Below are 141,425 nucleotides of genomic sequence, written 5' to 3'. Positions count from 1 at the left end.
CCCTGGCCCACTCCCCATGGCTATGGCTCCAAATAGCAGTCACTCCTCCCCAGTCCATCCCCCTTCACACTCAACTGACACTTTGACCTCTTCTTTATAAAGAAACTCCATTCATTCAGTCAACGGATACTAACTAGAGGTCTACAGTGTGCTAGAGCCATGGGGATGAATCAGGCCTGGTTCCTGCCCTCCTGCAGTACAGAGGAGCCAGAGAAATACAGATGGGCCAGATACAAGTGAAGGTGCTAAGCCAGCTTCCCAAGCCTTGATCCCACACCCCACCCTCCAGGACTCACCCAGCCCAAAACATGTGTCCATCAGCGCCACCTGGACCATCTTCTGGGATCCAACAAAGTAGGGCCCTGACCCTTCCCCGGGCATTCCCTTTTATAGTGTCAATTATTCCCTCCTTTTCCCACATCTTAAATCTCTCCCTCCCTCCTCCCTTCTCCTACCCTCTTACCTAGCCAACACCCACAAGTCTGCTCATCCTCCGGTCTTAACCACCTGCCCCCTTGTGTCCCCTGCTTATCTCTCTCCTTCCCTTTCCTTGAAGGAACAATCTACTTGTCAACTCACTCAGGCATCGCATATTTCCTGTCAGTCTGTCTTTTTTCTCCATATCTCCCAGGAAACTGTGCTTGCTGAGGCTATTACTGATTTCTTAGTGTCCAAACCCAGCGGCTTCTTTTCAATTCTGATCTTACTCCTCCCACACTGTACTGAGCTCCTGTTACTTTCTCTATGATACCGTATATGTGTGCATGTGCTCTGATTCTTTAAGGCCCCATGGACTGTAGCCCGCCAGGCTCCTCTGTCCATGGAATTTTCCAGGCAAGAATAGTGTAATGGGCTGACATTTCCTATTCCAGGGGAATCTTCCGGACCCAGGGATCAAACCTGCATCTCTTGTATCTCCTGAACTGGCAGGCAGATTCTTTATTACTAAGCTACCTGGGAGAGAAACAATACCGTATATACTCATGGTGAAAAAGAGCCAAATATATCAGAAGTACATAAAAAGGCAAGAGTGGGAGGCCCCTGTCCCAGCCTCCCACTCCACTCCCTGGGTTGATGCATGGCTTTCCAAATATTTGTCCAGGTATAAACAAAAGTAGAATTCATGCACAGTTAGAGTTTTGATTTTTCAGAAAAACAAACATAAGAAACTATATGCCTCATTCTACAAGCTCCATCCCAGCACTGACTTCCCACCGTGGGCCAGGCTCTAACCCCCCAGACTTGTGAGGAGTGTTCTTCCCCTTGGCACTTCACAAAAGCCAAGCTCCTGGGTATCTCCACTGCATCTGGACTTTGAAGCCATCAGGTCTGTGACTTGAGGCTATGGGTTTGTGTTCTGTTTCTGGCCCATGGAAATGTTTATCTTGTTTCGGCGCCAACTTCTGAATTTTCTCCTCCCATACTCTATCTATCACTACGTTGGGCTTCAAAGCACCAACTCTCAATACCGGTTCTCTTGCTTAATGGGTGATCAAGTTAGATCCTATCCCTGCCATTCTCAAACCTGCAGTGGCTCCCACCTCCCTCAGAGTAAAAGCCTAAGTTCTTATCATGGCCTGCAAGGTGAGGACGTAAGCTCCTCATTACTTCTCTGACTTCTACTCTTGCTGTCTGTGTGCAAGTCACACTAGACCCCTTGCCATCTTGAGCACTCTTTCCCCATTCCTTTCCTCCTTTAGCCATCTGCCTATGTTCTAATTTTTGGAAACACTTTCTTCCCTTGGATTTCCTGCCTCTCTATGCATTCTCTTCTCTTCTCCTCCATGGACTGCTCTTTGCCTGCCCCTTCAGGACTGAGGTTCCCCAGGGCCCCACCCACTCCTTTCTGCTCTTCCACACCTTCTTCCTAGCAGGGCTCTCCCACAGTCTCATATCCTCCATCATCTAGAAGCTCATGGCTCACTCCCGTGTCTCCAGCCCAGACATCTCTCTTGAGCTCTAGATCCTCATTCGCAGCTACCTTCCAGGTGATACACAAACACCTCCTAACTTGAAACCTCAGCTTGTCCAAACTCAACTTGAACCTTCCCCTTCTTTAATCTTCCTATCTCAGCAAACAGCAACACCGCTTTCCTCTTCTGACAAGACTTAAACTGTGGAAATTATCTTTGAATGCGCATATTCCCTCACCTCTGTTTGGAGGGTCACCAAATCCCGATTGCACCCTCAGAAGCGTCTCCTCAACCAGGCTCTCTTCTCCACCCTTGTGTCACTGCCCCAGTCCAGAGCTTTTCATCTCCTGTGGGCTCCAGCAGTAGCTTCCTCTTTGGTCTCCCCAACCCGGCTCTCTCCAGCTCCTCACCCATGTTGCCATCAGACAGCTTGCTAGGAGCCACACTGGCCACACATTGACTTCTTGTTGCCCACACATCACTTCTCTGAAGCAGGATTGCAACCCTGAACAAGGCAGATGAGACTTCAAGGGACTCAGAGTCTGAAGACAGGCACTGAACAAGCAATGACTGTAGACGGAGCCACGTGGTGATGGGGGAAGTACAGACTGTGAGGGGAACATGTAAGAGGGCACCCAATCTAGCGAAGGATCAGAGGAGACCACGCCGAGGCCCGGGCCGAGATGGAAGACGAGCAGGAGTTAACCAGACACAAAGTCCATGTGGGCTGTGAGGTGACGAGAATATCCTAATATAAAAGAGCATTTAGAGAAAGAGAGGCCCGTGCCAGGAACTGAGAGGAGCTGGAGGTCAGGGGAAGCGCTAAGACACCACGTCAAGCCTTCCAGTCCATGCTTACCATCTCTTTCCAATTTGCAATAACTGTAAGGACATTTTTATGTATATTTCTTTCTGCTACAGTACACAAAAGAAGAGGAGGAGATATTTGCAAAGAAAGAATTTCTCTTTGAGGAGGAGGAGGGGAAGGAGGAGGAATAGGAGGCCACACACAAGAAAAATGTCAGAATGGTATTAGACTTCTCATTAGCAGCACTGGTTTCTTAGAAGAAAATGGAACAATGCCTTCAAAGTTCTCAGTGAAAATTATTTTCAACCCAGAATCCTATGCCAAGTGAAGCCGTCAGTTAAATGTAAAGGAGAATAAAGAAATGTTTAGACGTTTTAAAAAGTACAATGCTTACCTTCTGTAGAGTGTGGGAGAAAGGAAATAAAAGATCCTTGAAGTTAAATAAAATTCCTCAGTCTTCAACTTGATTTACAAGTTTTAGTATTTTGGTATTATGATGTATTTTTTCTCTTTAAAAATTATATTTCCAGTTCTGTCTACTGAAAAGGACTAGGAAAATGACTGATCTAGTAACGGTGAGAAATGATGTATTCCAGATCTAGGAGCGTATATACATAAGATGGAAATGAAACATCTTATTCAGATATCAAGGAAGAATTAAGTCAAGAGGGTCAGGAGCCAACTGAACAAAGTTTCCACTGACAAATAAGATACAATGTGAGCATCACTGATAATAACTGTAACAAATTGAAGCTCATCAAATATGTTTAAATTCATGAGTAAAACTTTCAAAACTCACAAGTTGCCTTTGGAAGATGCTGCTGCTGCTGCTGCTAAGTTGCTTCAGTTGTGTCTGACTCTGTGTGACCCCATAGACCGCAGACCCCCAGGCTCCGCCATCCCTGGGATTCTCCAGGCCAAGAGTACTGGAGTGGGTTGCCATTTCCTTCTCCCATGCATGGAACTGAAAAGTGAAAGTGAAGTCGCTCAGTCGTGTCTGACTCTTCGAGACCCCACAGACTGCAGCCTACCAGGCTCCTCTGTCCATGAGATTTTCCAGGCAAGAGTATTGGAGTGGGGTGCCATTGCCTTCTCCATTGGAAGATGCTAGGGACCCATTATTTCAAAAAATGATAAAGGGAATTTAATTTATTGATCGCCAACAAGGTCCTATAGCACAGGGAATTCTGGTCTACATTATGTGGCAGTCTGGATGGGAGGAGTTTGGGGGAGAAGTAATACATGTATATGGATACACGTATGGCTGATTCCCTTTGCTGTCCACCTGGAACTATCGCAACTCTGTTAATCGGCTATACTTCAATAAAAAATAAAATTTAAAAAAACGCAACACACTAGGAATTGAAGGAATCCAGGAGTCATAAATGAAAAATCCACAGCTTACATCTTACATACACTTCTTGCGGTTTATGAAAAAAAAGAAAGAAAGGGAATTTATTAAACTTTTCCCATAGAAACCTCAGAGTAACTAAATAGTAAATGAGGGGAAATTTCTCCCTAATACAGACATCTTCCAGCTAGTACATGAAGGAGTGACAAAATATCCCCATGCTGTAATCCCCGATAAAATAATGGACCTAGGCAAGGATCATCAGCAACTGTTCGCATTATAAAAGAGAGAAAAGTAGACGTGATGTGCCTCCTTTTGGAAGTACAAGATACCCCCTATGAAACTACATCCACAATAACCAAACTTGAATCTGCTCAAGACTCTGTTTTTAATTACTAACCCATAGAAAGTACAGGAGATAAAGGACTATGTCAAATGTCACAACAGGAATGCAAGGAGCAAAGTCCAGGTTGTGGGAAATTTTATAAGGAAAACAAACAAAAAATTCTTTTTCAACAAATAAATTGTAAGGAAGAAAGAGTCGGGGGAACCATAGATTCAAAGACTCAGGAGGTGTATCAAACAGCTGTAATTGGATTCAGTTCAAACCAGCAAACATTTAGGTACATCAAAATTTGAACACTGACTGATTTTTGATGATGTTAAGAAATTATAGCTAACTTTTAGATGTGTTAATGGTATGGTAATTATGTTTTTTTAAAAGAATCCTTACTTTTTGAGATATATACATAAATATTTACTAGTAATAGGATATCTGGAATTTGCTTCAAAATAATCTGGGAGTGTAGCAAATTGACTGAGGTTTCCCTTGTGGCTCAGCTGGTTAAGAATCCACCTGCAATTCGGGAGACCTGGATTCTATCCCTGGGTTGGGAAGACCCCCTGGAGAAGGACATGGCAATCCACTCCAGTATTCTGGCCTGGAGAATTCCATGGACTGTATAGTCCATGGAGCTGAAAAGAGTCGAATATGACTGAGCGACTTTCACTTTTCACTTTGTAGGAAGTGATTAGGAATATAGGTGAAATAAGATTGACCATGAGTTGACAATTTTTGGAGCTGGTTGTTGGGTCATGTACCCATCGTTATGGGCTCATTTTGTTATTTTCTACCCTTTTATACATGTTTGAAGTTTTCCATAACAAGAAGATTAAAAAAAAAAATTACCGCCTAAGCATCTTCTGTTAGGAAGTTACTTGATAGCATGCTTCAGCAGGTTCCGAGAAAGAGAGAAAGGTATGGCGCTAAGAAACAGTGTGTGCAAGCCAGGAGAGCAGTCCAGGGGAGTCCCAGGATGAGAGCTGAGAGATGTGCAGCAAGTCTGGAGCCACCAGGCAGACTGACCAAGGGGCTCTTGGAAAGGGGTTGTGGGGAGGGATCCCATAGGATGGAGAGTATGACTGAAGCCCTGGAAACCCACAGAAGGCAAAAAAAAAAGGCAATTATACTCCCAGGAAAACAAACAAAAAATAGATAAGAAGGCAGGACTCAAATATAAAGCAAAATGAAACACAGCACAGAAGTGAGCTGCAGTGAATGGGTTTCCATGGTTATTACAAAATTTTTTTTAATTGTTTTACCTTTTAGACTCAACTTAAAAAGAACTCATGGGGCTGGGGGGCTTCCTTGGTGGCTCAGTGGTAAAGAATCCACCTGCCAATGCAGGAGACACTGGTTCGATCCCTGGGCTGGGAAGATCCCACATGCTGCAGAGCGACTAAGCCCGTGTGCCACAACTACTGAGCCTGTGCTCTAGAGCCCAGGGGCCGCAACTACTGGGCCCATGTGCCCTACAGCCCATGATCCACAAGAGAAGCCACCGCAGTGAGAAGCCCGCACATCACGACTGGAGGGCAGCCCCTGCTCCATGCAACTGGAGAAAAGCCCACACAGCAGTGAAGACCCAGCACAGCCAAGATCAATGAATTAATTAATTATTTTAAAAAAGAACTTGTGGACGATTTCACTACAGTTAAGTGGAATATAGATGTCATCAAATGACAAATGTATAAGTCAAGGTGTAGGCAAGACATGGGGCTTGGAAGGCAGAGGGTAGGGTGGGAGCTCTAATGTTCCTATCTTCAGTTCAGTTTAGTTCAGTTGCTCAGTCATGTCTGACTCTTTGCGACCCTATGAATCCCAGCATGCCAGGCCTCCCTGTCCATCACCAACTCCCGGAGTCCACTCAAACTCACATCCATTGGGTCGGTGATGCCATCCAGCCATCTCATCCTCTGTCGTCCCCTTCTCCTGCCCTCAATCCCTCCCAGCATCAGAGTCTTTTCCAATGAGTCAACTCTTCGCATGAGGTGGCCAAAGTAACCGAAGTTTCAGCTTTAGCATCATTCCTTCCAAAGAACACCCAGGACTGATCTCCTTTAGGATGGACTGGTTGGATCTCTTTGCAGTCCAAAGGACTCTCAAGAGTCTTCTCCAACACCACAGTTCAAAAGCATCAATTCTTCGGTGCTCAGCTTTCTTCACAGTCCAACTCTCACATCCATACATGACAAATTAGAGGTAAATCTGTCCTAGATTGATAAAGAAAGAAATTAAGGCTTAAGTATATTTTTTGAGGTTTCAGAACAGATCTGAGAAGGAACCAGGAATAATCTGGGGATGGAGAAAGGAGACAAAAGGTAATAGAAGTCAATTAAACCCTGGTATTTATTATACCAGGACATTCATGATTGATAAACCTGGAGACTTCAGCACAAGCATAAAACTTGGGATGTAGATGTAATCACCAGAAGTACAAAATCTAGAACTAGTCAAATGAGTTTCTGCAGGGAGAAAGCCCGGGGATAGAGAATGTCACGTCAGGGCACCGGTGCTTCCCATTATATGCTCCTTTGGGCATGTGTTGCTTTGGTTAGAAGGTGTATCACAGAGGGCTTTGTGAGCCATTTAAAATAGTTTTGAGTTTTACAAAGACAATCGAGTGATGTGATCAGGTCAGTGTTCTAAATGGATTGCTCTGGCTGCTAAGAGAGATGGACTGGAGAGCAGGGCAGACTGGGAGCGAGGACATTGAGGGCAAGGGAGCGAGAGGGCCATTACAGGTGTCCAGGCTGGAGATGATGGCGGCCTGGCATAGGAATGGAGAGAGCTGGATGGGCTCAAGAAGTAATAAACAGGGTGAGGAAGAATCACAACCAATGCCTGGCTGATCGTCATTTCTGTGTTTCTGCACTCACTCACCTCCAATCTCACCCTACTCTCTTGCTATCCTGAGTTTCCTGCTATTCCACAAATTGACTATACGTCTTTGTCTATGCTGATGCCTCTTTTGAGAATGCTTTCCTCTCCCTTCTCAGCTTGCAGAGTTCCAGGTCATTAGCACAAATCTTTTGTCTTCTCATAAATCTTCTCCCAAGGAGAAGTGCTCCCACCCTTGGGTGCCCCAGGAGGCCAGTAGATCTCTGTTTGGCCCTAAGCACAGTCTCCTATAGATCTCCATTTATGTGTCTGTCTTCTCCCCAGGCTATGGTTTATAGTACAGAGGAACTGTCACTTATTATCCTTTATATTTTTACCCCTTAAACTAGAAGTATGAAGATATTTCATCTTGTTTGCCAACACTCTTAGCTTGGTGATGACCAAACGGAATGCCACATTGCAGATGACTCCGAAGGGGTGCAGGCACTGAAAGGCGGTGGTGGGTTCTGGGAAAGAGAAAGTCTGTCGGCGGAGAGAAGACAGAGCCAGGAGTTCAGCGAATGAACCCACAAGAAACACCCCTCTCCAACAGAGTGAAAATACCATGCGGGTCTACCATTCTATCACATAAAATACCTCGCAGAATGAGGAGTGTTCCTCCAGGTCTGGATACCTTTATACCGTCAAGGAATTTCTGCTCCCCAAATTTGATGTATATATTAGGACTTGGCAACTACAGCCATGGGTTTTAGTTGAGACATGCCTGGGCCAGATCATGTCACAGCATTGGGTTATCTGAGTCCTAGAGACTTGAGGAATGCTACTTTGGGATGAAATCTTCCATTCCAACAATGTTTGGATAAATCCACTGGGTCCTCCTAACCTTCTAGATTAGTTTTCTGGAGCCGCCATAACAAATTACCACGAACTGGGTGGGTTAAAACTGCAGAAGTGTGTTCTCTCATAATTCTGGAGACCAGAAGTCTAAAATCAAGGTGTCGGGAACCCCCTGATGGTCCAGTGTTTAGGACTCCAGGGCCCAAGGCCCAGGGTCCCATCCCTGGTCAGGGAACTAAGATTCTGCTAGCCATGTGATCTGGCAAAAAAAAAAAAAAAAAAAATTAAAAGCATAAAATAAACAAATAAAATCAAGGTGTCATCAGGCTGTAGTCCCCCGAAAGCTGTAGGGGAGAATCTTTCCTTAATTCTCCCAGCTTCTGGGGGCTCAGGCATGCCTTGGCTTCCTTGACTGCATCCCTTCAATCTCTGCGTCAGTCTTCACATAGCCTTCTCCTCTTCTGCGACTTCTGCCTCTTATAACGACACTTTTCATTGGATTTGACACCCAACTGGATAATCCAGGATGTTCTCATCCTGGGATCCTTAATTACATTCACAAAGATGCTTTTTTCCAAATATGGTCATATTCACAAGCTCTGGGATGCAGGTATGTCCTTGGGGGTGGGGGTGGGGGTCCACTATTCCACCTACTACATCTTCTGAACAGAATATAACAAAGAGGATATAGAACGTGCTAGCTCTGAGATGTAAACAATTTGTCTTAATGCAGACATACACAATGTCCTTTAAAAACTTAGACTGAATAGTGAAACACTCACAAAGAAGCCGCAGCAAACAAGCCCAATCCTAAACAGCAACATTAACATGATTGTTTTTGTCTTCGCGGCCACAGCCGCACAGAAGGCTCTATGCAGACTGTGGTCTTATTGTCTCTCCCCTGGAAACTTTCTAAGGCCCAGTATGTTGAGCTCTGGGGACATTAGAACACTGTGACATTATGCCAGATTTTTCCAGTTAAAAAAGAAAGGATTATTTTTGCCCAGGAAATTCTATCATCATTGCCAAAGAAGAGAAGATGGAGGAGAAAGAAGAGAGGAAGCAACCCAGCACACGCATGAAGAGCCCAGCTGCAGACTCCAGCCTTTCCCACTGAGACAGATCCTCGGTAGTCTGTGCTTCAGAGCCTGGGTGGGAAAGCAGAACCTCTCCTCTAGAAGAGCACCCCAAATTCCTCTGCGTTTCTGTTCCTTGCTCTCGCTCCAGCCATTCTCATCTGAAATTGAAGTTTCGCAAGGCCAGCATAGATGTTTGTGTTGTTTACTAGGCTGTGCTCACCTCCATTTGATCAACAGCTGGGAAGGTAACCAGAAGTTTACATTTCCAGAAGTCCAGGAAGGCAGCCCTCTCCATGGTCTCACGCCTAGCTTCTGAAATCATGTGGCTAGTGAGCCATGATAACCTGCTGTAACGTATTCAAGTTGTTTCCTGAGAGTCAGGGATGTAGATGGTCACCTCTGACTCCACTTTTGAAAAGAAACAGCCAAAGGGATGAGAGTGAATACCATACGAAAAGAAAGGGCCAAAGGGATGAGAGTTATTACCACATGACAAAGTGTTACTGTCTTGTCATTATCAATAGTTATGGGACATATTGAATAACTACTGAATAACTGCTGTGGACAGCGCCCTCTAGCTCCACTCTGATGAAGAAAAATCAAAGCAACGAAAGTCACTCTTGTGTGACGAATTGTTGCCATTTTATCACTATCAATATTAATTGAATATAGAGCTACATCCCAACTGATAAGGACACAACATCTTCCTCCCGGGAGCCTGAGCCATTGCGGGCATAAGTTGATGAAGAGAGACATATCTCGTCCTCGTTTTCAGTCAATGCTTGCTGGCATCTTATTAATGCTTAGATAAGAAAAACCAGCATTGTTCATGACCTCTTCCCCGACCACACAGCCTCAGAAGTACAGTTCATCTTCCTGCTTCTTGTTTGTTGTTTAGGGTCACCAATTATTACTCTGTTAATAAAGTTGTCCAATATTTTCTTAGCGGATGGTCTCAAAGTGGCAAACACGCAATTCTCCTGAGGACTGGGAACTAGCCCTCTGGCTGCCTGCCCACCACCCCGCCCCCCTTGCTGCTCCCTCTGTTACACAGACCCCAGCTAGACCCCAACACATTCCCTCTGGAAGGGAGGGTCTCGGGCAACATATAACTTTCAGTCTTTTCTTATAATTTACTTCAAATTATTGTATTTTCAGCTCTCTGTGCATGGGCTCTAAGAAACAGTGACTGGGAAGCTAGATAAGTTGATCTCTAAGGATTCTTTCTACCTTCACCCATGCTGTCACATGGAAGGCAAGAAAAACATGGTGTGCTTGTCCAATAAAAGTTCAGGGAAGGACTGAGCTAGTTCTGTCCGTCTCTAAGGCCAGATGCTATGGGTAGATTTCACAGTTCCAAACATGCGGTGCTGTCATCTGCAAGCCCTTCTGAATGGGTAACCATAATGGAATGCAAGGCTGGCCTCTGGGTTGCTGATCTGTCCACCCTGACCTAAGCAGGGACTCTAATTTACAATTAAGAAAATGGTTAAAACAGCATTTTGCAGACTTCTCAAACTAAGTCCTCCTAAAGTAGACACTGACCCAGGTGAAAGCCCCTAAAAGTCTCTCCGGGGGCTTAAGAAAAGCTTGCCTATGAGAATAAAATAGCCCATGAAGGGATGACCAAAGGCAGCAAAAGGCATCCTCTCATGCTACGCTTGGCCAGGACACAGCTTTCTAGCTCTCCCAGCCAAGTCTCCTGTTTCCTACTGAGCAACCAGGTAACAGTCTGAGGAGTTAGAACAGCAGCCTGAAAAATGAATTCCAGATATGAAAACTCAGAGGTGAAGGATCTGACACTTGTCACTAAGATTTAGATATAAAGTTCATTTGAACCTCAGAGAGGACGGCCTTAACAAGTCATAGGCATGAGAAAAAAGAGGCCCCTCTTGCTTCCTCTGGGCTGGTAAGCAAGAACAGAAGATGATTTGTTCCTGGAGTCAGGACTACAGAAGCCTGATCTCTGGACAAAGTCCCTTTACAGCCATTCTGGGTGGCCCATCCCCCTCATGTCCCTGGGGCTCCTGCCTACTGGGGCCCCAGACACTCCTCTTCCTAAAAAATAAAAAGGCACTGGTGAGACCGCAGTGGGCAGAGGAAACAGGCTGTGGTGGACTAAGCCTGATGGAAGGGGCCTACTGATGCCAAGACAAGACAGTTGCAAACATAAAGCCTATGCTACAGCTCTCTATGGGGCTCAGAGCACAGGTGGGTTGGAATAGGCAATGTAATACAACAACGCAGCATCAGTTCACTTCAATCGCTCAGTCGTGTCCAACTCTTTGCGACCCCATGGATGGCAGCATGCCAGGCTTCCCTGTCCATCACCAAATCTCTGAGCTTGCTCAGACTCATGTCCATTGGGTCGGTGATGCCATCCAACCATCTCATCCTCTGTCATCCCCTTCTCCTCCTGCCCTCAATCTTTCCCATCATCAGGGTCTTTTCCAGTGAGTCAGTTCTTCACATCAGGTGGCCAAAGTATTGGAGCTTCAGCTTCAGCATCAGTCCTTCCAATGAATATTCAGGACTGATCTCCTTTAGGATGGACTGGTTGGATATCCTTGCAGTCCAAGGGACTCTCAAGAGTCTTCTCCAACAGCACAATTCAAAAGCATCAATTCTTCGGCGCTCAGTTTTCTTTATGGTCTTACATAATATAATAGTTATGAAAAATATATAGTTATGGAGGATTTTAATTTTATATTGATTTAATAATGTGACTTTAAAAATGCAAAGAGCTGTCTGCCCTGACCTCCTCCAAATTTAAGATACTGAGATAGGAACCAAATGTCCCTCTTACTGCTTTCTCTCATGATCAAAACACTATAGAATTTTATCCTTGCTGTAAGTATACATTACGTATTTGATTTTCCTGGGAAATGTTTACTGGGAAACTGCTGGGTCACTAGAAGAAATGATTGAATAGCCTCATTGGCAGCAGGGCACCAAAATTTAAAAGCAGACTGGGGACCTGGATGTCATTGGCATTCTCATCCTAATGTGTCCTCAAACTGTAAACCAATCACTTAATATATCAAAGCAGAGTATTTTCAGATGTACAGCTATAAATTATATAAGCTAGATTTTTATTTGATGACTTCTTCCCCAGTTTATTTATTAAACATACAGAACATCAATTTCAAGCACGGGTGATCCAATTTTGCATGGTAAACGAGCATGAGCTTTGGAATCAGACAGCCTGGGGTATGAGTTTGGGCTCAGCGAATTATTAACTGTGACCTTGGGCACATTTCTTTGTATAGCTCAGAGCCTGAAGCCTGCTAAGCACTGTCAATAAATTTTGCTTGTACCAGCAATTCAGTACAAGCAAAGTATTTCATTCCTGTCTATTCTTACAGATCATAGAATGAATTCAAACCACATAAATCAATAACGATCTTTAACAGGGGAAGCTTCTCCCTCCTCCCCTTGCAGAGAAGGGGCAGTAACAAAATTCCAAGTTGATTGAGGCTCCACTACCTATGAGATCATGGAAATGATTTTTTCAAGGGACCCAGCATTTGTTCTGCAAAAGCTAAGATAATAAAATATAAAAAGTAGATATTGAAATGAAAACTGCAACAAAGGAAATGTGGCTTTAAAAATGAAACCCAGCAATATAATGCAAGTTCTCCTCCTGAAACATCTTTGTCGTCCATCCTTGTCTTTCTGCCCTAGCCGGATGACTCTCACCATCTCTCACAAAGACCCTATCATAGCCTCTCCAGGGCCGCCTCCTCCACCCATTCACCACATCAGCACTGGTTACAACAGGCAGTAAGGGAGAATCGGTTATGGGACAGTTAGTGGTCTAATTCTATCTGAGTAGAATGGTATATATGGCTATATATATGGTATATTTGTATCTATGGATGTAAAAAGAAAACCTCACAAAATAAACGAAAAATATTAGGAGTGGTTCTTTAACATGTGTTCTGTTCTTTACATATTTGGGAAACTACTGAGAATTAGGAAAACATCACTATTAATTTCATAATCATGAAATAATTTCAGCTACTTTTTAAAAAGAAGAAAGTTTTTAATGGCATCCTACCGCAGAGGATAAAGTCCAAACTGCATATAAAGACTTCCATCCATGACCCCAGATTACTTTTTGAATATTATCTTCTTCTGTGTCTCTGACACATATCCTAAATAGAAAACACACTAAGCATTCTTTACCCCAAATTCCATCTTCACAGTCCAACTTCCAAGCCCTTTCCTACCCTGTTCTCACAGCCTGCCTGCGAAGATTTTCCCAGGTGCCTCTCCCAGAATCCACCTGTTAGAAATCACATAGAGCATCCATTTCATTTGGACGTGTAACAAACTTGTGTTTTCTCGCCACTAAGCAGTAAGCTCTTCAAAGGCAGGTTGTGTCTTCTTCCCAGAAGATCTGGCTCACCGCCTTGCACTCAAACATAGCCAACAGATGTTCACTGAAATAAATTAAAGAAGAGTGATGAGGATGATACAGCCGGGGCAGCTGCAAGAGGCTTGAAAGGGTAGGACTTGATCCGGGCTTAAAGAAGGGGCAACACTTAGAACTGATAGCAGATTACGGTTATAATTTCTGGGTTAAAAACACAAGGGCTTTTCCCAAGGGCATTGTTGTCATTCTGTTGTAGACTGCTTGTTGCTATAGAGTAAATTGATGCTAAAAGTTTTCCTTTACTAGGGAGATGTACCTTCTTATTTTTCACTTATATTCTTGAGTTAAAAGGATACAATATTTGCAATTAAAGATTAGTTGTCTAAAAGTGAAAGCGCCATCAGAAAACAAAATTAAAGGACAAATGACAAAGTAGGAAAATATTTACAATGTATATAATAAAGGGTCAGTAACTACATATCAGAGAGAAAATGTGGGTAAATGGGAAAAAAAAAAGCAACCAAATCACAAAAGAACAAATCAAAGACAATACAAGGGGAAAAATTTAACTTCATTAGTAAGAAATGGAAATTAGAATGAGATGCAATTTTTTTTTTTTTTTTTTGCCTTTCAAAATGACATACTAAAAGATACTACTCAACATCAGCAAGGGAGAGACAAGGGAATTTCCTGGTGTAACTTTTCTGGAAAACAAGTTAGGAAGAAGTCTCCAAGGGACTTCCCTGGTAGTCCAGTGGTTAAGAATCTGCCTGCCAAGCAGGGGACATGGGTTCGATCCCTGGTGTGGGGAGATCCCACATGCCGTGGAGCAGCTAAGCCCGCGCACCACAGCTACTGAGCCTGGGCTCTAGAGCCTGGGAGCTGCAGCTCCTGAGCCCACTCGCCACGACTACTGAGTGGGCTTGCTCTAGAGCCTTTGCTCTGCAACAAGAGCAGATACTGCAATGAGAAGCCCTCGCATCACAACTAGAGAAAGCCTTCACAGCAACAAAGACCCAGCACAGCCAAAAATTTAATAATTAAAGAATGATTTTCCAGTAGTCACGTATGGATGTGAGAGTTGGACCATAAAGAAGGCTGAGCGCCAAAGAACTGATGCTTTCAAACTGTAGTGTTGGAAAAGACTCTTGAGAGTCCCTTGGACCGCAAGATCAAACCTGTCAAGCCTAAAGGAAATCAGCCCTGACTATTCATTGGAAGGACTGATGCTGAAGCTGAAGCTCCAATACTTGGGCCACCTGATGTGAAGAACTGACTCTTTGGAAAAGACCCTGATGCTGGGAAAGACTGAAGGCAGGAGGTGAAGGAGACGACCAAGAAAATAAAGGCTGACAGAGTTTCCACTGTTTTCCCATCTATTTGCCATGCAGTGATGGGACCAGATGCTATGATCTTAGTTTTTTGAATGATAAGTTGTAAGTCAGCTTTTTCACTCTCTTTCACTTTCATTAAGAGGCTCTTTAGTCCCTCTTCAATTTCTGCCACAGCTTTCCCTAAAGTCACTCAGTCGTGTCCAACTCTTTGCAACCCCATGGACTATACAGTTCATGGAATTCCCTAGGCCAGAATACTGGAGTGGGTAGCCTTTCCCTTTTCCAGGGGATCGTCCCAACCCAGGGATGGAACCCAGGTCTCCCACATTGCAAGCAGATTCTTTATCAGCTGAGCCACAAGGGAGGCTCTCATGGCCCCAACCATAACCGAAATGGGGCACTCCCAGCCCTAGGAAGTAAGTGGGATGAGAAGGTACCCAACCTTACTTATGACTGAGGTGTCCTAACCCAGAATTGCAGTTCTCTTTTTTCTGCATCAAAAATATGATGTGAATGGTATAAATATATATACATTCACAGTGTATAAAGCAAGATCTTCCCAGATGTATCCTCCGTCAGTTGGGCATATGTTGAAGGCTCTGCTTGTCCCAGGAACTAAAGGTAGGACTTAACACTGCTGCCACCTTGTGGACACTATCTGTAACTAAAACTTTATCTTTGGTGTTCACGGGCACCTCAATTCACAAGGGCTGGGATTCTGTTAATGACAGATGCCCTGGGGTGTGTACTGGAGAAATAAATTCCAAACACACCTGACTTTCAGGAACCCAACTGTCAAAGTTAAAGTGTCCTGACACCCTTAGGAAAAAAAAAAAAGACAAAATAAACCTCCACAACAGGACAAGATGCTAAGGATCCCGAATTCCTGCCAGAACCCCAATCAAAATGACAACAGGAAATAAATCCTACCAGTCACAACCACCATCACCACAAATCTACAGACAATAAAGGCAGGCGGGAGCCTGGAGGAAAAAGAATGCCCCTAAACTGTCTCTGGGAATATACACTGGCAATAGTCAGCATAATGGACAGTCTCTGAAGACCTGGAAAAAACCTCTCAGAGGGATCAAAACTAGATCTGACGGCCTCACACCATGGCCTATATCCCGAGAAAACCGTCGATCAAAAGGCGCACGCACCCAACGAATGCCGCAGCACTGCTTCTGTTTCGGAGTCCTGGCTCGCTCCGCTCACAGCAAGACAGGCCGATGGGGTTGTGGCAAGGAAGAGACTTCAATAGAGGAGCCAGCTGAGCAAGAAGATGGCAGGCTAGCACCTTGATAACCATCTTGTCAGGGCTTGGTTGCCAGGTTCTTTTATGGATCAGAGATGAGGGGGAAGGTGAGGAAAAAAAAAAGACTATTCAATCCTTGCAAATATCCCCTAGAATGGCGAGCCTCAGGCAGGGGAACGTGTTAGTTTCACTTCCTTAGAGTCTTTCACAGGTGGGCAGCTTGGGTTATTTCCCTGAAGAAAGCCTTTATGTATATTTATAATAACAAAAAAGGATTAACGTCACAGAAGCAGATCCAGTGTAAATTTAAAATTAACCCTTCCTGGTAACAAATCCCCCGTCTCAGTGTCCATCCCACCATTTTGTGGGAGAAGGGGGGCCGTTTTGCTTGTCAGATGGGTCTTCCTGGAGTGCCTGCCGTTGGTGCCGGTGTCTTGAAATGTTAAGACTTGTCTTCCTTTGTTCCTCTTGGAAAAGTGCCTACTTTACATCTGTAGACTTAGAAATATTTAACTTTAAACATAAGAGGCAGCATCTCAAGTTAAGAAATTTATCACTTTTCTATGCATGGGAAGACGCAAGAGTCAGGGCTGGTTAAATCTATTTAATATATCTTAGCTAACTGGGGCCTGTCATCCTGCTTGCAGAGTCTCCTCAAGGTTCCTCCACTCCACAGTGGGTGGAGTGGCTGCAGTCTAAGGACTGCCAGGGGGATGGCATTCCCCTTTCTCAGGGCACACTGGCTCCACTGAAGGGCTGCAATTGCTGATTCCGGTTCTCAGGCCTTCCCCTCTAGCTCATGAATGACCATTACTGGGAAACATTTCATGATCAAAGTTTGTCCCAAGGCACTGGGAGCTTCATTCCAGTTCAGTCAAAAAGTTCTTGATTTTTTCACTCCAGGTGTTAAGTTTTGGACCAGCTTCCACCAATAATTAAAATTCTCTGTATTCTGTCTAATTATAATCCAGGAGACATTTTCCCTCATTGCTTCTTCCCATACCAAGAACCACACTATTACAATTATTTCTTCTAAAATGTTTAGTCATAGAAGTTTTGTTGGAGGCCTGATTTACACACTGGTTACTGTAAGAGACAACAATCTTACAAATTAGAGAGGATGTAAGTAATGCAGACAAGGACATAGAGCAGCATAGACACGAAGCATGATTTGAAAACAAAGAGCAAATTTAACTAATGATTAGTATAACTAGCTATAATCCATTTATAATAATAGAGTGGCCAAAGGAGCTATAATTGACTTAATGAGGTATCTGCAATTTCATTGTACTGAAATTGCCACACACTCTTAACTCACAGCTTAATCTTTGAAACAAGCATATGTTACTGGCAGGATCAACCAAGTAGAGAGAAAAAGATAAGTGTTCCAAAAGACATAATCTACCAAACTATTTATTGCAAGTCATAATGAATTGAAGAAGTTTTTCTTACATCTGGGAAACACAGATTTAAACCAATAATTCTTTCAGATAGAAACCATAATATTACAACCATGCTTACCAGTTTACTCAGTTCTATGTAACTAATCCTTTTTGTTAACAGCTTCATGAAGTCCTCAGATTTCTCAATATAATGCTTCAATTCTTTTTTTACTCAGCTCAGTATTATGTGCTGAAAGTTAGAAACTTTAAGTCCTTTTCATAAATCTTGAAGAGGAAACATTTTGCAAAGGCATTAGACTGAAACCATCACCAAGTACGGTGACACAGATGGTCACCATACATTACCAGATGGTCAACACTGAAATCAGACTGATTATATTCTTTGCAGCCAAAGATGGAGAAGCTCTATAAAGTCAGCAAAAACAAGATGGGGAGTTGACTGTGGCTCAGATCATGAACTTCTTATTGCAAAATTCAGACTTAAATTGAAGAAAGTAGGGAAAACCACTAGACCATTCAGATATGACCTAAATCAAATCCCTTATGATTATACAGTGGATGTGAAAAATAGATTAAAGGAATTAGATTGAATAAGACAGAGTCCCTGTAACTATAGATGGAGGTTCGTGACACTGTACAGGAAGCAGTGATCAAGATCATCCCCAAGAAAAAGAAATGCAAAAAGGCAAAATGGTTGTCTGAGGAGGCCTTACAAATAGCTGAGAAAAGAAGAGAAGCTAAAGGCAAAGGAGAAAAGGAAAGATTCAAATGCATCCCATTTAAATGCAGAGTTCCAAATAGCACAGCAAGATAAGAAAGCCTTCCTCAGTGATCAATGCAAAGAAATAGAGGAAAACAATAGAATGGGAAAGACTAGGAATCTCTTCAAGAAAATCAGAGATAGGAAGGGAACATTTCATGCATAGATGGGCACAATAAAGGACAGAAATGGTATGGGCCTAACAGAAGCAGACGATATTAAAAGAGGTGGCAAGAATACACAGAAGAAGTATACAAAAAAGATCTTCATGACCCAGATAACCACAATGGTGTGATCACCTATCTAGAGCCAGACATCCTGGAATGAGAAGTCAAGTGGGCCTTAGGAAACATCATTACCAACAAAGCTAGTGGAGGTGATGGAATTCCAGTTGAGTTATTTCAGATCCTAAAAGATGATGCTGTGAAGTGCTGCATTCAATATGCCAGCAAATTTGAAAAACTCAGCAATGGCTACAGGACTGGAAAAGGTCAGTTTTCACTCCAAACCCAAAGAAAGGCAATGCCAAAGAATGTTCAACTAACGCACAATTGTACTTATCTCACACGCTAGCAAAGTAATGCTCAAAATTCTCTGAGCCAGGCTTCAATAGTATATGAACTGTGAACTTCCAGATGTTCAAGCTGGATTTAGAAAAGGCAGAGGAACCAGAGATCAAATGGCCAACATCCGCTGAATCATCAAAAAAACAAGAGAGTTCCAGAAAAATATCTTCTTCTGCTTTATCAACTACACAAAAGGCTTTGACTGTGTGGATCACAACAAACTGGAAAATTCTTCAAGAGATGTGAATACCAGGGCAGCAGCAGCGGTAGCGGCAGGACCGCCGTGGCGCCGGGAGCAGCGACTCGGAGGGAGCATGAGGCGACGCTGGCTGCGGGCACCCGGTGACAGCGCGAGAGGTACTAGCTTTTACAAGTTTGCACCATGCGTGAGTATAAGCTAGTCGTTCTTGGCTCGGGAGGCGTTGGAAAATCTGCTCTGACTGTACAGTTTGTTCAAGGAATTTTTGTTGAAAAATATGATCCTACGATAGAAGATTCTTATAGAAAGCAAGTTGAAGTAGATGCACAGCAGTGTATGCTTGAAATCTTGGATACTGCAGGAACGGAACAATTCACAGCAATGAGGGATTTGTACATGAAAAATGGACAAGGCTTTGCGTTAGTTTATTCCATCACAGCACAGTCCACATTTAATGATTTACAAGATCTGAGAGAACAGATTCTTCGAGTTAAAGACACAGATGATGTTCCAATGATTCTGGTTGGTAGTAAGTGTGACTTGGAAGATGAAAGAGTTGTAGGAAAGGAACAAGGTCAAAATCTAGCAAGACAGTGGAACAACTGTGCATTCTTAGAATCCTCTGCAAAATCAAAAATAAATGTTAATGAGATCTTTTATGACCTAGCGCGACAAATTAACAGAAAAACTCCAGTGCCTGGGAAGGCCCGCAAAAAGTCGTCATGTCAGCTGCTTTAATATATTAATGCATTGTAGCTCTGAGCCAGGTCTGAAGAACTGTTGCCCAATTCAACAGTGCCAGCATTCCAACTTTGTTAAACCTACCAACATCTTAAATGGACTTTCTGTGGTGGTACCCTTTAAGAGGCGGATGAAAACTACTACATCAGTTTGCACATTCTAATCACTTTCCAGTATCACAGAGAGATTTTTACTTATATAATAGTCCTAGAGTATGCAGCTGGTAAAACCAGAGGCTACAATCCAATATTACTGCTAAGAGACATTTTTCATCCACCAATGTATGAAAATGGTGTACTGTATACTTTAACACACCCCATACTTTGTATTGGAGAGTACAATAATGTAAATCCTAAAAGCACCACTATTTTAGCATAATAAAAGAAAGTCCAAAGAGCTCCTATATAGACTACTCCAGATAACTTTGCTTCTTTGATACTTGTAGCTTATTGTAATTTTTTTTAAGAAATTCAAGGTCATTATCATTGTCTTGTACAAATAAGTGCTTTGATTAACACAGCTATATAGTTTTTTTAATTTTTAAAAAACCTGTGGAGACAGTGATCTTGTCTTTAAAATATGATAGTCCTTTCAGTATAATGTCTTAGATTAAAGACGTTGCCTTTAATATCTGTTGGGAAGGAAATGTCCAGACTTTTCAAATCTTTTATTATATGCTTCCTTTTTTGTTTACATAGGGAACAATGTTTATAGTTGTGTGTACAGTGGGGGTCTACAACAAGAAGTGTATATTTTCAAACACTTTTTTAATGATTTAACAATTTTTGTAAATCATTTTCAGGCTTCTGCAGCTGTAGATTCTCACTGTGAATCCCCTGCTTGCTCATGCATAAATGTATTTGCAATACCAAATACACAGGTTTAGTCTTTTTGCCTGTTAGTGATTGTTTCCCATGTGTAACGTTTTGGTTGAGATGTTAAATGGTGGAAAAGTACTGTGGATGTGAATGTGGGGAGTAATTTTAATCATGTGTAATTGGTCACAAGGCCTAAGTTGCGGTAACTATTGCTGTTTTATTTAACAATGCCTTGTTGCTTTGTCCAACAGGGAGCCACAGTATTTAAACTGACCAACCTAATGTTACAACTACTTTTGAGGTGGCCAAATGTAAACTAAAAGCCTTAATTAAAGTGGTGCAATTTTGTATAACTTAGCATCAGTAGTTCAATAAATTTGGATTGCCATGCAAGGGCTTGCGTTATAATTACTTGCCACTTGAATGTGTTTTGTGTAATGTTTAACAGTGCTAGTTAAATAAATATGGGTTTAACTTCTTTTTAAATGTGGAAAAAAAAAAAAAAGAGAGAGATGTGAATACCAGACCACCTGACCTGCCTCCTGAGAAATCTCTATGCAGGTTAGGAAGCAACATTGGGAAAGGAGTATGTCAAGGCTGTATAATATCACCCTGCTTATTTAACTTCTATGCAGAGTATATCACACGAAATGCCAGACTGGACGAAGCACAGAGTGTCTCATTCCTAATTTCCGCCCTGAACTCCTTTCCGGGGTGTTGAAGGCCAGCAGCTTCAGTCACCATGATTTAATCTTTGTACAAGTAGATGGCAGAGCCCCTTCAGGTCATAAATCTGACTACAGATGGTGGCATTACATAACCGTTTTGTCACATACTTGGTGATGTAAGGGACAAAACTTTTTTTTTAATTTTTAAAAATTTATTTTAATTGGAGTATAATTACTTTACAATATTGTGGTGGTTTTTACCATACATCAACATGAATCAGCCGTGGGTGTACATGTGTTCCCCCATCCTGAACCCCCACCCCACCTCCCCTTCCCCCATTCCTCTGGGTTGTCCCAGAGCACCGGCCTTGAGTGCCCTGCTTCATGCATTGAACTTGCACTGGTCATCTGTTTTACCTATGGTAATATACATGTTTTAATGCTATTTTCTCAAATCATCCCACCATCGCCTTCTCCCATGGCGTCCAAAAGTCTTTTTACATCTGTGTCTCTTTTGCTGCTTGCATATAGGGTCATCGTTACCATCTTTCTAAATTCCATATATATGCATTAATATACTGTATTGGTGTTTCTCTTTCTGACTTACTTCACTCTGTATAATAGGCTTGGGACAACACTTTTGAAACAGGCAATATAGGTAGCAATAAGGTCATCAGTAAGAGCTTAAGTCAAGAACTTCCCTTATGTGTAGCCCAGTATATACCTAAGTCATCTGCCTTAGCTTGTTCCACACCAAACCTTATTTTTTAGGGAAACCATATACTGGAGTTGTCCATAAGGCACCCAGCCTAGCTTTCTAGTGTTATTAGACTGATTATCCTTTGTATGATTTAATTGCTCCCAGTATGGAGGAGACTTTAAATAGGTGCAAAGTTTAGCTCCTGCAGAGTTAGGGGGCAGGAAAGCAAACTTAATTATAGATATGCAGAATTAGGAGTGGCTAAAGTAAAAAGAAAAAAGCCAACTAGGAATGTTCAGGGCTGCTCACTGTTCCCTTTATCTTCTTTGCTCTCAGGAAGCAGAAAGAGAAAAACTCATTTTTTTTTTTTTACTGCAACAAATTCCTCTTTTTCCCCTTTTCACTGCAACACAAGTACCTTAGGACCCAGCAGTCCCACACATGGGCATAAACCCAGAGAAAATAAAAAATTTAAAAGACATGGGAACCCCTGCAATCTCAGCCCAACAAGGTACAATAGTCAAGTCTGTGAAGCAAGCTAAATGTAGAAATTACATATGAATGGAAACAGGAGATGGGGCATATGTACACAACGTAATATTTCTCAACAATAAGAAAGTAGGAAATAATGCTAAGTCCAGCCACAGGAAATAAAGTAGCGGTGATCATTCCAAGTGAAGTAAGGGAGACAGGGAGAGACAAGTATCATATGATATCACCTCTAGGTATAATCTAAAAATGGATACAAATTAAGTTCTTTCCCAAAGAAATACAGCCTAATGGATTTAGAAAAGAAACTTCTGGTCACCAAGAAAATCAAGCTGCATTAGATTGAAAAGGAAAAAAAAAACCCACAAGATTGTAATTCACCTATATACTCCAGTTCAAATCATAGGGTAAAAACAGAAAAATATGGAAGAGAAATGCTGATTCTATTCCCCTGAGGCCATAAGTGACCTGGGCTGGTGTCACATCCCTGGAGCCTGATTGGCTTGGGTACCAAGGCCGGAGTGTCCTGGGGCTGAGGGAATTGGGAGCATGTGCAGGGAGTGTTCCTCCACAATGGACCTGGAGTGTCTCTTGCCCTCTGCAGAGACCCCAAGCTTCAGAAACAAGTGGGAGAAATTAAGAGTTTGGAGTTAATAATAGTCACAGTAATATACATCAAATACATGATTAAAAAGTAACTACTGAATAGCATAAGACAGTTGATGAACACATCGTAATCACCCATACGGGAAAGTAAACACAAAGAAAATAAATGAATGCCTACCCATAACTGAATCGTGTATCTGTACAACTGAAACAAACACACCAGAAATCAACAATATTCCAACATAAAATAACAAGGAAATTACTGGGGAAAAAAAGAAGAGTGGGACATGAAGAAGTGCTGCTCCCTTGTGGCCTTTTAATTTAACAACACCATGAAAAGCAGAGCTGCTAGGCATTTAATATGCACAAACATCAGGGGGCTCTAAGTAAAAAATACCTGCCTTCAAGAATAGCCTAGGTGTCACTGAAAAAATTTCAAAACAGGGCAGATGTTCAAGTGGCCAATTTCAAGAGGTAAGTTTAACTCACACCCTTTAAAAGAACCACATGAAAAGATGTCAACATCACTAAATATTAGACATGCAAATTAAAACTACAATGAGGTATTTCCTCACATGGTTCACAGTGACTCTTGTCCAAAAGTTGACAAACAATACGTGCTGGAGAAAGTGTGAAGAAAAGGGAACCCTCCCACACTGTTAGTGAAAAGGTGAAAATCACTACGGATGCTGACTGCAGCCATGAAATTAAAAGACGCTTACTCCTTGGAAGGAAAGCTATGACCAACCTAGACAGCATATTGAAAAGCATATCAAAAGCACATTACTTTGCCAACAAAGGTCCATCTAGTCAAGGCTATGGTTTTTTCAGTGGTCATGTATGGATGTGAGATTTGGCTGTGAAGAAAGCTGAGCGCCGAAGAATTGATGCTTTTGAACTGTGGTGTTGGAGAAGACTCTTAGCCCCTTGGACTGCAAGGAGATCCAGCCAGTCCATTCTAAAGGAGATCAGTCATGAGTGTTCATTGGAAGGACTGATATTGAAGCTGAAACTCCAGTACTTTGGCCACTAAGGACCCTGAAGCTGGGAAAGATTAAAGACAGGAGAAAAAGGAGATGACAGAGGATGAGATGGTTGGATGGCATCACCGACTCAATGGACATGAGTTTGGGTAAACTTCAGGAGTTGGTGATGGACAGGGAGGCCTGGCGTGCTGCAGTCCATGGGGTCGCAAAGAGTCGGACACGACTGAGCGACTGAACTGAACTGTGAAGAACAGTGTGCAGGGTTTTTAAGAAATTATCATGAGAATGAAATTAGAATAGTGCCTAACAGCATGCACAAAAGTAAACTCCAATTAGATTCAAGACCTAAATAAAAGCACAGATAATGGGAAACTCTTAAGGGAAAAAGCAGAACACACTTTGACATAAAATGCAGCAAGTTTTTCTTTGACCCATCTCTTAGAATCATGAAAAATAAAACAAAAATAAATAAATCAGACCTAACTCCCCTTAAAAGCGCTGGCACATCAGAGGAAACCATAAACACAATGAAAAGACAAACCTCACAATGGAACTAATATGTGCAAACAAAGACACACACGAGGAACTTCTCTCCAAAACATACAAACCGCTTATTCACCTCAATATCAAAGAAACAACCCAGCCAACCAGGGGCACAAGATTTAAATGGACCTTTCTCCAAAGAAGACATAGAGATAACCAAGAAGCACGTGAAAAGATACTCAGCATCTGTAAATATTAGAGAACTGTGAATCAGAAGTGGCATCACCTCACACACGTCAGAATGGTCAGCATAGAAAATCTACAATAAATGCTGGAGAGGTAATAGAGGAGAAGAACCCTCCTCCCTGTTGGTGGGAATGAAAGTCAGTAAATCCACAAAGGAGAACAGGACAAAGGGTCATGAAAACCTAAACAGAGAACTACCATCAGTTAAGTTCAGTCGCTCAGTCGTGTCCGACTCTCTGTGACCCCATGAATTGCAGCACGCCAGGCCTCCCTGTCCATCACCAACTCCCGGAGTTCACTCAGACTCACGTCCATTGAGTCAGTGATGCCATCCAGCCATCTCATCCTCTGTCGTCCCCTCCTCCTCCTGCCCCCAATCCCTCCCGGCATCAGAGTCTTTTCCAATGAGTCAACTCTTCGCATGAGGTGGCCAAAGTATTGGAGTTTCAGCTTCAGCATCATTCCCTCCAAAGAAATTCAATATCACAGTAATCTAAGTCTATGCCCCAACCAGTAACACTGAAGAAGCTGAAGTTGAACAGTTTTATGAAGACCTACAAGACCTTTTAGAACTAACACCCAAAAAAGATGTCCTTTTCATTATAGGGCTCTGGAAGGCAAAAGTAGGAAGTCAAGAAACACCTGGAGTAACAGGCAAATTTGACCTTGGAATACAGAATGAAGCAGGGCAAAGACTAATAGAGTTTTGCCAAGAAAATGCACTGGTCATAGCAAACACCCTCTTCCAACAACACAAGAGAAGACTCTACACATGGACATCACCATATGGTCAACACTGAAATCAGATTGAGAAGTACCATAGGACCCAGCAGTCCCATTCCTGGGTACAGATCCACAGAAAACCAAAATTTTAAAAGACAGGTACACCGCAATGCTCATGGCAGCACTATGCACAAGAGGCAAGACACAGATGAAGCCTAAGTGAGTAAGGACAGATGAATGGGTAAGCGAGGTGGGGTACACACACACAGAGCAATGTCACTCAGCCGTAAGGAGGGTGACATCACGCCATGCCCAGCAACAAGGAAGGAAGTAGAGATGATCATACTAAGTGATGTAAGGAAGACAAAGGAAGACAAGTATCATATGATACCTCTTGAAGGTGGATTCTAAAAATGGATACAAATTAACTTTTCTACCAAACAGAAACAGCCTCAGGACATAGCAAACTGCCTTATGGTTACCAAAAGGGAAAGGCGGTGGGCAAAGGAAAGGAGAAGTTGGAGATGAACATATACACATGATTCTTTGTAAAATAATCAACAAGAACCCACAGTAGGACAAGGACCCCTACTCAACACTGCATAATAAACTATATGGGAAGAGAACCCAAAAAAGAACATGTACACGTATACACAATGGAATATTACTCAGTTATTTTAAAAAAAAACGTATTTGAATCCGTTCTAATGAGCCTATTATACAGAGTGAAGCAAGTCAGAAAGAAAAACACAAATACAGTATGTTAATGCATATATATGGAATTTAGAAAGATGGTAATGATGACCCTAAATGAAGACAGCAAAAGAGACACAGAGGTAAAGAACAGACTTTTGGACTCTGTGGGAGAAGGCAAGGGTGGGATGATTTGAAACATGTATATTACCATATGTGAAATAGATCACCAGTCCAAGTTCAATGCATGAAACAGGGCGCTCAAAGCCAGTGCACTGGGATGACCCTGAGGGATGGGATGGGGAGGGAGGGGCGTTCAGGATGCGGGACATGTGTACACCCATGGCTGATTCATGTCAATGTATGGCAAAAACCACTACAATATTATAAAGTAATTAGCCTCCAATTAAAATAAAGAAATAAAAAATAAAAGAACATGTACACGGCTATGCGTGAGTGGATCATGTTGCTGTACACCTGAAACAAAAAGCAAACACTCTCTACAACATTGTAAGTCACATCTACACCAGTACAAAATACAAATTACAAAGAGAGAATGCTGACGCTATTCCCTTCAGGCTTAGTGACCTGGGCTGCTGCCACATCCCTGAAGCTTAGGCAGGCTGAGTGTCTTGGGTGAACGGTCTTGGGGCTGAGGGAGGCTGGGAGGATGTGCCAGTCAATGAACCCTGTCCCATGGACTGGTGCGTCTTCCCCTCCGCACCGGCCCACAGCCTCCAGATCCTGGCAGTTTCGCTGCAGTAGGCACAGTGAAACTATACCTACTGCACCCAAAGGACGTGGAGCTTCTGGGCTGGAAGAGCTGTGAAAAGCCCCCTGGGCTGCGTGTCTCCAGGTGATGGGGTTCCCACCTTCAGCTTCCTTCCTTAGGGTCACCCCACCTATGGTGAAAGCCCCTCCACAGAGTGGTGCTGCAGGAGCTGGGATGTGTCCAGGGCAGAGGGGGAAGGAAGGAAGAAGGAGTGGGACGCAAGCCTGGGGTGTTTCTTCTAGCACATTCCACTCTAATTGACAATCCAGGAACAGGACTTTCCCTAAGGCTCTGGTTCCCCCAGTAACCAGGGAGGGGCATAAAGACATGTCGCCGCCTTGTGGCCACTTCCCACAACAACAACTTTGAAACCTTTGCTCACAGGTACTTAATATTCACTAGACTTGAGGGCTGTAAGTGAAAAACACCTGCCTTCAAGAAATGTCCTAGGGGCGGACAACAGAAAAATATTAAAAACAGAGCAGGTGTTCAAGAAGCTGATTTTAATAAGTAAGTTTAACTCACACTGTTTTAAAAAATCACATGTAATGATGTCAACATCGCTAAATATGAGAGAAATGCAAATCAAAATTCAAGGAGATATCACCTCACACCAGTCAGAATGGCCATAGATGGAAATTCTACAAACAATAATTGCTGGAGAGGGTGTACAGCAAAGGGAACCCTCCTATACAGATGCTGGGAATGGAAATTGGGAGCAGCCACTGGAGGGCACCGGGCAGGTTCCTTAGCCTCTCAGGAAAATGAGAATGAAATCAGAATGCTCCCTAACACCATACACAAAAATAAATTCCAAATAGATTAAAGATCTAAATAAAAGGACAGATACTATGAAACTCTTAAGGAAAAGAGCACACGCCTTGGCATAAAATGCAAGTTCTTTTTTGATCCACCTCATAGAATCATGAAAATAAAACAAAAATAAACAAATGGGACATAATAAACATTAAAAGCATCTACACAGCAAAGGAAACCATCAGTGAAAGAAAAACACAACCCTCGGAATGGAAAAAAAATTCTTGCAAAGATACCTATAGGGAATTTCTCTTCAACACACACAAACCACTGCTGCCTGCTAAGTCACTTCAGTCGTGTCCAACTCTGTGCGACTCCATGGACGGCAGCCCACCAGGCTCCCCCGTCCCTGGGATTCTCCAGGCATGAACACTGGAGTGGGTTGCCATTTCCTTCTCCAGTGCATGAAAGTGAAAAGTGAAAGGGAGGTCGCTCAGTCATGTCTGACTCTTAGCGACCCCATGGACTGCAGCCTACCAGGCTCCTCCATCCATGGGATTTTCCAGGTAAGAGTAATGGAGTGGGGTGGCATTGCCCTCTCCATACAAACCACTAGTACAGCTCAATATCAAAAAAAAAAAAAAAAAAAGCAAACAACCCAATAAAAAATTGGCCAAAGAATAAATGCACATTTCTCCAAAGAAGTCATCAAGATGGCCATAAGGCACATGAAATGAGGCTCAGCATTACTAGTTCTTAGAGAAAGGCAAATCAAATGTACAATGGGGTACCACCTCACATTGATCTGAATGGCCACATCGAAAACCCTACAACAATAAAGTCTGCAGAGGGTGTGGGGAAAAGGGAACCCTCCTACACTGTTGGGGGGAATGTAAGTCAGTACACCGACTAGGGACAACATTATGGAGGTTCTTAAAAAACTAAACATAGATGTACCCAATGACCCAGCACCCCATACCTAGGCACAGATCCAGAGGAAGCCAAAATTTAAAAAGACACCTGTACCCAACAATCATGGCAGCGCTAGGTACAATAACCAAGACACGGTAGCAACTTAAATGTACAAGGACAGATGAATGAAGACAGAAAATGAGGTACATGTACACAATGCAATATTATTCAGACATAAAGAAGCATGAAATAATCCCATTTCCAGTTACCAGGAAGAAACTAGAGATAATCATGCTAAGTGTAGTGCATGAGATAGAGAAAGACAAGTATAAGATATTACTTCCTGTGGAATCTAAACAAATAAACTCCTTTACAAAAATGAAACAGTCTCATAGACTTAGAATAGAAACTCACGGTTACCAAAAAAAGAAAGGCGGAGGGACAGGGAGTAATTAGCTGGTTCAGATAACCTTAAAACAGATGCTAAAGGGCTCATAATAGTCACAAGTCCAAGAGGGCTGTAAATGACACCTGCCCTCAAGAAATGTCCTGGGAAAAAATTCCAAACAGGGTCAACTTTCAAGAAGCCAGACTGAAGAGGTAAACTGTTCTCACAAGATGTAAAAATCATAATAAAAGCACATGGAAAGATAGTCCGCATCAGTAATTATTAAGTCAATACCAAACAAAACTATGAGGTACCATCTCACTGGCTCCAGCGGTCATCATCGAAAAGATCTACAAAGAATAATTACTGCTGAGAATGTACAGAGAATAAAATTCTCCCACAGTCTTGGTGGGAATGTAAATGGTGAAGCCATGATGGGAAACAGCACAGAGGTTCCTTGAAACACTAAACACAGAGGTATCGTACGATCCTGCAATCCCATTCCTTGGCTTAGGTCCAGAGAAAATCACTTTCAAAATGACACATGCGCCTGGATTTTCAGGGCAGCACTATTACAATAGCCAAGACACAGAATCCACCAAAATGTCCACTGACAGAGAAATGAAGACTCTGCGGTACAGCTACACACTGGGATGCTGCTCAGCCCTAACACAGAACAAAATAACAATACTGGCAGCAGCTTTGATATATCAAGAAATTATCATTTGACAAATACTTTTCAGAGAGAAAAGGACAAATATCCTAAGATTTCATGTTCAGGTGGAATCTATAAGTTCACACCAATGAACTAATTTACAAAATAGAAAAAGACGCACAGACTGAGAAAATCAAATTATGATTATCAAAAGAAGATTAGAAGGGACAGATAAATTAAAAGCTTGGGATGAAAATATATACACTAATATATATGAAGTTGATAATGAAAAAGGACCTACTGAATAGAACTGGAGACTCTACTGAACAAAGAATAAATATATATCTGTGTATAATTGAATCAAGTTCATGTGCACCTAAAGCGAACAAAACATTGGAAGTCAACTCTACCCCAATATAAAATAACAATAACTTACAAATTAAATGCCACGAGCTCAGTCTAGAGGAGGCCAGACAGTGGTGGCCCTATGAGTTAGATACGTGACATGCTACGATATCAATATGACGCCACTGAAGGTTCTCTTTCACTCAGCAGAACACAGAGCAGCAACTCACTCAAAGGTGCCTGACCTCATGTGAATGCAGCTGTATGAAGAGAGGAAAAAGGACCACAGGCTAATCAGGGCAACACCCTTAATTCAGATGTTGGAAACCTCAGAGCGGACAAGACACACTGAGGTAGAGCACATATGAGGCCTCCAGGTACAGGATCCAGACCCATGTGGATGGGATGAGACCCACACAGTCCCCAGACCCTGCACCTCGGTCACACATCCAGTCTCCAGGGTGACCCCGCCAGACCCTGCTCCTGGGCTCACACATCCACAGTCTCCAGGGTGATACCTCAGACCCTGAACCCTGCACCTGAGGTCATATGTCCAGTCTCCAGGGTGATCCCCCAGACCCCACACCTGAGGTCACGTGTCCACAGTCTCCAGGGTGACCCCCCCAGACCCCAAACCTGAGGTCACGTGTCCACAGTCTCCAGGGTGACCCCCCCAGACCCCACACCTGAGGTCACGTGTCCACAGTCTCCAGGGTGACCCCGCCAGACCCTGCACCTGAGGTCATATGTCCACAGTCTCCAGGGTGACCCCGCCAGACCCTGCACCTGAGGTCATATGTCCACAGTCTCCAGGGTGACCCCCCAGACCCTGCACCTGGGGTCAAGTGTCCACAGTCTCTAGGGTGACCCCCCCAGACCCCACACCTGAGGTCATATGTCCACAGTCTCTGGGGTGATCCCATCTCCCAGACTTGTACCTGGGGTCACAAGCCCACAGTCTCCAGGGTGACCCCACCTCCCCAGACCCTGCACCTAGGGTCACACATCCACAGTCTCTAGGGTGACGCCCCCTCCCAGACCCTGCATCTGGGGTGGCAAGACCCTTGGTTAGGACACCAGGTGTCTGCTGGTTGGGCCCCTATGGCAGAAACGAGTGAGTTCCTGTAACCTCCTGGTTTGGTAGATAGAAGACTTGGTCAGTCTCCTCCCCCGACACTTGTCCCAAAGAAGTCCTCCTCTTTTCCCTTCAGTTCTATGTAACAGTAATTGTTTTTACAGCTGTCGTGATAATGTTGAACACACTACCTTGGTGCTGGCAGTCTTGGTCTTTTGTTGTCCCACTGAGGTGCTGCGAAAACACCACAGACGCTGGGCTGGAAGGCGAGGGGCAGGTCTGGTCTCTGCTGAGTATGGACAGTCTACTGCAAGGAGAGCACAGCAGCAACCTCACCTGCTGCCCATTAGTTTTTTGCCTGATCCATGTGCCCTGCAATCAATTGCCCAGGTAAACCTGCTCTCTTGTTGTCATGCTCGTGCTGGTGAATTGGAATAATTACCAGGTAGCCCACCTGAGGAGTCTCCAGGAGCCCCAGGGATGGGGAACCTCACGGGAGTACAGAGGGACTAGGTACAGGCCTGTATAAAATGATACTGAAAAGCATTAATTCCTAAATGCAAGTGAAGCTCACACGTATCCTTCCCTTTTTCTTAGTTTTGTGTATATGGTCTCCCTCTGCACATGATTTTGACCCACCCAGATACCCCTCCTAACCTGGGGTCACATGTTCCCTTGGTCAGGACACCATGGCTGTGGTCGGCGGCAGGCCCCCAATATGTAAACAAGCCAGGTCCATATTGTAAGCTATGGTTTTTCCAATAGTCCTGTATGGATGTGAGAGTTGGACCATAAGGAAGGCTAAGCACCAAAGAACTGATGCTTTCCAGTGGTGCTGGAGAAGACTTTTGAGAGACTTTGGACAGCAAGGAGATCAAACAAGTCAATCCTAAAGGAAATCAACTGTGAATATTCATTGGAAGGACTGATCCTGAAGCTGAAGCTCCAATACTTTGGCCACCTGATGGGAAAAGCTGACTCATTAGAAAAGACCCTGATGCTGGGAAACATTGAAGGCAGGGGAGAAGGGGATGACAGAGAATGAGATGGCTGGATGGCATCACCAAAGCAACAGCCATGAGTTTGAGCAAACACCAGGAGATAGTGGAGACCAGGGAAGCCTGGTGTGCTGCAGTCCATGGAATCACAAAGAGTCAGACATGACTCAGAGACTGAACAACAACCAGGTAGCCTGCCTGAGGTGTCTCGATGAGCCCCAGGGAAGGTGAACTTGTCAGAGGGAAAGACTAAGAGCCCTACCTCCACACTGACCCCTGGGAGGGCCATGGAACCCCACTCAGAGAACAGCACAATTACCCAGAGAAATCCACCTCAACTCCAGACCCCAGACATCTGAGCACTGACATTCAGACACAGGCATGGAGTTTTCCAGGACAGAGGCCAGGCTGGGTCTCTGCCCACGTCTCCATGTCCTACTGCACAGAAAACCCGGTCAGGTGTAAATGTTCTCATTGTAGAAGCACACAGTCTCATCTAAACTTAATCAGTGTAGACAGGACTTAGAGAGGTCTGAATCTACCATGTAGATTCAAAGTAGCTTAGGGCTGCGCTCCAGGAGGCACAGGTCACACACCTGGGGTGTCTCATCTTTGGACAGGGGGCTCATCCACGTGTACCTTTCTTGAAGAAGAAATCATCACTGGGCTCCACACTTCACCCACATCAGCAAACGGAATAAAAGCTGTGTCACTAAACATTTCAATGGGTAAAACAAAACCGTGACCAGGTTCTACGGCCATATGGTGGTCAGGGCCCAGGGGAGAGCCAGGAACCTCTTGGAGCGCAGCGCAGTGTTCAAGGACAGACGGGAAGTGGCCCGGCTGCAGTGTCCCAGGCTTCCAGCAGGAGGTGCTGCCCCAGACGCCCAGTGAAAGGTTGTTGTTGAATCACACGAATACACTGGGATTCTTGGCCCCCGGAGGAGAAGAATTCAATCCGGGGCCAGAGACAAGGCTTGATCGCTCGGAGCTTTTGTGTAATAAAGTTTTACTAAAGTATAAAGGAGATAGAGAAAGCTTCTGACATAGGCATCAGAAGGGGGTAGAAAGAGTACCCGCTTGCTAGTGTTAATAATGAGGTTATATAATCCAAAGAATGTCTGGAGGTTGTAAAGACCTCCTCCGACCTACTCCCATAATTTACATTTTAAGATAACACTGTCCTCAGGCAAGATACATCCTTGTAAAGACCAGGTATACTCCCATAATTAACATTTTAAAATAACAGAAGGTTGAATCCAAAGACTGTCCTTAGGCAGGATACATTATTGGTATATAATCCTAAGGAATGTGGAGAAAGAAAAAAGTTTGTCCTTTCTTCCTCCTTGAGAATTTCAGACCCCTGTCTCCTTGGGGACCCCTGGACTCCCTATCAACCTGTCTAGGAACTGACTCTATCACCAGGAAGAACAGTCCTTTAGGGTCAGGCGGGGAGAGCGGGTCCGTCCATCCTGATGGTTAGTTATGGGTGGAGCGTGCTCAGGTCCTGCTTCCTCGCAGGGTAGAGGGAAGGGTGGGCTGGCACCTAGGCTCCCAGTCTGGGCACCGTGCTGCATCCAAGCAGAAATGTGGGCAGAGGTGGGGCATAGATGCCATCAGAGCAGAGGACCCACAGGGAGCTCCCACCTGCGCCTGCCTGCCCACCTCTGGCCCCAAGCCCCCAGCCCATGACCCACTACCAGCCCTCCCCCCCACTCCCCGTACACATATGCACTGCACACCTACACACACTGTGCATACGAATAGCACATGTCCGCAAACAGGTGCACGCACACACATTGCACACACATGGAATAAAATGAATACTCTAAAGTGTTCGTTCCTAAACACAGGTGAAGCTCACACGCCGGGAGCCAGCACGGGAGTTCCCACCCTTGACAAGGTCATGCGGGAGAGCCCTGATGGGCAAGGCGAGTCAGGGCTCAAGGACCCCCCTGGATCTGCCTGAGCGTCTACCCCAAAACCAGAATCTGCCTGTTTTACTATTTTATGACTTTTACCAACTCCTCTGACATTAAGGGGGGCTATCCCCGACTACCTTTTCTTTGAAGGAAATCAACTTAGAGCTCTAGTTAATTAGCCTCCTGGGCATAATAGGAGTATTTCAATCCAAACCCCTCAGATGGCTCTCTAACTTGCCTGAAAGGTTTATCCGGACTCCTACAGCTACACATACGATTGTTTACAGCCTCCCAACCACGAGAGGCACGGGAAGCTTAAGATATTCAAATAGTATAGAGCCTCTTGGGGAGTTAGAAATTGTTAGAGTAGAACTAGTAGAAGATTTCATTGTTGAGCCAATGCTTGCTGCCAAGTTTCCACATCCCCTGTATTGTATCCTTGGAAGTATATTAATTAATATAGTTGGTACATAGAAAAAAATAAGTAGTGGCCTTGGTGCTAACAATTTTAGACCCTTAAGGTAATAAATTATTTCCTTGTTGTAAACCTACTGCACCTCTGCCCTATAGGAATGCAACTTTATCTAACACCTTCGGAGGATGGCGCCAAACTTTAAAATAATTACTCTTAGAGAAAATAAGTCTTATGGTTGACAAACCTTTACCAGAGTCATAAAATGTTAACAGACCTTCTGGCCAGAAGATGATGTAAATCACCTAAAGCATTTGTATACGATAAGTTTGCAGAAAAGAAAGCCTGGTCTCGATAGGGATCAAAGACTGCTGACTTTGCATGATTTTACACCCCCTATTATCCTCTATGCACAACTTAAGGTATATAAGCTCCCTTTGAAAATAAAGCTATGGGCCTTGCCCAAAGCTTGGTCTTCCCGTGTCGTTCTTTCTTGCTTCCTTTTCTCTCCTTTTCTTCTCTGTTCTTCCTTCAGGACAAATAATTGGAGCGCGGGGGCTCTCTGAGACCACTTATTTGCCTGGGCTTCTAAGACCCACTCGAGAAGGTGCCTAAGGTGGGGCACCTTCTGCTATTCGGAGAGGGCACCTGCAGCCTCTGTGGTCAGTGCAAACCTGGTGTCACAGGTTTTATTGGCTTTCCGCGTAAACCAGTTATATTGAGCCTCTGATCTCTGCTGTGCTATCCTTTTAATCGCCAACGCCATCCTCCCTAGGGAATCCCTGGACCCAGCCAGGGCTGGACCCCAGCACTCACATACCATTCTTCCCTTATTCTGAGCTTTGATGGATTTCAAAACATAAACATTTATAAAGTTAATGGTGAGTGACGTTTGGATCATGGGACTTTCTGAAGTTATTCCACAAATATTATAAGACGAGAGATGAATGTAGATAGTTCATATGTCCCTCAACAGAAGAAAGGACAAGAAGACCGTGGTCCATCCACACTATGAATGTTGTCCAGTCTGAAAGGAGGGCAGTTCTGACACAGGCTACAGGTGGATGAAGCCTGAGGGCATTATGCTCAGTGACATTAGCCAGACACGGAATCCAGTTTCCCTGATTTAAATTTGTAGAGCCCTGCTTCTACAAGATTACATTTCCTGGATTTTGCATTTGTTTCCAACACCTCCACCACCTCTTGCTGCATTTTTATTCTCTTCTCTGATTCTTGCTTCTCAGTACTTTTTAGGATCTTCTGTATATAGGAAGAACTTGAAAAAGAATAGATGTGCATTTAGGCATGACTGAATTAAGTCCCTGTATGCCTTATACAAACACAACATTGGAAATCAACTCTATTCCAATATAAGATCAAAATGAAATTGCACAGAAAAACAAAAAGGTGGCATGAAAAAATGCTGCCGCCTTGTGGCCATTTATCGTAACAACAAGATCAAAAGCTGCGCTGATGGACGCATAACATTCTAAGACTCCTGAGGTTGCAAGTAAACAACACCTGCCTTCAAGGAATGTTCTAGGAGTGTTCATTAAAGCACAGGGCAAACGTTCAAGAGTCAATTGCAAGATGTTTCATTCATACCCTTTAAAAAAATTACAGGAAATGATGTCAACATTGCTATTAGAGAAATCCAAATCAAAACTACAATGAGGTATCACCTCACACCAGAATAGCCATTGTCAAATACTCTACAAAGAACCAAAACTGGAGAGGGTATGGAGAAATGAGAAGCGTCCTTCATCGATGCTGGAATGTCAGTTGGGAACAGCCACTATGGAGACAGTGTGTATGTATGCTAAGTCGCTTCAGTCGTGTCTGACTCTTTATGACCCCATGGACTGTAACCTGCCAGACTCCTCTATCCATGGGATTCTCCAGTCAAGAATACTGGAGTGAATTCCCATGCCCTCCTCCAGGGGAGCTTCCCCACTCGGGGATCGAACCCGCATCTCTTACGTTTCCTGCCTTGGAAGGCAGGTTCTTTACCACTAGCACCCCCTGGGAAGCCCCCTGAGACAGTGTGGAGGTCCTTTAAACAATGAAAATTGGGGAAAAGCTGCAATATTCCTGTGGGCTTAAAAAATATTCACAACCTAAAAGTTGATAATTATGTTGTATTTGGTGGGAATTTTTAGGACTTCAAGCCCAGGAGACACCATCTCAAGTAACCCTGAGAGCACTGCTCCAAGGAGGTGAGGGGAAGAGCCAGGTTATACAGAACTTTGTAACAAAGGGCAGGTAGTCCAAATGTCAAAAGATTATTGTTAAAAAAAACCAGATATCCTAAGTCAAGGAATTTAGCACTTTTCTATATATGGGAAGATGCAAGAGTCGGACTCACTGAAATCATTCCTTTCATATGCACCTCACCTATCTGGGGCCAGCATCCTGAGCTTCCTTTCCTCAGGGCTCACCTTAGGGAGTGGCTGCAGCCTTATGGCTGCTAGAGAGCAGATATTCTCCTTTCTGAGTTCCCTGAGGGCTCACTGGCTCACACTGGAGGGCTGCAATTGCTGAAGACTATGACAACAGTGTCAGACTTTATTTTTTGGGCTCCAAAATCACTGCAGATGGTGACTGCAGCCATGAAATTAAAAGATGCTTACTCCTTGGAAGGAAAGTTATGACCAACCTAGATGGCATATTCAAAAGCAGAGACATTACTTTGCTAACAAAGGTCCGTCTAGTTAAGGCTATGGTTTTTCCAGTGGTCATGTATGGATGTGAGAGTTGGACTGTGAAGAAAGCTGAGCACCGAAGAATTGATGCTTTTGAACTGTGGTGTTGGAGAAGACTCTTGAGAGTCCCTTGGACTGCAAGGAGATCCAACCAGTCCATTCTAAAGGAGATCAGCCCTGGGATTTCTTTGGAAGGAATGATGCTAAAGCTGAAACTCCAGTACTTTGGCCACCTCATGTGAAGAGTTGACTCATTGGAAAAGACTCTGATGCTGGGAGGGATTGGGGGCAGGAGAAGAAGGGGATGACAGAGGATGAGATGGCTGGATGGCATCACCGACCCAATGGATGTGAGTTTGAGTGGACTCCGGGAGTTGGTGATGGACAGGGAGGCCTGGCGTGCTGCGATTCATGGGGTCGCAAAGAGTTGGACACGAATGAGCGACTGAACTGAACTGAACTGAACTGACAACATCCTTTGGCATTACCTAAACGATGATGCTATGAAAGTGCTGCACTCAACATGCCAGCAAATTTGGAAAACTCAGCAGTGGCCACAGGACTTGAAAAGGTCAGTTTTTATTCCAATCCCAAAGAAAGGCAATGCCAAAGAATGTTCAAACTACCACACAATTATACTCATCTCACACACTAGCAAAGTAGTGCTCAAAATACTCCAAGCGAGGCTTCAACAGTACATGAACTAAGAACTTCCAGATGTTCAAGCTGGATTTAGAAAAGGTAGAGGAACCAGAGATCAAATTGCCAACATCTGCTGGATCATAGAAAAAGCTAGAGAGTTCCAGAAAAACATCTACTTCTGCTTTATTGACTACACCAAAGCCTTTGATTGTGTGGATCACAACAAACTGTGGAAAATTCTTCAAGAGATGGGAATACCAGACCACTGCCTCCTGAGAAATCTCTATGCAGGTCAAGAAGCAACAGTTAGAACTGGACACGGAACAACAGACTGGTTCCAAATTGGGAAAGGATTATGTCAAGTCTGTATATTGTCCCCTGCTTATTTAACTTATATGCAGAGTACATCATGAGAAACGCTGGGCTGGATGAAGCACAAGCGGGAACCAAGATTGCTGGGAAAAGTATCAATAACCTCAGATATGCAGATGACACCACCCTTATGGCAGAAAATGAAGAAGAACTGAAGAGCCTCTTGATAAAAGTGAAAGAGGAGAGTGAAAAAGCTGGCTTAAAACTCAACATTTAAAAAACTAAGATCATGACATCCAGTCCCGTCACTATATGTCAAATAGATGGGGCAACAATGGAAACAGTGACAGACTTTATTTTCTTGGGCTCAAAAATCACTGCAGATGGTGACTGCAGCCTTGAAATTAAAAGACGTTTGCTCCTTGGAAGAAAAGTTATGACCAACCTAGACAGCATATTAAAAAGCAGAGACATTACTTTGCCAACAAAGGTCCATCTAGTCAAAGCTGTGGTTTTTCTAGTATGTATGGATGTAAGAGTTGGACTATAAAGAAAGTTGAGCACTGAAGAACTGATGCTTTTGAACTGTGGTGTTGGAGAACACTCTTGAGAGTCCCTTGGACTGCAAGGAGATCAAACCAGTCCATCCTAAAGGAAATCAGTCCTGAATATTCATTGGAAGGACTGATGCTGAAGTTGAAGCTCCAATACTTTGGCCACCTGATCCACTGACTAACTAGAAAAGACCCTGATGCTAGGCAAGATTGAAGGCAGGAAGAGAAGGGAACAACAGAGGATGAGATGGCTGGATGGCATCACCAACTCGATGGATATGAGTCTGAGCAGGCTCCAGAAGTTGGTGATGGACAGGGAAGTCTGGTGTGCTGTAGTCCATGGTGTCTCAAAGATTCAGACAGGACTGAGTGACTGAACAGAAGTTCCCTGGTGGCTCAGGTGGTAAAGAATCTGCTTGCAATGCAGGAGACCTAGGTTAGATCCCTGGATCGGGAAGATCCCCTGCACAAGGGAATAGCAACCCACTCCAGGGTTCTCTCCTGGAAAATCCCATGGACAGAGGAGCCTGGTAGGCTACAGTTACTGGGTCGCACAGAGTTGGACACGACTGAACCATCAACATACCTTCATGTCTAGAGTCTTTTCAAAGGCAGAGAGATTAGCTGTGAAGGCAGAAAGTTCAGCCCACTGGGACGCGGGAGTGACAAGGGAAGGTCAACAACCTTTTTGCCTCACCTCCTTGACATGTTTCCTTTTTGTTCATCCAGGGACCCTCAGTCATTCCTGGAGGGTGTTTGAGTTATACACTTAGGGTCACTGAACCACCCCCAGCCCTGTCTAAGCTGGTGGTGGCCTTTAGAGGGCGCTGTTTACATAGCCAATCCCAGGAGTTTTCATTCATTCTGGGGGTTCAGAAATTTTTAGGAAACCATCATAGGCAAGAAAGGTGAGAGGTCATTTCCTATCCCGCCTGGCCAACTCTAGGACACTGGGGCTGTCCACCGGGATATCACTCACACCAAAAATGCCTGATATTGAAGAAAAATTTGGAGAGGCAGTGAAAAAACTTGGAAGGAGACAACTGGAGCCATGACAAACCTAGACAGAGTATTAAAAAGCAGACATCCCTTTGCCGACAAAAGTCCACATAGTCAAAGCTGTGGTTTTTCCAGTAGTTATGTAGGGATGTGAGAGTTGGCCCATAAAGAAGGCTAAGCACAGAAGAACTGGTGCTTTCAAACTGTGGTGCTTGAGTAGACTCTTGAGAGTCCCTTGGACAGCAAGGAGATCAAACCAGTCAACCCTAAAGGGAATCAACCCTGAATACTCATTGGAAGGACTGATGCTGAAGCTCCAATACTTTGGTCACCTGATGTGAAGAGCCAATGCATTGAAAAAGACCCTGATGCTGGCAAAAATTGAAAACAAAAGAAGAGGGTAGCAGAGGATGAGATGTTTGGATAGCATCACTGACTCAATGGACGTGAGTTTGAGCAAACTCCGAGAGATAGTGAAGGACAGAGGAGCCTGGTGTGCTGCAATCCACGGGGTGGCAAAAAGTCAGACACAACTTAGTGTCTGAACAACAACAATAACAACTGGAGATCAGGCTTTGCCATCCAAAAATATGCCACTCTGGCATAAGAATGACTCTGAGCTGAAAACCTCTGAGTTTCTGAAATTTCTTCTCTGCCTAAACACAGAGCTTTGCATTGTCATATATCTTTGCCTAGAGTCAACTCTAATTTTCTCTTCTGGGAGGAGACAAGTGGGCTCCCAGACAGAGTGTCATAAAGTGTCATGTCTCTCAACTATTCTCCAAAGGCCCATTTATCTTCCCTAAAGTTCGTCTGTTCTCCCATCAGTGGCCTCTCTCCCCCACCTCTCCTCTAATATGATGGTCTGAAAGTGAAAGTGTTAGTCATTCAGTTGTGTCCAAACTGTTAGTCGCTCAGTTGCGTCTAACTCTGTGACCCCATGGACTGTAGTCTGCCAAGCTCCTCTGTCCATGGACTTCTCCAGGCAAGAATACCAGGAGTTGGTTGCCATTCCCTTCTGCAGGGCATCTTCCCAATCTCGGAATCAAACCCAGGTCTCTTGCATTGCAGGCAGATTCTTTACCATCTGAGCCATCAGGGAAGCACATATGACAGTCTATGAGCTCTCAAATCTCACTGTTCCTTTGGGGATCCACCTCTTTGATGCCCCAAGCATGTAAAATTAAAAATCAATACAGTTATACACTCTGTCTACTGTTAAAAAATATTCTTTGTCAGGTTAATCTGCAGGTCCCCACTTATACATGTAAGAGGGTAGAGGAGGGACTTCTCTGGTGGGCTGGATAAGAATGTGCCTGCCAATGGAGGGGACTTGGGTTCTGTGGTGGCAGTTCAAACATGGGTTGGAAAAATATTTCCAGACACAAGGCATTTCAGAAAGAAGTGAGTTTATTAAGAACAAACAGCAGAGATGATGAGGGCTCTATAAGAGCAGTGGGTAAACTTCATGACAGATCAGGGAGAGTCAATGCTTTTCATGGGTTAGTAGCCAATGTTTATAGCCTTAAGACAAAGAAAATTCCTGCTGGAAGATTGCCGTTAGGTGATTGGTTAGGGTGCTACAGAATGAGCACTGGAGTGGGCATCTTTGCCTCATCTGTGGTCAGGAAGTCTGCTGGCAATGATCGGGGTCGGGGTCGGGGGGCTTTCAGTTCAGTTGCTCAGTCATGTCCGATTCTTTGCGACTCCATGGACTGCAGCACGCCAGACTTCCCTGTCCATCACCAACTGCCGGAGCCTGCTCAAACTCATGTCCATCGAGTCGGTGATGCCATCCAACTATCTCATCCTCTGTTGTCTACTTCTCCTCCTGCTTTCAATCTTTCTCAGCATCAGGGTCTTTTTTAATGAGTCGGTTCTTTGCATTAGGTGGCCAAAGTATTGGAGCTTCAACTTCAGCATCAGTCCTTCCAGTGAATATTCAGGACTGATTTCCTTTAGGATGGACTGGTTGGATCTCCTAGCAGTCCAAGGAACTCTCAAGAGTGTTCTCCAACACCACAGTTCAAAAGCATCAAGTCTTTGGTGCTCAGCTTTCTTTATAGTCCAACTCTCACATCCATACATGACTATTGGAAAAACCATTGCTTTGACTAGATGGACCTTTGTCAACCAAGTAATGTCTCTGCTTTTTAATATGCTATCTAGGTTAGTCATAGCTTTTCTTCCAAGGAGCAAGTGTCTAATTTCAAGGCTGCAGTCACCATCTGCAGTGATTTTGGAGCCCCCCAAAATGAAGTCACTCACTGTTTCCAGGGGATGACAGAAGATGAGATGGTTGGATGGCATCACTGACTCAATGGACATGAGCTTGAGTAAACTCCAGGAGTTGGTGATGGACAGGAAAGCCTGGCATGCTGCAGTCCTTGGGGTCACAAAGCATCAGACACGACTGAGCGACTGAACTGAACTGAACTGTTTCCATTGTTTCCCCATCTATTTGCCATGAAGTGATGGGACTGGATGTCATGATCTTAGTTTTCTGAATGTTGAGTTTTAAGCCAATTTTTTCACTCTCCTCTTTCACTTTCATCAAGAGGCTCTTCAGTTCTTCTTTGCTTTCTGCCATAAAGGTTGTGTCATCTGCATATCTTGGGTTGATTTCTCTCCAGGCAATCTTGATTTCAGCTTGTGCTTCATCCAGCACAGCATTTTGCATGATGTACTCTGCATAGAAGTTAAATAAGCAGGGGGACAATATACAGCCTTGAAGTACTCCTTCCCCAATTTGGAACCAGTCTGTTGTTCTGTGTCTGGTTCTAACTGTTGCTTCTTGACCTGCATAGAGATTTCTCAGGAGGCATGTCAGGTGGTCTGGTATTCCCATCTCGAAGAATTTTCCACAGTTTGTTGTGATCCACACAGTCAAAGGCTTTGGTGTAGTCAATAAAGCAGAAGTAGATGTTTTTCTGTAACTCTCTTGCTTTTTCAATGACCAACGGATATTAGCAATTTGATCTCTGGGCAACAATCAAATTGGGGTGAGGGGGTGGGGGGGCTTTGGGCAATGGATATAAAAGGGACTCAGTCAGCTTTGGAGGTGACCTTGGCTCTGGGCCCCACTTCTGTAGCCTTGGTGCAAGCCTTGCACCTGTGGCCTTGGGGCGGGACTCCCCTGCTTCACTCCCTGGTCTGGGAGGATCCCACATGCCAAGGAGCAACTAAGCCCACATGCCACAACTACCAACCCTGTGCTCTAAAGCCCGGGAACCACAGCTCCCGAAGCCCGCACACCCTAGAGCCCATGTTCCGCAAGAGAGGCCCACACACCACAACAAAGAGTAGCCCCGCTCACCTCAACTAGAGGAAAGCCCACGTGCAGCAACAAAGACCCAGCACAGCCTAAAATTAATAAAACATTTTTAAACATCACAAAGGAAAAATAAAAATGAATACATCGGTACATTTTGTCTCCTGTTAAAATATCTTTTGTCAGTTTAATTCTCAGGCTGCCCCTCATAAATACAAGAGTGTAGAGGAGGGACTTCCCTGGTGGTCCAGTGGCTAAGACTCCACACTCCCAGTGCAAAGGGCCAGGTCCAATCCCTGGTCAGGGAACTAGATCCCACATGCCACAACGAAGACGTGGCCAGGCAAATAAAGAAATAATTCTTTTAAAAGTCTTTATTTAAAAAAAAAAGGTAGAGGAAAACATTTTCCTTGCCCATACCACGAGGTCAGCTGTTAGCTGATGCTTCTTGCTTCTACTTGGCCTAAATCAGCCAGCGTCCAAGGTGGAAACACTTCTGAGAAGCTAGCTCTCAGCCTCTCCTTGAAATCCTAAGGGGACCACTTATGAAGGAGGACAGTGACCCCAAACAGGTGGGACCCAGCCCAGGCCAGTTGCTCTGTCTGGATTTAGTTTTGGGGGCCATTTAAGTTCTCACACTCTATCAGACTACAGTTTGCTAGACCACAGAGTAGAAGATTCACCCAAGAGACAGCACAACCCTCATTAGGTCATAAACTGAGGATGTGACTGGATTTGGGGAAAGGAAGAAGACAGCTTCAACTGAGTCCAGCCAGTTGTTTGAAGCTCTTCATGAAATTCTTGGTCACAGCAGTGATGATCGGTGGTGTTGAGATAACCAGGTGAGTCAAGAAAGCGAAAAATCAAGCTACTCTACATGCTGGAAGCTCATCTCAGGAGTTTGGGGAATGGAAAACTAAAGCTAGAGTTACCATATGATCCAGCAATCCCACTTCTTGGCATATACCCAGGTAAAACTATAATTTGAAAAGATACACGCACCCCTATGTTCATGGCAGCACCATCGACAATAACCAAGACCTGGAAGCAACCTAAATTCCACTGAGAGATGAATGGATAAATAAGCAGTGGTACATATACACAGTGTATATGTATACACAGACATACTCAGTCATTAAAAAAAAATGAAGAAATGCCATTTGCAGCAACATGGATGCAACTATAAATGACCATACTAAGCGGTCATCAGAAAAAGACAAATACCCTATGATATCACTTACATGCGGAATCTAAAATATGGCACAGGGCTTCCCTAGAGGCTCAGTGGTAAAGAATCCACCTGTCAATGCAGGAGACATGGGTTCACTCCCTGGTCTAGGAGGATCCCACGTGCCACAGAGCAACTGAGCCGTGTGCCATAAGTACTAAGCCTGAGCTCTGGAGCCTGGGGACCATGACTACTGAGTTCATGTGCCGCAACTACTGAAGCCCTCATACCCTAGAGCCGGTGCTCTGCAACAAGAGAGGCCACCACGATGAGCAGCCTGCATACTGCAATGAAGAACAGCTCCCCCTTGCCACAGCCAGAGAAAAGCCCATGCCGCAAGGAAGACACGGCACAACCAAAACTAAAAAATAAATACAGCACAATGAAGCTATCTGTGAAACAGAAGCAGACTCCCAGACATAGAGAACAGACTGATGGTTGCCAAGGGGGAAGAGCGTAGGAGGGGGAAGGATTGGGAGTCTGAGGTCAGCAGATGCAAACTATTACAATAGGATGGATAAACAAGGTCCTGCTGCATAGCACAGGAACCTCTATTTAATATCCTGTGATAAACCACAATGGAAAAGAATACCAAAAAATAAAAGAATGTGGGCATTTTCCTGGTGATCCAATGGTTAAGAATCCACCTTCCAATTCAGGGGACGCAGGTTCCATCCCTGGTCAGGGAACTAAGATCCCACATGACTAAGAGCAACTAGCCCTACATGTCGAAACTGAAGACCCAAGGCAGCCAAATTAATTAATTAAAAGTGGTGACTTAAAAAAAAAAAAAAACACTGCATATATGTGTATAACTGAATTACTTTGCTGGACAGCAGAAATTAACACCATATTGTAAATCAACTTATAATTCAATAACAAACATTTTTTAATTCAATAAATAAATAAATGGAAGGGAATGAACATGACAAGCAACCAAGACTGGCAGTTCCACCCGAATGGCCCTCAGTGCAGGGTTTTAAGATAAATCTTCTACCTCCTGGGGCTTCCCTAGTGGTCCAGTGGTTAGGACTCCATGCTTCCAGTGCAGGGGGCCCAGGTTTGATCTCTGGTCAGGAAATTAAGATCCCACGTGCCTCAAGGTGCAACCAAAAATAAAAGAAAGAAGAATGGGCAAGGGAGCAAATGAGCGACTGAGAGAGCTCTCACACCTCTGGAGCGGTAGGAGGTCTGGGGCTCAGTCACCTGAGCTCCCTCAACCTCTGCTGCTTCCTTGCCTCCAAGTCCTCATCTCCTGGAAGGTTCTGGGCACCTAAATTCTTCACAAGGTGAAGCTCCCCCTCCCTGGCTCCTCCCCAAGCCAGGGGAGGCCCCTGATACTAAACATGCCCAGCCAAGGAGGCAAAACAAACAAGACCAGACAAGCACTCCAAAGGGGTAGGTCTGCAGGTGACGTGACCTGACACGCCGGGCGTGGGATCCCCCAGGTCCCATGGCAGTGGGAGGACGGTTACTCTGTGGGCAGGACCCACCCCCCACCCCTGGCTATCAGGAAAACCATGGACATTACAAATTAAAACACTTATTCCCTTGGGATTTCTTTTTAGCCCACAGTGCAAATATATCTTATAAATGTTTATTCTGGGATGTAAAGTGGTTCTGATGTGGAGCCGACAAATACGTAACTTCCTTTATGACAGGAAGACAGGCAGAGAGGAGAGTGCGAGGGAGGCCGCGCTCCAACTAAGGACACATCAGCTCCATGTCTGCGGGTGGGTGACTCCCATGGCTGCACCTCCTCCATGTCCCCACCTGAGACACCTCCTCCCTGCTGGGATACCCAGAGCGCCCCCAGCCTCAAATGCAGGGCATAGGGTGCTCCCACTCCCACTGGGTCCCTGTGCCCTGCTTCCATCTCTTGCTCTGTGGTGTGCATCCCGGGTGTGTGTGTGTGTGTGTGTTAGTCACTCGGTTGTGTCCGACTGTTTGCAACCCATGAACTGTAGCCCACCAGGCTCCTCTGCCCATGGGATTCTCCAGGCAAGGATACTGGAGTGGGTTGCATTCCCTTGTCCGGAGGATCTTCCTGACCCAAGGGTCGAACCTGGGTTTTCTGCATTGCAGGCAGATTCTTTACCATCTGAGCCACCAGTGGCACGCCTCTGCAGATGGGGTGTATTCCCTTATGTGGCCATCAGGGGGCATGAGGCCCAAGGATCTGCACCAGCAAGGGGTAAAGGTGTGAAGGATGGGGGACCCCACTCTCCTGGTACTCCAGTGCCCTGACCCATTTTCCAGATGGGCATATTGAGCACAAACTCAGTCTCACATGCCGGGGCCAGAACCATATGGAGAATGATTAGAAGGCCAGGAGAGACCACCCATCCAGAGCCCTCACTCACTCAGCCTGTCCCACCACATTTATTGAGCACCAACTATATGGCCGGGGCTCAGGACAAACAGTCTGAGGATCAACCAAGGACTGGGGGTGAAACACAGATATCAGGCCTTGTGACCTGCATTCTCCAAAGGGGTAGGGAGGACAGCAGCCCCCCTAGACCAAAGAAATGTATTAATAAACAAATGAAAGGGAACTCACCTGCACTGGTCACGTTGCACCCGCTCAGTAGCCACGTGTGGCTGGTAGCTGCAAAGACGGAGAACAGGCTCATTGCTCCAGGAGGTCCTACCGGAAGGCACCTGCTTCCACGGTCCCACCTGATACCTTCTCCTGGGTTGGCCCAAAAGTCTGTTCAGGTTTTTCCAGGACATCTTAGAGAACAACCCTAACAAACTTTTTGGGCAACCCAATATTTTCAAGTGAGCACAGGAAATAAGTGGAGTTTTGTTTTGAGACCAAAGGGAGGAGGAACTGCAAACAAGCAAGTGAATAAGAGAGAAAGTGATTACTTGCTAGTTAGATTGTAGCATGTCAGGATCCTGCTTGTGACATTGTAATAGACTTTTGCAAAATGTTACCACTAGGGGAAATGTTAGTTCTTACAACTGCTGGTAATTCACTGGTGTTCCAGCAAACATTCTCAGCACAAACATTACCCCCAGGACCAAATTTGTGTGTGTGCCTGCTCAGTTGCTCAATTGTGTCCAACTTTTTTTGGAACCCCATGGACTGTAGCCTGCCGGGCTCCTCTGTCCACGTGATTTCCCAGGCAAGAATACTGGTTTGGGTAGCCATTTCCCACCCCAGGGGATCTTTCTGACCCAAGGGTCAAACCCAAGTTTCCTGCATTGCAGGCAGTTGATGCCCCCTTAAATTTTAGGCCCAGGTGAGGCACCTGGACCAGGTTTGGAGAGGTGATGAGCAGCTTTCTCACCATGGTGCGCTTGGCATCAGTTCCCTAGTGAAGCGAGAAGCGGTCCAGGAAGTAAGGACCATGAAGGGACCAGAGACTGGACAAGGGTGACCCACTGGGCTGATAACCTCTGCTAGGGAGGCACCAGGGCTCCAACCCACAACCTTCATGTGGTTCTTATACCTGTGGAATGGATGCCCCTTTGGACACAGGGCTTCCCTTGTGGCCCAGTGGTTAAGGCTCTGTGCTCCCACTGTGAGAGCACAGGTTTGATCCCTGATTGGGGAATTAAAGTCCCACATGCTATGTGGTGTAGCCAAAACAAAACAAAAATGCTGGCAACAGGATCACGTCCCTGTTTGTCCCCCAGTCTGTGCTGGGGACGTGCCGCCAGATGCTGTCCCCAAGGGCCTTCCACATCACCATCCCAGGGCCCAGATCCTGGAGGCCTCCTTGGTGCCACGGATGCAGCACTGGGCAGACCCCCTCTGGTTGGCATCCTCTCAAGAGGTCATCAGAGGGAAACCAAGGCAGGGGAGAGATGGAACTGGTAGATGTCATGGAAACCCCACAGCATCTTCCCAAAGTCGCCCACAAACCCCAAACCCTGTGTGAAGGGGAGCACAAATCCCAGCAGATAGAAGAGACGAACATAGCCCAGTGTTAGGACCAGAGAGGGTTCACGGCACATGATGAACCCAGAGCCACTGGGCTCCAGACACTTGTCCAAATCCAGAGGTGAGTGAGTCGGGCTGGGAGTGCCCGGCTCATTCATGGGCCCTGCCCCAAGAACCCAGCCCTCCTTTCCTCCTTCCTTTGCCAGCTCACCCCATCCAGGCTTCGACCAACGAGGTGAGTCCTTCCTCCGACTGAATTTCATCACACTTCACTTTAAACCAGTTTGTCTTCTTTCTGGGTGAGTCAAAGACCAGGACAGGCTGCAGTTTCCTGGGACGGGATGATGAAAGAAGCTGTGAGGATGAACCACCAGGAGGGCCTGGTGTGCGGACTAGTGACAGCATTGGGAACAAACCCTGCAACAAATCCCTAAACTCTAGGGTGGAGACGCCTGTGCTGGTGATAAATCACTTTTCCATACACTGAGTGAGCACTTACTGTGTCCCAGATTCAGTACAGACTTGGTCCCGTCATCTTTTTCATTCTTATTGCAGGGAAATTCACAGAATATGAAATCACCCATTTAAAATGAACACTTCAGGGAATTCCCTGATGGTCCAGTGGTTAAGACTCCAGGCTTCCACTGCAAGGGGCACAGGTTCAAACCCTGGTGGGGAAGCCAATATCCCACCTACTCCATGGTACAACCAAATAAAATAAAATGAAGACTTTAGTGGCATTTAGCATATTCACAGGGCTGTGTAACCATCACTTGTAGTTCCAGAACATTCCATCACCCCAAAAGAAACCCAGTGCCACCGGCCGTCATCCTCAGCCCCTGACAACCAGGAACTCACTCTCTGTCTTCATGGATTTGCTTCTTGTGGACGTTTCACAGAAGTGGGATCACACATTATGTGATCTTTTGTATCTGGCTTATTTCATGTTATTCTTTTTTAAATAAAATTTCTTTTTTAAAAAACAGTTTTGAGGGACTTCCCTGGTGACCCAGTGGCTAAGACTCCATGCTCCCCTTGCAGGAGGCCTGGGTTCAATCCCTGGTCAGGGAATTAGATCCTGCAAACTGCAACTAAAGATCCTGCTACAACTAAGTCAGCAAGAACAAGAGCGGGAGCTGACCGTGGCTCAGATCATGAACTCCTTATTGCAAAATTCAGGCTTAAGTTGAAGAAAGTAGGGGAAACCACTAGACCATTCAGGTATGACCTAAATCAAATTCCTTACGAATATACAGTGGAGGTGACAAATAGATTCAAGGGATTAGATCTGGTAGACAGTGCCTAAAGCACTATGGGTGGAGGTTTGTAACACTGTACAGGAGGCAGTGACCAAACCTATCCCAGAGAGAAAGAAATTCAAGAAGGCTAAGTGGTTGTCTGAGGAGCCTTTACAAATAATGGAGGAAAGAATAAAAGTGAAGGGCAAGGGAGAAAGGGAAAGACATACCCAACTGAATGCACAGTTCCAGAGAACAGCAAGGAGAGATAAGAAGGTCTTCTTAAATGAATAGTGCAAAGAAATAGAAAAAAAACAATAGAAGAGGAAAGACTAGAAATCTGTCCAAGAAAATCTGTCTAAGAGATACCAAGGGAGCATTTCATACAAGGGTGGGCATGATAATGGACAGAAATGGTAAGGACCTAACACAAGCAGAAGAGATTAAGAAGAAGTGGCAAGAATACACAGAACTATACAGGACCTGCTGCTGCTGCTAAGTTGCTTCAGTCGTGTCTGACTCTGTGCGACCCCACAGAAGGCAGCCCACGAGGCTCCCCCGTCCCTGGGATTCTCCAGGCAAGAACACTGGAGTGGGTTGCCATTTCCTTCTCCAGTGCATGAAAGTGAAAAGTGAAAGTGAAGTTGCTCAGTCGTGTCCGACTCTTCGTGATCCCATGGACTGCAGCCCACCAGGCCCTCCGTCCATGGGATTTTCCAGGCAAGAGTACTGGAGTGGGTTGCCATTGCCTTCTCCGTTACAGGACCTAGTGCAGCCTAAAAAATAAATCAGTTCAGTTCAGTTCAGTTGTTCAGTCGAATCCAACTCTTTGCGACCCCATGAACCGCAGCTCGCCAGGCCGCCCTGTCCATCACCAACTCCCAGAGTTTACCCAAACTCATGTCCATTGAGTCGTGATGCCATCTAACCATCTCATCCTTTGTTGTCCCCTTCTCCTCCTGCCTTCAGTCTTTCCCAACATCAGGGTCTTTTCAAATAAATAAATAAATCTTTTTTTAAAAGTTTTAAGGGACTTCCCTGGCAGTCTAGCAGCTAAGACTCCAGGCTTCCAATGCAGGCAGGCGTGTGTACTTTACAGGCTGGGACGATAATACAAAGTGTCCGGACGTATACTCGTCCTGTTTACCCTATCCTAAGCACTGTACATCAGTGTGTGTGGCTGTCTGGAGGCTGGGGGAGGGAAGCTCCAGAATCACCCGTGATTCCTCGTAATCTCCGGGTGACAGATCCAGTTTGCAGACGCCCTGGACCAGCTGCCTGCCCTGTGCCCCGTTTCCCGCGGCGCAGACAGGAGGCCCCAAGGCCAGCCCGGAAAAGCCTTCAGCTCCTCTGTCTCCAGGATTTTCCTGCCACTCCTACAGGAGACGTGGAAGGGCCGGGCCCGCCGTGAAAGGGGCGGGGTCGGGCTGGGAGGGGTGGGGCCGGCCGAGAGGAAACCACAAACATCAAGCTTAGGGCTGTAGCTCAGGGAACAAGCTGTGCCTGGTGGCCAGGTCTTGGCAGGCGGCAGGGGGCAGGCAGAGGTCAGTGGCGCGGCCTGGCAGGGCTGGACAGGGCCCCATGCCACCTGGGAGGGTGGTGGTTTAGCATGTGGCACCCACCCCATTTCCCCCACATATGCCAGGCCAGGCAAGGGACAGCATTGAGTTCGGGCTTTGGGGGAACTAGGCAGGGGGCCGTGGTCCTGGCTGGGGCAGGGTAGCTGTGGGGCTTGAGAAGAGGGTTCCACAGGGCGGCTGAGCAAATGCAGGAGCGGGGCCAGGCTCCAAGGTATCCCTGAAGATTCCTCAGGTAGGGCCAAGTCAGGGAGGAGGTGCCACTTGCCAAGCCTGGGGTCCTAGGCAAGGGAGGGAGAGCCCCCTTTGAGCCCCACTTCACAACATCCAGGCTGTCCCTAGGAACTGCTAGATACCACTCCCTGCAAAGCATCCATCTGCTCTCTGGGCTCCACCCTTGTAGGCCTATCAGCCCTCACTGGGCTGGCTGCAAGGGAGACAGTGGTGCCCCACGGGGTCCTTTGGCCCCTAGCCCACACTCCACATGGCGACAACATCAGTCCTTCTGAAATGACATCCATTGGATGTGCCCTGCTCGCATTCCTTCTATGGGTGTCCACCCAGGGGCAATGAAACAACATCCAGACAAACGTATGCTGTGTTCACAGCAGCACAACTCGCTACTCCAGAAAGCAGGACACCTCAATGTCCATCGGTGGGCAGCAGATAAACACAGTGTGGTCCAGACAATGGGGCTATGACTCAGGTGTGAAGAGGAGTGAGGCACCAACACACGCTGCAACACATGTGAATCTTGAGGACGTGATGTTTGGAGACAGAAGCCAGACACAGAAGGCTCCAGGGGCTGATCCTAGACTGGCCCATTCCAGGCCCTGCAGAGGATTTCCCCGCTCCACCCCTTTGGTGGCACCACATGGTATGATGTTAGTTCCCCAACCAGGGATGAAACCCATGTCCCCTGCACTGGCAGCACGTTGTCGTAACCGCTGGACCTCTGGGAAGTCCCTCATCTGCTTTCTTCTTGCCTTCTTGCTGTGCTACCTGCTGGCTTCACCTGGCTTTTTCTCAGGACCCCTGCTGTCAGATGAGGGAACTGATAAGCACAGCAGTCTGAAAGGGCCTGGGGTTCCAGCCTGTCTGCTGTCCTTAACCACTGGACTTCACAGCCCCCTACCCTTTGGCTTCTGCCTCCAGGAAGCCCTCCCTGACACACTGCTTCCCCCCTGAAGGATCTGAAGTCAGCCCTGGGCTGTCCAGCAAAGACCTGCAGATGGCAAGAATATAATCAGGGTTGAGAGGAGTCTAGAGAGGGAGGAGGGCCAGCCATGAGGGGGAGGTCTGAATTACTGGGTTTTGCTGAATTAGGTTGCATTGTCCAGAGGTGCCCCGCCCCGACTCAAAGCTGTTTTCCTCCCTCCCTTTGGACCTGGGACAGCTGCTTGCTGAACTCCACCTGACCTTGGACTTGGGGAGGCCATGCAACATGCCTTCTGAAGCCAGGCTGCTCAGATCCTCCAGCCACATGAGGAAGCCCAAGTCGCACAGGAGACCCCCTGTGGGCACCTGGCCCAGGTTCCAGCCTCAGCATGAGCCCAGCCCACACCTGTGGGTGATGAACCTTCCCAGTGGAGGACCCAGGTGTCCTGGCGCAAGGACTAACAGAGCCTTTCAAGCCCCGTCTGCATCCCTGACTCATAGCACCGTCAGGAATAACAATACGGCTTTGGGACACTAGGTTTGGGGCAGTTTGTTTCAGGACTACGGAAAGCCACGATGTGAGCACCCAAACGGGTTTTTATAACTTTTATTAAATCCTTACAAAACAGAATACAAAATTCCGGCATTGACAGTTGGTGTAAAGGAAAACTTCTGAGCTGTATCAGCTCACCTGGTAGAGTGGAGTTAAAGTGCTTGGATGTTTTTCCCCCACTTTAAAAAAAATCTTTTTTTTTTTTTTTACCCATCTTAACATTGAAACACTGCTGTGCCCCCTTCCCCTAGCGCCGGAGCAGCCTGAGAGCCAGGCTCATTCACAGTAACGGTTCTGACCAGTCCTCCGGGCCGCACTGTTCGAGACAGCGGGGAGGAAGTGGATGTCCCACCTTTGGATTTAAAAAAAAAAAAAGCGGCTCACAGCTCAGCTTTCCCGAGTAAAATGGCCATGGCGCCTCGCAGCGGGCGAGAGTCCGTTTGTTTGTTTTTTTTTTTTTTTTTTACAAAAAGGCAGAATTCTCGGCTGCAAAACGTGGAATCACAAATGGGAGAGAAATGATGGTGGGGGGGTGGCCTCCCCACCCCCGGAGTCTTTGGAAAGGCCAGTCCACAGATCCGGCGGGCGGGGAGGGGCGGCGGCCCCCACCAGCCACCTAGGACTGTGACAACATCCAGACGTGGGGGGACCGCAGAGACGGCGCCCGAGCTCCCCACGCCTCGAACCCCTCCCCCCACATTCAAGTATTCTTCAAGAACAGGGAAGGGAAGTCAACTTTTGTTTTAGAAAACTAACGAAACAGAACGAACGACTACAAGCCGGATCGGGGTGCCCGCAGAAGCCGGCCGGGACCCTGGGGACTCCCTGCCCGCGCCCTCCACCACACACACCGCCCCACCACCCCCCCGCCCCGCCCCGCCCCGGCAGAAGCCCGTGTGCACGTAGAAAAGGAAGCCTGTGTATTGCATAGTGTCTCCCACCCGAGGGCCCAGGCGTCAGATCGGGGAGGGCCCAGACTCCCCAGACCGGCGGGTCACGCGACAACGTCTGACTCGGGCGCGGGCGGACGGGGCAGCAGCTGCGGCCTTTTCCTGAAGGTGGGCGGGGCAGAGACGCCGCCCGGGGCGGGGGAGAGGGGCTGACGGAGCATCCACGCCGGACCCGAGGGGCGGCCGGGCAGGACGTGGCCGTGGTCAGACTGAGCCCTGAGAAGGGGCACTCGGGTGCCCGGGTCTGGGGTCCGCGGGACCCCCACGTCGGCTGACGGGCGCCTGTCCAGCCCCTCCCGCTTGCCCTGGCGCCCTCCTCCCGGGTGGGCAGTCCCCAGTGGAGGGGCCAGAGGAGGGCCCATCAGCTGCAGCTTAAGGTCAAGGTTCGAGGGAGCCCCGATTGTCAGTCGGCGGGAGGGGGTGGGGTGTCCAGTGGGCGTCACTCCGCCCTCCCCGCCCCAGACTCCGCTCCCGCGACCGCGGAGACCTGAGAAACCCCCGGCCCCGCCGCCCACCAGGGTGTCTATGGGGAGGGAAGGAGCTACCGTCTCATCCAGGGGAGGTGGGGGTGGACCGGTCCCTGAAAACACCGCGAGGGCCAGAGAGGGCGGCGGGGCCCCGCCCGGCCCAGGAGACGCCAAGCCCTCCTCTCCTGAGTCCCGCGGGCGGAGGGAGGGGCCTTCACAGTGGCCGAGGCGTTCCGGGCGGGGCGGCATGAGGGCCCACCCGGCCGCGCGCCCTCCGCTCTCCTCCCCCCGGAGCCTGCTTTGCTTTTAACACCATTGGAAGGTGGGGGTTGGGGAGAGAAAAAAAAAAAAAAACCCAGCAAAAACCTTATATAAAAAGACCCCCGAGCTGAGCAGAGCGCCTCGGAATCCAGCCGGGAGGGGGAAGGAGGGAAGGAGGGGAGGGGGGGAGGGGAGCCCGCTGGTCACGGCGGGCGGGCAATAGCTTAAAAAATCTTTTTAGATCTGACGGGTGGGGAAGGCCTATGTACAGAGGGAAGGAAGGCGTCACGCGTGGTCTCCCACCAGGACCACGGGGGCCGCGGACAGGCTGGCACGCTGCCGCCGCTGGGCCAGCTTGGACTGGGAGGGCGGGGACAGCTGCAAACAGCGTGAGGTAGCTCGGATGACCACGGGCTGGCCCTGCTCCGCCTCCTCCTCCGCGGCGTCTTCCTCGCGCTGAGCCAGCTGCCGGTTCATGGCAATGGCCTCAGCCGCGAACGAAGTGAGGTCTTTGGCACAGCTGTTCCTGGGGACCGGGCGGGGTTGGGGGTCACCAAGGAGGGAGAAGTAGCCTCGCCTCCCCGCCCTCCCCGCCCCGCCCGGGGCCAGTGCAGTACTCCAGAGGAGGGGCCGCAGGCCCTAAGAGGTCCCAGTCTCGGATGGGTGGGTGTGGGGCTGGGGCGGCAGTAGGTTGGAGCCCCCTGGAGTCACAAACTCTGCACCTGATATAAGGACACCCAAGCGCTTGGACAGCTTCCCTGCTCCAGGACTGAAAGGGTTTTTTTCATCTTAACATTTAGCGCCCCTCCTGGACTTAGGGCTCCCCACTTGGGGCCTCACCTCTGCAGGACCATGGGCGTGGGCAGGGTGTTCTCCGGGGCGCACTGCAAGGAGACAGGAGAGGCGAGGTTGGAGAGGAGAGCCCGCCCGCCCGCGTGCCGCCCGGCTGACTCCGAGAACACCAGAGCACAGGGGTGGTGAACGTAGCGCACCTGCAGGTGACCCGCCAAGTTGGGGGCGGGGCCTGCCTCTCAGCACAGCTGCCCCTTCCAGGTGGTTCCCAGCTCCTGGAAGAGGGTGGAAAGCCCCCTCCACCTTGAGTCTTTGCTCCCCACGGTGCCGACCTTTGGCCTAAGCACCTACCCCTGGGACGACCACTGGGCAGAAGATAGACACATCGCACTTTTCCCAGACTGGTGGGTAGAGAGCCTGGAACTGCCGTTGGCAGGCCATGAGTCTACCTTGGCCTGCTGCCCGAGTGCCACCTGGCTGACCTCAGCTTGACGCTGTTCGAGAAAAGAGGAGGCCCCAGCACCTCCTGGACACAGAGCTTGGCAACGAGGAGTGCCTGCAGTGCAGATTGAACTTGGCCAGCAGGCAGTGGGGGTTTCCCTACTGCGCCCTAGCTCACTCTGGGGCTCTTCGACCCTTGCTCTGAATAACCCAGGCCCATCGGCAGAGGCTTGATGGAGGTCTGAGGAATCCCACGCTTCCTGGGGCTCCCACTCACCCCCTGCACCCAAGGGTGCTGCAGGACTTGGGCAGCGCTCAGCCTCTGCTTGGCATCGCGGACGAGGAGCTTGGAGATGAGGTCTTTGGCAGCAAAGGAGATGTGGGCCCAGTCCTTCTCTGGAAACTCGTACTTGCCCTCCTGGATGCTCTCAAACAGCATGTTCTGGAGAGGACACAGGGAGAGGGGTCAGCTGCAGCTAGCAAGGGCTGAGGCCATGTCCCCAACGCCTGGATGGGCAAGCCGGGACCTGGAGGAGCACCCTCCTCCACCACATCCGTGTGACCTGGGCCTGGGCTTAGGGTTAGGGAAAGTGTTCTGAGCTCAGCTAGCAAAGCTGGGGTACTGGGAGGCTGGGCCAGAGAGTGGCTTCCAGGAGGCACTTGGGCTCTGCTGGAGTGAGCTGAATCAAGGGGAAATCAGGCCATGACACCTGAGCCTCAGGTGGTCTGTAGAAGGCTAGAACCTGACCACCCCAAATCATAGGCCTTGCTTTACCTCAGCTTCCTACCCTCAGGCTCCCAAAGAGCCTCTGGAAATGCAGAGGCAGTGGCCTGCTAATGTGGCCAGCGGTTGGAGGCCAAACCCTAAGGGGTGCTCAGAGGTACACGAGACAGGACCTGCGGTTGGATGTGGGTTTGTGTACACACAGGGCAGCACGAGCCGGTCCCTAGGGTGGGGGTTAAGTGTGTACATAGACCAGGCCTTGGGGTGCACCAGGCAGGCCGCGGTGAAGGTGCGCAGCCAGTGTGTGGCAGCCTGTGTGTGAGTGTGTGCGCGCAGGCCGAGGCAGGCCTGGCGGAGTGCTGGGGGAGGGGTGCACAGCAGGCCGCCACTCGCACCTGGCAGGCGGGGCAGGCCTCCCCGCGGTCCCAGCCGCAGTCGCTGCCGCAGTGGCCCACGAAGGGCGGATAGCCGCTGAGTAGGATGTAGAGGATGACGCCCAGGCTCCAGAGGTCGCAGCGCTTGTCGTAGATACTGGCCTCCTCGCTGAAGGCCTCCACTACCTCCGGGGCCATGTACTCCGCGGAGCCACACTGCAGGTGGGGGCAGGGCGTTATGGCCCGCGGAGGCGGGAGGGGGCTCACCGACCTGGACTTCCTGAAGCCCGTGCCCGACCAATCAGAGGCTACTAAAGAAAACAGCCCCGCCTTCGCCCTGCCGACCAATCAGAAGCCATCGAGGGAGCCGGCCCCACCCCTAACCCTCACCCCCACCCAATCAACAGGTGCCTGGAGCACGCCCAGGCCCATGGAGCCCGCGGCTGCGGCCCTGCCCAGCCAATCAGCGGCTGTTGCTAAGCGGAAGCTCAAACTTTGAGGCCGCAGCAGTCAAGCAGGATCCGCACCTTGAGGTTATGCAACTGCGGTCTGGGACCGGATTCGGGACCATTCCCGCCCCCTCCGCCCCTGCCAGCACTGCCCCTCCTCGCAGGCCCTCACCGGGGTGAGCAGCTCTGGGGTGGAGATGGGGGAGCAGTCCCCGTTGAGTTTGATGCCACTGCCCAGGTCAAAGTCGCAGATCTTCACGGGGGACACCTGGGCGGGGTTGGAACGGGCTGTGAGGGCTGGGTCCTGGGGGCCTGGTCCGAAAGGAAGGCCGCCCCCTTCTGTGCCCCTCACCTGGTTGGGGTGCTCACAGAGGATGTTTTCCGGCTTTAGGTCCCTGTGGGCGATGCCTGCCGAGAGAACCAAGAACCACCAGCGCTGGTCAAGGGAGGGTGGGCACGTTTTTCAGGAGTCCTGGGCAGGTGGACTGGGTGCATGGGTGGACCCCTGGGGCAGGCGGCCCGGCCACCCACCTTTGTTGTGCAGGAAGTCCAGGGCACTGGCTACGTCCTGCACCACCACGCTGGCCTCCAGCTCATTAAAGTGCCGCCGCTTGTGTATGTGGCTGAGAATGGAGCCTGGGCCAGAATACACAGGTGTCACCTCCACTGCCCAACGCCCAGCACCCACCCCACCCTGGCAGGGGCCACCACCCTGGACCCCTAAGGTCCCTCTGATGGGCAGGCCCCCTGGAAGTTTCTCCCTGGTGGCCCTGAGCCCCCAGGCCCATCGGGATCCAGACAGAGATTGCGCCAGGCCGCACGTACCACCCCGCATCTTCTCAAACACCAGGTAGAAACGATCCTCCTCCTCGAAGAACTCAATCAGCTCGAGGACATTCCTGGGGTGCAGGGCAGAGGAGCAGGGGAAGGATTGAGGCTTCCTCAGGCCCACATGCAGCCGCAGCCACAGCCCTGCCCAGGAGGGGTGTGCCTCCTCCACCTCCACCTGCCAGCAGGAGGCATGGGCCTAGGGCCACAGGCCTGCTTCCACCTTGCCCACCTCAGACTGTCTGGCTTGCCCACCACTGGGCCCACCCACGACACAGGGCCTGGCACACAGTGGGTGCTCACTAAGTGGCCACTGTGGGTGATGAGGAGGCTCTCGGGCCCATTCATCCACTGAAAGGTGGCTAGGAGCCCCGTGCTGTGACGAGGCTAGGTCACGTTACCTGTGTCCCTGGCACTGATACAGCATCTCCACTTCCCTGAAAACCCTGCTCCGAATGTGGCCCGGCTGCTTCTCAATGATCTGAAACGGCCGGGGGTGGGGGGTATAGGGGTGGTGAGGACAAACACACATACAGAAACACAACTGGGCCAGCCAGGTCTTCCACAGCCCACCAGAAACTTCCCCTGGGTCACGCCTGAAACTCATCAGAGCTTAGACTTTTAAGCTCTGGAAAGCAGAGCTCTCCTATGGGGGCCCAGAATTTACCGGAAGTCAAACTGTGGTGTCAGCACAAATGGGGTAGCATGTCCCCAGAGGCCTCCCAGGAGGGGTAACATGGCAGGAGAGGCAGAGAGGAGCTGGAGCTCTCCTACTGGAGCAGGCCGATTTGGACCTGGGGCCCCTGCAACTTACCCCTTCAGGGCAGCAGGTTCTTTAGACGAGGTGCCCCCCACCCACTGCCCGGAGCACTGGGGGCCACTGTGGTGACTCATACCCAACCCAGGGGAGTAGAGGTACCTGGGGCACCTAGCTCCCACCAAGCTCTCCTCCTTGCCCAGGCACCATATCACCACATCTTGTCTCCCAGTCCTACGCTAATCTGGGGGGACACCCCCAGCACCTGCTGGGACCCTCTTCCTAGGCTGGACCTTGGGCTCCCTCTCACTGGGTGGGTGGGCAGACTTGGTCACCAGCATGCTCGGGGCTCTGTCCCACCAGCAGCCTAGGGGAATGCCTATGGTATGTTCTGCTGGCCAGGCTCCAGCAATAAGCTGGCACCATGTCCACTGGCCACTGGGCCTGGGCCACCACCCGAAGTGCTATCCCACCTGTCGAGTGACAGATACACCTGCCCCACAGATTCCAGGGGCTCCTTGACACAGTGCCACCAGTCGTGCCCTTCTAGAGTTAACTGAACCTCATCCCATCTCCTGTGAACGTGGCTAGGGCCCCCACTCCATGAAGGAGACAGCAGTCCCTCTCAGGAGGGATGTGGCCTTCTGGGGTTCCCACCCAGACATCTAGCCTAACCACTCCCCGCCTTGGTCTCCCTGTCCGTCAGAGTGACAGGAGCCAGCCTGCCCAGCAAGGCCCATAGAAAGGAGGGTTCAGGAGCCCTCCAACTATGCAGAGAGTGCTTGATGCTAGGTGTCCAGTCCTGTGACACCATCATCCACCCGACTCAGGCACTCCCAAGGGGCGGGGACCACAGCCACCCAGGTCACCAGGCTTCCACCAAGGCCTGAGGTTTCTAGCCAGTTCCGCTTGCCTTGGAGTACCTGGCCCTCCTTCCTGGGCAACCAGCCTCCCATGACCTCACCCAGCCCAGATGCAGAGGTCACGAGGGAAGCCTGGAAGGCTTCTCAGAAGGTGGGTCTGATGCCTGGCCAGGCACACAGGCTTCGTGGCCACACCCTGGGTCAGGGCAGCACAGGGCAGGCAGGAGGCTCTCACAGGCCTGCCCTGGTCTTCCCAGGTGCCCAGCTCCCCAGACTCAGAGTATAGGGTTTCGATCTCTGTATCAATGCCCAGAAGCATTCCTTAGCCCTGGAATAGGAACCTAGCCTGAATGACCCAGCAGGTGAGCACTGGCTCTGACTGAACCCCCAGCTCTCGCGACCCCTCTGGCAGCAGATCCTTGGCCACCTGTGCCGGCATGCCACCCCTGGTCACTTCTCACCTGGACTTGGGGGCTCAGCCTGGGCTGACCTAGATTCCCAGGGGTGGCCTGAGTCACCAGCCTTGGGGCCATTTTTAGACACTGGTTTTCCCCGGCTGTCAGTCCGGCAGCTCAGATGCCAGCTCCCTTCCTTCTGCCACCTCTGGTGGTGCCAGACCCCGGCGCTGCTGGGGAGAGGCAAGGGGCGCGCTCCGGTGCTGTGGGCTGGCTCACCTTGACAGCATACTCCTGGTTGGTGATGAGGTTGATGCAGGTCTGCACACGGGCATGGGCACCCTCCCCAAGCACGTCCTCCTGCAGCTGGTAGACATCTGTGAACCCGGCGGTGGGGGTGAGAGCCTCCCTGGGCCAGCCCATCTTCCCAAAGCCCCCACCCCAGCCTGCTCCACTCACCTTCAAACTTGCCCGAAAAGCTGTCGGTGGCCCGGCATCTCTTCTTCTTTTTGCCTCTCTTCTTGGCATCAGGGATGTCGATGGGCTGGCTTGTGGGCATATCTGTGCCAGGAGGGCCAGAGGTGAGGCCCACCCAGCTCAGGAGGCGGCCCAGCCCCCCCCGCTCCACCACCAGAGACGTGCCCTCCCCTCAGCCCCTCACCAGGGCGGGTTGGGCACTCTGGGCTGAAGTCAGGTTCCCCGTGGCGGGCCTGGTCTAGGGTGAAGGCCAGCTCGAAAGGATTCTGCCCCTGCAGGAGAGGAAAGGACAGAGCTCAGGCCTTCTCCCTGTCCACACACTGAAGGGCACAAAGCCTGGCTTTGCCGGGCCACCAGAAAATTGAGCCTTCACCCCCCACCTGCAGCCGTCAGGGCCTATGCTGAGGGGATGTGGTACAGGAAGAGGCCAGTTGCAGGTAGGGAGGGAGTGTCGCTTCCCAGGCCAGGCCTGAGTTACCATGGGGCGCAGGCTGTGTCATGAGCCTTGGTCTGTTCACCTGCAGGATGGGGCCAGCACCACTACCTGGCACAGGGATCAAAGGCGTGGGGCAGCCACTGGGAGGGACTGCATCACTGGCTTCCCTGGGTGGGGCTCCCAGCCAGGTGGCCTTGCCTGCTTTCCCATGGCCTCCTGGCCTCAGTTTTCCCCTCTGTGAAATGGGGCAGCAAGGTCCCCTTTGCCTCACCTGTCCTCTCGTCCCCACTGCACCTTCTTGCCACCACACTGCCTGTGATGTACCCCCATCCCCCAGCTCTGAGCCTCCTCTCCTGCTCTGACCCCACTCCTCGTCTGCTTTCAGATCCTCACCACCATGACCCATGCAGGGGCACAAGGGAGAGGTGCCTATGGTCTCCCACATGAGCACTGGCTGCTCCCTGCCCAGCCCTGCCCTGGCCACAGCCCACAGGAGGGAACCCCTCACAGGCCCTGGTGTCCAGCTAAGGAAACAACACGTGTAGCAAGCAGGGGCCAGCTCAAGGTCACCCCCGACGGCCTCCAGGTCCTCTGCAAGGGACCCTAACCCAGTAACAAAGGCGGCTGGGGTTCCTCCCAACAAAAGACAACTGGGATAAATATGTTCCTGTAGAGCAGGTTGAGCATGACGACTGGCAGCCATGGCAAGGCATGAGGGTTGGGATGCTGAGGCCCACCAGGTCCTCTAGGAGCTTGTTCTCCTGAGCTCCACAATTCAGGGAGCATCAGGTGGCCAGGGCTTCAGGTGGGTGTGGGGGGCCTGCACACACAGCCGTGGTGCCAGCCCTGACGCTGGATGACTTGGGTCAAGTTGCTGCTCCTCTCTGGGCCTTGGAACAACTGGACCCAGGGCTTTGGCAGGAGGGCCATCTGACAGAGAAGAAATGCCAGGAGACCCTCCAGGAACACCCAGGGGTCCACCGGCAGAAGAGGCCAGGCCAGATTCCTTCAGACAGGAGGCCCGGAAGCCAGTCCGGCAGCAGAGGGGCAGGCAGAGGTCAGAGGGAGCGGCTGAAAAACAGGCGTGGGCCCGCCTGGACTCCCCACCCGCCTGCAGATAGTTGCTAGGAGGCCCAGCGGGCGGGGGCGAGGGAGGGAGGCAGCACAGCAGCCAGTGTGCGCGGGCTCAGCCACCAGCCCCTGCCCTGCCCGCCCAGGGCTCTGGCACCCATGGGGTCAGGGACACAGCTGCACCAGTGCTGGCAATCAGTGTTCTGATAAGTTGGCGCTGGGTGACCACCTCCACCGGGGAGGAGAGGAGGGGTGGCACCGTGGGGGTGATCAGGAGTGGACGTGAGGCTCGGGGCCAGTGGCTCCTCACCAGCTACCTGACCCCAGACTACTGATCTGAGCATCTGAGGGGAATCGTAGGACCACAGAAAGGTGCAAGGACCTGAGAGAGCCTCTGGGTTCTGACCAACCCCCTGCCCCATCCTAGCCTCCAGTGCAAAGAGCTGGACCCTGGAGAGAAGAGATGGCCAAGCCACCAAGATTAAGGGACAGCAGGTCTGCTCCTGTGTCCTTGTCACCATGTGCAGAGGGCCTGCGGGGTGGGGTGGGGGGAAGGCCCACACCTTCCAAGCCTCTACTTTCCCATCTTAAAAGGGGGAAAACACATCAAAGACATCTGGCAGACCAGGGGAGCAGCTGGGTGCAGCTGGAGGAGACGCTGAGAGTGGCCAGCCCTGGCCACTAAGAGGGCCACCTCAGAGCCAGGACTCCCTGCCCAGGGTCCCTCCAACTCCTTCAGGGCTCCCACAGTCCCACCTCGGTGTAGGGCTGTCTTGTGGCCTCCAGAGGCCAGTCCGTGCTACCAGGCAGTGTAGCCAGACCAGGCCCAGGGCTGGCTGCAGGCCTCCAGTCAGCAGGCCTTGGCAGGAGGTGGGTGGAACCATCCAGAAAGTTCAAGTGTGTTTTGGCCACCATGCTGGCCCCACACGCTGACCCCATCTTGGCTCCCGCCCAGCCCCCAGAAGGGACAGACCACTACCAGGGACGTCTCTCATCCACCCTGCTCCCGCCCAGCCCCAAACACTTGGACGTGCCAAGGCTGGAGCTGCCCTGGGAGGCAGGGGGAAGCCAGGATGACAGGCATGTGGGCAGGGGTGGGGCGCTGGCCTGGGACACTGCCTGGATGGGCTGGGAATTTTAACCTAGTCTCAGCTTGCTCCTCCTACCCTGGTTGCAGTTCACCTGTAGGCACTGGAGCTCAAGCATGCACATACACAGACACACACACAGACACACACACACACCCAGGTCCTGCCTTCTCTACAGGGCAACAGGTCCTTGCCCAAGAAGGCCCAGGGAAGCCATTACATAACCCGGCCAGCGGGGTGGGGTGGCCATTGACATCACTGTCTCCCCAGGGCCAGGCTCTGTGGGGCCCCTGCCTAACACCTGCCCGCCCCCCCAAGACTCGCTCATCTGAGACCAGAACTCGGCTGCCACGGCCATGGGGCCGCCACAGAAACTTCCTGCTCTGACAGGAAATAGCACTTGGGCCTGGGGTGTCCGGGAGGTGCAGAGCTGGGAAGGTATTCAATCCACTGCCCCATTCTGTAGACCACCCAGAAGGGTGTCCCAGGGACTGCAGCCCAGTCTGGGGCTCCTGGAGGAAGAACCCAACAGACCCTCCCAAACCCTCCCATGATGCTGGGGACAGGACTGTGGCTGCTGACTGCCCCAGCAGTGCACAATCAGTTGGGGTCTGCAGGGGACACACAGCCAGGGGCCCTCATGGGCAGGGGCCCCCAGTTCTGCCTGGGGTTCTTGGAGTAAAGACTCCAGAAGCCCCAGGGCACTAGAAACTGACTGTGGCATACTGAATCCCTCCCCATACCAGCACATGCCTGGCTGGGGTCTTCAGGGGTACACATGGGTAGGGGCCCCACAGACTGGGGAGCTCCTGGAATAAAGACCCCACAGGTCCCAGGGTGCTTGAGACAGGACTGTGGCCCAAGATCACCTCCCCCACAATGCATACCAGGCTTGGGGCAGTCCCAGGCAAAGGGTGAGGTTGGCATGAGCCGTGGGACCAGGGGGCGGGCTCCAAGTCCCACCACCGGCCTTTCCAGTGGTCCAGCCCTGGGCGCCCCCAAACCGACCTGACCCTCACCTTGAAGGAACGGTGGAAGCCCTGAAGTTCGGCTGTTTTCTTCTGCACCATCTTCTGTCCGGGCCCCGCCAGCGGGGGAGGGGACGCGGGGCCCGGGGGGGCGGCCCGTGGGAGAGGGGCGGCAGGGGAGGGGACCCTGAAGGCGGGAGCAGACAAAGGAGGGCGTTGAGTGGCCGCGGCCGGCTGCGCCGGGAGCCCGGGCCAGGGCGGCGAGACTCCGTGGGGCCCGATCCCCGCGCCCGGGCCGAAGCCGGGCCGGGCCGGAGTCGCAGGGCCACACTCACCGGGGTCGGGCGCGGGCCGGGGCCGCAGTGCCGCCGCCCGAGACGCGCAGCCCGGACCCCGCTGCGCGGACCGCGCGGGGAACAGCGCCGCCACCGCCGCTGCCACCACCGCGGACTCCTCGGCCTGGGCCGCCACCGCCGAGAGGAGCCGGGCGCGTCGCGTCGCCTCCGCCTTTATAGGCCAGGCTCGGCCCCGCCCCGACGCAGACCCCACCCCTCTGGGCTCCGCCCATGCGCACACGGCAGGGGCGGGGCTGGAAGGCCCCTCCGGCCACGGGGAGTGTCGGCGCGCCTGCGCCGTGCGTGGCGCGGGGCTCCGGGCGCGGGACCCGGGAAGGATCTTGGCTTGCTTGGACAGGTCTGCTGGAGGCTCGGGGAGACCCGCGGGACCCTGATTCTGAGCTGGAGCCCAGCCCTGCCCTCTGGCAACAGCCCTAGTCTACCGGTCAGGGCCTAGGATGCACTGACTTCTATGGGCAATACGCCTGCTCTAGAACCTGCTATAGCTCCCACTTGGATATCTCGGCTCTAGGATCTGCCGTGGCTCTCTTTTTCAGCTCCCGGATCCTGGCCCCAGCTGTCGTGCAAACGCACCAGCTGTCGTGCAGGTGCACCGCAATAGGCTCATAGGCCCAGCTGCTTCCCCAGGGTGCTCCCCAAGAGTTCATCCAATTGTTGACTGGGAAAGGGGACGCAGTAGCGGTTGGCGACAGATCTGTGAAGAACCGTCCCTCAGTCCTGCAGAAAGGAACGTTTCCCTTGACTGATGGAGAAAAAGCCCAAGGGGTAGCGGTGACCAGGACAGGAGGCAAAACACAGCCCCATTTTGGCTGGAGCCCTTGACCCAGGCTCTGAGAGAATGAGCCAGCTCTCCATCCCCGCAGCCCTGCCGCGGATGATCCTCAGAGCCCGTATCTGGACACTTAGTGTCTCACGTCTGCAAAGTAGACTGTCTTCCCTCTCCTCCAGGCCTCAGCCTGTCCACTGAAGCATACGTGCATGTCTATGTGCACACATAGAGGGGCTGGGTAAGATGCGAGCTTCCAGAGGCTGCTTCTGGAGCCCAGAAGTCTGAAATCCAGGTGTGATCATCAAGGTCATACCCTCTCCTACTTCTTCCACCTTCTGGTAGTTGTTGGCAATCCCCAGTACTCCTTGGCTGGTAGCCACATCACCCAATCTCCGCCTGTCTTCATGTGACCATCTTTTCTGTCTCCCTGTGTTTCCTCTCTCTGCTAAGGACACCAGTCATTGCATTAAGGCCACCCTAATCTAGTACCCTAATTCTCCAAGCCAGGCTTCAGTGATACGTGAACTGTGAACTTCCTGATGTTCAAGCTGGTTTTAGAAAAGGCAGAGGAACCAGAGATCAAATTGCCAACATCCGCTGGATAATGGAAAAAGCAAGAGAGTTCCAGAAAAACATCTATTTCTGTTTTATTGACTATGCCAAAGCCTTTGACTGTGTGGATCACAATAAACTGTGGAAAATTCTGCAAGAGATGGGAATACCAGACCACCTGACCTGCCTCTTGAGAAACCTATATGCAGGTCAGGAAGCAACAGTTAGAACAGGACATGGAACAACAGACTGGTTCCAAATAGGAAAAGGAGTACGTCAAGGCTGTATATTGTCACCCTGCTTATTTAACTTATATGCAGAGTACATCATGAGAAACGCTGGACTGGAAGAAACACAAGCTGGAGTCAAGATTGCTGGGAGAAATATCAACAACCTCAGATATGCAGATGACACCACCCTTATGGCAGAAACTGAAAAGCCTCTTGATGAAAGTGAAAGTGGAGAGTGAAAAAGTTGGCTTAAAGCTCAACATTCAGAAAACAAACATCATGGCATCTGGTCCCATCACATCATGGGAAATAGATGGGGAAACAGTGGAAACTGTCAGACTTTATTTTTTTGGGCTCCAAAATCACTGCAGATGGTGACTGCAGCCATGAAATTAAAAGATGCTTCCTCCTTGGAAGGAAAGTGATGACCAACCTAGATAGCATATTCAAAAGCAGAGACATTACTTTGCCAACAAAGGTTCGTCTAGTCAAGGCTATGGTTTTTCCTGTGGTCATGTATGGATGTGAGAGTTGGACTGTGAAGAAGGCTGAGCGCCGAAGAATTGATGCTTTTGAACTGTGGTGTTGGAGAAGACTCTTGAGAGTCCCTTGGACTGCAAGGAGATCCAACCAGTCCATTCTGAAGGAGATCAGCCCTGAGATTTCTTTGGAGGGAATGATGCTAAAGCTGAAACTCCAGTACTTTGGCTACCTCATGAGAAGAGTTGACTCATTGGAAAAGACTCTGATGCTGGGAGGGATAGGGGACAGGAGAAGAAGGGGACAACAGAGGATGAGATGGCTGGATGGCATCACTGACTTGATGGACGTGAGTCTGAGTGAACTCCGGGAGTTGGTGATAGACAGGGAGGCCTGGCATGCTGCGATTCATGGGGTCACAAAGAGTCGGACACGACTGAGCAACTGAACTGAACTGAACTGAATCTAGTACAACCTCATTTTCATTTGATCACACCTGGAGAATTCCCTGCAGGTCTGGTAGCTAAGACTGTGCTCCCAATGCAGGGGACCTGGGTTTGATCCCTGTCAGGGAACAAGATTCCACGTGATGCAACAAAGAACATGCATGCCTCTGACCTCAGGGAATAGAAATGAACTGAGGCATTGCCTCAGGGCTATCTTCCTAGGTCCAGTGGAGCTCCAGTCCTGTGCAGCTTGATTTGGGAGTCTGGCTGGTGGGGGCATAATTTTTTCCCTAAACTGGAAGCCAGGTCCAGCACTGGACACTGCTCAGAGGAGCTCTCATACTCTCACAGTCTGGACAGGTGGTCCCTTGGTGAGCCCAGTACTGCAGGTGGGGAAACAGGAAACAGAGATGGGAAGATAGCCCCCACCTTTAAGGTCCTTCCACCCAGGTCTCCTCTCCTTAACCCAGCTGAACAGCCTCCCTGGCTCCTACCCATTCAATGCCAGGAGCCTCAGCCCCTACCAGTCGTGACAACCAGACACCTCCCAGCATCTCCTGGAGAGCAGGATCACCCCCCCACACACACACACACACACACTGCTTATGCCCTCTGGGTGCCCTGAATCCTGCAGACCCCATCCTGTGCTTGAGGAGGGAGCACTTCGTTGGGTGCTGGGAGGGGTCCTGGTGCACACATGGGCTCTTCAACAAGGGTAGGAGCCATGCATGTGTGTGCTGGAAACATGAGTTCTTGCATGTGTGTGTGTCCATGGGTAAATACAGGTACATGCAAACAACCACTGCAGGTCCCCTGGAATGGGACACTTGAGTCCCCAGGACTGAGCAGAATTGGACTGGGTGCTGGCCGTTGTGGGGGCCTGGGTTGTGCTGGCCAGGGCGGGACAGCCAGCCCCAGCTCAGTCTGCACTGGGGGGCAGGTGCTGGCAATGGGAATGGGGAGGGGGAGGGACCTTTGAGCCTGAGCTCCTGGCACAGAGGCCTCAGTCCTGTCCTGTCACAGACTCACGGCCAGCTACAGACAACCTATTGCTGCCATCTTCCTTGAGGACAGCCCTTGTTTACAGGCCAAGCTCCCAGAGGTGCTGGGTGCTCAGGGGCTGGGAGGTACCTGGGGAGCTGGCCACCCTGGCCGCCTCACCCTGGAACCCAAGGAGTCTTGCCTGCCTCTAGGAGACCCCACCTGCCAAGGAGGTGAGGCAGAAAGCCTGGGCCCTGGCCCCCTCCCCGCTTTGGGGCACTCTCGGGGTTGGGGCAGTGAGGCTTAGTCAGGGGCCGGTCCAGCAGGGGGAAGGATGACACAGAGCTGTGGGCAGGATGGGCAGACTCTGGAACAAGGATACTCCCCCACCCAAAGGATGGCAGGGAGGCAGACAGCTGGGGAAGGGGTCTCAGGATTGCCCTCAAGGAGCAGGAGTCGGGAGGCACTGGCCTGATCAAGGAGAACAAGTTTCCTGCATCAGTTGAAGCAATTCCGGGGCTACACAGCTTTTCCCTCCCCTCCCCAACTGCAGATCCATTCCAGCTTCCTTTGTGGCATCCTAGGTGGCCAAGAGGAGAGGGGTCTGGCCTCCATCTTCCACCTCAGTCATGTATGAGGCTTGGCAGGACTCAGAGCCAAAGGTGCAGGGAACCAGCTCTCTGAGAAGCAGATTCTACAAGGTGACTCTGTCCCTGTTGTATGTGGGCATCTCCCCCAAAGCCTAGAGGAGACAACAGGCAGGTCCTGAACCCCCGGGCCTCTGCTCCCCCTGCCCTCTGTGAGCCTGAGGAGGCATGCTGGTTGGCTGGTGGGATTCACTCTGACCACCTCCTCCCAGGCCTGGCAGGGTAGCTGAGCCCTGGGATCCTGGGGCCTCAGTCGTGCAGAGATCACCTCCCAGAGCAGCAGCCAGGGGACCCAAGGACAGCTCAGGACCTCCAGACCCAGCAGGGAGAGCCCCCAGATTTAGCAAATAAAAATACAGGATGCCACTTTAAACTTGAATTTCATATAACGAATAACCTTTCAGTATCATTCTCATGTATATCCCATGCATTAGTATATCCAAAATAATTATTCGTTGTTTGTCTGAAATTCAAATTTAAATGTGTATTCTCTATTTTATCTGGCAATCCTACCAAGGGGTAATAGTAAAGACTTTTGTCTTCCAGTGCTAAAAAGAAGTACCCGGACTTCCCTGGTGGTCCAGTGGTTAGGACTCTGAGCTTCCAGTGCCTCACTGTGTGGGGCACCGGTTTGATCCCTGGTCAGGAAACTAAGATCCCACATGCCACTCGTAGTGAGGCCAAAAAATAAAAGCAGAACTTGTTGGGTGTGAGTGTGTGCGAGTGTGACCAGACTAGTGTGTGCATGTGTGTACACGTTTAGAGAGGCACTAAGCCTGCGTCCGTGTGGGGCAGACTATGCGCAGGTGGAAGTGGATGGAGAGGGTGCATACACACAAGAGAGCAGTAGGTGTCGGTGCTTGGTGGGGGACGGGGGTACTGGGACCACTGCAGTACCCTCATAAGCCCCTGCCTTTGTGTGGAGCGCTGGGTCCCTCCCTCCTCAGCTCAGGCGCTTGAGGCTTGGAGGGGGCACAGGGCTGGCAGGAGAAACCTGCTCCAGACATAGCTTCCAAGCCAGAATCAGGGTGTCGGAATCAGTTGGATCAGTACTCGGGGCTGGGGTGGCTGTGGTTCTAAGGAGCAGGTAGAGTTGGCATCACGGGCTGGCACTCAGTCTGGCCTGTACCTTCTCTGCATGTTCTCACCTGTCTGGACCTCCAGGGACAGGAACCACCAGTCCCCGGTCTTATCAGATCCCCAGGTAAGTGAGGGTCATGGTTAGGGTCATCACTGGGCCTTCACTGGGCTGGGGCCTCTGGACATGAGGCTCGGTGGCAGGAACATCTGATGCAAGTGGCTGTAAGTGTCCCTTCCTTCTGGCTGACTCACAGCCCGCTCCATTCCAGTGGCTCAGCAGTCCTGGGGAGGGAGCCAGGCCCTCTGTCCTCAGTGGGGGTGGGGAGAGGGCAGGGAAAAGGGAAAGCAGGGGCGGGTGTGGCCAGGAGTCACAAGCTGGCTTGCCAGCCTGGCTGTGGGTGTCTCTGCAGCTGTGGAGCCTGCTCTGCTGTGGCAGTTGTGTGGCCTCTCAGGGGTCAGGCATTGAAAGTTCCCAAGGGGGTGCGGGGGTGGGGTTGGGGCTGAGCAGTGCTGCCCTAACAGATGGCCAAAGGCTATACTTTCCACTGATATGGGTCGTTTGGCTTGTCGTCCCGCTTTCTCTCTGGGTCTCAGGCAGTGGTCACCCTGGTGGCTCTCAGGGAAGTCAGGTCTCCCACTCCCGGCTCCCCTGCCCCCCAGTAGTGATCTGGGCATCACCTACAGGAGCCCTTGGTTTTAAGGAGGGTGAGGGGCTTTCCCAGGAACCTGTGGATATGAAACCTTATGAGGCAGAAGGGACTTTACAAATGAGATCAAGGGCCAAAAGATGGGAATGATCCTGGATTAGGGGGTCAGGCAGTGTCATCACAGGGTCCTTATAAGAAGGAAGGAGAGGGTCAGAGGCAGAGAGAGACGAAGATGTTGTGCTGCTGGCTGTGAGGATGGAGGGAGGGGCCGCGATCCAGGGAGGCGGCACCTCCAGAACATGGGAAAGGCAGGAGCCGGTGCTCCCCTGGAGTCTCTGGAGGGACCGGCCCTGCCCATGCCTGGATTTAGCCCCATGAGACCAGAAGACCCCTGACCTTCAGAACTGTCAGAAAATAAATTTGTCAGTTTTGAGCCCCTAAATCTGTGGTATTTTATTACAGCAGCCCTTGGAGACTCATACAGGCACTAACCCCGGCAGCATCCCAGAGTCCCCATTTAGCAGATGAGCAAAATGAGGCAAGTCCAGCCAGGCCTGGAGAAGGCCAACCGATCTGGCTTCCTGGCCAGGAACAGGGACTGGGGACAGGGGCAATGTCTTCAGTGGCCCTTGTAACCTGGACACCTGGGCCCAGTGTCTGCTGACCTGCCAAGGGCCCCAGAAGCCTCTACGGCCGGAGGTGGGGGTTCTGCATGACCCTGGGGCTGGCGCAGGGACCAGGTTCCAGGAATGTCCTCCCCCGGTGTTGGATTTGCTTGTACTGCTAAATGCTCCGGCCGATCTGCTGCCTGGCGTGTGACCCGGCCCCTTTGAACCCTCCCCGCAATCTGCAGCAGGACGCCAGCACCGCCCAGCCGGTTCCCACGCCGTGACCACCGCCAGGCGTGCCCTTCCCGGACGCCTCCTCATTCTCGTAGCGGGGCCTCCCGGGGCGCCCTTCGCTAGCTGCCCTGAAGTGGCGGTCGGCCTGGGGCGATGGCGGGAGATGGGGCGCCGTGAACTGTAGGACTAGGTGCCCCGGGGGCCTGGAAGGCCGCGCCTGCGCGTTGGCTCTGGCGCGGGTCCCTAGGCCCCGCAGCGGGACCGGTTGCCGGGGCAACGCGTTTGCGTCATCGAACCTGGCTCAGAGCTGGAGCTCCCTCCGTGTGGGAGGCGGGGCCCTGGCGTTAGGCCAATAGAATTCCAGAGGTTGCACTCAAGGGGCGTGGCCGTGGCCTGCTCTCGGGCCAATGGGATTGCTGTTGTCTAGGTTGTGCTAGGAGGGCCACGCCCCTTTAAAGAGAACGCGTGAACCTCACTGCGTCGGGTTTGCCTCGGAGTTCAGGGAGAACGACATGGTTTGGGGTTAGGGGTCTGCTCCCCAGGTGAGCATAGCAAGAGCGCGGGGGGCAGTGCATCCGGAGCCCGCAGCTCCCCAGAAGGCGCCCCCTGCTCAGCATGCTGCGCTCCTCCTCCAACCCCCCCACCCGGAGGATCAGTTACGCCCCAGGGGTTTAGGGCGAATCCCTCGCACCCCTGCCCTCGCCAAGACGCTGCTGCAGCTGGGGAACCAGATTTGTCCCCAGCCCTGGGTCCCTGCACCCATCCCTATTCCTCGAGGGCCAGGAAACATCGCTCACAAGGACCCCGTCTCCACCTGTAGGTCCGGGAGGTTGGCCCCCTTGTGCCCAGGTCTCATGCCCCCGCACTATCCCCCCCCAACCCCCTTCTCAGTTCTTGCAGAGGAAAGCAAAGGGGGTCGGTGGTGTGGGTCTGTTTCCTGTGGACTCTGGGGGCAATGTCCCCTCACTCTGGACAGGCCCTCCTGTCTGCTGTCTGGTGGTCCGTGTCAATGAAGGATAAATCAGGAGTAAGAAGTGACATTGGCAGATCCTGGGTGCAGAGAGCAGCCAGAAATGACCCCCCCCCAAAACAAAAACAAAAACATTCACTTGCACCCTCTGTGTCCCACACCTGGAGCGCCCTCAGGGGTGGCCTGTGGGGCCTAGAGATGCCCAAGGCCCGGGCCTCTGCCATGACCGGTCCCAAAGAATAGAGAGGGGTGGCTGCGCCCAGAGATCTGGGGAGGAGATTGACAAAGAGCTGGTTAGGGTCCCTGGTCCATGTCAGACTTTGAGATGTGGACCCAGCTTACTCCTGGTGGTCCTCTTTCCTGTCCCTCAATCACCCCTCACCCCAGCACCTGGAAAACCACTAACCTGAGGTGTCCTGCTTTGGTCTTTGTCCTCTGGCCTTGTGAGATGTTAGTTTTAGTGGGAACTGGGTGGAGGGCATCTGGGATCTCGTGGTACCATTTCGGCAACTTTTCTGTGAATCTGAAACTAGTTCAACATGAAGCAAAAATGATAAAGCACACCACTAGTGTTAAGTAATCTCTAAACACTTTGTTGCTGCCTGCCCCCCGCCACTAACCCATAACAGATGACCTGCAGGTGCAGCACTGCCCTCCAAGACTTGCGGCCGGACATGTTCCAGAAGAGCCACGGCCTCCAGCTGTTCTGGAAGGACCTTTGCTGCTTCCAAGCAGGCTCTGTCTTGGAGGGATGGCTTTGGTCTGTGGAGCTGGGAGGGCCATTGGCACCTAGCCCCCTGAGACCCTTCTGGTGGACTGTCTACAATGTCCATACTCTCCAGGGATGCCCCAGCCAGCAGGAAGCCCATCACGTGTTCAGGATTCTTTGAGGTTTACGAAGGTACCACTGGGGTGGGCTGTCTGTTTCCAGGGGGCCAGCATGCTGTGCTGCTGGCTGTGAGGATGGAGGGAGGGGCCATAAGCCAGGGAAGTGGTGCCTCTAGAAGCTGGAAAAGGCAGGACCCAGTGGTCCCCAGAGCCTCCAGAGAGACTAGCCCTACCCATTCCTGTATTTTAGCCCAGTGTAACCCATGTGGGACTCCTGACCTCCAGAACTGTGAGATGACAAATGTGTGTGGGTTTTTTTGGCTGTATCTTGCATCTTTCGGAAGGTCTTAGTTCCTTGACCAGGAATCAAACCCATGCCCCCTGCAGTGGAAGCACTGATTCCTAATCACTGGACCACCGGGGAAGTCCCAAACGTGTGGTTTTAAACCTCCAAGTTTTGGTGATTCATCACAGCAGTCACGAGAAACCAACAACCTCGGCCTAAGGGTTGAGTATGCAGGGCTGACTGGCTGTTGCTGCTGTAACAAACTGAAGCCGCTCCTGTACTGGTGTTGGGGGCCTGGACTGAAGGAAGAGCACATTCACTTGACAGAGTCCCTGCAAGAACTTGCGGGGGCCCCGGAGCAGAGTCAGAGGAACAAGCAGGGAGACAGGCTCCCACAAAGTGAGGAAACAGGCCAGATGGTGGTGGAAGGGTGGTGGGGCCAGCACATGCCAGGCGTCTTGAGGCCGCCTCCCTGACTCATGGCCAACCAGGTGCCTTGCTCACTGAGGTCAGGACTAGGGCCCAGTACTTGGCCAGAGGGAGAAGTTTCCAGTCACTTGGGCTGGGGGGCCTGGGCTGGGAGGCTTGGCGGGGACCACCTGACTCCAGCTCTACTTTCCAGCAAAATGCTGAAAGGGTCAAGTGTCCCCCTGGGCCATCATGGGCTAGGTGCTCAGACAGACCCCTGGGAGGTGGGCAGTGGGGGGACCCTGAAAGCCTGGCAGGTGTAGGGAGTGGCCTCCCCCACTCATCTGTTTCCCAGGTGGCCTTCCTGGAGCAGGGGGGATTCAAGGCCCTCAGTGGCGGGGGAGCCTGGAGCAGAGTCACTGGTATTTGAAACGTCCAGAACAAGCAAAGCCACAGAGAAAATGGGGAATGGAGAGGGGCGGTGATTGCTAGTGGACATGGGACTTCTTTTACAGGGGTGAGAATGTTTTGGCACTGGAAAAAGGTGACAGCTGGATGACCTGTGAGTGGACTGAAAGCCCAGAACTGTCCACTGTAAACGGACGGACTGCAGAGTGTGTTGGCGATGGCTCACCGAGATGCTTGTCAACAAGAGACGTTGCATGGCCCAGTGGCGGCTGGCTACTGTGTGGTGACAGTGCCAGGTGCGCATGGAGAGAGCTCTGCTGTCCTCTTAACTGAGGCTGGACGTGAAGTAAACATCCACACAGTTCATGTTTCCTGGCTCTGACGGGGTGTGGAAGGAAAGGGTCTGGGTGGACAAAGAGGAGGAAACCAGTGAGCATCCGCTGCAGATCAGGAGCTGTGTGCTGAAGACTGCGCTTTCCAAAAACATGCATGGTGGAGAACAGCCACTGAGACAACACCTGCTCTCTCTCGCAAGAAAGTTCAGTGTACGTGAGAGAGGACATGGCTCAGAGGTGGTGCTGGTGGGGTTGTGAGGTTGGCAGCATCCCCGGATGCTACGACCGGGTCAACTTCCTGTGCCAGGAGTGTACCCTGGAGCCTTCACACACATGAGGGTCCTGCCCCCAGGAGACACTGGGATGACGGTGGGGGGCTTCTGGCATCGAGGGGGTGACACCAGGGAGGCAGCTCCACACCCCACAGCACCCAGGATGCCCCCCACAGAGGATGATCAGCCCCAGTGCCAGCAGCACTAAGGGGGACAACCTGGTCCAGAGAGCCTTCTCAGGAGGGAGCAGGAGCAAGCATCAGCAATGTCTCTGTAGGGAAAGTGTTAATTGTTCAGCTGTGTCTGACTCTTTTCAACCCTGTGGACTATAGCCCATCATGCTCCTCTGTCCATGGAATTCTCCAGGCAAGAATACCATTTGGGTGTCCGTTCCCCTCTCCAGAGGATCTTCCCAACCCAGGGATTGAACCCAGGTCTCCTGCACTGCAGGTGAATTCTTTACCATCTGGGCCACCCAGAAAGATCCATCTGGGAAGACCTCTCTAGAGATGAATAACTGATTGCTTTCATGTCCTCAAATAGCCACCATCTGTGTTCCTGTCATGTGATGGAGTGACCCAGTATTTCAATGGTGGGATTCATGTCCACTTAATGAAAAAAAGCTGGATGGCTCTCAGGTGGCCACTGCGTTCCCACTTCCCGGTGGTCACGCCCTGGTGCCATTCCCTCCCAAGTGTGAGCCACACCAATGAGTGGGACAATAGTTATGTTGGGTTGTAATGCCCGGCTGGGTCACTGTCTCTCTTGTTGGCTCTGATGAAGCACGTGGCCATCCTGGGGTGGCCCATGTGGCAGGGGCCTGAGGGTGGCCTCTGGTTGACGGCCAGTGAGAAACTGAGGCCCTCAGTATTGCAACTGTAGGGAGCTAAACTCTGCCAACAACCACGAGAGCTTCAAATAGAGTAGGATCCCTCCGTAGCTGGGCTTCCAGGTGAGACCTGCCCCCTCCAAACCCAGTCTCACTGCCACCTTAACTGCAGCCCAGGCAGGGGAATGCAGCTGGCCAGGACCTGGACTCCTGCCCCACGGGAACTGTGAGATTGCAAATGTGCACTGTCTCAAGTTGTTCTGTGTGTGGTGTTTTGTTATATAGCACTAGCTGACTAATACAGTGATTCCATTATTAATAACTTGGACTTCCCTGGTGGCTCAGATGGTAAAGCGTCTGCCTGCAATACGGGAGACCCAGGTTCAATCCCTGGGTTGGGAAGATCTCCTGGAGAAGGAAATGGCAACCCACTCCAGTATTCCTGCTTGGAGAATCCCAGGGACGGAGGAGCCTGGTAGGCTACAGTCCATGGGGTCGCAAAGAGTTGCAAGAGACACAACTGAGAGACCACTTCTTCAACGGCTTCTCTTTGGAGAAGGCAATGGCACCCCATTCCAGTACTCTTGCCTGGAAAATCCCATGGATGGAGGAGCCTGGTAGGCTGCAGTCCATGGGGTCGCTAAGAGTCAGACACGACTGAGAGACTTCACTTTCACTTTTCACTTTCATGCATTGGAGAAGGAAATGGCAACCCACTCCAGTGTTCTTGCCTGGAGAGTCCCAGGGATGGGGGAGCCTGGTGGGCTGCCGTCTATGGGGTCGCACAGAGTCCGACACAACTAAAGTGACTTAGCAGCAGCAGCAACAGTCAGGACACTTCCCTTAAAATCTGGGCTCTTAAATAAACCCATGCAGCTATGGGTACCTTATTTTTGACACAGGAGGTAAGAATATACAATGGGGCAAAGACAGCCTCTTCAATAAATGGTTCTGGGAAAACTGGACAGCTACATGTTAAAGAATGAAGTTAGAACATTTCCTAACACCATACACAAAGATAAACTCAAAATGGATTAAAGATCTAAATGTAAGACCAGAAACTATAAAACTCTTAGAGGAAAACATAGGCAGAACACTCGATGACATAAATCAAAGCAAGATCCTCTGTGACCCACCTCCTAGAGTAATGGAAATAAAAACAAAAGTAAACAAGTGGGACCTGATTGAACTTAAAAGTTTTTGTACAGCAAAGGAAACTATAAGTAAGGTGAAAAGACAACCTTCAGAATAAGAGAAAATAATAGCAAATGAAACAACTGACAAAGGATTAATTTCCAAAATATACAAGCAGCTCAAAAAACTCAGTACCAGAAAAACAAACAGCCCAATCAAAAAGTGGGAAAACGACCTAAACAGACATTTCTCCAAAGAAGACATACAGATGGCTAACAAACATATGAAAAGATGCTCAACATAGCTCATTATTAGAGAAATGCAAATCAAAACTACAAAGAGATATCACCTCACACCAGTCAAAATGGCCATCATTAAAAAGTCTACAAACAATCAATGCTGGAGACGGTGTGGAGAAAAGGGGACACTCTACACTATTGGTGGGAATGTAAATTGATACAGCCACTATGGAAGATGGTATGGAGAGTCCTTAAAAAACTAGGAATAAAACCATCATATGACCCAGAAATCCCACTCCTAGGCATATACCCTGAGGAAACCAAAATTGAAAGAGACACATGTATCCCAATGTTCACTGCAGCATTATTTACAATAGCTAGAACATGGAAGCAACCTAGATGTCCATCAACAGATGAATGGATAAAGAAGTTGTGGTACCTATCCACAATGGAATATTACTCAGCCATAAAAAGGAATGCCTTTGAGTCAGTTCTAATGAGGTGGATGAACCTAGAACCTATTATACAGAGTGAAATGAATCAGACAGAGAAAGATAAATACTGTATTCTAACACATATATACAGAATCTAGAAAAACGGTACCAAAGGATTTATTTATAGGTCAACAATGGAGAAATAGACATAGAGAATAGACTTAAGGATATGGGGAGAAGGGAGGAGAGGGTGAGATGTATGAAAGAGTAACATGGAAACTTACATTACCATATGTAAAATAGATAGCCAACGAGAATTTTCTGTATGTCTCAAGAAACTCAAATAGGGGCTCTGTATCAACCTAGAGGGGTGGGATGGGGAGGGAGATGGGAGGAGTTTCAAAAACGAGGGGATATATGTATACCTATGGCTGTTTCATGTTGAGGTTTGATAGAAAACATAAAATTCTGTAAAGCAATTAACCTTCAATAAAAAATAAATTAATTAAAAAAAAATCTGGGCTCTTGGGCTTTCCCGGTGGTCCAGTGGTTAAGACTCCGAGCTTCTACTGCAGAGGGGTGGATTTGATTCCTGATTGGGGAAGTAAGATTCTGCATCCTGCACAATATGGCCAAAATTTTTTTTAATAAAAAAATATCTGGGCCCTTCCCCCTCATGCAGAGGTATCCATTCTGGATAAAGTTTAGTATATTTCTATTGGCTGAGAGTTACTTAACCTTGGGCTATTAATTTCTAGTTTCACTGCTGTCCTGTAAGCCCTGACAGTTCATTTTTTGTTTTCTTTTTCTCGTGACACAAGTGCCTGACTTACACACTTTGATTGCCAAGGTACCCACTTCAAAGATGGCATCTGGAATGAACACCTTGCAGCCAACAAGGTGTCTTGTTAAAAACCGGGTGACCTCCCCCACTGAGTTAGAAGTTAAACCTCGGTTGGTTTGCATAACTGACCATTTGGACTGCTTGCTTTTCCTCTTCTCACACTTTAAACTCCTGCTCGTATGTTTTGAATTCACCAATAAAGAGTGAGCCCTTGGAACCTAGGCCCCCACCCTCAACCCCAATAAAACCAGAACCAGACAGCTCTCTCTCTACCCGAGACCTCGCTGTGTGGGCCCAGGTCCTGTAAGTAATAAACTTTTTTTTTTTTTCCTAAAAGTTTCCTGATAGTTATTGCAGGTTGTCCTGCAATTGTAGTAAGACCCACAGGGGCTGGTCCAGCCACAACACTGGTTATCAAGAAGCTGAAACCCACACACAACCATCACCTTCTGATTAGAGGTGACAGCCTGTACAGTTTGGGGTATTGTCTCATGTATTTTTGGAATTTGACATTTTTCCTATTGTCGAAGAGATCATCAATTAAAAAAGAAAATCAGTTTTTACAAATGCTTTGACGATAGTCTGGCAAAAAGAGAGGCTCTCCAGTTTAAATTTAAAACACTGATAGCAAATAAACTTTAATAAATGACCTATGTATAAAACATCTTTTATTTAATAATATTTAATAATTTGTAAATGAATTATAGGACACAAAGTAATATGTTAAGAAATAAATATATCATTTTATAATTAATCTATCCATAAATTTATATATTGATATGTTGTTGTTTAGTTGCTAAACTGTGTCTGGCTCTTTTTCGACCCCCTGGACTGCAGCCTGCCAGGCTCCTCTGTCCATTGGATTTCCCAGTCAAGAATACGGGAGTGATATATTGACATATCACTAAATTAATACATTTTCTTAGCTGGCAGGAGAAGTGACTGTAAATGTTTAATAAGTCATTCTGCCATGTTTTCCTTGAATTTCTTTTTTTTTATTGAACTATAGTTGACTTACAAAGTTGCGTTCATTTCAGGTGTACAGCAAATTGATTCAGTTATGTGTGTGTGTATGTGTTTTCTGATTCTTTTTCCTTAAAGCTTATGACAAAATGTAGAGTATAGTTCCCTTTTTTTTCCTTTCCTGGCCATGCTGTGTGTCTTGCAGGATCTTAATTCTCTGACCAAAGATTGAACCTGAGCCCTTGGCAGTGAAAATGCACAGCCCTAACCACTGGGCCACCGGGGAACTCCCAAGTATAGTTCCCTTTGCTATACAGTAAGTTCTTGTCATTAATTAAAAAAAATTTTTTTTACTTATTTGGCTGCACCGAGTCTTAGTTGCAGCATACGGATCTTTAGTTATGGCACTGAGGATCTTTAGTTGTGGACTCTTAATTTCGGCATGTGGGATCTCGTTCCCTGACCAGGGATGAAACCCAGGCCCCTGCATTAAGATTACTGAGTCTTAGCCAGTGGACCACCAGGGAAGTCCCTGATTATCTATTTTATATATAGTAGTGTGTACCTGTTAACCCCATACTCCTAATTTATCCCTCTTCCCATTTCCCCTTTGGCAACCATAACTTCGTTTTCTATGTTTGTGGGTCTATTGTTGTTTTGTAAATAAGTTCACTTGTATCATTTTCTAAGTCTTCCTTGAATTTCTATTTCATTCAACGTATTTCAATACATAAAGTTTTCTAATATATTTTCCCTATAGCAATATTTATCAGGAAACTTGGTCAAAATAAGTATACTGTTTCTTGTATGCATTAATATTGCAATCACTGGTTTTTCGTGGTTGGCTTTGCTTAGATATAACTTGGGCTTACCTACTCTGAACTGTGCCATGCCATTTATTTAAGAACTTTATTGGGATAGAAGGCACGAGATTCTCCCAAGGAAAGCATACAGCCCAGGGGCTAGCATACACAGAACTGTCTAGGTCTGTGTGAAAAGAAGAAAGTGCTAAGGTCGCGGTTTTACTTCTGTGACACTCTCATATTTTACTAGGAGAATCAACCTCAATTTCAGGGGTTAGCCAACTTTTTCCATGAAGGCCCGAGAGTGGCTGTTTTCAGCTTCTGTGTGACAACTACCCCTTGTGTTATATAGGTGATATACAGGTGAATGTGCAGGGTCAGGTACCAATAATACCTTATTTATAAAACCAGGTGGGGACTCCATATAGCCAAGCCTGGTCTATGACTGCTGCCTTAGTTTTCCATGAACTAATCCCATATGATGCTTTAAAATACTCATCTTTGCTGTTTACTGTATTTTCTATCTTTTGTAGCTGCTGTTGTTCCTGTCTTTGTCCCTCCAGTTAATTTCAAAGGATGCATATTATTTTACATTTTACATATATATATGTATATGTGTATGTGTGTGTGTGTGTAGTGATAATTGGTGAAATTAAGTTCACTGTTAATATATTATCACATATTATTATATTAATATATAATTTTGCCAATTACCATCATCTATGAAACAGCATCTAGGGATTTCCAAGATGGTCCAATGGTTAGGGCTCCATGCTTCCACTGCAGGGGGCACCAGTTCCATCCCTGGCCAGGAAACCAAGATCCCACTACTGCATAGTATAGCCAAAAAATAAAAAATAATAATAAATAAAATTGAAAAAAAAAACAGAGTCTGTTTATAAAGATTCAACTAGAGGAATATTATTGTAGCCATAAATAGTGGCAACAACCCAGAGGGGCTTTGTTAACTTGGAGGCACCTATAAAATGCATGCTCAACAGAGGATTGAATCTATTTGGGCTTTTTATTTTTTCTTTTTGATGTGTACCATTCTTAAAGTCTTTATTGAATTTGTTACCTCTTCTGTTCTATGTTTTGTTTTTTTTGGCCGAGAGGTATGTGGGATCTTAGCTCCCCAACCAGGCATGGAACCTGTACTCTCTGCATTGGAAGACAATGTCTTAAGCAGTGGACTTCCAGGGAAATCCCTGTCTGGGCTTTTCCAAGTCCTCCATCTGTCCCCAGAGCCGCCTTCCTCTCTTCAGTCCCACACGGTCCCTCCTTTTGGTGGTCAAGATGCAAACCACTTATTAAATTCCAGACCTCAGTCAATCTTTATGAACTGGAAAAGGATTCAAATTGTCTCTACCTTAAAAAAAAAAAAAAATTGTCTCTACCTTGACCTTTGTTCTGACTCAGGAACAACTTGTAGAAGCAGCGCCAACCAATGTAGTAGAAAATGGCAGCCGTGGAGACCACCGACAAGGGCTAGTGTGAAGGAGCTGAGGATTTTTCTGTTTAGCTGATCTTGAATTAGAATTTCAATAGCCCCTGTGGCTAGTGGCTGCCATATTGAATAGTACCAGTCTAGGACAATGCCTGCCCCAGTTTGGAAGTTTCCAGTAGCAATGGGGCTCCTGATCTTCCGAGATGGCCCTACTGTGACCCGACTTTCTTCTCCACTTTCTGGAAGAACACCCCTTCTGGGTTATTCTGCCTTCTTTGTCACGTCCATTGTGATGACTCAGATCCACAGCCATGCCTCAATGGTGGCCAGGAAGGAACAGGGCCAGCTGGTTTTGTCCAAGAAACACAGCTGGTTCCTTTTGCCACTGCTTCGTCTGGTCAGACTTCCAGACACCGCTTCCTACCTCCCACAACCTCTCCTGGTTGAACAAGTTTTGGGGTGAACTGTCCTGTTAGGATGAGTGATTACCAGGCCTGTGAAGGGAAGGGTTGCCCAGAAGCTAGCCTGGCTAATCTTCGCATTCCAGGCAGCCCAAGTCAGTAGGTCCCAGGAGTTCGGTGTATGAAACACTTCCTTCCAAAGGGTGCATGAGTTCCCCGTGGCAGCCCTAACATAGTCAGCAAACTCATTGGCTTAAATAACACTAACTTATTTCCTTAAAGTCCTGGAGGTCCGAAGTCCAACTCGGGCCTCAAGGGGCTAAATCCAGGCATAGGCAGGGCTGGTCCCTCTGGAGGCTCCAGGGAGCATTGGTTGCTGCCTTTCCCAGGTTCTAGAGGTGCCTTATCCCTGGCTCGCGGCCTCTCCCTCAATCTTCACAGCCAGAAGCACAGCATCTCCCTCTGACCCTCCCCCCACCTCTTATAAGGACCCTGTGATGACACTGGGACCCCAGGAATCCAGCATCTCAGGGGCCTACTCTTAACCCCTCATGCAGTCTCCTCTGCCCACTGAAGTGACATGTTCACAGGTACCAGGACCAGGACAAGGACAACTTTTGGGGCTGTTGTTCCAAATAACGGCAATAGCTCCCAGACTTTAAACTGGTCCTGGAAATCTCTGTGGTGTATTTGCAAAATCCAGGGGTAAGGAAACACAGGCTTCATTAGAAAGTATTTATTTCCAAGTAACCAGGAGTCCCCTGAAGACACTCTCTCCCTGTGATGGAGACGGCGCGCCCTCTAGGGGAAGGAAGCCACACACCAGGCTGGAATCCACTGGATCCAGAGCTTCTCATAAGACCGCTCTGTTGGCCCCAGGACCCCTGAGAGTAACACAATCCCATATTTTGCATATAAGAGATGTCTGGGGTAAACTCATGTGTTAAGGTCACAGGATACCTAGGATGGGACAGAGACAGAAAACACCCCTCTGTTCCCTCTCACTCCATCTACTCTTCTGCACCCAGTTCAAAGTTTTCTGGAACATTTATGTTGCAAAGAGGCAACAGTTAAAATCACTTGATCTCAGCCAAAAGGCTGAGAAGTGGCAACAGTTAAAATCACGTTTGCTAAGTGTCTAGAGCAATGTGAGAGAAGGCAGAAGCAGGAGAGAGGTGGGTGCCTTCTCAGTCTGTTTTCCAGATGCCGGGCACCCTGTGAAATTCTAGTCCCACCAATGTGCTGTGCGTCTGATCATCTACTCAGGCACTCTGGGGGCCACAAACCATGGTGACTGCGAAGATTTCTTTGCCCCTTGGACAAGGGCACCCTGGTGACAATTGTGGTGATGTGTCCCAACTCTAGGAAGACAAAAATGACAGTCATCAGCCGCAGATAAGGAGACTGGTTTATTCTGATGTTCCTGTGGGAATACCCACAGGAGCAGGAGGGTGGGCAGGGGACTCTCTCCCCCAGTCCCACTGCCTTCCTTGACCTGGCTGGTGACCTGAAGAGGCACAGTGGTTACGGCGTTCGGTTGTGGTTCTGCATCTAAAAGGAGCTACATTCGATTGGCCAGTTTCATAAAGTCCTTCCAGGCTCCAGGAGCAGAGCCGGCGGCTTCTGAAGGACTGAGGCCCAGGTTTCGTTTGTTAATTGCACTTGTTCAGTGTCGGTGGCGGGCCCTCTCCCTGACACCTAGAGGTAACTTGGAACCAGCATGGCCTGGGCAGGTAGGGTTGCCATGGCCAAAGGCCACCAAGGATGTTGCTTGTGGGCAGGGAGGTGGCTGGTAGAGTGCCCCTGCTCCAGCTTCTGCAGGGAGAAGGTGCTGGGGTTTGGTCCCAGAGTCTTGGGGTCGGGGGGGCAGGGTGGCATACAAAGGGTTTCCATATGATGTTGGCAGGCATTAGGTGAAATTCAAAGGTTGTACACCCAGGGAGAGGTGCTCCCTGGGAGAGTCACCCTGTTATTCATGGCAAAAAGGGGACATTTTTCTAGAGGGCAAGGGGAAGACTACCTGTAGGTAAAAAGTTTTTTTTTTTCTCCTAGTAACCTCTCATAGCAGTTGTAAATGAAACTATAATAATCCACTCTTTTATGTGACATGAAGGGGCCCCAAGAAATGTGGGATGCAGGCGCAGGCTTGGGAAACTGATGGATGAGCCCAGGGTCCTGGAGGAATGGCGGACAGAAGTGGCTAGGGGAGGACGCAGGGAGGACAGAAGCCAGGTGCTCGTACCGCTTGAAACCAGACCTGGGCCATGGTGGGAAGTGCTGCATGGCCATGGCCTCACTGACTGGGCCCCAGAGCCCATGGCCGAGCATGCTGGCTAGTCAGGAGACGGACCCAAGGTGGGCCAGCCTCCTGGCAAATGCAAGTGGTTTCCAAACAAAGTGGGTTTTCCTGGTTGCTCACAACACAGAGAATCACAGAGTTCAAATTCCCATCTCCCTCGTGATGTGACGGCTGAGGAGACTGGGGCCCAGAGGACCGGACTAATGGTTGCTGCCACCTTGGAACCGGAGAGAGGATGCAACCCTGATAGCCCAGAATCTGCTGGGCTAGAAAACACTGGTCCCTGTGCTGGAGATGTGGCGCGTAGCCGCAGCGGGTCCCCAGGGCGTGGCCACAGAGATGACAGGGCCGAGGGCTCTCAGTGGCACATCCGTGCGGTCATTTCTTTCTGTTAAGAACAAGCAGGACATCAGGAGTCACACACAAAAGGGAAGTCAGAGTGCATGGTCTCAAGGGGCCCACAGGCCTCATTCAACACAAACTTTACTAAACCGGGCATAGACAGCGTGTGCCTCAGGCCAGGCGGCACGCTCTTTATGAGAAGGGTCACAGTTTCTGCCTCCAGAAAGAACTCTAAGTGTCAATGCAGGAGAAAGGACCACGGGATCAGGACACTAAATGAAAAAACATGAGCGTATCATAAAACTGCCCACGACTATTTTCCGTATTTGGTGAGATTCACATAAAATGAACTGTCCTCCTCAATGGTGGACAACCCCCACCTCTACCTGGTTCCAGAACATTCCACTACCCCAGAGGGAAACCCCTTCCCTACTAGCCAGAGCCTACAAGGGAATATACAAACACGAAAAAGCTATGTTGAGATGTTTTTAGAGGTTTTTAAAAGTTGTCAAAGATAAGCCTTTCGCAAAGACCCAAAGCAATGAAAGGAATCAGGAAAAAAGGTCACATGTAAAGCAATTTGGTGCTGCCACTATGGAGAATACGGAGGTCCCATAGATCAATCCAGCAATCCTACTTCTGGGCATGTATCCAGAGAAAACTATAATTTGAAAAGATAAATGTACCCCAATTCTCAGAGCAGCACTATTTACAATAACCAAGACATGGAAACAAGCTAAATGCCCACTGACAGGAGTGGATAAAGGAGATGTGGCGCATCTCCACAGCAGACTATTACTCAGCCATGAAAAAGAATGAACCGATGCCATTTGCAACACCATGGATGTGATGGACTTGGAGGGCATTATGCTTAGCAATGTAAATCAGAGAAAGACAAACACCATACGACATCACTTCTGTGTGGGATTTAAAATATGGCACAGATGAACTTATGTATGAAACAGAAACAGACTCACAGACATCAGGGGGAAAGAAATGGGGATAAACTAGGAGTTTGGGATTAACAGATACACACTACTATATATAAAATTGATAAACAGTTAAGTCCTGCTATATAGCACAGGGAACTATATTCGGTGTCCTGTGATAAACCATAATGGAAAAGATTATGAAAAAGAATACATGAATAACTGAGTCACTGTGTTGTACACCTGAAACCAACACAAGGCTGTAATCAAGTGTACTCAAATAAAAGGCCTCCCAAACAGGCCCACAGGGAGCCCAGGGTCCTGCCAGGAAAGGTACAACTGGGGCGGGGTATCCAGAGTGATGATCTTGTCTCCCAGGAGCAGACCCGCACACCCAGGCACCACCCGGTCCCTGGAAGGTTCCGGCATTTCTGAGCTTGGGGAGATGTTCCCACTTCTTATAATGATCCCCGTAAACAGTGGCAGCAGCTGGTGGGCACTGGGAGAGCAACCACCTGTGCCCTCTGACCTTGCAGGTCCTGCTCAGAACCATTTGGGTAACACAGTATGGCATACAGGCTCCACGTCACAGCCCACGGGACCTGAGTCAGGCACCTGAAATCTCCCATTTCTGGGGCGGGGGCGGGGAATCAATACTGACCAATTCGGCAAATCCCCCCAGACAGAAAGTGGGTGAGTGGTTGCAGGGGCTGAGGAGAGTGGTTGCAGGGGCTGAGGAGGGGGTGACTGCTGATGTGGAGAAGACTGCTTTGGGGGTTATGAAAGGTTCTGGAACTGGACTGAAGTGAGGGTTGCAGAACCCTGTGAATGTACTGAACACCACTGAATTGTTCATTTTTACATCAGTGGTTTTACCACATGTAAAGTTTACCTCAATTAAAACCAGAAAAAGAAGTAGCTCCTTGCTCTCCTGCCGCTAGCAGGAGGGATGGGCACCCCAACTGCAGGCAGGAGCCCCTCTGGGCCACTGTAATGGGGGGACCCCGCGCACCCGCTGCCTACCCCACGACGCTCCATGCTCACCAGTGGCTCCAGCTCCTTGGTGTCGATAAGGCCGAACTCAGTGACAAAGTAGTAGAAGTGCTTGTAGCAGGTGTTGACGTGAGCCTCGGAGCCCAGCTGTGCGATGCGGTCGAAGTGGTGGATGTACACATGCACGAACACGCGGAAGAGCCGCGACAGGATCTTCTTCACCACCTGCAGGAAGTTCTTGGGGAACGGCGTGCCTGCGGGGCGAAGGGCATGGCTCAGCTTCCCTTCCCCTTCCCTCCAGGACCTGCACCTCTCTGCCCCAAACAGCGCCCGGGGGCGGGGAGGGGCAGTCCTGCAGGCCCAAACGTCCTGCCCTTCTCGCTCTCCGCGTCTGGCCGGCAGTGGACCTGACATCCCGCTTCCGGGCGGCTCACAGGCTTCTGCGTCTATTTCTGGTTACCTTTATTTTTCGGATAGGAACTGGGCGATGCATAAAAACCTATGTTCTGGACTTTGATGCTTTTCCCTTAATATATTTATATCGTCCCATCTAACTATGCTTCATGGTACTGCTCACATTTGAACACACACATCCTAACTTAATTGCATACATACATACATGCACCGTGTTTTTCTATTACTGAAATATTTTATTTCTATTTTTCAATTTTTTTAATTTTTTAAAATTGTGGTAAGACCTGTTGACCCAGCTGGGGGTGACCTTCTGGCATCAGGCACATTCATGGGCTGTGCCCACATGCCCGTCCCCACCTCGCGTGTCCTCCTCGGCCCAGGGGACAGATGCCATGCACTCACACCATGTGAGCAGCCCTGCCAGGGGCTGCCTGGGACCAGGAGGGACAGGTCCTGTGTCCTTCATGAGGGGCTCCAGGGCTGGCGACCACCCAGCCTGTGGACAGCCACAACGCTCTGGGACGCACTCACAGAAAATGGAATGGCAGCTGCTGGTTGTCGAGCAAATCCCCAAAGACATACAAATAGGTGCTCAGGATCTGTGTGCTCAGCAGCTCGAGGGGCAGTGTCAGCGGCCAGTCAGGGACAACTAGCCTGAGTGAGGGTTTCTCACACCAGAGGCAGGTCCCAGGGTGTGGAGGGATGAGGCAAATGGGAAAGACCTTCCCCAAGACCAACCGTCATGCCCCTGGCCAGCTCCCTCCTGTGTGTACGCGTGTCCCATACTGCTGATGGCACTGGTGTTCCAGGCCGGGTGTCTGGGGATGTGCCTTTGCAGAAGGCTCGTTCAGCACCAGTGAGGACTCTGGGTTTCCTGCTTCCATCCAACAGGAGAAAAGAGCTAAACAGAAGGAATGCTCAACTCTTTTTTAAACTAATTAAAAATTTTTTTGACTGTGCTAGGGTTTCGTTGCTGAGCGCAGGTTCTCTTGTGTGTGCAGGCTTCTCGTTGCAGTGGCTTCTCTTGTTGCAGAGCACAGGCTCTAAGCGCATGAGCTCAGTAGTTGAAGCACACAGGCTTGGTTGCTCTGCTGCATGTGGGATGTTCCCAGACCAGGGATTGAACTCGTGTTTCCTACATTGGCAGGTGGATACTTAACCATCAGGGAAGCAAGAATACTTGACTCTTGGGAAAAACCATGTTCACAGGGCATCTGAGGCTCATCTGCCATCCGTGAAGACCCATGACACTTGAGTGGTGGGACAGTGGCCTTGAGGGCATGGAGACCCCCGACAAGGGAAGGTCTCCTCAGCGTTGGGAGGTCAGAGGGAACGAGAGCCTATGGCAGGCAGAGGAAGGTAGCACAGCACATAGCCAGCATCTGCCACACAGGATCCTGGGCCCCACTAGGCTAGGGCCCCACCCTGCCCCCTTTCCTGGGGGGATGGGAGTCACTAAGGTCCTCCTGGGCCATCCCAGGTAGAGAGGGAGCGACAGCCCCATAGGAGAAGGGCCTGGACACAGGTTCTTCTGGGATGGCACTGCCCACGCCTGCAAGATGCCCTCACACGGAGTCACAAACCTGGTCCACCACCCACTTCTGTAGGTAAGTTTTACTGGAACGCAGGCCTACTCCTCGTGCACACTTTTTTAAGTGTCATCCATGATGGCTTTCGGGTACATGGCAGATCTGAGTAGCCGAGGCAGCCCGTCTGGTCCTTGATGGGAAAAGCGTGCGGACGGATCTCGGGTCTAAACTCAAGAGTAGTCAGGTGGCTTTGGGGCTAAGTGGATGCTCAGGCATGGAAGCACCAGCGTGGGGGGCAGGATGAACTTTTAGACCTGTGCTTTCTCTGTTCGGCCACAGATCTAGCCCTGAAGAGCATGGGAGGCTCCTGTTCTGAGCAGCACTGCAAACAAGCAAAGAGAAGCACTTCAGTCCACTGGGGGTGGGGGTGCGGGTGGAACCAGGCCGAGGGGTGGGGCTGGCCCTGGGGTCTGTGGACAGGGCTGGAAGATACGGCCTAGGCCAGGCAGCCCCTAACCTCTGCTGGGCAGCTGGGTGACATCTGCCAAGTTCATTTCTCTCACTCTTCTTATGCTCTCCTTTCTGGTGGGTGAGCACTGACTTGAGGCAGGTCTGAGTTCTAGGAGGTGGACCCCTCAGGGCCTCAGTTGGTCCCAGCAAAGCAGTGACTCAGGATGACAGGGAGAAGGTGCAGACCTGGACCCGGCAACCTGACAGGAGACCACCCAGGAATCTGTTTTGGGAAAGTGATGACTATGGGATGGCCTTCTCCCAGGTGGGTCCCTGGAAGCCCCTTGCCAGAGTCAACGTGGTTCACTGTACGGACGGTGAGTGAGGCCTGGGGGTGAGAAACTCAATGAAGCACAGAGCATGGCAGCAGCCCAAAGCCAGGCCCGAGGTCTGCTCACCAGTCGGCCTACCAGGACTCCAAGTAGCCCAGGTGAACATGAGAATAACATCTACTGTCTCCTGGGACCATTCAGCGGCTCAGGACAATTCTCTCCCAGTTCCTGAGGCCAGAGTCCACATGGTGCCCTGAGCTGGAGTCCAGCTGTGGGCAGAGCTGAGTCCTCCACAGGCTCCAGGGAAAACCCGGTCCCATGTTTTCTGGGCTTATGGTCCCTTCTTCCTCCCATCACCTCACCACCTTCTGCCCCACTAGGTAACGAGTCTCCCTCTGCCCCCTCATTAGGACCTTGTGATGACATTTAGGGTTCACTCAGATAATCCAGAATTGTCTATTTCAAGATCCTTTAACTATATGTGTTAGTCGCTCAGTTGGGTCTGACTCTTTGCTATCCCATGGAGTGTAGCCTGCCAGGTTCCTCTGTCCATGGATTCTCCAGGCAAGGATACTAGAGGAGGTAGCCATTCCCTTCTCCCAGGGATTGAACCTCGGTCTCCTGCACTGCATGCAGATTCTTTAAAATCTGAGCCACCAGGGAAGCCTTTGCTTGAAGCAAAATGTGTCCCTTCACACACAGGAGCATCACTCAGTCATGAAAAGGAGAGAAGCCCTGACACTCGCTACCATGTGGATGGACCCTGAGAACACGACACTCAGTGTGAGAAGCAGACACAGGACACACAGGGTGTGATTCCACCAATGGGAAACGTTCAGAACAGGCAAAGCCACAGACACAGACAGTGGGTTCCTGGTCATCAGGGGCTGGGGAGGCTGTGCGGGTGACTGCTGAAGGGGATGGGGCTTCTTTCAGAGTGATGGATTTTTTCCTTGGCTGCGCAGGGTCTTCACTGTTGCACGTGGGCTTTCTCCAGTTGCAGTGCGCAGGCTTCTCTTGTTGCAGAGTATGCGCTCTAGAGTACAGACTCAGTAGTTGTGGGGCACAGGCTTAGCTGCCCCTCAGCAGGTGGGATCTTCCCAGACCAGGGATGGAACCCGTGTCCCCTGCATTGGCAGGCGGATTCTTAACCACTGGACCAGGGAAGCCTCCAGGGTGATGGATTTAGATACAGCTGATAGCTGCACGACACTATGAATGTACTATAACGCCACTGAACTGCATTTTTTTAATTTGCCTTACCATGTAGCATGTGAGGTCTTAGTTCCCCAGCCATGCCCCATGAAGCAGAAGCGTGGAGTCCCCACCACTGGACCACCAGGGAAGCCCCTGAACCATGCACTTTAAATGGGTGGATGTAGTGGTGTGTGGACTCCATCCCGATAAAGTTGACCCTAAAAGAACACGAAAGCGCAGAGACTCACCGACGTTGGTGGGGAAGACGTCCTCATTGTTGATCTGCACCTCAATCCAGTCCATGAGCAGGTCCATGTAGCGGGGGGCTGACAGTGCCGTGGGCCGCCGGAACTTGTTCTCGTCCTGCCAACGGTACTCATACTTGGGGCCGCCCGACATGATGGGGCAGGAGCGCTCGGTGCAGCCGTCACTGATGGTGCCGTAGATGAGGTTGACGCGGTTGAAGAAGTCCACCACGTGCACGGCCACCCAGTCGTTGAGCTCCTCACCAGCGGGCAGCTGCACCGCCAGCTTCAGGTCCAACCCTGCGTTCAGCGAGGCCTGCGCCTTCTTGTGCAGCTCGAAGCGCTGGGTGCCCGGCTCGAACTTGCGCTTGGGCCGGAAGGTCTTGTCCTTGTTGAAGACCTGCTTTAGGAAGGGGTTGGACATCTTGGCCGTGCACTCAGGACGCCTCCCACGAGGTTTCTGAGGGGAGGGCCGGGCAGGACGCTCACGACAGGAAGGTCACAGGGCCCCCAAGGCTCCCTCAGACCTGGAACACACAAAAAGGAAACATTGTGAACCTTCTTGGAACCCTGTTCTAGAAGCACCAGCGGGTGGACTGGGGACATTCCTGGGACTTGTGGTTTTGAGTTTCAACAAAAGGGCACACAGAACTTCCCCGACACATCCCCTCTGTGCCCAGAGGCTTTTGGTAAAGAGAAAGTTACTGGCCCCACATGCCACCTGAGGGCGGGCCCCCTCAGGCTAGGTGGCAGCCTCTGTGAAGAGATGTCCATAGCCAGAGATCTGCAAATGAATCTTATCTGGAAAGAGAGTCTTTGCAGATTGATTAAGGATCTTGGGTTGCCCTATTCCTGGACTATCCGGGCACCCCAAATCCAGTGATGAATGTCCCTGTAAGAGGCCGTGTGATGATGGACACAGAGATGGAGTGATGGGTCTACAAACCAGGACACGCCAAGGACCAGGAGCACTGGTGGAGCTGGGAGGGAGCCCCAGGAGGAACTAGCTCTGCCCACACTCCAATCGTGGGGCTTCTGGGCTCCAGAGATGGAAGGGCGTGGATTCCTGCTGCCTCTGCTTCTCTCTGGGTCTCGTGTCACAGTCTCGTCTCTGGACCAGAGACCTCCATAACCCCATGTGCTCTCAGCTCTCTAGCCTAACATCTGCACAGCTCCACGTCCAAGGGGCAGATATGAATCTGGGGGACACTACCCACCCCAATGTACCACCTAAGTGAAGATGCCTCCACGAGTTCTCTGGTCTTGTGACAGATGCCACTCATTTTGGGGACGAGGCCCCAGTGTAGGGGCTGTATTGCCATGGCCCTGCTCTCATGAACAGGCCCCTCCCAAGCCTCTGTTCTGTACTGTCTTCCCTGTCACATTGGAGTAATAGACCCCACCTCAGGGGGCATGAAAGGGTGAAATCAAGCACAAGGAGCCTGGGTCGGGCTCACATTTGGGACCAGTCACGCACTGCTCCTTCACCATCACCACTCCGATGGCCACGCTAGCCCACCGCCCCTTGTCTCCATCTCCGGTTGAAGTAGATATGCTTTCCTGGGCGTGGACCTGGCCAGGACTGGGTGGGGTGGAGGTATCCTGGGAGCTCACCCAGGAGCAGCAGCAGAGGGGGAAGTGGGCCCGGGTTGGGAGAAGCGGAAGCACTGCCCAGGCTGGGCTCCAGCACACACAGCCCTGCACTCCTGGTGAGATGAAAAACCACTTATACGTAATGTTGTAATATACACGTAATGTAATAAACCCCTCTGGAGTCAGTTCCTTGGCCCTGGGACCTTGACCCTCCAGACCAAGCACGCTGTGCAGCAAACTGCCACAAACTGAGAGGCTTTGAACAGCCTACATTCACAGTCAGAAACTTCTGGACATTCCATGTCTGAGAAGACCTCGTGTGTCCTTGCACAGGGATCCTGTCACCCCCAAGGGACAACGTTGTGCCACCAGGCTGACCTCAGTGATGGAGAAGCTGTGATGGGGGATGGGCACGAGGCAGGCAGGTCTGGTCACCTCAGCCCAGTTCACCCGTGTCTGCACCCATGTCCATGGTCCAGATGGGGTGACCAGGAGGGGAAGGACCTCAGCAGGCGGTTAGTAAGCACTGAGTCACGACCCACCACATCCTGGAGCCCAGCGTCTCCTGCAGGCTCGGCTCTTCTACACGTCGGCAGGTCAGAAATCAGACTGATCCCCATTGGCCTGGGCCTCCTGGCCCAGCCTTCAGTGGCCCCTTGAACCTCTGGGTTAATTCCAGAGGTGGATGGATAATGTGAAGGGCACACACCAGCGTTCTAGCCAGGGTGTCCTGCCTGAAAGCCAGGAATGATTCTGACTCTTGAGTTATGAGAAACTAAAAAGAAAGAGGTTGCTCTGATCTCAAGTGAGAGGGATGGCAGTAAGCTGAGCCTTCAGAGTACTTCTTCTGGAGCATGGAGTGTGGAGGGCGGGGTTCAAAGGAGGGGTCCAGCACCTCTCCCCTCGGGGCAGGCGCAACCCTGACCCTACCTCCTTCCCCCTTCTGTGTCCTCCACGTGTCCACAGGGCCTGCTAACAGAGTCAGAGGCAGAGAGACAGGAGATGCTGCTCTGCTGACTGGGAGGATGGAGGGAGGGGCTGAGAGCCAGGGATGGGGCGCCTCTAGAAGCTGGAAAAGGCAGGAGCCGATGCTCCCGCGGAGCCTTCGGAGGGACTGGCCCTGCCCACACCTGGATTTTAGCCCTGAGAGGCCTAAGCTGGACTCGACCTCTCGAACTGTAAGAGGATAATCTGTGTGGTTTGGGCTACAAAGTCTGTGGTGATTTGTTACAGCAGCCATTGGAAACTCAGACAGAGGCTACACAGAACATCTGAAGGAACACCAGGGAGGGTAACTCACAGCTGACACAACTGGGCCACTCAGGCCCTGGTTACATGCAGGCTGGGGACCATCTGTCCTCCCCACTGGTAGGTGAAGCCTGCTCATTCTTCTGGGCCCCACTTGACCCTGTGGGTACTGGAAGGTTGATTCAAGGCAGCATGAACTATGCAAAACACAGAGGCTGAGCATCCAGGGATGGAGCCAGATGTAGGGAGCACAGTGAGGAGGGGAGGGACCTGCCGCCCCCAAGGAGGATGGCGTAATCGAAAAGGACAATCAACAGGAACCCTCCTGTGCTGCTGGGGTAATGTAAAATGGGGTGGCTGCTGAGGAAAACAGCCCAGCAGTTTAAAAAATGCAGCTACCATCTCACCAGCAGCTCTCTCCTAAGTGTCCATCTAAGTGATGACACATGTGGACGACACGTGTCCACACAAATACTTGTACATAAGTGTGTCCAGCAGCATGAGTCCTAACAGCCAAAAGGTGGAGACACCCAAATGTCTCCATTGGGAGCATCCCTCAGCCATGAAAAAGAGAGAAGCCCTGACACTCGCTACCACGTGGACGGACCCTGAGGACACGATGCTCAATGAGAGACGCAGAAACGGAAGGACACACGGGGTGTGCCTCCACTGACAGGAAACGTGCAGAGCAGGCAGATCCACAGACACAGAGAGTGGGTTCCTGGCGGTCAGGGGCTGGGGCAAGGGATGGGGTGACTGCTGACGGGAACAGGGTTTCTTCTGAGGTGACAGAATGTTCTGGAACTGGAGAGAGGTGGTGTTACAAACAATGTGAATGGACTGAAAAACAGTGGAATGCACACGTGAAAGGCGGAGAGTCTGGTACATCAATGAGAGCCAGGAAAGCTCTTATTTTTAAAGTAGGGTGAAGAGACAGAGCAAGTGTGGGCCGAAGTGCTGCTCTGGGAACCACAAAGAACAGGCCATTTCCCTCTGGGTTCAAGCTGTGGCCAGCACTGCCTGTCAAATTTGTTTGCTGTGTGAGGTGACAGCGCAGACACAGAAGACCACACGGGCTGAAAGATGCAGGCACTGATGTGTGACAGAGGGAACGCTCACGCGGACAGGCCGCCTGGCAATGGGGCAGGAAGCCACCTGTGCTCTGGAGCGAGGAGGCCCATCCAGAGACCAGAAGAGCCTTCACTTCCTTCCCCAAAGCTGCCCTGAGGCCCCAGCCACAAGCATCACTTCCTGCCACCTTGGTTAACGCCCAGTGAGGCAGTCACGGTAACCCATGGAGCAAAGCAGAACCCTACTTTAAAGCTGGGAAGACTGAGGCCCGGACTTGCCACTGCTGACATCGGGGCTACCCCTGCCCCCTCACGTGAGGAGCATCCCCAGTCGTGACGACCACAGATGTCCCCAGATGTGATCCAGTATCCCCTGGGGGCAAGAGCACCCCAGGTGAGAAACACTGGGCTAGAAGATGGTGACAGCACTAAGCATTAACTACTAGTGGTCACCGTTAACTAGTACCCAGTTAATGAGTAAATCACTGTTAGGCTGCACAGTTGGTAGCAGAAGGAGTCAGTGTTTGCACCGTGGACCGTGGGGATGAAACCGTGGTCCCTTCTGCCTGGCCACCCACCTCCACTGCCCCACCCCCACTCTTCATCCCAAATCCAGGGCCAAGTCCCTCCTGGCTGGGGCTGCTCCCACACCAGGCACCTCTGCCGCACCTGCAGTCTGGTGCAGGTGCCTCCGGTTCTGACCCTCCCTGGTTCTGGAGGTGTGGTAGAGACCTGTGCCTAGGGCCTGAAGGGCAGGAAGAGGTGCCTCCGAAAAGGGAGGACAGCCACAAATAGCCCACCTGCCGTTTTTCTCCCAATGTGGACAATCTGAGACCCCCAGGAGGCCCCGGTTAAGAGGCCACCTGCCCTGACCCTCTGTTGCAGACTAGTCGCATCACCTGTGCTAGGTAGTGGGGACGCCTCTGTATGAGGGCACTTGTGCTGGATGTGGTGGGTGGGGACCCTGCGCTTCCACCTGCCTCTGCCCCCACCACGACCGCTAACTGCCGAGGGGCCGTGAACCTGCCCAGGTGGTTCATCTGTAAACCAAGCAGCTCTCAGGGCCACTCCAAGTGCAGGTCAAGGGACAGTCACCCTGTGTGGATTGACCAGCAACCCAAGTTGGCCTCCCCCGCACCTACCGCCTGCCAGCAATTTCTCACCCACGACTCACTTTAGCCTCCAAACACTCTTCTGCCCAGGCTGAATGCAGCCTCACTTTGGCCATGAGAAGACAAAGGAGGGTGCTATCCCTCATCCAGCCAGAGTGGGGTTGGCCTCGGCTGGCCCCTGAGCCCCCACAGCGGCCTCTGTGCACCCAGGTGTCCAGGCTCCTTATCTGCCCTATAGCTGGCCTTCTCACCCTCAAAGAGACCACACCACCAAGAAAAATGCAACCTCCCCGCACCCCGCTGCTGCCTTCTATTGACTTTGGGGTCTCTGGGGCCACGTGACCTGTCAGACAGGCACAGGCTGTGGGGTGGTGAGAAGCGGACAGGGACCCCACTGACCCGGGCGACCCCACAGCTCTATCTACAGCCCGTCAAGCCACGGACCAGACAAGCGCCAAGATGGTTCTAGAAGATGGGGCAGAGTGATGAAGCAGGCTTATAAGGTTCCTGCCTACTTTTCTGTCTCCTGAGAAAGTGGGTTTTTTTTTTAAAGTGGAAGCAATGATTTTTGAAAAACTTTCTGGATGGACAGTTCCCATCAAAAGCAAACAGCACTTTCTATTAAAAACACACTCCCTTGGGCTCCTGTGGCCAAGGAGTGGGCAACCACTGGCAAGTGCCTTTTCCTTGAGAAGCACCCAGGAGTCACTGCAGCAACCCCCCGCCACCAAAATCCCAGGTACCGTTTCTGGGGATCCTGAGTTTCTGCCCCTCTTAGAAGACCTCCAAGGGCAGCAAAGGGAAAACCAGGAGAGGCTTCTCGGAATCCAGCACGAGGGGCTCCCCTGGGTCTTCCTGCACACGAGATGAATGTGGTACTTACAAACTCCAAGAGTGACAAAGGTTAAAATGACAAAATTCCCCTGCCCCAGCACACACCCACCCACCCCTGTTCTTTTTCTAAAAACAAAACACAGTTCCTGTTGGCAACCGCCACACCTCAGCCCCGTCGCCACTTCCTTCCGGCGCCTCCACATCCTGCCTGGCTGATGACATTTGCCACCGTTGTGTGTAAACCCTGCCCCAGCCCAGCAGCCTTTGTGGCTGGCTAGAAGATGCTCACGGCCCAGGATCTGTCCTGTTAAAGATGGTTGCGCCTCAGGGCTGTCTCCCATCATCTAAATGTTTGTGTTTAAATACTGAGACTGCTCCCTGGGTGGGGAGGCTGCCCGCGTCCTGAAGGACACAACAAAGGCCAGGTGCTTTAGATGGGCTCGCTATAGTCCAGCCTTCCTAGTAATCCTTTTTTCCCCCACAAAAGCCAACTGATATATAATTCACACGACTATAAACCTACACAATTCAATGGATTTTAGTAAAATCATGAAGTATGCAACCATCACCACTATCTAATTCCAGAACATTCTCATCACCCCACAAAGAAACCCCATGCCCATCAGCAGTTATCTCCTATAGCCCTTTTATAAGCAGAATCACATCCCCCCTCAAAAGATGTGCTGAAGTCTTAACAGGTGAGGTGATCCCATGTGGAAGCAGGACCACTGCAGATGTACTTAAGTTGAGGTCACCCTGTCCTACAAGAAGAGGGGGATCTGGACACAGACACAGACAGCCATGTGATGGAGGCAGAGATCAGGTGATGTGTCCACAAGCCCTCCAACCCAAGGGATGACCAGGATCATTGGCCTCACAGGAAGCTGGGGGTGAGGCAGCAAGGACCCTTCCTGGTGCCTCTGAGAGCCCTGAGCCCACAGCAGATAAGAGATGGCCTGGGATCTAAGCCCAGCTGTCCCCACCTCTACTGTCCTCTGCTCTACCGAGACAAAGAAGGGCTGCCAGGTGTCCACGGCCAGTGCCATGATTCTCCTCTGAAGCTCCTCCTTCTGTCTCAGTTCCCCGCGGGGGCAAACAGATTTTCTGTTCAACAAAACGGTGTTGGGGGTCGGGGGACAGAAAGGAAAGAAATGCAGGAGAGGTCGTAGGTGGTGTGTCCATGAAGGAGTCACACCTCTTCCTTCTGAGGACTTGTTCCAAAGCTGCAGGAGCCTTCACTGAGTGGTTGACTGACTGGAGAACTGAGTGTCAGAAACCATGCCTCCGAACTTCCATCCACCACAAGCCCCACCTTTTCTGGCTGCCCAAACTTCCTCTCAACATCAGGGTGGGGAGGGTATCCACCAGGCACCACACTCTCTCCAGGCATTAGGAGAGCTCCCTCCATGCTCAGCTACAGCCATGGGTCTCAAATGCGGTGACCCTGCCCCCCAGGGGCCACAGGGGAATGGGGCACTCCTGGCACTGAATGGATGGGGCCAGGGATGTTGCTCCACACCCCACAGAGGGTGCCCAGGGTGGGCCCTCATTGAAAGCAGCCCAGCCCTGGATGTCTTATTTAGGACTCAGCAGCCACAGGAATGACTGTCTCCTTCCCAGAACCTGGTTTCTGAAGTCAGATTCCCCTTTTTTGCTTAAGCAGCCTGAACCCATTCCAGGAAGTCAGGAGCTCACCAGCTGGGGCATGTCCAGAAGTTCCCAGAGTAAAAACCCAAGCTCCAAGCCAGCTGCTTGGGGAATTTTTGTTCAATTTCCATTTCAAGAACCCCTGGAGATGGAGTGCAGCTCCCGGAATGATGGTTAATGGCTGACTCTTCCATGAACTTGGCTGGCTCAGGCGCATCATCACCTATGAAGCAGACTGCCTTAACCTCGTTAGGAATACGAATCATCTGGAGCCCAGGAACTGAAATAGTACTTCCAAGAACCCTCTTCAGGACTGAAACAGCCACCTCTACTTTTGTTGGGAGAGAGGCACACCTAGAACACAGCTTGTCACAGCTATGTGGGGCACCTGGTGGGCGAACACCATGGTCCAGATTTGAGAGATGATAGACATACTCTCTCCTTTAGATGGTTCAAAACAAAAGTGTACTATCAAGCCTCGAAAAGATAGGAGGAACTGTAAATGTGCATCCTTAAGTGAAAGAAGCCCACGTGAGAAGGTGACACGGTGATTCACACTCTATGATGTTCTGGAGAAGGCAGAGCTGAGCTCTGGGGACAGAAGAAGGATCAGTGGTTGCGGGGGGCCCTTGTGGGGGTGGGGAGTTTACAGGAGAGATGAATAGGTGGAGCACAGGGGATTTTTAGGGATGTGAAACTACTGTGTGAAAAAATGATGGGTATGTGTCAGTGCACATCTGTCCAAACCCAGAGAGCATGCACCACTGAGCGTGAACCCACCAAATGCACTCTGGATGCTGGCTGACCGGGATGTGTCAGTGGAGGTTCATCCTGGTGACAAATACCCCGCTCTGGTGGGCCATGCTGATAACCAGGGAGGCAATGCCCACATAGGGGCAGGGAGCATACAGGAATTCCCTGTACCTTCCGCTCAATTATGCAGTAAGCTTAAAACTGCTCTCGAAAAATTAAGTCTATTAAAAAAAAATTACTGGGGCTTCCCTGGTGGCTTGGGCTTTCCTGGTGGCTCAGTGGTAAAGAATCTGCCTGCCAATGAAGGAGCAACTGAGCCCAGGAGTGACAATAGCAGACCATGTGCTCTAACTACTGAAGCCAATGCACCTAGAGCCTGTGCTCCACAAGAGAAGCCATGGCAAAGAGAGGCTCATGCACCACAGTGAAGAGCAGCCCCCACTCACTGCAGCCAGAGGAAAGCCCAAGCAACAGCAAAGACCCAGAACAACCAAAGAATAAATAAAGTAAAGTAAAAACAATCTAAAAACTTACAGCTAACACAAATTTATCAATTACAACACACCAAGCATTTGGCTAAATCCTGTGAATTGCTCACCCCACTTAAGAAATAACTAAAGCCACAGATAGGAAGCAGAAAATGATGAATCCTAAGAAAGAAGGCATAAAGAAAGAACACATTTACACATCTTGGCATAAAGAACAAATGCCACGGGACTTCCTTGGTGGTCCAATGGCTAAGACTCTGTGCTGTCAATGCAAGGGAACCTGGTCAGGGAACTAGATCCTAAAGGCAGAAACTAAGAGTTCATATGCTACAAATAAAAAAGATCCTGCTTGCTGCAACTAAGACCTGATACAGTCAAATAAATATTTTTTAAAAAATGGCTTGGAAGACACTGAAATACATGTTGCATGTGTAATTTTTAACTTTTTGGCAGCCACATTAAAAAGTAACAAAAAGAAAAGAAACAAGTGACTTAAACATTGATTTTATATATATATATACTACTGAGCCTAAGAGCACTAAAATATCACTTTAACATCTAACCAGGAAAGAAAATACTAAGGAACTATTTTGCACACCTTCTACCCCACCCCCGCCTTAACACTCCAAGTCTCCAGAGACTGCTGTGTATTTTACACGAAGGGCACATCCCATTTTGAAATAGCCATGTTCATGTGATCACTAGCCATGAACAGCCAGTGGCTACTGTACCGGACAGCTCAGCTCTGGAGGGTTTTAAAAGGGGGAACCACCCCTGTCGCCATCAGGACAGAAGCAATGGGACAGTTGCTATTTGAGGTGGGACTCTTGGGAGGGGAGAAGCTCTGGATTGGAGCAGGCTGAGGTTCCCTGTAAACAAACAAAGGGCACCTTCGGAAGGGAGGGGAGAAACAGAGTGCCTCATGGTGTGGGCAGGCAGGGGTGGGGCAGCCAAGACTTCCACTTGCTTCACTCCATAATCAGTACAACAGACAGTGACAGGCTACCATGAACTTGGGCCGGGGTGGGAGGTGGATGGGCACTCAGGGCTTTGGGAGGCTGCAGCGCCCTATCCTGACATTGGCCAGGGCCAGGATTCTTGGCATCACTCATCATGCTTGGCTGAGTCTGTAAAATGGGCTCATAAGAGTCCCTGAACTTTATGTTGGGTGGAGGGAGGAACGAAGAAGCAGCTAGCAAAGACCAAGTGTAACAGAAGCAAGTCCAAGATCACAAAGTGCAGACAGGCAGTGGGGTGAAATATGCAAAATGCTTGTGTATCACATGCCAAAATTTATCCAAGTGTATCTCTGAATGAATGCAGTTGATTGGGCGTCAACCGAGACTGTATAAAAAGGTTAAAAAAAAAAGATACAAGGGGTAAAAAGCACCTGCAGATAAAGAATGGAAGACTTTTACTCCAAAATGAGCAGTGGCTCTCTGGGTGGGAGCATCATTGGCTATTTATTTGCTACTATGTGACTCTCTGTATTTTCCAGTCACCCTCAGGCTTCCCTTTTCGGTGACATTTAGTAAAGTACATAGTCATTTAAAGCAAATGCAAGCCCTACAGTCAGTGAAGAGATGAAGCAGGGGGGTTAGCCGGTGGGCAGTGCCAACATTCAAACACCTCCCGCCCAGCCCGTGCCCACTGCTCAGGGGCTCTGGGGACCAGGAAGACTGCTTTCAGAGGGCGGGGGTCACAGTGCGCTGGGGGCCCTAAAATCTTTGGACTTTCCATCCAAACCAGGAGGTGAGGTCCTGGTTATTGATACCAGAAGGGGGTGGCCCTGGTAACCACTGCTGCTGCTGCTGCTAAGTCGCTTCAGTCGTGTCCGACTCTGTGCGACCCCATAGACGGCAGCCCACCAGGCTCCTCTGTCCATGGGATTCTCCAGGCAAGAACACTGGAGTGGGTTGCCATTTCTTCCTCCAATGCATGAAAGTGAAAAGTCAAAGTGAAGTCGCTCAGTCGTGTCCGACTCTTAGCGACCCCATGGACTGCAGCCTACCAGGCTCCTCCGTCCATGGGATTTTCCAGGCAAGAGTACTGGAGTGGGGTGCCATTGCCACTGGTAACCACTAATTCCACCAAGGGCCCGCCACCGGCTCCCGCCCCTCCACCACCGTCCATCCCTCTGAGGGACCCGGCCTCCCAGCCGCCCGCGGTTGCCCTCCTGATGGAACCGGCCTTCCCGCTGTCGCTCCCCTGAGGGATCCGGCCTCCCCGCCGTCTCCCATCTGAGGAACCCGGCCTCCCCGCCTTCGACTCCTTGAGGGACCGGCCTCCTTGCTACTCGCGGTCGCCCCTCTGAGCGGCCCGACCTCCCTGCCGGGCGCGCTGGCCACTCTGAGGACTCACCTGCCACTTGCCTCCTGCTGCCGGAAGAGTTGGGTCAAGTTCGCCGCTGGACCCAGTTCCCGGGCCGCTGGCCAGTCCGGCCTCGTTGTCAGGCCCGGAGTAATTTCGCACACGACCGCCCCGCCCCTCACCGGATATACTTCCGCTCCACGGAAAGGCCTCCCCGGAAACAAGAGCCGGGGAGGCCTGCGGGCGGAACTTGCTGTGTGCCGGGAGCAAGAGACGCGGCCTCGAACCGGGAAGCCCGCCTGGAAGGAGGAGCTTTGCAATGGCTGTGGGCGCATGCGTGAGGCGCGGTCGGGGTGGGACCAACAAACGGGTGGAGCTTCCTTTTGGAGTGGCCGCTCCTGGGCGGGGCCTGAAAGAGGAACCTGCGCCCTCTGTTGCCCGTTACAGGGGCGAGGCCTACGCCGCGGGCGGGGCAGGGTCGTGGCCCTCCTGAGAGGGCGCCGTTGGTTGGTGCGCGGCGGAGGGGCGTGGCACGGGGGCGCCGTTGGTTGGTGCGCGGCGGACGAGGGAGTGGCGCGGGAGGCGCCGTCGGTTGGTCGGCGGCCGAGGGGGGCGGGCGGGGGCGGGCCATGGCCCTGCTGCTGTGCCTGGGCCTGACAGCAGCGCTGGCCCGCGGCTGCTTGCACTGCCATGGTAACTTCTCGGATAAGTTTTCCTTCTACCGCCATCACGTGAACCTCAAGTCCTGGTGGGTGGGCGACATCCCCGTGTCGGGCTCTCTGCTGAGCGACTGGAGCCAGGACACAATGAAGGAGCTGCACCTGGCCATCCCTGCGGAGATCAGTGAGTGCGGGGGTCCCGCACGGGCGGAGCCCCCGGCCCGGCCAGACCCCGGACCCAGGCAGCTCACACACCTCCTTCTCCCGCCCCCAGCCCGGGAGAAGCTGAACCAAGTGGCGAACGCCGTGTACCAGAGGATGGATCAACTGTACCAGGGAAAGATGTACTTCCCGGGTGAGGGGCCCACCGCCGCGGGCTGGAAAATGAGGCAGAGCCCAACCGCCCCCAGACATTTAAAGTCCACCCACCGCCTGAGTCTGACCGCCGAAGGCTGACAGCCCCCTCTCCTCCTCCTCTTATCAGGGTATTTCCCCAACGAGCTGCGAGCTATCTTCCGGGAGCAGGTGCACCTCATCCAGAATGCCATCATCGAAAGTGAGCAAAGGAGAGGGCTGGCGGGACAGCGGGGAGGATGCTGCCCAAGGCCTGAGGACCCAGGGCCATGGGAGTATTTCAGTCTCCTTACAGGCCAGAGTCTGGTCAGGGTGTGGCTCAGACTGCAGTAATGTGAACAGGGAGCCTGGCATGGTGCAGCCAGGTGTCAGGACTCAGAAAGGCCATGGGGGTGGGGGGGAGAAGGGCCGCTCTCTGCAGGAGTAACAGTTTCATCCAGTGGGCACCAACAGGACACCTTGATGGATAAATCCCACCTATCCCTGCCACATCCCCTGTGGGTCCCTGGAGGCCTCAGAGCTTTGCTGCCACCCTCCCATCTGGTTTGCTCCATCCCAGGCTGGGGCCGGGGACTCCCTGGTGGCTCAGTGGTAAAAAACCCACCTGCCAATGCAGGGGACACTGGTTTGATCCCTGGGTTGGGAAGAACCCCCTGGAGAAGGAAATGTCAACCCACTCCAGTATTCTTGCTTGGAGAAACCCTGGAGCCTAGCATGCTACAGTCCATGGGGTCACAAAGAGTCAGACATGACTTCGTGACTGAACGACAACAAACAGTGGGAATTCCCTGGTGGTCCAGTGACTAAGACTTCGTGCTTCTAATGCAGGGGGCCCAGATTAGATTCCTGGTCACGAACTGTATCCCATATGCTGCAGCGCAGACAACAAGTCTGCGGCCCACCTAAGTGGCCAATGGACAGGGGCTGAACCTTGGGCAACCTGGGAGGCGGGGGCTGGGGAGGAACAGGGGAACAGGCCAAGCCTAATAAGGCACCATCTGTGCCCTTGCCCTACCACAGGCCGCATCGACTGTCAGCGTCACTGTGGTGAGTGAGCCTTGGTCCTGGCTGTGGGGTGCCACAGCAGCTGGGGCCTCCAAGGCTGAGGGTGAGGGGAGCCCGCAGCACCTCTGGTGTGTTGCAGGCATCTTCCAGTACGAGACTATCTCCTGCACCAACTGCACGGATTCGCACGTCGTCTGCTTTGGCTACAACTGCGAGTAGGGCTAAGGCGCGGGCAGTTGCCTGTGCTGAGGGGCCCCTGCCCACAGGGTCCCAGGGTCTCCCTGAAGGGGCCCCTCATCACCCGGATAAGGGGGAGGGGAGCCCTGCAGCTGGCCCCTGAGTGTCCACGCCCATGTTCCCACAGGTCGTCAGCGCAGTGGGAGAAAGCAGTGCAGGGCCTCCTCCAGTACATGTGAGTGGGGGCAGCTGGGCACAGGGTGAGGGGATCCTGATTGAGGCCACTTGGCCCCTGACTCCGAAATTGTTGTCATTGTAGAAATAAGTGGCACAAGTAAGTCCCCTCTACCCAAGGGCAATGTGCATGTGCCCTCACCGGTAAGTATGTGTCCAGGCAGCCACAGGAGACAAGCACCTGGCCCTGGTGTTGGGGACAGAGCCTCTACCTCCCAGGGTCTCTGAGCTCAGCTGGCACAAGGGCGCACATCCTGGTTTGGGGGTCCCCACAGACCCAGGTCCTACCCCTGCCCCAGGTGGGTGGCAGGGCTGTGGTTAGAGCTGGTGAGGGCACCCCTGGTGAATATGTGCCCCCATGGAAGGGCCTGAGGACCACAGGCACAGCCTTACCCCCAAAGCTTGGAACTAACCAGGGCCCTGTCATGTGTTTCAGAATGGACACCAATACAAGGTAAGGTCCCCCAGGCCCATCCTCCTGGGAGCGTGGACTTTTCCAGGTCAGTGGGGGCAGACAGGGCGTCGTATGGGATGGGTGCAGCCAGGCAGGATGTCACCTAGGCAATCACATCCATGCTATCACGCCATGAATAAACATGAGCTCCCCTCCTCCTCGCCTGGAGGTACAGAACCACTCCAGACTTGTGAGTGACCCAGTGAGGGGAAGCTGCAGGGACCCGGGCGGGCTCTGCCTAAACCAGAGGTCAAAACCCCAGCACCCCCGGCCCTGCCCTGCTCCCTTCACAGACCCCATCATGAGTGTTGGGTGTAAGTGACTCCACTGGTGTCCAAGCCCAGCTCGAGGGTCTGTCTGGGGCCCTGCTACATGCCCCCTTTGGGACAAGGGGCCTGGGCCCCAGCAGAGGCCCACCGGGGAGGACGAGGCAGGGCAGGAGAAGCACTGGGGTGCCCCATCTCCTTGCAGCTTGATATCACCAAGCTTCACATGTCTGGAGCCCCCACACCTGGCCAACCTGACTCTGGAAAACGCCTCCGAGTGCCTGACGCAGCACTGAGGGCGGCCCGGCCGGCCAGACCCGTCCCGCCACGGTGCGGGGCCAGAACTCCACTGGACCGGCTTGGCCAGACCCTGTGGAACAGGCCTACTGCTGCCTGGGGGCCCCACCTGCCTTGGAGCCCTGGGCCAGGCCAGGCTGGGGCCGGGAGGAGGGGATGGGAGATAGATGACTTTGTATATAGCACAGCGTAGATGCGGGCAGGATTGCAGCCATGTGATGGAATGATTAAATATCCCTGATGTTTCTCCTCCTGGAGCTGTCCTTGTTGGGGTGGTGGGCTGGGACCCAAGCGAGGTGTGTGCCAGGTGCAGGGGGTGCTTCCCAGGGACCTGGAATGTCCAGTGGTTAAGAATCCGCCTGCCAATTGAGGGGATAACCATTATATCCCTGATCAGGGAACTAGAGCCCACAGGCCGCACGGCAACTAAGCCCACGTGCTGCAACTACTGAAGCCTGCATGCCCTAGGGTGCATGCACCGCAACTAGAGTAGCCTGTGCACAGCAACAAAGAACCAGCACAGGAAAAGAAAAAAGTATCTGGCGGGCCGCACACAACCAGCCTTCAGGGCGATTGGCTCTTTGGATGACTCAAAGGGAGGCTGTTTGGTAAAAACCAGGGCCAGCCTCGGTGCGTCCTGGGGCTCCTGTCACATCAGCTGCACCATGGCACCTGCTGTCACCACCATGGCCTGGCTTCTTTCTCAGATGCCCCACGTGGGCTGTGAAAGGACAGGCCCAAACTGGCTCAATCCAGGGCTCAGCTTTGGTCCAGCAGATGGGAGGGGATGGAAGCACACCATGGCAAGTCTGGCAGTTCTTGGAGTCCTGGGCTGGGCCCTTCCTGGCCTGGGTGGCTGCCAACCTCCCTACTCAGGTAAGGGGCCTCCGCTTGGGGAGGAGGTGCCTTCCAGCCGAGGTTTCACTGATGGACTGCTGGCCTCCACTTGCCCAGGAGCACTGAGGTCAGGGGGCTGGTGAGTGGAAGACTGGGGAACTCTCAGACGCCCAGGACCTGAGCTGGGCCCACACACTGTAGCAGGATGGGCCAATGACCCGGGGGCCACCCGAGGGGCCTTTGTGCAGGGCTCTGCAACTGCCCCGGTTTTGGGTTTCAGGTTACAGGTGATCTGGGCTGTCTGCTGACACAAACCTCCATCCACGTGGCATCAGTAAAGCTGTCAGGAACATAGGGAATTGAAACAGTGGCAGGGCCTCCCTTTCAGCATCTGCTCCTGCCAATCCCTGGGGCTCTGGGCCCCACACACTGTGTCCGGACCTCTGACCCTGCCCTCTTCTCATTGTGTGCTGCCAAGATTAGAAATGAGGGGTTCAACTTCAACACAACTTTCATTGGACTTAAACTTTAGTGATATTTCCACTCATCTTGCACAACTTTTACCAGAGGGGTTCCCTGGAAAGGGACAGCAGTTGCTAGGCCCCATGGAGTCCTGTGAGGGGATGGGTATCAGGTGTCTCCTTGCTGTTACCGCTGGGGCCCAGGAGCCCAGAGGACCACACCCCTCCGGAGGGGACAAGAGGTACAGGCAGAAGGGCAGGGGCGCCCTAGCTTTACAATGCAACCTGCACAAGGGTGCCCTGTGGCCCCCTCTGACCCCTAGGTGCTGCAAGACTGTCGAGAGGTCTGGCTGTATGCTGACCGCCCCCCCCCAACACTGGGGAAGAATCCCCTACTCGGGGCATACGTTGCCAAAGGCAAGAGACCCAATGGATAAATGCCTGTTTCGCAAGTTTATTGGATCATCTTGACACAAAATCATTACAGCAGCATGATATGTCTCTCCTTTACACGGGAATGTCGATAGCAAATAAATTCTTATATAACACATCATACAATTTAGAGATTCTAGAATCACTGCACAGGATTCTGTAATAGGTTACTCTACATGCTAAAGTGACAGTTTTCATCAAAAGAAGTTAAAATGTCATTGAGGACCATCATCTTTGAGGAAAGTTCAGTCTCACGGGGGTGGGCTGGGGTCCCCCCCTGCCCCTGAGGTGCATCTCAGGGGCCCAGCCACCCCCGGACCAACGTGCTTCCCAGCAAGGAAACAGGGCCAGGCCCAGGCCCTTCCACAGGTGCAGACACAGACCTGCAGAGCATCCAGTGATGACAGGAGAGCCAGAGCTGTAGCTCTCCACCACTCACCGCAACACGCAGCTGGGCACGGAGGCCAAGGCCCTGGAGCCCTGCTGGGCACTCCCCTCAGCAGACACACAGGACACGGTGGTAGAACAAACAGGATGTGATGGACGGCAGCCTGCAAGACTCTGCCCCATAGTGTGTCCTGGGGAGGAAGTGCCCCTAGGCGTGGGGTGAAGAGGAATGTCTCCCCCAAGCAGCTGGCCTGGCCTCCACCCCTAGGGCCTGCGGGCAGCAATTTGGGAACTCATGGGACTCGGACGACTTGACAGAAGCGGGACGTGCTGCTCCGTCCGGTCCCCATCCAGCCCCCACCAGGTCCTGGCCTCGATAGCGGTCACGCTCACCCTCAGGCAGCCCCCATGGCCACAGGCACAGTCCGCTCCAGCCAGAAGAGCCCTGGCTGGCTTGGGGACTGGCAAGGGCTGCTCGCCAGAGAGTAGAGAGAAGCAAAGTAAAAAAGATGACAAGGTAAATCAACGCAACGTGAACTGCGAGGTCTACACAGTGGACGATGGTGGACTTGGTCAACACCTGGCTGGACCCCAGTGTGTGCAGCACATGGCCGCCCTCCTGTGGGAGGCGGCACTTAGCACGTGGCCAGCGTCTCCTTCATTTCCTCCAGCAGGTTGCTCAGCAGCGTGGGGTCGCTGCACTTCCCATCCACCGACACTGACTTTTCGCCCTGTGAGGGAAACAACAGCCGGCACTCAAGAGACGCCACCCTCTGGACATCCTCTCCTACTTCGGGGTGCTCTGATAACCCTCTCCTATTCTGGGGTGCTTTGATAACCAAGAAGAGGGGCTCCAGGTAGGACGGAGCAGGCACACCACACCCCATATCTCCCACACCCCATGGGAGGAGCTGCAGGACCTGGAGAGGCCAGAACCGCAGAGGCTCAGGACTGATGCTCTGGCAAAGGCAGGGATCCCAGCCCCTCAGGGGCACAGGGAACAGCTGAGTGCAGCACCAGATGTCCTGCAGATGGAATCTGAGTGCCAACCTTCTCCACAGGTGTGAAGAAGGCCCACAGTCTCCAATTCAAAACTTCCAAAATCGGCACTCCAAGACCACGGAAATCTTAGCTCACGTGGAAAAGACAACCCACAAATACCCACGGAGAAGAGATGGATGTCAGAATCACCTTGAAAGGCTTTAGTGACTCCAAGAACCTCCCATCAGCAATCACACACATTCCTGAAGCAAGCAGAACACAACATCTCAGCAAAGAAAAGGAAGAAATAAAGATCAACCCAGGGAACTTCTAGACTGGAATATACCAGCTGCACACAACAGAACTTACATGACAGAAAACTCTATGACCCTGACAAGAAATTAATGGAAATGATCCAATCTGAACAGACAGTGGAAAGGAGGTGGAGATGGGTGAAGTAGCAAAGATTCACATCACTGGGACCCGAGACAGAGAAGACAGAGAAAGCAGTGCTGAAAAGGTACTTAAAATCATAGCTGAGAACTGAGTTGTGCAAAAGACAGAAATGCACAGATCAGCACATTCAACAGACTCCACACCATTAACAGGAGCTAGGTCCCTTTCCAGGGAACCCCTCTGGTAAAGGCTGTGCAGGATGAGTGGAAATAACACTAGAAAGTTTAAGTCCAGTGAAAGCACACCTGAACCCCTCATTTTTTTTTTTTTTCCATTAGAACTTCTTAAAGCCATTTCCCTTAAATATTTAAAGAATTTAATGGTAAGGTTTTTAAGTTATAAAATAAAAATCCCTTTTGAATTTTCTAATGTACAAAAAGAGACAGAGATGAACCATTGTGACCACAGAATCAGTTTGTTATTCTGAATATTCATGAATCCCTCATTTCTAATCTCGGCAGCACACGATGAGAAAAGGGCAGGGTCAGGGGTCCAGACACAGTGTGCAGGGCCCAGAGCCCCAGGGATTGGCAGGAGCAGATGCTGGAAGGGAGGCCCTGTTGCTGTTTCAGTTCCCTACGTTCCCGACAGCTTTACTGACGCCACGTGGATTGAGGGTTGTGTCAGCAGACAGCCCAGATCAAGGAAGTCAATACCAAGACATGTCACAAACTGCTAAAACCAAGAACAAAGGAAAACCTGAAACAGCCAGGGGGAAACAGTGCATTTTTTAGTTAAGGGAAAACATTCCTTGTTGGAAACTGAGACACCAAAAGGAAATGGCCTAGTTTTGAAGTACTGTGTGAGAAAAAAAAAGCAAAGCAAAAATTCTATACCCAGCAAAAACAGTCTTGACAAACAATAAAACAAAGAATGATCGGATGAAGGAAACTGAGAGAACTCATACAGCCAAAAGACCTGATCTAAAGTTCTTTAGATGGAGAAAATGAAGCAGAAGACAGAGTGGAATGTGAGCAGTGAAAGCGACAGAAACGGCAGGCACGCGGGTGAGCAGACGAGGCCGTCTTGTCTCCTGAGGTCTCTGGAATCTGTAAAGCTGTAACACACTGAAGAAAAGGTGCCTTCAGTGTCTGCAGAGGCAAAACCTGAGACCACCTCCTGTATGGGGGGAGGGTCAAGGGCTAAGCAAGTGTCAGGTTCCACCTGAGCTCCAAGCAGACTGTGAACACCAAGGGTGGGGATGTAGTCCCCAGAGCTCCAGACACACAGAGACTCTGTTAACATATAAACATGGACACTGGTAACGCTCACATACGCCACAGAAGGCGAAAGCAGAAGGATGAAAGAAAAAACACAGGGAACAAACTAACTGCAAGACAAACCCCAAAATACCAGTAATACTTTAAGCACAATGCTCTGAACAATACAACTGAAAGAGACTGACAGAATGAATAAGGACACGGTATCCATGAGAAATCCTTTTCAATACAAGGATAAAGGCAGGTTTACCACAAAGGATTTGCCACATAAGCACAGACCAAATGACAGAAAGAGGGCTTCCCTGGTAGCTCAGTGGTAAAGAATCTGCCTGCCAATACAGGGGACATGGGTTCCATCCCTGGTCTGGAAAGATCCCACATGCTGTGGGGCAATCAAGCCCATGTGCCACAACTAGAGAATGGCCCATGCAGCAACAAAGACCCAGCAGTGCTATAAGTAAGTAAATAAATGTGAAGTGAAAGTCCCTCAGTCGTGTCTGATTCTGTGACCCCATGGACTGTACAGTCCATGGAATTCTCCAAGCCGGAATATTCGAGTGGGTAGACTTTCCCTTTTCCAGGGGATCTTCCCAACAGAGGGATCAAACCTAGGTCTCCCACATTGCAGGAGGATTCTTTACCAGCTGAGCTGCAAGGGAAGCCCAAGAATACTGGAATGTAGGTAAGCCTATCCCTTTTTCCAGATCTTCCCAACCCAGGAATCCAACCGGGATCTCCTATACATTGCAGGCAGATTCTTTCCAATTGACCTATCAGGGAAGCCCAAGTAAATAAATAAATGTTATTAAAACACACACACACACAGAATGGCTGTACTGACACCAAACAAAGTGGACTTCAGAGCAAAGACACAGCCAGCACAGGACAGAGACGAACACACCAACTAGTGAGGGGATCCACTCACCCAGACTCATGATTCTAATGGTCCACAGTCGTAATGGACCATTAATAGACCATTAATGGACCATTCTAATGGTCCACAGCTGACCACCACTGGCTTCATGTTCCTTGCTCACTCATGGAGGACTGACATAGAGAAAATATGCAAGGATCCAGAAGAATCAAAAACACAGTCAACCAGCAGGATCTGGGTGACACACGTATCGCAGGAACACCTACAGAACAGCTGTCCACGCGGACCATACCCAGGACAGAGCTCCAGTCTCAGCACCTTTCGGAGGCCTGAGAGGTCACACCAGAAACCAGGGCCAGGAAGCAACAGGGAACTCTCCCAATGCTTAGAAATAAGTCCACAGGTCAGTGAGGAGGTAGTGATAGAAATTAGGAAATATTTGGAACTGTATACACATGAAAATGAATCACAAAAACCTGTGGGGTTCAGCTAAAGAAGTATGTAGAGAGAAGTTCCTAACTTAATTAAAAACTTTATTAGAAGAGACAGGCCTGTTGGAAAGGTCTAAGTTTTCACCTTATATATTTGTAAAAGAGCAAAATAAACCCAAAGCAAGCAGAAATAAGGAGATATGCAGCAATATTCAGTAAAATTAATTATTTTTTTTTGGCTATACCTCATTGCTTGTGGGGACTTCCCAAGTGGCTCAGTGGTCAAGAACCCACCTGCCAAAGCAGGAGACACAGGAGACCTGAGTTCAATCCCTGGGTCAGAAATGGCAACTCACTCCAGCATTCTTGCCTGGAGAATCCCAGGGACAGAGGAGCCTCATGGGCTGCAGCCCAGGGGGTTGCGAAGAGCAGAACACAACTGATCACATATGCATTGAATTGCCATTGCTTGTGGGATCTGTTCCCCAACCAGGAATCAAACCCAAGTCCCTGGCAGTGGAAGTACAGAGTTCTAACCATTGGACCTCCAAGGAATTCCCCAACCCTTCAAAAAAATTGGTTACTAAATTGATCTTTCAAAATGGATAAATAAGCCTTCTGGCCAAGATAACCAAGAAAAAGGAGAGGAGACAATTACCAATATCAGGAATGAAAGCTTATCACCACTGATCCCTCAGATACTAAAAGGAAAAGAAAAGAACCAGATGACTTGATCCACCATCACCTCCATAATCCAGATGAAACCAACCACTTCTTTGAAGACTACAAACTACTGAAACTCACACAGTAAGAAACAGACAAAGCAAGGAACCCTAAAAGTACCAAAGAAAGAAACTGAGGATTTCCCTGGTGGTCCAGTGGATAAGGATCCACCTGCCAATACAGAGAACACAGATTCCATCCCTGGTCTGGGAAGATCCCACATGCTGAGGGGCAACTAAGCCCGTGTGCCTAGAGTCCGTGCTCCTCAACAAGAGAAGCCCTGCAATGAGAAGCCCTAGAGAGCAGCCCCTGCTCACTGCAACTAGAGAAAGCCTGCAGCAACAAAGACCTGGAGCGACCAAAAACAAATTTTTAAAAAAGAAAAAAGCAGTTATGAAAAAAAAAAGAAACTGAACTTGTAGATAAAAACTTTTCAGAAAAGAACTCTCCAGACCCAGATGCTTTCCTTGAATTCTACAATAATATGCCAGAAGAAACACATTGACTTAAACATGACCTCCTCCAGGAGATACGAGAGGAGGGAGTGGGCCAGGCGGAGGAAAGGCCGACACTGCTCAGGAGCACAGGGTCAGAGCTTTCAGCAAAATCATCTCAGACTGAGCTCAGAGCAGAGCAGTTGCGCTGGAGGACAGTGTTGAGGCTGGGCAGGCCCGCCAGACCCTGAGGGCTCACCTTCTTCACCAGGAGGCAGACGTGGTGGCCCTGGATGGAGCGGCTGTACATGGAGGCACAGGAGTCCACTCGCTCCACAACTGCAATAGAGGGCGGTGTGAGGCCGGGCCAGCCCCAGGCAGTGGGGGAGCCCCATGTGCGGGAAGAAGGCCAAGCAATCTATCAGCTATGTCCAGTCTTACCAGAAAAACGATGATGAAAACAGATCTTTGCCAGGAGGTTATGGAAGGACATACTAATGCCATCCACCTTGATCGAGCTCATGCTCAGGTCCCCAGACTCCAGCAACTTGGCAAAGGCATCGCTGTGGGAAGGACAGAGAGAAGGTGGCAACAGGGGCCTTGCCCGGGGATGGGCGCCTCCTCTGAGGGCCTGTGGCTCAGGGTCTCCACTGGTCCTGTAAGAAGTCAACACCTCAACACTGTCCCCAAAGCCCGTAAGTTTCAGCCCTGACACCCAGGCTGTGGGAATGTGACTGGGTTTGGTGACAGGACCCCAATGCCATGTAATAGGGGTCCTGGTGTGAACAGGAGATCAGGATGCAGACGTGCGAGAAGGAGGAGCATGTGTGTCCACAGGGGAGGGCAGCCATCTGCATGCCACTGCACAAGGCCTCAGGAGGACCCAGCCCTGCCCATATTCTGAGTCTGGAGTCCAGTGTCTGGTCCAGGGAGGGATGCCAGGCCTGTTGTTCAGGCTGCTGGGGATGTGCTGAGCCTGAGGCGCCTGAGCCGGTCACCTGACACTCCACCCACATCCTCTCCTCAGGTCAGACAGCGTTGTAGAGATGACTGTCTGGAGCCCCCATGGCAGGAAAGCGGGGAGCTGGGGGCAGGAGGGAGGGCAGCGCACCTGTAGCACGGTGTGGTGACCAGGTACGAGGTGCAGGTGAAGTGCAGTTTGAAGTCAAGCTTCTCGTGGGTGGAGCCTTCGTCGTTCTGTGAGGCACAATGGGTGCAGGGTGAGGGGGCGCAGGGCGAGGGGGCGCAGGGCAGAGCCTTTGAGCTCGGGTGCATAACTGACCCTCGGGGCACCCACCCCCGTACCTTGGCGATGAAAGACAGTGTCCCCTTGAGCTTCTGGGCCATGACGATGCTCTGAATGGTGAACACAAACTGGGCCTCGTTGGAAATACCTGGTGCGGGCAAGACATGGGCCTGAGGAGTGGTGCAGGATAGCATCACCTGGGCAGGCGGCAGGGAGTTAAGGCTGCCCAGGGTCTGTCCCCAGCACTGCTGTCCTGGGCCGCTGAGCCAGGCTCACTCACCAGGGGGCAGCTGGAAAGGCACGGGGACACCGTCGTGGACCGAGGAGCCCTCGGGCCGGGCCAGCCGGGCATTGAGCGAGTCCAGCACATTGAGCTCCATGCTCTTGAGAAAGCTGTCGCTCTGGTTCTCCAGGACCACAGAGACTGTGACCTGGCTGTCCTTCTGTAGGCTGCCCTGTACATCGTACGTCTGTAGAGCAGAACCCAGGGTCAGTGGTGCAGGGGAGCCACTTGGGACTCCATGCCTAGAGAGTGTGGGCACCCCCTCGTGTCCAGAGAAAGGAGCCCTGAGCCTCAAGCACTCTTGGCCCCACCTCCTGAAAGCCAAGTTTCGCTTACCATTTTGATATAAGAATTTTCAGCCAGAAGAATGTAGCTGGACATGGGCTGTGGACAAAAGAGAAACATGTCAGCTCCGGGCAGTGAGGACCTGGGAGTGACGGTGAGGGCTGCTGGGGGCACCCCCTCAGGAAACATCAGGAGCGTGAGAACGGGGGACAGGGAGACCCCACGTCCCAGAGGCTCCCAGCACCGGCTAGGTTGGGAGGACCCTCACCGGCAGGGGCTCCTCTTCGAGTGTGCCGTTCTCCACGGGCTCAGCAGCCTCCTCATCCGCTGGTGGCACCTTCTTCTTGGACTTCCTCTTGTCCTTGGGCCGCTCCTCCTTGTCTTTCTTGTGTTTCTTCTTCTTGTGCTTGGAGGGTTTCTGGAGCGGGAACAAGCTTGAGTCAGCCCTGCACTCCTCTGACGAGCCACAGCCCAACAGCGCTGCATGATTAGGACCCAGGGAGCTTGGCAACAGGAGACTGCTGTTAGGAGCCCTAGCAAGTGCGGGAGCGCCGCCCCCAGCCCAACCCCCGCACACGCGTCCCCACCTTCTCCAGGTCCTGCTCCCTGTCCTCTTCGGCATCCTGTTCCTCTCCCCGCGGCTCCTCCTGCCCCTCCTTCAGGACAGTGACTGTGGTGTTCACCTCCAGCTCTTCCTATGGGGGGCCAGGCCGGGGTTGGTGGCAGGGGGTTTCAAAGGCAGCCGGGGCCCAGGATGGGGAGTCCTGCGCCCCCTGACCTGCCTTGCCCTGGAACACCCTGCACTGATGAGCCTCCCTCCTGACGATGTGTGGCTTCCCCCCAAAGTGCTGGTGGCCAGCAGACAGGAGAGGAGGCCTGGCATGAGGGTCGGCTAGCACTGATCCAGAAGACCCCAGAGCCACCAGGCCCCAGATACAGACACGAAACTGCTGCCCAAGGCTGCTGCCTGGCTCTGAGACAAGGGCCCGCCCCGAAACCATTGCCTGCACAAGACCCTGAGCATGGGACTGACCCAGCCCAGACCTGGCTGGTCTGCCTGAGGATCACCCCACATCCCTCTGCCCCCAGTGAGGGGGGCCCCCTAATGCCTCTAAGACGTAGCTCTCCAAAGCTGAAAAGCACGGGTGTCCAGCTGAGGAGCACTCGCGGTCAGCACAAGTCACAACCAGGCTCTTACCAGGGCTGGTGTGGCAGCAGGCGGCGTAGTAGACAACCAGAAGTCCAAGTCCTCACCCTGAAACCACAGGAACACAGACCTTGAGCTGGAGCAGCTGGACGGGCCCTGAGAAGGCATGGCTGCCCTGACAAGCACAGGACACTATGCCCCATAGGACCTGAGTGTGCTGGGAGCCAGTGGTGCGTCCGGCTCTCTTGCCATGGGTCCAGGCACCTACCGGGACCACACATCCAGGCAAAGCCGTGTTGCTCTGGAGTGAAGTAACACACCGTGTGTGGTAGCTCTGCCGAACCGTCCCTCCACGTGCAGGACACGCACACCATGGGAGAGGGGAGGCTGACAGCCCAGGACATCCCTGCCCCACCCCGTCTGATAAGACAAGTAAGCCTGGCCTCTCACCTTCTCCACCTCCTTCTTCTTCTTCTCCCGCTCCTTCTCCTTGTGCTTCTTCTCCTTCTTCTTGGGTTTCTTGCTCTTCTTCTCCACAAGGGGGACATCCTCTTTCTCAGGGGACTTGGAGGTCTCAGCGTTTCTGTGTTTCTGGACAGGCAGCTTCTCACTATCAGCTAAGGGCCTGGGGGTGGTCACAGGATGAGTGGCCTAGGATGAGGCCTGGAGGCAAATAGTCCACTCTGCTGCCAAGATCCTTACCCCAGGCCATGCCGAGCAGTCAAGAGAGGACAGAGGGAGGGACCAGGACGTGGGGAACCCAGGCCACGTCCAGCCCTATGGGCAGCTGCCCTGGCCTCACTCCCAGCACTTACTTATCCAGGTCGATGTCCAGGGCCCTGTAAGGGTCATTGGGATCTTTGTCGTCCTCGTCACTGGGCAGGGCGTTCTGAGGGACAACAGAAATGCTGTGTCTCGATCAACCCACCCTCCCCACAACCCCACCGGGCCCCACCTCCCTTCTCAGAAACAAATCAGCAGGTCCACACCCATGAGAGCATCTGATCTGGGGCCTGGTGCTCAGCGTGGGCGGGGGATCAGGACAGTTAATGGAACAGAAGTGCAGGAGGTGCTCACAGCTCACAGGGCAGAGCTGACCAGGGCCCGGGGGCGGGGCAGGGTGAGCAGCTGACCTCAGGCATCTCCTCGGTGACGATGTCCACGCGCTGGGCAGGTGCGATGTCCTCGTCGCTCTCCGTGTGCAGCGAGCTGTGACGCCGCGTGCCCCGGCGCTCGCGCTCGCGCTTCTTCTTCTTCCGCTTATCCTTCTCCAGCCGCTGCCGGTGCCGCCTCTCCTCCTCCAGCTTCACATACTGGTCCGATAGGGGCATCCCTGTTGGGACGTGGGTGCTTAGCCCACAGCCTGAGAGCAGAGCCATGCCCTGCCCCCACCCGGGGGGCACTGCCCTGACCACTGGGACGCAGACAGGGGGCCCAGGGCTGTGTGGGGATGGACCTAGGGACCTGTGTACACGCCCCCTGCTGGCAGAGGGATTGGGGGGGAGGATGCTGGCTGGACAGAACCAGAGCTGGGGCAGGTCTGAAGCTGGTCTGCAACACCCTCACCCCACGAAGACACTTGCCTGGCACCTTCAAGGGCACCGAGAGGTCGATCTGCACCACGGGGATGTGCTCCACGCCTGGCGCATCCTGATACCTCTGTGGGGAGACAGCAAGGCTGGTCACCACGCAGGGCAGAGGGCCCAGCATGACGCTGAAGCTGCAGAGCAGGACTCATGGAGAAGGGCGGGGCTGACAGTGCGGGGAGTACAGGACGGGTACAAGACTTGTCCGTTTTTGCATTTGTATCTTTTTTCAAGTTGAAAGTCACACTTATTTGCAAACACAGAAACACAGGGCTTCCTGCTTCTGGAAAGCGGGCATCAGCAAGCCTGACACACGTGGAGCCATGTTTCCCTGGGGGAGCCCAAGGCAGCCGACGCGTCTGCTGGCTGGAGGAAGACAGATGGTGGCAGTGGCGCCTGCAAAAACCCCATGTCCCTCGTGCTCACTCGCTTCCCGCTAAGGCAGAGGAGCCTGACCTCAACCATGCAGAACTTGCTCCCCGCCTGTCGCTACTGGGGGCCTCTTGTGGTCCTGCCCCTGGACCTGCTGACAGCCTCACACGGCCCAGGGACAGAGAGCAGATGGGGCCCTGGCCCATTCCTCCAGGACAAGGAGTCCAGCCTCACCTTCTGGGGGGACGGGGAACTCTTGATGTAGAACGGGTTGTTGGCCTGCTCTTGCCTGCGGGCCTCGCGGCGCTGCGGGACAGGATTCAGTGAGCACATCAGTGGGTGTGCAGAGTACTCACCCTGCACCCTCCCAGACCACCTGCACAAGCCAGGCCTAGGGGACTGGACCCCTCGCCACTTTTCACCGTTGGCCTTGGGCCAACAGAGAGGGAAGCCAGCATGGGGAGGGGTGGCCAGTGGGACCACCCGGGAGCTCCATGGCTGGGGCAGGGGGATGGCCCCTGCAGGGGACGAGCAGAGCAGGGAACGAGGCACATCTCATACCCAAGTCCGCATGTCATCCCCAGGCCCCACACCCAAAAGGGCAATGGCAGGACCCACGTTTCTCCCTGGGGAGCTCTGGCCCAAGAGAACAAGTCCACCCAAGGTCCCAAAGTCTGCCTGGAGGGGCATGGGCCACAGGCCAGAGCGACCGCCCTGCCTCACCCGGGCCAGCTCCTGCTCGTCTGCCTCGGGTGCCCGTGGCTTGGTGTGTCGCTGCTCCTCGTCCTGGAACATGGCCTTGGGCTTCTCATCCTCAGACTCGCTGTCCGAGAGTGGCTCGTTAATCCAGGCATCCAGGTCCAGGCTGTGGGACACAGGGGTCACATGGCGGCTCTGGCTTGCAGGCCCGGCCCTGGACACTGCTGTCCCCTTGGAGACCAGGACATGAAGGCCAGGCAGCGGCCGTGGGCACAGAGGACAGACCAAGGACGGAGGAGCTTGGCTGCCCCCAAGGTTGACAGGCAAGGACTGCCCACTTACCTTCTCAGGGACGGCGCCAGGGTGGGGACAGCAGGGACCCAGAGAACCAGCCAAGTGCCCTGCACAGTCTGTGTGAGGAGGAGTTGGTCTCCTGACCTCAGAGAACATCCTTCCGTTCCCTCCACCACTCCTGGCTGGACAGAAGCCTGGGGGGTCCCTCATGCCACCTGGCTCCAGGTCCTCTGATGGCCGCACACTTACCCTTCGGGGACTGGAACCTTTTTCTGTGCCTTGGGAGCCACCGGGTTCAGCTCCCCAGCAAAGAGGGCGCTCACTTCCTCTGCCACTGGCACGTCCTTGGCCTGAAGCTTCTGTACATGCTTGACCAGCTGCAAGATGCAGGATGCCTGCGGGGGCCCCAGAGGAGTCAGAAGGGGGCCCCGAAGGACCAGCCCTGAAGGCTACTCAGCCCTTATAGGGCAAAGCACACACAGACAGACACCTAGCTGCTCCTGACTAGAGCCTGGCTGAGAATGTCTGGAAGGCTCTATGAGGAGCCACTTGGCCATGGGGCCTAGCCAGAAAAACATAGACCAGTTGCCATCTCCTTCAGAAAGAGTCAGTGACAGAAACTGGGTTCTGAGCAAGATGAAGGGTTATGGGGCTGAAAGAATGCCACCCTATTGGGCAATCGCTCCAAGAACATAGCCCCTGACCTCTGGGAGGCACCAGGGTGCCTTCTCTCAGCACCAGGGATGGGACCACAGCCAACCCAGGCTCGCGGCCCTTAGCCAACAAACAGACAAGCTCATGTCCAACACTTGACCACGACTGCAGAGACCACTGGGGCTTGCATCACCACAGGGTTCATGAAAGAGGCTGCCGGGCCACCAGTGCCCAGCTGCCACCCCAAGCTCTCGTGCATCAGCTCTCCTCCACCCTCCCTGTCGGCACCCACCAGGATCTGCGGGTACCTTTGCTGCACCTCACTCGGGCTGACCACTTACCTTCCACGGTCTCCCACCCCTCACCGCCTCCCATCCCCACTGCCCCTCGCCAGGCTCCTCCTATGGGACCACCTGGGGCCTCCCCAGCACAGGGGCTCCAAACTGGCCAGTCCTGCCCCTGGCCAAGAGTGGGGAACCACAAAAGGGCCCACCCCTGAACTGCCCTCAGGTGGACGAGCCACTGCGCTCACCCGCTCCTGGACCTCCAGGTCCGCACTCTGCACGAACTGTGGCAGCCGCTCCACCAGGAGCTGGGTGACCTCCTGGGCTGCGGACGTATCTGCCGCCTGCTCCTTTTGCTGCAAGATGGCCGCATACAGCTTGACCACGTTCTGCACGTACACCGCCTGGATGTGTCCCGGCAGTGTGGTAACCTTGGGCCGCAGCATGGCCTCCAGTGTCTGCTGGGGCTCCTGCAGGTGTCTGGGGGATGGGAGGGTTGGTGAGTGGCCACCCCAACAGCTCCGTGTCCCAGGCTCCTGCCACCCCCTGTGATCCCCCACCTGGCACTGAGGCTCAGGGAGGGGACCTGGAGGAAGAGACCACGGCCATCCTCCACTCACTCGGAGAATTCCCCGCAAATCCAGGCAGCCGCGTAGAGCACCTCGCAGATGCCGCTGCGCTGAGGGCTGCTGGCCACCAGGTGGGCACTGTCAAGCAGCGCGGACATCTGTGCCACGGCGAACCTGCGGATGGCCTTCACGCGGATGGCCACGTCCAGCATCTGTGCGGCAATGAGGTGGCCGTGGCGGGTGCCCTCCAGCCGCGTCAGCTCCACGAGGATGCTGATGTACCTGCGGGACAGGGTCTGTGAAGGGCCCCGCCAGCCTTAGCACCACACTGCTGCCCTGCCCCCGGCCCCACGGGCCCACAGGCCGCACCACTCAAAGTTGGTGATGTGCTGATAGTTGGACTGGCTGCAAATGTCGATGATCTTGGTGAGCAGCTCGTCACGGTAGGTCGTGCCCTCGGCCTTGTCCACGTGGGTCATCAGCTTCTTGACGATCTCCATCAGGTTCTTCTTGGACACCTGGGGGACAGCGACAGTGAGGGAGGGGCCCGGCCAGCAGGGGGGCAACGTGGGCGGCAGGGCAGGCACGCACCATTCCGTACAGGAGGTCGAGGGCCCGAAGGCGGATGGACTCATCCTTGTCGTCCAGGCACTGCAGCACAAGGTCCTTGTGTGCCTGCACAGACTTGGGGTGCGTCCTCAGGATCTTGGACATGGCCAGGAGCCCCAGGTACTTCACTGTGGAGACAGTGGGTAGCCGTCACACTTGCACGAGGTTCGGGGGCGAGGCCAGGCTGCAGCGACACCCCAACCACCTGGGCACTGTCGGCCACGTCTCCCAGGCACCAGGCTCCCCTCACTGCCAACCTCTAGCACCCCAAACACACAACTGTCTACGCCAGGGGCAGCCAACTGGGCCACAGGTCAGGTCCAGCCACGGCCCGTATCCACAGCAGCATCACTGGCATGTGACATGCCTGCTAACACCCGCCAGGCAGCTTCTATGCTACCCTGGTAGAGACCACACGACCTACAGAGTTGACCTGAGTTACTCCCTGGCCCTTCCCAGGAAGAATTCAGTGACCTCTGCTCAAAACCAACAGATCTGGAGCGCCACCAGGAATGCCTGTCTGGTTAACCTCCAAGGAGACTGCAGGCCCATGGGGAGGTCCCTCAAAGCCCGGCCTGCTCCTCCCAAGCCTTGGCGCGCCCTTGGCCTCTCCCCTGTGCTGCCATAGCCTCCCCACCCCTCCCTGCAGTCAGGTCCTGCCTCCCCACGGATGCGGGCACAGGGCTGAGTTCAAAGACACTTTCAATGAGCAAAGGGCTGAGCCACACACCGAGACGCCAGCCCACTGTGTACGTGTGTAGTGGCACCCCCAGGCCCTGCAGAGCCTGGAGGGATGAGCAACTCACAGTTCTGATCGGAGTCTTCTATCAATATCCTCAATTTCTGAACGCAGAGCTGCAAAGAGGAGAATAATACTGGTCACGTCTATGCCCACATGGAGTTGTGACTTGGAGCCAGGAGGAGAGCCCGGGTCCTGGGACATACCTGGATGCTGGCGCTGTGGTTGGGCATGCCGGATGACAGGGAGATGAGCACTGAAACAGACCACTGGGTAAGGGCCCACGTGATTGGCCCGGGGAGCAGACCACAGCGCCCGGGGACCCGAGGCCCGGTGGGGGCAGGTCCATGGGCCACCCTGCCTGAGACCTGCTGACTGCAATGTGCGATGGAGCAGGCTATCTTCTATCTGCATCCTCACTCCCTCTGCCCATGGCCAGGCCCAGGGCCATCTGCGATCCCGCCCCACCTCAGTCCTCCCTGTGGACCTTCCCACACAAAGGGGCCACTCTCCAGCCAGCTTCCCCTGCTCCCAAGTCCCATGCTCGCCCTCCCTCTCCGTGACCGTCGCTGATCCTTGGTGATACTCATGGCCCATGCAGTGGTCACGAGCGTAGGCCCAGGGCCAGGTTCCTGAGCCTCACTGAACTTATAGCTGCCCGTGGGTCTCTGAGGAGCAGTCCAAGCTCTGGGCAGGGATAGCCAATGAGACACTGAATCCTCCAGCCACCACCTCCCTCTGCCCGCCTATAGGAAACAGGGCTGCAGGGACAAGTGACCCACAGCTAACGGGCTCTAGCAGAGTTGTGTGGGAAGGGCATGCAGGTGCCCTCCAAGGACCCTCCTGGCTGCAGCTCCTATACAAGACACCACATGGGAAGCAGCCTGAGGCCTGCTCCAGAATGCTCAGGAAGACAGTCTCGCTGGTGGGGGTGCAGCGTTTATCACTGGAGCCTGAGGCGGCAGAGGTTCTGGCCACAGCAGTGTCCAGTTGCTGACAGGTCCACAGGGCCAGGCCAGGCAGCTTCCCAGGTGGGAACCTCAACTCCAGGGGTGTCTGCATCTGCTGGTGAGCTCCTGGGACCAGCCCCCTAGCCGGCGACAGCACCCTGATCCAGAGCGGGTCACCCCAGCACTCACCTGCGATGACGGTGTTGACACACTCGTAAAGAAGGGACATGGCAGACGTGCTGGAGACGGAAACAAGAGGAACCGGGAAGACGGAGGCTTCCTGCCTCCTGTTCACCCCAACAAGATCCCCAGGGAACTGCCTCAGGGAAAACACCGAGCCCAAGGACTCATCTTCTGATTCTGTGAACCCCATGAAAAGAAGCCAAGTTCCCCAAAGGCCCCTCTCTAGCAGCTCAGACCCCACCAGCTGGTTTCACTGTGACAGGGAGGTGGCCTGACCTGGCAGGAGGAACACAGAATCGCAACCCACCCTACCCCCTAGGGTATCCAAGGGTCACTCAGGCACCAGGCGTGTCCATTCCACGCTGATATTCTCCCAGTGATGCTTTAGTTCAAACCCACAAAGGTCAAGAGAATGGGCCACCAGAGTCGGGCCACGAAATAGGTCTCGAGACCGAAGGCCTCACATGAATGCTTTGAAAACCATGGCTACTTCATAATGACTGCTGATTTGTTTCAAACAACAACGGGGGGTTCCCTGGTGGTCCAGTGGTTGAGACTTCACGCTCCCATTACAGGGGGCCCAGGTTCGATCCCTGGTAGGGGAACGAGATCCTGTATGCTGGAACAGTTCCATGTGAACAAGAGTTCACATTCTGCAACTAAAGACTCTGAGTGCCACAACGAACACCCGTCACAGTCAGATAAACATACAAATAAAAGCAAAGCCAACAGTGTCCTGAGTCATTGGCCACCTCCCAGGGGATCCCAGGAGCACGATCTCCTGGCACTTGGAAGCTCCATCCCCACGATTCAACCACAAGCACCCCGTTTCCTACAACGTTCTACAACTGGGTGGGGACACAATCACCTCAGGCTATTCAACTCGACCAGTGAGAACCCCTGTGCACCAGAGCTGAGCAGGACAGCTCTCCCCAATGACCTAATTGTGGCTGTTTGCAGACTGGGGAAGGGAGCACCCAAGGACATGGCTCCAGGCTATGGCAGGCCTGCTCGCCACACTCCCCCATCCCTCCTGGGGGCGCCCTCCCACACCGGCCCCAGGCCTACCTGTGGATCAGGTTGGTGAGAGGCTCAATCAGCTTCTTGCCCAACCTTGGCTCCAAGGGGGTCAGAGCACCAAACTAGGGGATGAAGAGGCTGGTGGTCACCCATAGCAGGGATGGGACAGTGGCCTGGGGCCCTCACCAAGGACACCCAGAGGCCCTCTGGCAGTGGGTGGGGCAGGCCAGGAGAACACCTACCAGTTTAATAATCTTAATGAGGACCCAGTTGTTGGTGGAAGAGGTCATGAGCTTGAAAAAGAGCGGGGCAAGGGAAAGGTAGTTCTTGGGGTTGCGTCTGGCCAGCTCGCAGATGACGTTGACTGCTGCCGACTGGACTCCTGAGAAGGGAGGGCCCCCATCAGTAACACGGTGTCCTCTGAGGCAGGCAGCCACGCACTGTGGCCTATAGGCACGGCTCCCCCCAACCTGTACCTCGAGGGGTGTCCCCAGAGGGTCAGTCACTCAAGGTTCAGGACACCCATCCCACAAAACAACATCCCCGAGGAGCAAATGCAGGGTCTTCCAGCCCAGAAGCAACGCCACCCCAGGAGGAATGAACACCAACAGCACCCAGGGCTTGGTTTCTAAATCCCACACCAAAAACACAGAAACAGGGTGGTCTGGAGAAGGGCAGACTCCAGGTTGGTGGGAAAGTAGAGGAGGTGCCCTGGGAGGAGGGTCGAGGACAGGGTCCCAAGACTTAGCGCCCCTCCACAGGCCCTCAGATACAGAAGCCCGACAGGGCCCTTTCTAACTCAAATCAACATACCAGGGTCGGGATCCTCCAGCTTCTCCTTCAGGCGGGGAAGGCGGGGCGCAGGGATTCAGGGTACTTCAGGAACACCTTGTACATGATCAGCACCGCCTTCTTCCGGATATACGGCTTGGTGTGTGACATCTGTGGGGCAGACGGCATAGGTCTCCCTGCTGACACCCCTGTGCCCCACACCCCTCACCTCCTTATCTCACCTTCTACTGCCGGCTCACCTCCTGCTCACTTCCCACTGCCTTGTCTCACTCCCAGCCCCCACTCCCTGCTCCTCCCCCACCCCCTCACCTCCACTCCTTCCTGTGTTCATCTCCCACACCTGCCCGCATCTCATCTCTATCACCTGAAGGAAAACCCTCTCTCCAACTTAACTGGCTCCTGGTCTCTGAGCCCTGTCTGCACATATACTCCACTGCCCCCCTCCCCACCAAGCCCAGGACCACACAACAGGGTCTTAGAATCAAAACCTGCCTGAGTCCACGACCCCAGCCTGCCCTCAGGAGGCCAAGGTCCGCTTCCACTGTCAGCCCTGGCCATGAGCTCCTCTGGTTGCCGAGGCCTGTCCCCAGGGCAGGATGCTGCTCTGCACCCCCACATGGGACCCCAGAGCTCCTGCCCCGCTTTCAGGACTGTGCTCTGGCCACGAGGGCCTCTTGTCTGTAGGTGGGCACACTCCTCATCTGTTGGGGCCCTGGGAACCTGGCCTGAGAAAGCTGCCCTGACCTCCAGACCCAGCACCAAGACAAATCCCTATCGCCCTCCCGTGGGTGTGACCACCTTCACCTGAATGGGTCCTCACACCTCCTGAAGAGGGCCAAAGGCTCAGTACTGTTGGCTTTGTCAGCCAGGGTCTCTGTACAGAGTCTGCCCTGGCCGCTGGGAAGCCCAGGGACACGGTGTGGACAAAGGGGCGGGAGCGTGCGTGGTCACATCATTTATAAGAGGCCCCGGACCTAGAACAGCCTTCAAGACTGCAAACCAAGACTGGAGCACCCACACAGCAAACAGACGTCTGCACAGAACCCTCATGGGAGGGACGCACAGCCCTTGCACATGCTGTGACATGGTCAGATGGGGAGCCTCCCAATCATAGAGAATGAGGCGTTGGCGACCCTCTCAGGGCCATGAGGTCTTTGTTCTTTGTGTTTTTTTTTAGAGTCAATTCCAGTTTCATTTTTCTTTCTTAAATTAATTTTTACTAGAGTCAAAGGCTGTGATTTCTAAGAACACATCCACATTTCACAATAAGGTTCCTGCCCACCCTAGAGATCAAAGCTGGCTGGGAATTCTGCTTTTCAAATGAACAGAGCCGCTAGACATCAGACTGCACCCAAATGAAGATAAAAGGTGTCCTGGACAGAGACCACCTGACCGTGCTGCCCGCTGAGACCACTACCACTGCCACTCATGCCTCAGTAAGAACACAGCTGATGGGTCAAGCACCCACCATCACCCCCAGCCAGACCTCGCCCTTCCTGACAGGACCATTCCAGGGGAGGTGAGGTCAAAGTCGGGGCCATCAGGTGATGGAGGGAGAGATGTGACTAGGTGTCCCAGCTCACCCCAGGAACCCAGGCCGTTTCCACCCGCCCGAGTGCCCTCAGCATGACTTTACAACCAGGTTATCCCAGCACACGAGGCAGCAAAGGCAAGGGGAGGGCCCACTCCCAGACTCACCAGTGTCATGATGTCGTTGGCCAGGTCTCTGGCAAGATCTGGGGTAACAAAACAGGATAGGCCAGTCAGCGCAACGCCAGTGTCATACTGGCTGGGGCTGCTCAGGTCCTGGAAAGGGAATGTAAGGGTCAGAGGCGGGCGCCAACCACACCTTGCTGGGCCCCAGCTGTGTCTGCCAGCCCTGCCCTGGGTCTGGAGACGTGTGGGACAAGGATTCATGAGGAGCAGCCAGTTCCGTTCTGTCACCAAGAAGAGCTGGGATGGCTCTGGGGGGACAGAGGCGAGGGCTGCCCCTCGCTCCAGGTGTGTAACATGGCAAAGCTGCAGAACCCAGGGCCCTGACTGCCCAGAGGCACGCAGCAGGGGACCCCCACAGGGAGACACCCACAGATGACTCCTCTAGGCCCCTCTGCAAGTGTTGAGAAGCCTCCACTGGAGCCCCACGTCTCAGGGAGCAGGAGAACCAGCAGAAGAAGTGCAACTGCCCTGCCTGACGCCCCAGTCTGAGCTCCCGCCAACCTGCGTGGAAGCCCCGTCTTGGCACAGAGAGGGGACCCTCCCCACACTTCACATGTGGTAAAACGTGCACCTAGAAGTGTCTGAAGAGTTAACCTCCTAGACTGTGGTGATGGTACAAAAACATAGGCTCTTAAAGTTCACTGCAACCCTGGATGCGGAGACTGGGCCTCACAGCACATCCCTCCACTCAGAGTGACTTGCAGAGCCTGACACGGGCAGCAGCCACCTTATGTTGTGTGGAGGCCTCCAGGCAACTCCTGCAGCCTGCCTGCCCCACAGCGCCTGCCAGGGAGCCCAGTCACCTGTCCCCTGCAGGGTGACCACACCAGCTCCTGGGGAGCAGGCCTCCCCCAGCCATCTGAGGACCCAGAGCCACAGGCTCATGGCAGTTCTGTCCAGGAAGGGTGCCTCTGATGGCCCCCTGACCACTCTCAGCAAGAGCTGATCAAGTCCCCGGGCCAGGGCAGAGCGGAGCACTCACTGCTCTCACCACAGAGCTGAAAACCACTCAGGGCCGGAGACACACCAGCCGATGTCCAGCACCCAGTGGTCAGAAAGTGCCACCCCTCCCAGCAGATGCCCCCACGAGAGGGGGCAGGAGTCGCAAACAGTGACCGGGGGAAGTTCCCCAACACTAAGAGAACTTAAGAGAAGGGCCACACATGCTGCCCACCACTGTTGTTTCTGAGGAGGGCAGAGGCCATCCACTGCTCACTAACCCCCACTCTCCATGTGCTCCATGGCGGGGGTGAGAGGTCCCTACCTTGCGGATCTGGTTGGTGGTCAGCATGATGACGTCGGTCCCTTCGTGAAAGCACTGGGAAGCCGCGAGGTAGCCAATTCGCTGTTAGTGCAACAAACAGAGGTGTTGGGCACAAGGGGAGCGGGCCACACAGCCCTGGTGGGGAAGACACCCCGCCCCGAGTGCGTGGTCTCTAGAACACAGTGGCTGTCAAGTCAGCCAGCATGGCCTGTCACTGCCCTGCACATCCTCACCGCCTGCTCAGCAGCTGATGGAATCAATCTCACAAACACGGGATAACCACGGGCTCCCATCTCTGTGGCTGGGGTGGCCTGGAGACACACCCACACACAAACGTGTGACACTCCAACACACGGGCAGGGCACCAGCGCAACCTTGGCAAACCCAGCATCTCATTTCCTCACCAGGAGAAACTGGCAGGCAGCATGAATGACCAGGTCCCTCAGGAGGACACAGCCTCAGCTGCCTGCAGGGCGTGTTCCCAGGGAGAACCACGGGACGCCCCTAAACGGGCTGCGGGTGGTGAAGACTGCTTTCCAGGACATTTACTAAAGTGGGAGACGACGTGTTCAGTTGCTATAATATCAAGTAATAGGAAAGCAATGTCTCAAGGTGGCGCGCGAGTAGGCTCCGTGAGATGAAGGCAGAGGGTGCTGAGAAGCACCAGGACAACTGACCAGTGGCAGCCTCTGGGGGATGATCAGTGCCTGCCTGTGTTTTTTTTTTTTTTTGAAAGGTTACAAATTTAACTTGTATCACAAAATATATAACCACCCCTACAAACCTTAATTTCACTGACACTACTTAAAACGGAAAAGAAAACATGGTGTAAGTGGTGCTAAGACCTTGCTGGGCAGATGTATGATGGGAATGGGTCTCCAGCGGTTGCCACTGTGTCCCCTCCCAGCCCAGCCTCATCACAGGACACACGTCTTCCTCCCCCAGGACCCCACCCACAGGGTTCAGGACCCACAGCAGGCTGTCCCCTCACCTTGAATGTGAACTTGGAGGCGCTCATCACTTCGATGATGTTGAAGGCAGCCCAGCTGATATCGTAGCCCAGCATCTGCAGCTGTGGCAATAGAGCCAGGGTCTTAGGCTCCTGCCCAGCCCCCCTCCCCCAATTCCCTGGGCCCAGAGGATGAGGAGACAGATGAGGAGAGACGGGGTCTCAGCCCCCCGCCTGACAGAGCGAGTGGCCAGCACTCACATAGGTCAGCTTGCAGACCGCATTGGCTTTCACTGCGATATTGTCCTGCTTCAGCTCCTGCTTGATTTCATCGATGCACTGAGAGATATATTTTGCCTAAAATGAAAAAAGAAAAATTGAGGAGCTGCGAGTGTCTGGTGTCCCTTACAGCTCAGTTGGTAAAGAATCCACCTGCAATGCAAGAGACCCTGATTTGATTCCTGGGTCCAGAAGACCCTCTGGAGAAGGGACAGCCTACCCACTCCAGTATTCTTGGGTTTCTCTTGTGGCTCAGTTGGTAAAGAATCCAGCTGCAATGCAGGAGACCTGGGTTCGATCCCTGAGTTGGGAATCCTTTCCCCTGGATCCCTTTTCCCTGGAGAAGAGAAAGGCTACCCACTCCAGTATTCTGGCCTGGAAAAGTCCATGGACTGTGTATAGTCCATGGGGTCACAAAGAGTCAGACACAACTGAGCAACTCTCACTTTCAAGTGTCTGGCTGAAACCTAAGACAGACACAGAACACACAGTGTGCACTTCCATCGATCGGAAATGTCCAGAAGAGGCAAATCCAGAGACAAAGAATGAGCTCCTGGTTGCCAGGGCCAGGGAGGGGGGAGGTGTCTGCTAATGATGATGGACTGACGGACGTTCTGGAATTAAACAGAACTCTCTGAATCCACTAAAAACCACTGCATCATACACATGAGAGCAAGGAGTCACACTGTATGGGTACGACAACATGGCTGCTACCCTGAGAAATCCTGTCAGTGTGATGAACTGCCTGGGATCCCCCACGGGCCCTCCTCCCGAGGGGCAGGCAGAGGGGTTGGGGGAGAACAGGAGCAGTCCCCAGATGAGCTCACCAGCATGTTCTAGCCCCTGAAGGACTTGTGTTAGTGACTCATGTGGGTGAGAGGGCCCATGCCCCTGCTCACTCTGGGGCCAGACTGTCCAGACAGTGTAGGCACATGAGGGCCACTGCGGGGTGGGGGCTGTCCGCCTCCAGCCCTTGTGGCCCCCCAGGTCCTCCAGGACCAGCCACACTGGGCAGGTGGCACTGCAAATTCCCCTAGGGCTCCCCATTCCTGAGTCTGCGCCACCAGCAGCCTCTCCTGCATGCATCACGGGTCTGTGTGTGGCCCCACCCTCCTCTCAGTGGCACTCCAGTGTATCTGCGCTCGGCTCCATGACCACCACGTGTCCACTCTCCCAGCAGGGCATGGCTCGGAGTCCTCCCACCTCCCCACTTTTCCGACACACTCTGCCATGGGGCAGGGCTCTACGTGGACACATGTTTTCAATTTCCCTGGGTTTCCTCACTAATCCAGCACTCACACTAGAACGCCAATCAAAAGCCTGGATTGGCACACGAGGCCCAGAGCAAGGAATGTGCCCCATGGGACACAAGGCTCCCATCCAGAGACACGCACAGATGTTACAGTGGCAGTAGCAAGAAAACCCAAACCTGCCAACATGGGAGTCCAGTTGTCACCAGGCTGTGGGGGAGTCTGGTGCCCGCCCCGCCTTCCCAAGAGTGGGAGGAGCCTGTGATCTGACCAATAGCAGAGTGGCCAGCACAGGAGCCCTGCTCCCAGTGGCTACACCCTGCATTCAGTGTCACCCCAGACCTCTGGGGGCTCCAGCACAGGCTCCTGGGGAAGGAGCCCCCAGCCAGTGTTTGATATATATTCCATGACAGAGTCAGACAATGGAACACAAGTCACCAGATCCTTCCAACAGGCTTCCAATTACTAATCCCCTGGAGCCTCAGTCCCATCCCTGTGCAGGGATGACCCCTTTCTGCACCCTGGACCAGCAGTTAATGATTTAAAAGGGAAAGAGCAGAGAGACCATCCCAAGCGTGGAGAACCCGGCCAAGCACACAGCAATGCAGACCTGCTTCTGCAGTAAAAGTGACGTCGCTCAGTCGTGTCCGACTCTTTGCGACCCCATGGACCGCAGCCTACCACGCTCCTCCGTCCGTGGGATTTTCCAGGCAAGAGTACTGGAGTGGGTTGCCATTTCCTTCTCCAGAGGATCTTCCAGACCCAGGGATTGACGGGCCTCCCACACTGTAGGCAGACGCTTTACCGTCTGAGCTACCGGGGCAGACACTTTACCGTCTGCAGTGCCCAGGGGCAAAAAGGTGCTCACACACATATCCTCACATACTGGCACCTCAACACAGATGCTGGTCAGCTGGTGAAAGGCCAGCATACCATGCTCTCTGCATATGATTTCCAGGCGGCCCAGGGACCCCTCGGCTTAGGGAGGCCAGGCAGAGTTCACTCCTGCTAACATCTGTGCAGCCATCCTCAGACCAAGCCTCCCACAGCCCTGTCTGCAGGTGACTCTCCCAAAGCGCAGGGCAGGAGAGACCACTGGGTCCTGCCCCAGCTTTCATCCTGGCGGAACACAGCCACTGGGAAGTGAGGGGAGACAGGAAGCAGGAGGAGAGCCTCACATGAACCCTGCCCCATGGACCCCAGGACCCCGTCCCCACCAGAATACCGCACACAGCCTGCACTGCAGCCCACTGCAGGGCACACGGAGCCAGAGCTCCAGCCCAGACAAGGTCACCGCCCTAAAACACACCCCTCCCTGTAAAACCAGCACTCTGCAGAGAACACAACAGAATCCAGAGTGTCTGCAACACACCATCCACAATGTCTGGGTCACAGTCCATAATTATTCAAATCTGAAACAGGAGGGCGTCCCCAGTGACTTAGTGGTAAAGAACCCGCCTGCCAATGCAGGAGACAGGTTCGATCCCTGGTCCGGGAAGATCCCACACGCCACAAGTCATCTAAGTCTGTGTGCCGCAACTACCGAAGTCCATGTGCCTTAGAGCCCATGCTCCACAAGGGAAGCCGCTGCAATGAGGAGCCCAAGCGCCACAACTAGAGAGCAACACCCACTCCCCACAACCAGAGAGAAGCCGCGCGGCAACAAAGACTAAAAAAAAAAAAACACACGCTTAACTTTAAAAAAAACTAGAAACGAAAAATATAACCTACATCCAAGAAGAAAAACAAAAGATGGACAGCAAAGACCAACCCTGAGATGTCTCTGGGGATGGAATGAACATACAGAGATTTCAACTCAGCAACTGTAACCATGTTCTCAGGGCCAAAAAGAAAACATACTCGTAATGAATAAAAAGAGGACATCTCACAGAGAAAGGAAAGCTACACAGAACCAGGTGGAATCCTGGGAAGGGAAACAGCAGGGACTGAGGAGGGAGCTGAAGCTGAGGAGAGGGGTGGCAGCACGACGGTGGGACAAGAGGGACGCCTTGAACACAGCAGAGTCAGAAAAGAGTGCAATAAAGGTGCAGCAAGCGTGCACCTGAGACCCAGGGAAGCAAGGACAGAGAAAACAGCCGGAAAACAGCTCAAGTCTACCCAAATTTGGTGAAAGACACGAACTAACAACTTCCATAAACCTAACGCCGGTTCTCCGCAATATGAAACACAAAGGAAAATCACACCCAGACACATCACAGCAAACTGCTGAAAACTGAGACTAAGGAGACAGTCTTCAGAGCAGCCAGAGTAGCAGCCAGGAGGAAGCCCTGAGCTGGGGCAGGCGGGGGCTCAGGGCTCCCCACCCAAGACTGCCCCTCAGAGACGGAGGAAGAGTAACCACCTCCCCCATAGCGACCCTGCACCTCAGAGCACCCCTGGGGCAACAGCTGAGCCCACAGAAGTGACTGACCCGAGGAAGGAAGACCCTTCCTCAACACTAATTTTTAGCCACAACACAAGTGCACAGCGCACAGGCTTGGGGTTCCTACAGGCAGGACAGGGAGGGAAGGACTGTAAAATATTAAAAGGATCTGCTTCACTCAGGAGTGTTTAAATATTTATCTAAAACAGAGTTACACATACAAAGTTAAAGTAAGGAACATGGGAGAAAACAGTATACTAGTCTTTGTAATCTTATTTACATGCAGCATTGCTAAAGATGAGGTATTTTTTCTCCTTTTTACAAAGAAGAAAAAAAAAAAAGGCCAGGGTGTACAAAGGATCTAGATCCGGTAAATTACACAGGCAGACGTAGGAGATATTGCAGGGAGGGTCCCAGACCACCGCAATACAACGAATATCGCAATAAAGTGAGTCACACAAACTAGGTGGTCTCCTGGCGCACATAAAAGCTACGTTCACGCTATGCTGTAGTCTGCTGAATGCACCACATCACTGTGTCTAAAAAAACAACAAGCACACACCTTAATTAAAAATACTTTATCGTGGGACTTCCCTGGTGGTCCAGTGGCTAAGATTCTGAGCTCCCAATGCAGAGGGTCAGGGTTTGATCCCTGGTCAGGGAACTAGATCTCGTGTGCCACAAATAAGACCTGGTGCAGCCAAATACAATTTCAATGCAAAAAAAAACCACTAACCATCATCTGAGGCTTCAGCAAGCCATCTTTTTTGGGGGGACAGGGCAGGATCTTAGTTCCCTAACCAGAGATCAAACCTGGGCCCTCAACAGTGAAAGCACAGAGTCCTAACCACTGGACCATCAGGGAATTCCCAGCAAGCCATATTTTTGCTGGTGAGGGTCCTGCCTCCATTGTGGACTGGGTGGTTGTGGCAGAGTCTTAAAACCAGTCAACAGTGAAGTCTGCAGAGTCAATGGCCTGTTCCTTTCACAGATGGCTTCTCCATCACGTCCAATGCTATCTGATGGCATTTTACCCACAGGAGAACTTCCTTCACAGCTGGAGTTGATTTTCCCAAACCCTTATCAACTAAGGCACATAATATTCCACCTGCTTTGTTATCACTTCCACAAGTGATCGTGCCACGTCTTATGTGGGTGAGGTTTGTGGAGCCCCAAGACAATTTTGAGAGTAACACCAGATTTGCTGACCGCAGATCACCATCACATAATAACTGTGAAAATTCGTGAGAATTACCAAAACGTGACTCAGAGACACAAAGTGAAGGAATGCTGTTGGAAAATGTGGCAACATGCTTGCTCACTGTGGGGTCACCAGAGACCTTCCATTTGTGAAACACGCAATACATGGAAAGCATGATCAAAGGGAAAGCAGTAAAATAAGGTCTATCTGTATTAAAACAAAAATTAGAAGCCATTTTAAGATCAAAATGGCATTTGAAGATACATGGCTATGTGTCCTTAACACTTGTTTCAAAAACAGAAGTTGGTGATGCGAACATGATGCAATTCTCACCCCTCGGCCTGTTCTGAGCAGCCACACTTCACCACGGAGCACACAATGCTGAGATGGATGTGCAACCACAAATTTATCCAGAGCAAAGGACACACGCCTGGTATGAACCCGGCAGCTATAGCCATCCAACCCTGTCTGCTCAGAAGAGCCCCCTGGGTCACTTAAGACACCCCAAGATCCCCAGAGGAGTGGGGTCAGACCTCGAGGGGTCGACACAAAAGCTGCCCCTGACCCTGATGGGTTGGCAGCATCAAAAACCACACACCTGGACCAGGGAATCTTTTAAAAAGACTTCTTTTTTTAAAGAGCAGTTTTAGGTTCACAGCAGAACTGAGTGGCAGGTAGAGATTCCCGGCTCGCCCGCCCCTACGTATGCACAGCCTCCCCAGCAGTGCACATCTGTACAATCGATGAACGCACACAGACACGTCATGGCCCAGAATCCATAGCTGGTGTCAGGGTTCACTCTGTGGGTCTTGACAGATGTATGTGCACTGATAGGCACCCAGGGTCACTGTATTACTGAACAGAGTCACTGTCCTAAACCCCGCTGGCCCTGCCCACCCATCCCCCTCCCCATAACCACTAATCCTTCTACAGAGCTCCACCTTTTCCAGAACACCCCAAAGCTGGAATCACAGTGTGGAGACTTTTCAGACAGTTTCTTCCACTTAGTCATGTGCGTTTAAGGTTCCTATCTATCTTTCTGGGGCTTGATGACTTCTAACCCAAGTAAGCAGCATCGTCAGGATGATCTGTCCACCTCCTGGAGGACATCATCTCACTTGCCTGGTCCACTGACATTTCCAAGAGGTTCTCTCCGAACTGTCATAAATATGTGGGTCTTGCCATCACCCTCGGCTGCCTGCAGGGTCCCCGGCTCTGGGCCCAGAACCCCTCGACCCTGCTCCTGTAAGCAGCAGTCCTCAGACTCCTGGGAGAGGGGAGTTACTGGACATGGTTGAGGTCATCACCAGAGATGGACATCTATTACGACAAGGGACCAAAGAAGGCTGTCTCTGTCACTCCATCTACATTGCCAGCAACAACCAGCTGCCATCTACTACGATCATCACTTCAGTAAGAAAATACACTTTAACCCCAAAATGTAGGCAAGGCAAGTCAGTATCAGAACAAGAGAATTCTGACAATGTACAAGCTGGCCCACAATGAGGACACTCCCCCAGGGAGGCCATACCTAGGGAGACAGCAAGAGGGGGTGAACCCGTCTTGCCTGTGCCCATCGCAGGCCCAGGACTCAGCGTGGATCAGCTGCAGGGGCCACAGTCAAGTCTCAGACTTTCCAACCTCCCATCCCATCTCTCAGCGAGGTCCCACAGCAAGGTTCCCAGAGAGGCGACCGCGCCCCCGGGGGATGCCAGGCCCCACCTGGGACATCTGTGTTCATCAGGACTGGGGGCTCCTGGCACATGAAGGAGCCAGGGAGGCTGCTCCACACCCCAGTGCCCAGGATGGCCCTCTACCCCGAGGATGACTAAGTCCCTGTGTCTACAGTGCCGAAGGGGGAACCGGCCTTGAGCCTGCCTTAGCCACCTGCAGCCTTTCAACCTCCTGGAGCCCTCACGCAGCTGGGTATCCTCAGGGGCCACACAGACCCCGCCCCCCCCAAGACTCGGTCCTCACAGCTGCCGCCACCCATGGCATCTAGGCCTAGAATGTACCCTTGAAAACTCCCCCAAGTGACGGGACAAATGCACAGAAAGAGGCCCAAATCCTGAAGAGACAGCTTCACGGAGTCAGCAAAGGGTGCCACGCCAAGGAGAGGGAAGGCAGGGAGGCCCCGGAGCTGCTGCTCGAAGCAGAAGCCATAGCAGCCCTTGTGGTGGCCACGGCCCAAGAGGACACAGCCAGGGGGAGGCTGAGGCTGCTCCCACTCCCACCACCGTGGCCCGCCCTCCTGTACACGGTGGCACATAAATGCCCCAGGTGGGAAACAAGCCAGATGTCCAGCAACAGTCCAATGGATAAAGGAACCCTGGTGTAGACAGGCAACACACCCCTGTCGGTGACGGAAATGAACAAGTCATGATGGCCCTTTCCCATGGCAGAGAGTGACAGCGGCCGCTGCAGATGACCAGAAGCAAGCAAGACTATCCAGGGACACACATATTAAGGAGAAAGCTCTGAGCAAAGCAAGGAAATGACATGCAGAGAACTTAGCACGATTACTATCACAATACTTACACTGTACAACATTTAATTCAGGGCAGGTGCATCACATTCTGCACAATAAGAATTAGAGAAAAACAGCACAAATCTGGAAGACACACCCTGTGGGCTGCCTAGGAAACACTTACCATTTCCCGCCCCGCCCCCAACCAACCCTGTGACCCTAGTGGGGTCCCACAACTCAGTTGGGTTCTGACACACTCTGCCAGGAGTCAGCACAGACCCCACAGGTCTGCCCCCACCGCACACACCAGCCAGCTGTAAATCAGGGTTCCCAGAACCCCCCTTGCCTCAGGGAAGCACTTACTTATGTTTTCCAGCTTATTACATAGTAAGGGCACAACAAAGCAAACAGATGGACAGCTGGCCAAAGAGGCAAGGGGGGCAGGGCGCAGGGGCCCAGAGGCAGGACTTCCGCCCTCACAGCAGGCAGTGTGCCACCCCGCACACAGGTGCTTTCACCAACAAAGAATCTCCCTGAACCCCACACTTCAGAGACTCTCATGGAGGCTTCATCACAAATACATGATCCATCGTTAACTCCACCTGCAACCCCTCCTCCTTCTCTAGAGGACTGGAGGGGAGTGTCTGAAAGTTCCAAGCTTCAAACCATGGCCTGGTCTTTCTGGTGCCCCAGTCCCAGAGTCACCTCATCAGAACAAAAGACACCCCATCTCCCAGGAAACCCCAAGAGACTCAGCAGCTTGGGGCCAGGAACCAGGGGCAGAGACTGAACACCCCAACCGGGATGCTCCCAGTTACTTCTGTTGCCTAGGAAGCTACAAAGGCTCCCGGAGCTCTGCCACAGGAGCAGGGACAGGCCTCCTTATCTCACAACAGCACAGGGTCCAACAACACAGTGACAGCACAGGGAACAAGGGACACCTAGAAGAAGGGGCAGCATTATGGAATCCAGAGGAATTTTCCTTACCAATTATGGTCAGGGGATCCCGCGCCTAGGGGACACTGGGGCGTATCTGGGAACACTGTGATTATCAAGACTGGGGGAGGCCTGGCATCACACAGGTGGGGCCAGAGACGCTGCTCAACACCCCACAGTGCCCAGGACAGCCCCCCTCAAAGGATGACCCAGAATGACGTCAGCAGTGCCAAGGGGGAGACACCCTGACTCAGGTAACAACTTGTTTACTAAACTTCCTATCTTTAGTCTCCTCGGAAGTTTTTAAAATAGAAAGTCTTACAGAATAACCAAAAGCATGGCACCAGACACAACACAGGCTTCAGTAACTGTCCCTAGGGCAAGGAGCGGCAACCCTGCACGCACCTCACGGCCCGAGGAGCCCCACACACCCTGGCAAGGACTGAACCCCAGGAAACTGCATTTCTGAGGTCAGAGACTCTAGAATAACAGCACTTCGTACAGTTCAATCTTAATCCCAGATTATGCCCAATTTCAAAATACCACTCCACAGTTAACCCTTGGTGTTGCAGGGGACTGGTTCCAGACCCCCAAAGACCAGAATCCTCAGACACTCCAGTCCCTCGTATACAATGAACTTCTACATGATGTACACACATCCTCCCGTTCACTTTAACTCATTGCGAGATGACTTACAACACGTGACCCAATGCAAGTGCTGTGTATTCAAATAGTTGCCTGTGTGCAGCAAATTCAAGTCTTGCTTCTTGGAACTTTTTGGAATTTTTAAAAATATACTTTCAATTCAGTTGGTGAATGCAGAACCTATGGATACACACAGCCAACTATACACAATTAGGACTGAATTTTTCAAATTCAGAAACTTCAGTTGAGTGGGTTAGACGCAAGCTCAGACCCCACACAAAAACTGACACTGACAACTGCAAGGTGCCACCTGATGCAGTGAGCTGGGACACAGACAAAGTGGAACCCACTAGATTGCTGGGGGCCGGGGAGGCGTGCACCCACACTCAGAGGGTCGGTCCTCAGGGGCATGGACAACACTCAGGAACGGCTGCCACCATAACAGGGAAGACCAGCACAAAACCTTAACAGACAGAATCTCCCTCAAGTTCTATTCAGAGAAAAAAACTCTCAAACTGATTTCTGGGAAGAAGTATTTTACCTTCTCACTTTCATAAACACTGAGCTTATTACAAAAAGTTATGCATATAATTTAAAAAGACTGAAAGAAAAGGTTTCCCCCCAAATATGAAAAGTACTCATAAGAATTCAATGTTGAAAATCATTTGTTTTTTCCTAGTTATACACAAGTTTCAGAAGCAAGGACACTCCCAAGCGACTCTCCTCACCTGCCCACATGACCTGGTGCTGTATATCAAGGATTGTTACTCAAGCACCCCAGAAAGATGGGAATCAGCCCATTATTTTTCAAACTTCTTTGACTCACTGTAAAAAGCACGTTTTCCATGGTAACCCCACTCACAGGCATGCACACGCTTAGTACCACAAGCAGAAGCAAAAGTTTCACAGTTACTCTGCCAGGGGTCCGGACTTCCTGGATTCCTCTTTGGGGAGCTCACAGAAGCCTGCGTTATAGGCACTCAACAAGATGGGGAGGTAGCCGTCCCTCCCACTTTACACTAGGGAACTCTCCCCAGGTCACTCAAATACGACCAAGAACCTGGATTTGGGTCTCACAAAGGTCACATGCTAAATCATGATGCCATTCCATCTGGCTTTTTTTAAAGTCACTGCCAAGCCTCACTTCCATGGTGCCACAACAGGAGTTTTAAGCTACAATCTATTATAAACAGTAAACTCTGAGGGAAAACCACACTGCTGCCAGTCTTCCTTGGAATAGGGGGGTGGTTTGGGAGCTAAGAGTAACCCCATAGCTGCCTGCTGTGCTCCCCAACATCTGGAGCCAGTCATGACTGACCAGACCACGGCTCTTCTGATGAGGGACCCTTGAATCCTGAGCCACATCCCGTGGGAATTGCCCACAGGCCTGGACAGCATCTGCGTGGAACCCAGCCACCACCACCATCAAAACGCCAAATAATGGGCTCCAAGCCTGAGGACTGAGCCATCAGTTCCTACCAATTCCGAATGAATAGAGCACGATTCAGGGCACTGCCCCTGATGACAGGCTTGCACCCTAAAAAGCAGACGCCATAAGTGGAACTCGCATTTCTCCAGGGCAAAGACCCTCGGCCCCTCCTCAGAATCTCGGAACACACTGCTCAATAACACCCACTACCGGAGGCGGATCAGGAGGTCAACCAGCACAGAAAAAGAAATCTGAGGGCACAAACTCCTTTCACATATTTGCTTTGCCATGCCCTGGGGTCCGAAATGCAGGCCGACCAGCTATTCTTTCAAAGAGAAACTAAAGATCAGACCAAGAGTTCACTACTGTTGTGACCAGCGGAACTGGCCAGAGTGTCTAACACGATGCAAAACCTAGATGTAGCCAAAGAAGGGAAGGTGGGCGAGTTACAGAAATGAACCAAAATAACCTAATTACATTTCAGCGAGGTCACACCCGTTCTGAAAAAGTGCAACAGAGGCAGGAACTCAGGCTCTCCACAGGACAGCGCCCGGGGCTCTTGGTGCCTGCCAGCGAATTCCTTAATGTCCCCGCACCTTTCTCTCGGCCCTGCTGGCTTCCCCGGCGCCATTGTGAGGGCCGGGCAGGTGGCACCTGGTCGTGGGACCTGTCCGACAGCTGCTCTCCATCGGGGAGCCTCTCTCTCAGGCAAGGAAAAGGGGACTCGCTCCAGCCTGCCATTGTTAAGTGCAGGTTTGGGTCTCCCTCCCCGGAAGCCAGAGGTCTGGTGGTCACTAACTGTCCCCATTCCTCCTAAATCTAGGTCACAGGGTGGCGGGAGGGAAGAAAATGGTGACCACTGTTACAACATTACTTCTGGAAAACCTTTTCCCCTCTGGCTTTCGGGTGTCTAGTTGAAGTCCGCTTCCCTATTCCAGGACTCCTGAGCTGCTTCCTTATTTTGGCCTAGAACGTCGGCTGCCCCACCCCTTACCCGCTAGGAGGGGCGGCCCCACCTTCTGGGGGACTCGAGCCCAGGAGGCAAGGCCAATTCCGGACCAGACACCGGGGAGCAACCTGGACGTGCGTTTATCCCAGAAGGGGTTTCCTCCGGGGGCAGCCCGCAGAAGAGGAGGGTCCCCCAACAAGGAGTCCAAGGCCTGGGGCGGGGCAGGGGGCTCTGCATCTCTTTTGAGCAAGAGATACCACAAACACATTCAAGATCGGAGATCCGCCGCTAGCGAGGGTGAGGACCTGCGAAGTCTCTTCCAGGCCACCCTCGGGGAGCGGGAGACGGGCCCCCAACTCCAAGAGGATAAACTGAGGCTCGGAGAAGGAACGGGCAGAGGTGCGGAGGTCGAGGCCGCAGGCAGACGGGGCTCCAGCCGGGAGCGGGGCCGCGGGGGCGGGCGGGGGGCCGGAGTCAGGGGCAGAGCCGGGAACCGGGTCGGGTCGGACTGGGTCAGAGTCAGGGCGAGAGTCCGGGCCAGGGTCGGCGCGCTGGGATCACCTCGTCCTCCTTGTGGTTGCGGATGCCGCGCACCAGATCCTGCAGATTCTTGTCGAACATGCGGTCGATGCTGCCCTTGACCATCTTGAGGGCCATCGCGGCGGCCGCCGCCGGGCTCGAGCCCCGGGAGGCCCACGGCCGACCGCCCTGAGGGAGCCCAGGGGCCGCGCTTGCCGTCCGCGGAGCGCTGTGCTGCCGGCCGCCGCGGCGGGGCGGACTCCCAGGCCAGGTCGGCGGCGGCTGGCGGGGCGGCGGCGGCAGCGACCCGCTCGGCAGGCCGCGCTCCCCACCACTCCGGCTCCGCGCCGCGCCGCTTGCAAATGGCGGACAAGATGGCGGCCGGTCAGCTGACGGCGGGAGCCCAGGACCGGCGGCCCGCCCCCGGAAGCCCCGCCTCCCTATAGGCCCTGCCTCTTCACGCCTAGACGCCGCGTTTCCCTGACGACGCCAGGCCGTCCAATGGAAAAGCAGACAACGCCCTCCGGGCGGCTCAGCCACGCCCCCTGCGTGTTAGCGCTCTTCCCCCTCATAGGTCAGTGACCTCCGGAACTCCACCTACTTCCCCGTTCCGGAATGTTACCACGCCCTCTGTGCGCGCCTTCTTGCCCCACCTCTCAACTCTGTGACAGACGTGGGCGGGGCCTGCTGTGGGCGGGGCGCCCACGTGGAGCTTCTCGAAGAGGTTCCCTGAGAAGAACGTAGCTCCGCCCTTTCTGATTCTAAAAGCTGACGTTGTCAGAGAACCTCCAAATCCCGCTCCGCGGCGGACCGGTCTCGTACATCCTGCACGTGTCACAAAATTCTGTGATATGGGGAGTATATTATATGGGCAGAAAGATTGATGGCAGGAGGAGAAGGGCAATGAAACGGTTGGATGGCATCATCAACTCAATGGACATGACTGAGCAAACTCTGGGAGATAATGCAGGACAGGGAAGCCTGGCATACTGCTGTCCATAGGGACACAAAGAGTTGGACAAGATTGAGCGAGTGAACAACAGGAATTAACGTGCCCATGTGGAGAAATTGAAATCCAGAGATAGGACTTCAACCCATTCACTCGTTCTGTGCTGTGCTTAGTTGCTCAGTCGTGTACAACTCTTTGCGACCCGATGGGCTGTAGCCCGCCAGGCTCATCTGTCCATGAGATTTCCCAGGCAAGAATACTGGAGTGTGTTGCCATGCCCTTCTCTAGGAGATCTTCCCAACCCAAAGATCGATTGTCGGTTTCCCTTATTGTAGGCAGATTCTTTACCGTCTGAACCACCAAGGAAGCCCAATTCACTCCTTCAACTAACATTTATTGAGTGCCTACTGTGTCCTAGGCCTGGCAAGTGAATGAGATACACTTGGTTCCTGCCCACCAGAATCCACCATGAAAAAAGTAAAAAAAGCAAGCCACAAACTGGGGTAAGATATTTAATACATATATTGGAAAAGATTTATATCCACAATATAGTTAAACAGAAAATAAAGCAGAACCAAACAAAAATTCCTACAAATTGTGAAGAAAAAGACAACCCAGTTAAAATATGGCACAAGTTGTGAATACACACTTCACAAAAGAAGATATGCACATGGCCAATAGGATGCCCTATCTCAGTCATAAAGGAAAAGTAAAGTTAAATCACACTGAGGGGAGCTTCCCTGGCAGTCCAGTGGTTAGG

At 51.6% G+C, this 141,425-nt stretch overlaps 5 protein-coding genes across 8 annotated transcripts; 2 read left to right on the top strand and 3 right to left on the bottom strand.

Annotated features, from left to right (window-relative positions):
• The first annotated feature begins 19,124 nt into the window (after positions 1-19,124).
• LOC102277019 (ras-related protein Rap-1b-like) lies at positions 19,125-20,079 on the top strand. Its single transcript, XM_070374843.1, has one exon. It carries the CDS (start codon positions 19,248-19,250, stop codon positions 19,800-19,802), a length of 555 nt encoding a protein of 184 aa, XP_070230944.1. The 5' UTR covers positions 19,125-19,247; the 3' UTR covers positions 19,803-20,079.
• Positions 20,080-52,604: 32,525 nt separating this feature from the next.
• On the bottom strand, positions 52,605-64,401 carry MKNK2 (MAPK interacting serine/threonine kinase 2). Of its 2 annotated transcripts, XM_070374000.1 has the most exons (14): positions 64,255-64,401; positions 63,971-64,106; positions 60,541-60,628; positions 60,339-60,440; positions 60,159-60,256; positions 58,266-58,345; positions 57,862-57,935; positions 57,568-57,672; positions 57,389-57,444; positions 57,209-57,304; positions 56,609-56,803; positions 55,767-55,931; positions 55,097-55,140; positions 52,605-54,782 (listed from the first exon to the last, which is right to left on the bottom strand). In XM_070374000.1, the coding sequence occupies exons 2-14, from the start codon at positions 64,019-64,021 to the stop codon at positions 54,542-54,544; spliced, it is 1,395 nt and encodes a 464-aa protein (XP_070230101.1). In that variant the 5' UTR covers positions 64,022-64,106; positions 64,255-64,401; the 3' UTR covers positions 52,605-54,541. The 2 variants fall into 2 exon arrangements, with proteins under 2 accessions (XP_070230101.1, XP_070230102.1); XM_070374001.1 differs by lacking the exons at positions 52,605-54,782; positions 55,097-55,140 and adding an exon at positions 55,177-55,323.
• An 18,539-nt stretch (positions 64,402-82,940) lies between these two features.
• On the bottom strand, positions 82,941-101,630 carry MOB3A (MOB kinase activator 3A). 2 transcript variants are annotated; one of them, XM_070373998.1, is made up of 5 exons: positions 101,387-101,630; positions 96,047-96,158; positions 90,284-90,807; positions 86,165-86,367; positions 82,941-84,237 (listed from the first exon to the last, which is right to left on the bottom strand). In XM_070373998.1, exons 3-5 carry the CDS (start codon positions 90,702-90,704, stop codon positions 84,208-84,210), a joined length of 654 nt encoding a protein of 217 aa, XP_070230099.1. In that variant the 5' UTR covers positions 90,705-90,807; positions 96,047-96,158; positions 101,387-101,630; the 3' UTR covers positions 82,941-84,207. The 2 variants fall into 2 exon arrangements, with proteins under 2 accessions (XP_070230099.1, XP_005888412.1); XM_005888350.3 differs by lacking the exon at positions 96,047-96,158 and having other exon boundaries at positions 101,387-101,629.
• Positions 101,631-101,955: 325 nt separating this feature from the next.
• IZUMO4 (IZUMO family member 4) lies at positions 101,956-105,028 on the top strand. Of its 2 annotated transcripts, XM_005888349.2 has the most exons (9): positions 101,956-102,178; positions 102,269-102,349; positions 102,479-102,550; positions 103,369-103,395; positions 103,493-103,568; positions 103,718-103,765; positions 103,850-103,864; positions 104,201-104,218; positions 104,690-105,028. In XM_005888349.2, exons 1-9 carry the CDS (start codon positions 101,965-101,967, stop codon positions 104,778-104,780), a joined length of 642 nt encoding a protein of 213 aa, XP_005888411.1. In that variant the 5' UTR covers positions 101,956-101,964; the 3' UTR covers positions 104,781-105,028. The 2 variants fall into 2 exon arrangements, with proteins under 2 accessions (XP_005888411.1, XP_070230943.1); XM_070374842.1 differs by lacking the exon at positions 104,201-104,218 and having other exon boundaries at positions 101,965-102,178.
• A 1,485-nt stretch (positions 105,029-106,513) lies between these two features.
• Positions 106,514-140,099, bottom strand: AP3D1 (adaptor related protein complex 3 subunit delta 1). The gene is given in 33 exon segments (XM_005888348.3): positions 106,514-107,629; positions 112,277-112,356; positions 112,459-112,580; positions 113,129-113,214; positions 113,323-113,411; positions 113,544-113,733; positions 113,883-113,930; positions 114,100-114,249; positions 114,419-114,526; positions 115,030-115,086; positions 115,429-115,603; positions 115,794-115,867; positions 116,112-116,311; positions 116,562-116,637; positions 117,171-117,242; positions 117,660-117,801; positions 118,179-118,324; positions 119,116-119,347; positions 119,488-119,718; positions 119,806-119,954; positions 120,028-120,173; positions 120,852-120,900; positions 120,991-121,040; positions 121,924-121,973; positions 122,986-123,059; positions 123,180-123,319; positions 123,751-123,783; positions 123,786-123,879; positions 125,428-125,535; positions 126,710-126,790; positions 127,701-127,781; positions 127,920-128,015; positions 139,759-140,099. Coding segments are annotated over 33 exon segments (3,621 nt in total). The 5' UTR covers positions 139,855-140,099; the 3' UTR covers positions 106,514-107,533.
• Positions 140,100-141,425: the final 1,326 nt, after the last annotated feature.

The sequence above is a fragment of the Bos mutus genome, chromosome 7, assembly GCF_027580195.1.
Source record: "Bos mutus isolate GX-2022 chromosome 7, NWIPB_WYAK_1.1, whole genome shotgun sequence".
Classification (NCBI taxonomy): Eukaryota; Metazoa; Chordata; class Mammalia; order Artiodactyla; family Bovidae; genus Bos; species Bos mutus.
This window is presented reverse-complemented; position numbering and strand designations above follow the sequence as displayed.

Coding starts and splice junctions, on each gene's coding strand:
- LOC102277019 (XM_070374843.1), top strand. CDS start 19,248: ATGCGTGAGTATAAGCTAGTCGTTCTTGGCTCGGGAGGCGTTGGAAAA.
- MKNK2 (XM_070374000.1), bottom strand. CDS start 64,021: ATGGTGCAGAAGAAAACAGCCGAACTTCAGGGCTTCCACCGTTCCTTC. Junction 57,445..57,567: donor GGACTTCCTGCACAACAAAG/GTGGGTGGCCGG, acceptor TTCTCTCGGCAG/GCATCGCCCACAGGGACCTA. Junction 57,305..57,388: donor TCTGTGAGCACCCCAACCAG/GTGAGGGGCACA, acceptor AACCCCGCCCAG/GTGTCCCCCGTGAAGATCTG.
- MOB3A (XM_070373998.1), bottom strand. CDS start 90,704: ATGTCCAACCCCTTCCTAAAGCAGGTCTTCAACAAGGACAAGACCTTC. Junction 86,368..90,283: donor CGTCTTCCCCACCAACGTCG/GTGAGTCTCTGC, acceptor TTCGCCCCGCAG/GCACGCCGTTCCCCAAGAAC. Junction 84,238..86,164: donor CCAAGGAGCTGGAGCCACTG/GTGAGCATGGAG, acceptor TGTTCTTAACAG/AAAGAAATGACCGCACGGAT.
- IZUMO4 (XM_005888349.2), top strand. CDS start 101,965: ATGGCCCTGCTGCTGTGCCTGGGCCTGACAGCAGCGCTGGCCCGCGGC. Junction 103,396..103,492: donor CGACTGTCAGCGTCACTGTG/GTGAGTGAGCCT, acceptor GGTGTGTTGCAG/GCATCTTCCAGTACGAGACT. Junction 103,569..103,717: donor TGCTTTGGCTACAACTGCGA/GTAGGGCTAAGG, acceptor ATGTTCCCACAG/GTCGTCAGCGCAGTGGGAGA.